This window comes from Wyeomyia smithii, chromosome 1 (assembly GCF_029784165.1).
Source record: "Wyeomyia smithii strain HCP4-BCI-WySm-NY-G18 chromosome 1, ASM2978416v1, whole genome shotgun sequence".
Lineage (NCBI taxonomy): Eukaryota > Metazoa > Arthropoda > Insecta > Diptera > Culicidae > Wyeomyia > Wyeomyia smithii.
The window spans coordinates 133063222-133185117 of NC_073694.1; the positions used below are offsets into that span (position 1 = coordinate 133063222).

The 121896-nt window shown below is 37.4% G+C and overlaps 1 protein-coding gene and 1 long non-coding RNA gene across 3 annotated transcripts; one reads left to right on the plus strand and one right to left on the minus strand.

Annotated features, from left to right (window-relative positions):
- Nucleotides 1–37548: 37548 nt before the first annotated feature.
- Nucleotides 37549–115379, minus strand: LOC129719734 (protogenin). 2 transcript variants are annotated; one of them, XM_055671140.1, is made up of 9 exons: nucleotides 114276–115379; nucleotides 58118–58723; nucleotides 57885–58059; nucleotides 56740–57779; nucleotides 52524–53083; nucleotides 52263–52459; nucleotides 52042–52169; nucleotides 48126–49411; nucleotides 37549–44877 (listed from the first exon to the last, which is right to left on the minus strand). In XM_055671140.1, the coding sequence occupies exons 1-9, from the start codon at nucleotides 114349–114351 to the stop codon at nucleotides 44275–44277; spliced, it is 4671 nt and encodes a 1556-aa protein (XP_055527115.1). In that variant the 5' UTR covers nucleotides 114352–115379; the 3' UTR covers nucleotides 37549–44274. The 2 variants fall into 2 exon arrangements, with proteins under 2 accessions (XP_055527115.1, XP_055527109.1); XM_055671134.1 differs by having other exon boundaries at nucleotides 57843–58059.
- A 1159-nt stretch (nucleotides 115380–116538) lies between these two features.
- On the plus strand, nucleotides 116539–117914 carry LOC129717657 (uncharacterized). The gene is made up of 3 exons (XR_008726721.1): nucleotides 116539–116833; nucleotides 116902–117283; nucleotides 117344–117914. It is a non-coding gene; the product is annotated as an uncharacterized LOC129717657 (long non-coding RNA).
- Nucleotides 117915–121896: the final 3982 nt, after the last annotated feature.

Here is a 121896-nt window from a genome sequence, read left to right on the forward strand (position 1 = left end):
CTACTATCTCAGTCTTCTCCGGAGAGAATTCGATACCTAGTTGTAAAGCCCAAGCAGACAAATTGTCCAAGGTATCTTGCAATGGTCCTTGCAAATCGGCAGCTTTGGCTCCTGTAACAGAGATTACACTGTCGTCTGCAAGTTGTCTTATCGTGCATGAATTTGCCAGACATTCGTCGATGTCATTTACATAAAAATTGTAAAGAAGGGGGTTTGAACATGAGCCCTGGGGAAGACCCATGTAGCTAATTCGAAAAGTTGCCAAATCGCCGTGCGTAAAATGCATGTGCTTTTCGGACAACAAATTGTGCAAAAAATTGTTCAAAATTGGAGAAAATCCTTGTCGGTGAAGTTTACCCAAAAGAATGTCAATAGAAACGGAATCAAAAGCCCCCTTAATGTCCAAGAACGCAGACGCCATTTGTTCTTTGCGAGCATACGCCAGGTGAATATCTGTTGAAAGCAACGCAAAACAATTGTTTCGACAGGAACCGGATTTCGGACTCGTGAATGCGACACTTATTTTCAGTTTATTATTAGCGACAAATTGCTTAAAGCGACTATAAGTTTATTTGTTCTGTATCGGTGGAGAATTATTTGCGATCTGCGCGCACTGTTGGTTGTGAGATAACTGGCTTATTCTAATCAAATCTGATTATTTTATCGCGTCGGGTGGACGATATATAACTGATAACCGGAGAGTGAGATCTGATCGGACGCTGCTAATGGGAGCGTGAGTGTATGGACCAAACTTATCGTTAGGGTATCATGCTATATTGTGTCCAAACAACAATCATTCGTCCATTTGGCACGGCGGAAGCCAAATTGAGTATCTGATAGTAGACCATTTGATTCGACCCAATGGTCTAAACGACGGAGTAGCATTTTTTCCATCAATTTCCGGATACAAGATAGCATTGCAATCGGCCTATAAGAGTTGTGGTCAGAAGCTGGTTTTCCCGGTTTTTGGATGGCGATCACCTTCACCTGCCTCCAATCTTGCGGTACAATGTTTTGCTCCAGGAACTTATTGAACAAGTTTAACAAGCGCCTCTTGGCATTGCCGGGTAGATTCTTCAACAGGTTGAATTTGATTCTATCTAACCCAGGCGCGTTATTGTTACAGGACAGGAGGGCAACCGAAAATTCTGCCATCGTAAAAGGTGATTCTATCGCGTCGTGGCCCGAAGACGCAGCGTGAACAATGTTTTGCTCAGGAACAGAGTCCGGACATACTTTCCTGGCAAAATCAAATATCCACCGACTTGAAGACTCCTCGCTTTCGTTGACCGTTACGCGATTCCGCATTCTTCGGGCTGTGTTCCAAAGAGTGCTCATCGATGTCTCCCTCGACGTCTCGTTCACGAACCGACGCCAATATCCGCGTTTCTTTGCTTTAGCCAAGCTTTTAAGCTTGGTATCAAGCTCCGAATACCGTATATAGTCGCCAGGTATACCTCCCTTCTGGAAGGCCAAAAACGCCTCGGATCTTTGCGTGTAGACATCGGAGCACTCTTGTTCCCACCACAAAGTGGGAGGCCGTTCTTTGATCGTTACGCCGGGATATTTCTTCGTTTGGGCTTGCAACGCGGCGTCGAGAATCAAGCCCGCGAGGAGGTTGTATTCTTCAAGTGGTGGAGAAGTTGAATCGACTCGACCGCTTTTGAAATCGTTTCCTCGTATAACTTCCAATCGACATTCCGTGTGAGGTCATACGGAATGTCAATTGGTCGCATGCGAGTTGACCCGTTAGTAATTGAAATAAGAATAGGCAAATGGTCGCTACCGTGAGGATCGAGGATTACCTTCCATGTGCAATTCAACCGTAGCGACGTCGAACATAAGGATAGATCCAAAGCGCTTGAGCGCGCTGGAGGTTTCGGGATACGTGTCATTTCACCGTTGTTCAAAATAGTCATGTCGAAGTCATCGCAAAGGTTATAGATTAAAGAGGAGCGGTTATCATTGTAAGGGGAACCCCGAGCCACACCATGAGAGTTGAAGTCTCCCAAAATCAAACGTGGCGAGGGAAGAAGTTCTATTAAATTAAAGAGCAACCGTTGCCCAACCTGTGCTCTGGGAGGAATATATATTGAGGCAATACAAAGCTCTTTACCTTGTATTGTCATTTGACATGCGACAACTTCGATGCCTGGAATCGAGGGGAGGTTAATACTGAACAGGCCTTCCAAGAAATTAATAAGCATTTTTGATTCTCATAAACTCTTGCATTACATTCCCATGGACAGGAATATTCTTGTCCATGCATGTTTCTTGAATTAGGAATAAATCGCGACATTCCGTTCTCACAGACAGGTTCTGAAATAATAGCCGCGCATGTATGATTAATGAGGATTTCTTAAAGCACTCAGCAATTCTACTTATTTCTAGAGAACGATACTTTATTTTTTTTTTTTCTATAGCATTCGAAGTCGAAATGCGACGCTCCGTTTCCGATGAGAACGAAACGATGACGGCCACATGGCAAATAACCTAAAATAATAATAATAATAATGAATACCGAATGATTTTCGATTGAGTAAGTGAGCGAGACGGAAGATACAAATGCATAACTAACTAATTAAAAGTGTTAGGATTAACAAGGACAGGACGAATAATCGGACAAGAGAATTGTTTCTCTCCGACTCTTTTTGGTAGGGTAGAATTAAGTTTGAAGTTAATTAATAAAACTTTCGATTTCCAAAGTAGAATCAGTGCGGATGTTTTAATTCCCTGCACTTACAGGGACTCTTCGTGCTCATCAAGTCCCTGGCAAAGCTAAGTCTTTGCATTTTATGGTGTCAGAAGTAGGGTTCGAACCCACGCCTTCAGAGAAGACTACGAGACAAATTATGAATGGGACATAAACGTTACATTACTTCCAGACAACATAAACAGAATAGAAACACAGGACGTGGACTTAAGAGAGGTCCCAATTTGGAATGGAATTGAAAAAGTATATTCCTATATAAATCAAAAAACCTTATTTGACCTCGGGGTTGATGTAAAAGACATAAAAACCAAAGGCTACGGTTTAAAGAATCTGATTTATGCCCCATTGGAAAATCCGTGGACAAGTATACCGGTAGTGATAGGGATCACTACAACTTTTATTATAATCCTGTGCCTATACAAAGGGAGAATTTCATGCTGCGCACGCAGAACAACGATAGAAAATTTAACAAATGAACGAACGGAAGAGAGAGAAAAAGTATCACGGCCAAGAATTAATGACCGTGCAAGTACAACTAAACAGGACATATTTAAAATAAACAAACAAGACATTGAGGGTAGCGATCACAGTAAGCGGGGAAAAAGCGTTAAAAGGGAAACAGAGCCTCACAAAATAGTGATGGAAAAATTGGGAATGTCCCAGGAAATAAATACACCAGTTAGTAAGGTGATTTGGGAAAATGAAAATATTAAAGACTCCAAGACGACTAGAGCAAAAGCCACCATCGCAGAGGAAGAAGGACGACACTTTTCATTACACAAAATAATAAGTAACAGCAAGGAAAGTAACAAAGCTCCGAAAAGGCCCATACGACTCGGTATCATAACAAAGTGAAAATAAAAATAAACATATTGGAATGAGTTGACATCGCTACGACGATATTGCGACTGGAAAAACTTTCGTTTTTAAAGCAAATTTCCTGAGACGTTAGAAAAGAAAAATAGACATTCAGCAAAAGAAAAAAATAACGACTGACGGTAAAATTAACGAAAAAAATAGGAATTTTTTGGCAGAGCCGATCGATAACTAAGCAAGCTTTGGACCAAAATCGAAGGTTATTGAACGAAGACATAAAATATGAAGGCGTGAAGAAATACAAAAAAGTCGCCGAAAAAGATGAAAAAACGTTTATTGACAAGAGTCGAGAGGCATAAATTCGACGGAAAGTTGAGTAAAAAATGGAATAGCGTGCGGAAAGACGAGAAAGTTGCCATGAATGAAAAAATGCAGCTTATTTATTGAGCTAACTAAACGGGTGGTAAATAAAAGAAGAAAAAAATCAAGAGGGCTCAATAAGGGAAACGAAAGAAAAAAAAAGACAATTGTGGGCGTATTGAAAATGAAGAAAAAACGTGTTGACGAATGACAATAGGCAGTTGACTGCCCAATGGCCCCTCCTTGCAGCGATTGTATCCTTCGATGCCTAATTCAACTGCGTATATGAAGGATTCTATCTCTGTCTTACAGTGGAATTGTAGAAGTATTTTACCAAAAATTGATTCGTTTAAAGTTTTGATAAATAAAAACAAATGCGATGCATTTTCCCTTTGTGAAACTTGGCTTACTTCAAATATTGATCTCAACTTCCATGATTTTAATATTATTCGCCTTGATCGAGACACCCCATATGGAGGAGTACTTTTAGGGATTAAAAAGTGCTATTCTTTCTATCGTATTAACCTCCCCTCGATTCCAGGCATCGAAGTTGTCGCATGTCAAATGACAATACAAGGTAAAGAGCTTTGTATTGCCTCAATATATATTCCTTCCAGAGCACAGGTTGGGCAACGGCTGCTCTTTGATTTAATAGAACTTCTTCCCTCGCCACGTTTGATTTTGGGGGACTTCAACTCTCATGGCGTGGCTTGGGGTTCCCCATACAATGATAACCGCTCCTCTTTAATCTATAACCTTTGCGATGACTTCGACATGACTATTTTAAACAACGGTGAAATGACACGTATCCCGAAACCTCCAGCGCGCCCAAGCGCTTTGGATCTATCCTTATGTTCGACGTCGCTACGGTTGGATTGCACATGGAAGGTAATCCTTGATCCTCACGGTAGCGACCATTTGCCTATTCTTATTTCAATTAATAACGGGTCGACTCGCATGCGACCAATTGACATTCCGTATGACCTCACACGGAATGTCGATTGGAAGTTATACGAGGAAATGATTTCAAAAGCGGTCGAGTCGATACAACATCATCCACCACTTGAAGAATACAACCTCCTCGCGGGCTTGATTCTCGACGCCGCGTTGCAAGCCCAAACGAACAGGAAACACTTAGTGTCATGATGGATACACACTTCCCAGGCTCGACTCAATTAACTTCCGAAAATGCACAGGACTTCTATATGGCTCAACCTAGCTCAATTCACGACAAGGTTAAAGCTCAAGAATTAGCCAGTGTAATATTCACGACGTCAAGAGTTGAATGGGCAGTGGATTCCTTAAAGCCCTTCAAATCGCCGGGGCCAGATGGGATTTATCCAGTGTTTTTACAAAAAAGCAAGGATATTATAGTCCCCTGTCTGGTGGAGATGTTCAGGGCTAGCATGACACTAAGCTACATTCCGAGTAAATGGCGAGAAGTCCGCGTCATATTTATTCCTAAGGCTGGAAAACGTGATAGGACGAGTCCCAAAGCATATAGACCAATCAGTCTAACTTCTGTCATTTTGAAAATGATGGAAAAAATCATTGATCTACACATCAAATTATCTTACTTAAAAAGTAGACCATTAAACAAATTTCAGTTTGCCTATCAAACTGGTAAATCAACTGAAACAGCACTCCACACGCTGGTTTCAAAACTAGAGAAGTCTTTTGAGGCTAAAGAAATCTCACTGACAGCCTTTCTTGATATTGAGGGAGCATTTGACAATGCTTCTCACGAATCTATAAAAAATGCTATGAAAAAACGCGGTTTTGACATGTGCATCTTGAATTGGACTATCGCTATGTTATCAAACCGGTTGATAACATCCAATTTAGGAAGATCAACTTTAACGACAAAACCAACAAGGGGTTGCCCACAAGGAGGGGTTCTATCTCCTATATTGTGGTCTCTTGTTGTCGATGATCTTCTTAACAACTTAACGAACCTAGGATACGAAATCATCGGTTTCGCTGATGACATTACTATTTTAGTTAGGGGTAAATGCGGATCTACTATTTCCAATAGAATGCAATACGCCTTAAACTACACACTTAAATGGTGTAACCTGGAAGGACTAAGCGTCAATCCTTCTAAAACAGTCATTATCTCATTTACAAGAAATAGAAAGTATAATATTGCAACTCTTAAGTTGGGAGACACACAGTTGGTGCTATCCAAGCGAACCAAGTACCTAGGTGTTATGCTTGACCACAAGCTCAACTGGAACGACCATCTAGCGTATGCGATCTCAAAAGCAAACAACGCTCTTTGGGCTTGCAGCAATACATTTGGCAAAAAATGGGGACTCAAGCCGAGGATGATTCACTGGATATACTCGGCAATAGTGAAACCCAGAGTAACTTATGCCTCGCTAGTGTGGTGGCCTAAAACTTCACAATTATCAGCTCAGAAAAAGTTAGATAAACTACAACGTCTGGCATGCTTATCAACAACAGGAGCAATGGCCAGTGCACCATCCAAAGCCTTAGAAGCTCTTTTATATCTTCTACCCTTACATCAGTATGTACAACTTGAAGCCGAAAAAGGTGCTCTTAGGCTAAAACGTGTTAAATTCTTTCAGGAAGGAGATCTACAGGGACATTTACGAATCCTCAAAAATTTCCAACTGAACACCTTAGTAACCATGAATGAAGATCGAATGGACTCTAAGACTAACTTCAGTGTTCCTTTCAAAGTGATTGAATCCAATCGCACCGAATGGGATGAAGGAGGTCCTAAGGTTCGTCCAGGATCAGTCATTTTTTATACAGATGGCTCTAAAATGGGCGAGTCTACGGGCGCTGGGGTCACTGGACCAGGAATCAATATATCAATTCCAATGGGGCAGTGGCCCACAGTTTTTCAAGCGGAAATAAATGCTTTTCTAACATGCACAAGTATTTGCTTGGCTAGGAAATATAGGTATGCCAATATCTGCATTTTCTCAGATAGTCAAGCAGCTCTCAATGCTTTAAAAGCATACACATGTCAGTCGAAGTTGGTATGGGATTGTATTCAATCCCTACGACAACTAACTGTAACAAACGTTGTCAATCTATACTGGGTGCCTGGTCACTGTGGTATAGAAGGAAATGAAAAAGCCGATCTCTTAGCGAGAATTGGTTCTTCAACTGCTTTCGTCGGGCCGGAGCCATTCTGTGGGGTATCTTCATCCTGTTTGAAATCTGAGCTAAGAGGCTGGGAATCAATGATGATTGATGCCAACTGGAAGGCTTATTCCAAAGCAAGACAATCTAAACTATTCATTACACCATGTAAAAGAATCACACGGAACCTACTCAGTATGAATAAAGCTGATCTGAGTACGTTAACTGGCCTACTTACTGGGCACTGTCCGAGTAAGTATCACCTTATAAAAATAGGTAAACTGACAGATGACTTATGTCGTTTTTGTAATTCTGAAGTAGAAACCTCGGAACACTTGCTGTGCCAATGCAGCGCATTAATTCGGCAAAGACTGCGTATTCTTGGAAAAGGTATCCTCACGCCTAACGAGATATGGTCTGCTGAAAAAATGAAGGTAAGGAACTTCATCAAAGAAGTCATACCTTCTTGGGGTGAAATGCAAAGTCTGGGTGCGACTATCACTGATACCCATAGTGATGGAACGAACTGACAGTGCATAAAAATTAACGCGGAGTATACCACAATATATCTAACTAATGGTAGCAGTGGTCATAGGCTCCTACAGGAAAAAAAAGCCCAAACGAAGAAATATCCCGGCGTAACGATCAAAGAACGGCCTCCCACTCCGTGGTGGGACCAAGAGTGCTCCGATGTCTACACGCAAAGATCCGACGCGTTTAAGGCCTACCATAAGGGAGGTATACCTGGCGACTATTTACGGTATTCGGAGCTTGATACCAAGCTTAAAAGTTTGGCTAAAGCAAAGAAACGCGGATATTGGCGTCGGTTCGTGAACGAGACGTCGAGGGAGACATCGATGAGCACTCTTTGGAACACAGCCCGAAGAATGCGGAATCGCGTAACGGTCAACGAAAGCGAGGAGTCTTCAAGTCGGTGGATATTTGATTTTGCCAGGAAAGTATGTCCGGACCCTGTTCCTGAGCAAAACATTGTTCGCGATGCGTCTCCGGGCCACGACGCGATAGAATCACCTTTTACGATGGCAGAATTTTCAGTTGCCCTCCTGTCCTGTAACAATAACGCGCCTGGGTTAGATAGAATCAAATTCAACTTGTTGAAGAATCTACCCGGCAATGCCAAGAGGCGCTTGTTGAACTTGTTCAATAAGTTCCTGAGGCAAAACATTGTACCGCAGGATTGGAGGCAAGTGAAGGTGATCGCCATCCAAAAACCAGGGAAACCAGCTTCTGATCACAACTCTTATAGGCCGATTGCAATGCTATCCTGTATCCGGAAATTGATGGAAAAAATGATACTCCGTCGTTTAGACCATTGGGTCGAATCAAATGGTCTACTATCAGATACTCAATTTGGCTTCCGCCGTGCCAAAGGGACGAATGATTGTCTTGCGTTGCTTTCAACAGATATTCAGCTGGCGTATGCTCGCAAAGAACAAATGGCGTCTGCGTTCTTGGACATTAAGGGGGCTTTTGATTCCGTTGCTATTGATATTCTTTCGGGTAAACTTCACCGACAAGGATTTTCTCCAATTTTGAACAATTTTTTGCACAATTTGTTGTCCGAAAAGCACATGCATTTTACGCACGGCGATTTGGCAACTTTTCGCATTAGCTACATGGGTCTTCCCCAGGGCTCATGTTTAAGCCCCCTTCTTTACAACTTTTATGTAAATGACATCGACGAATGTTTGGCAAATTCATGCACGATAAGACAACTTGCAGACGACAGTGTAATCTCTGTTACAGGAGCCAAAGCTGCCGATTTGCAAGGACCATTGCAAGATACCTTGGACAATTTGTCTGCTTGGGCTTTAGAGCTAGGTATCGAATTCTCTCCAGAGAAGACTGAGATAGTAGTTTTTTCTAGGAAGCATAAACCTGCTCAGCTTCAAACACAATTAATGGGTAAAACGATTTCTCAGGTTTTGGTACACAAATATCTTGGTGTCTGGTTCGACTCTAAAAGCACCTGGGGTTGCCACGTGAGGTATCTGATGAAAAAAAGTCAACAAAGAGTGAATTTTCTTCGTACAATAACCGGACAGACCTTATAAGGCTTTACCAAACAACGATACTGTCTGTTATTGAGTACGGGTGTTTCTACTTCCGCTCCGCAGCAAACACACATTTGATCAAACTGGAGCGAATACAATATCGTTGTTTGCGTATCGCCTTGGGTTGCATGCAGTCGACCCATACGATGAGTTTGGAGATCTTAGCTGGAGTACTACCATTGAAAAACCGCTTCTGGAGCCTGTCTTCTCGTATTCTAATCAAATGTGAGGTCTTGAACCGTCCCGTGATTGAAAATTTTGAAAGGTTAATCGAACTTAATTCTCAAACCCGTTTTATGACATTGTATTTCAATCACATGTCCCAAAATATTAACCCTTCTTCGAATATTCCAAATCGTGTCGACTTATCAAATACTTCTGATTCTACTGTGTTTTTCGATACATCCATGATAGAAGAAACTCGTGGAATCCCGGATCATTTACGCGTGCAGCAGATCCCTAAAATTTTTTCCAATAAATATCGAAACATCAACTGCGACAATATGTACTACACTGACGGATCACTTCTTGATAGGTCCACTGGCTTCGGTATCTTCAATAACAATTTAACCGTCTCCCATAAGCTCGATAATCCTGCTTCTGTTTACGTCGCAGAATTAGCTGCAATTCAGTACACCCTAGGGATTATCGAAAAAATGCCAACGGACCATTATTTCATCTTTACGGACAGTCTCAGTTCCATTGAGGCTCTCCGATAGATGAAAGATGTTAAGCACTCTCCGTATTTCCTGGGGAAAATACGGGAACATTTGAGTGCTTTATCCGAAAAATCGTATCAGATTACCTTAGCGTGGGTCCCTTCTCACTGCTCGATACCGGGTAATGAGAAAGCGGACTCTTTGGCTAAGGTGGGCGCAACAAACGGTGATATTTATGTAAGACCAATTGCCTTTAATGAATTTTTCGCATTTGTACGTCAGAATACGATCATCAGTTTGCAAAATTCTTGGACCAAGGGGGAACTGGGAAGGTGGTTACATTCCATAATCCCCAAGGTATCGACGAACCCGTGGTTCAAGGGGTTGGATGTAGGTCGGGATTTCATTTGCGTGATGTCCCGGCTTATGTCCAATCACTATAGATTTGACGCGCATCTCCGTCGTGTTGGGCTCGGGGAGAGTGGTATCTGTGCCTGTGGTGAAGGTTATCACGACATAGAGCACGTTGTTTGGTCATGCCCTGTACACCGTGACGCCAGGTCTAGATTAATAGCTTCCCTGCAGGCCGAAGGTAGGTAGCCGGCTGTTCCTGTTCGTGATGTCTTGGCGAGCCGTGACCTATCCTACATGTCCCTTATATACGTTTTCCTGAAATCCATCCACGCCCCAGTTTAGTCCTATCCCCTTCCGCCTACATCCAACCAAACGACAAGAACACGTTAAGACCCCGGATCCGGAAACAGCAATCAGACCCGCACGATACTCTCAAGGCCCGATGGAAACAACCCAATATGCCAGTCCGTAATATCTTGGCCCAGCAGCGGAACAAATTTAATATGCTGCTTACCTATGGCAATGAAAACCATCAAACAGCAAACCTGTGCTTTTAATGAAAAATATTCTAGCTTTAAGTTAGATTTAGTTTCAGCTCGTAGTCGGCAGCGAGGATAAAAAATTTGCTTTTAGTTATTAAGATACTTTAGAAAGTAAGCTACCAGATATAATTGGCGCCGTTAAACATTGAATTGTATTTGTACCGTGTCAAATAAACTATAGATGAAGAAAAAAAAAATGACAATAGGAGTGACATTTATTAGAATAAAAAAGTTTTTGCAAAAAAGAGGTGCGGGAAATTCAAGCATAATTTTTTTTTTAATAAAATTTAAAAAGCAAGTTTGAATATGGGAAAAGCATACAGTGAACAGAAGGTTTCATTAGCATGGGGACTGATTAAATAAAGATATAAGATGACTAACTCCAAATCTAACTAAGAAAGACGTTTTGGAAAAAAGTGTTGAACTTCCTGGACGAGGGGACGACTAACGTTAGTAGATTCTACCATTCTATTAATAGTTAGGATTGTGTGATTGGTTACAACGGGATGGTTACCCTGAATGATTGACGAGAATGCAAACTGAGTGTAAGAATAACAAGGGGATAACCGACCCAGGATGATTAAGTGTGTGAGACTTTCCTTCTATATCTAACCTTCTTATCTTTCAGAATCCCTAGGACAGGTGGTCACACCTTCGGACGGAAGGGGGAGAGGTATATGCAGCAAACTGCATAATGAGAGATGTGTAAGTAGAATGTAAGTATGACAAGAATACACACGGACCGAGACAGCAGTATAACTAAAGAGAATTTGCAAATCATCCAGTAAAGGAGTTTGACATAATTGAAGTGGCCTAAAGAATTGTTTGTAAATCGGACAAAATAGTTGTGAATCCGATAACAGAAAAGAATAATCACAATGAGAAAAAAAGAAATGTTTAAATGAAAAGGAAAGAGCCACGACGGGCAACAAAGATTAACAAAGAAAAAGAGATAAGATAAGTTTTTTTGATAGCGGAATGTACTCCGCACGAGAATTAGAAAAAGAATTGTTTGTAAATCGGATTGAGTTCGAGTATAAAAAAAAGAAAAAAAAATGAATTGTGAAGTAAAAATTCATTGAGAATGAATAATGTAAACGTTAATTAACCAATAGCATCCGATATAATAGAAAAAATGTACACTTTAGTAGGAAATGGAAAATTATGTTAATCGAAGAAAAAGAAAAACGGGCATAGTGTTTAAGTAGAAGATTAGGAGAAATAATAGAACGTAAAAGCCCGTTCGCGAGTGCAATTAATATTAAACAGCAAGTTGGCCCACAACAAAAAAAAAAAAGAATTTACACAAAAAAAAATATAACCGCTTGCTTAGTAGGAGTAGAAATTAAGAAGTGATACCATTCTGAATTCAATAATCGAGACGGAGCGAGTTATCCAGGAAGCAGCCGAGAGGGTTCCTTATAAAAACTCTCATATATCACAAAGAACGAGGAGTCGGGTAAGGGGAGTTGGACGGTCGGGTGTGGAAGGCTGAACGGTTTAAACAGCATGACGAGGAGAGAAGGATGACCAATACCGGGATGGATGACGCATATCGAGGAAGCGAATTCTGACGAGAAGGAAGTCAACCACGACATGGCTAAAATTAACACAGCCCACGGTCGGGCTAGATATACACCAAATTTTGAGGCAAAACCTAATGAGTGGAATGCGAGCACATACCTATCAAAACATGGGCCGCAATCACTAAAAACCCAACGAGCAAAACATCGTTACACAGTTTTGCATCGTTTTGAAGACAATGTTTTTCCTTTCGCGCTGCTAATCAAGATGCGCGCATGAATGCAAGCTAGTTATTCTACAAGCAAGTTATTTGCAACCTTGTATAGTCGGTCAAGTCAAGCCAGCTGACTATCACCATATAACGAAACCATTGGCAATCACGAAACGACTGCTGCCACTTGGTTTAGGAGATTGTTTTTTCGGCGGGCGTAATACGATTATATAGCCAATACACTTTGGAGAGAAGTCCGCCAGCCAACAAAGTTCATAACATACAAGGACAAGAGTGCACTCGTGAAGATCATTCGACGAAACACGGTGACGTGCGGTTTTGACGATATAAGGAGCAAATAAGACGACTCCACTACCAGGCGCAAATAAGACGACTCCACTACCAGGCGCAATAAGACGATTTCACCACCAGGAGCAATAAGACGATTCTACCACCAGCTGATGAGAACCTTGTAGGCCAGACACGCCCCTCCCGTTTAATTTCTCCGGCACCCCGGCTCGATGCATCGATTCGACGACGAGACCCTGCAAGCATTTTCACGAACTCCACAAACGACGTCAGGATGGCGAAATCATTCCTTTTAAATTTTGTATTATACATATGCCAGCAGCAGACCGACGTAAGTCATCTCTTCTAGATGACTCACGGCTCTTTGAGTGGGAGGAGATGAACAGGCCTTCCAAGAAATTAATAAGCCTTTTTGATTCTCATAAACTCTTGCATTACATTCCCATGGACAGGAATATTCTTGTCCATGCATGTTTCTTGAATTAGGAATAAATCGCGACATTCCGTTCTCACAGACAGGTTCTGAAATAATAGCCGCGCATGTATGATTAATAAGCATTTCTTAAAGCACTCAGCAATTCTACTAATTTCTAGAGAACGATACTTTATTATTTTTTTTTTTTCTATAGCATTCGAAGTCGAAATGCGACGCTCTGTTTCCGATGACAACGAAACGATGACGGCCACATGGCAAATAACCTAAAATAATAATAATAATAATGAATACCGAACGATTTTCGATTGAGTAAGTGACGCCTGTCCGCGAGTAAATTGAGCGAGACGGAAGATACAAATGCATAACTAACTAATTAAAAGTGTTAGGATTAACAAGGACAGGACGAAGAATCGGACAAGAGAATTGTTTCTCTCCGACTCTTTTTGGTAGGGTAGAATTAAGTTTGAAGTTAATTAATAAAACTTTCGATTTCCAAAGTAGAATCAGTGCGGATGTTTTAATTCCCTGCACTTACAGGGACTCTTCGTGCTTATCACAAGTCCCTGGCAAAGCTAAGTCTTTGCAATACGATAGAAAGAATAGCACTTTTTAATCCCTAAAAGTACTCCTCCATACGGGGTGTCTCGATCAAGGCGAATAATATTAAAATCATGGAAGTTGAGATCAATATTTGAAGTAAGCCAAGTTTCACAAAGGGAAAATGCATCGCATTTGTTTTTATTTATCAAAACTTTAAATGAATCCATTTTTGGTGAAATACTTCTACAATTCCACTGTAAGACAGAGATAGAATCCTTCATATACGCAGTTGAATTAGGCATCGAAGGATACAATCGCTGCAAGGAGGGGCCATTGGGCAGCCAACTGCTTCAAAAATGTTCTAACTGTTGGGAGAAATGCTGTGAGAAAATTTTTAATTGGATCGGGTATATTGAAAGTTTCAAAAATCCAGTCCACAATGTCAGAAAAATTGACCAGTCCAGCATTTGATTTATCAACTGGATGTGCAAAAGGAACAACTGGGGTTTTAAATGTTCCAGGAAGTGCTGGGAACTCCTTCTGAGACTTTAAATTTGCAAGCCCAGGAGGAGTTTGCTTCGGCTTTTCCGCAGCACTTTTAGATTTGTTCGTATTATTCATTCCATCTTGAGAAACCTTAGGGCCTTTCCTGGGAAGCTTAGGAGAGGCAATATTTTTCCTCTTTCTAGATTCTCCAGGATTGGCGTAGGACGTTTCTGCTGGTGGATCGTCAGAGTCCGTTTCATCCGAAGACAGCAGATCAAAGGGGTTCGATGTTATGGTAGAAGTGGTCACGGTCTTCTTAAGAATTTCAGCGTAAGAACGCTTTGAGCGCTTCTTAAGAGACCGTTTAATTTTATCTCTGCGTTGTATGTACACCGGGCATGTGGAAAGCTCATGCAGATTTTCCCGGCAGCGAATACACTTTTCAGCGTTTACGCTGCAAGAATCTTCCGCATGAGTCTCCCCACACTTGCCACACCGTGCCTAATTGCAGCAGTAGGCAGCTGTATGACCTAACTGCTTGCAATTGGTGCAATTCATAACACGGGGCACATACAGACGCACAGGCAGACGAACCCGGTTAATCGAGACGTGGCTAGGGAGAGCAGATCCGGCAAACGTAACGCGAAACGAGTCTGACGGAGTGTATACTTTTTTACCGCTGACGAGCGACATAGACCGTAATTGCTTACAGTCCAATATCTTCGCCTCAGTATTGGAATTCTTGAAGCAACCGGTTGCACTCAGGATACACTCGACAGACAGACTCGAATCGGTTATCACACCGTCGATCTCCACGTCTCGTGCGGGTACATACACGCGATACTCGCGTGTGAAGAGCTCGGAGCAAGCTATATCGTTGGCCTGATCCAGATCATGAACCACAACACGGAGCTTGTTTGGTCTGACTTTTGATATTTCAGTCACGGCCTTGTATCGTGACGTCAGATCCTTCGCGATTTGCAACGTGTTAAGCGATTTACCTTCTGGTTTGGGCCTCATGTAAAGGACCAGTGGACCCGTTGATCCGTCTGGGTATAGCCTGGGACGAGGATTGATTAAAGCAGGGACAGACGGAGACTGAACAGGAAGGACAGGGTCGGGTGGGTTCGGAGACGGGGGATCGGGGGCTAAGGGATCCACATTCATTGCGCTCAAACTAGCGCAACAGTACAGTGGCAAAGTAACACGTACCTCTTCTTCTTTGTTGTCTTCAATAGAACAATCACCGAGTCTTTCGGTGCTGGAACGGGCAGCTGCGCAGCGACACCACTCAAGCACAATAGCAGGATGACCTTCACTGCGGATTATCAGATTATCTTCACACCGCACTTCGCACTCTTTGAAACGCGACCGGGTAAGCAATGCCTTTTTCGATTTTTTCTACACAATATCGGTTTTATAGCGAGACAACCACTTAATGCGTCCGTTATTGCCGAGCGTTCGGGACGGAATGTCTTCTGTGAGTTTTAGTGAGTAACGATTTTTTGTTGCCTTTGATCGGAAAAATTCGAACAAGTTTTCATCACCGGGGCGTACTTAAACGATAGCCTTCATTTTTTTAAATATTTTATGGAATAGTTCTATGCGATTTTCGGTTTCTGTTGATGCCACTTAAATTCAACGTCGGTTTCTGGTAATTTGTGCTGTGACTGTTTTTCAAGAAAGAACAAGACACTGTCGGTATGTAATAAACATAATAGATTAAAAATTATAATGTGTTTTAGCAAGAATTCTAAGGAGTATTCATACTGGTTTCAGTTGGTTTCGAATAATTTTCTTCCACATGTAGTGGGAATGCTTCCTAACGAAGATGCCGCTAAGGGTATTTTATAAAAGGAATGTTCCCTAATCTACATGATCAAACTGATTCTTGCTTATCTTCCAGTTGACTTTGACAAATTTCTGCTGTGGTCGAAGTGTTTTTTGTTCAGATGAAGTTGTTGTAAGTGGAATGTTCAAATACTTAACATGCCGTTAAATTAAAATTAAATTCGTTGTTTTTGTTTCAGTTTTGCGAGTTAAGACACGAGTAGTAGCAGGTCAATAAAAGTGTCAAGCTCCGCAACACTGAAGATAGAATATTAAAAAGTCAGCAAATATACGAGTCCCGAAGGGAAGTTGATCGGTTAAGAACAAGACGAGCTCGAAACGCACGACGTTCGACACCCCATATATCTCAAAATCGTCAGTTATACACTTAGTTTCCATAGTCTTTAAACGAGTCTTGAACAAAAGAAAAATAAAGTATAATAACTTAAACACTCAATTGAGAGAAAAATGCTAATCAAATATTTTCAAATACTACTACTTCATAGATTCAAGGTCAAAATTACCACCGAACAGATGCATTGCTGCCACTACCCGATGGCAAATGTCCTTGAGGCGACAATTCTGACAGGAAACTACAAAGGAGAAATCGTAATAATCCCGCGTATCTTACCCGCTCCGTAGCCGCAAGGGTACAGAGTCCGCTTTGGTAAGCGAGTGGTCGTGGGTTCGAATCTTAGTAGAATCAGGCCAATTGGTTGTCAAAGAGCTTTCAGCATGGGTTTATTCTCAGGCTCCCCACCACGTATCCTCCCTCCAATCTGGATTCTACAGTACCCCTGTTGACTCTCCTCCTAGCAAAAATAAGTCCCTATTATAATAAAACTGGTGTGAGTAACATATGAAAGTTCTCTCCAGAGAATTGTAACTAGGCGATATTGTTAGGATGGACAGAGGCTCGGTATAGTAGAGCAGTAAGCTTGAAACGGAATGGTAACTACACAAAAGCACTGATATGATTGATAAGCGTATCACTAACTTCAATAGTGTTACTGCCAATAATATGAAGTACGAAGTACAGAAAACACCTGAGCAATATCACAATAGATCTAATCTTTGGTCGCCGTGATGAGTCAACACAGAAAAAAAATCTTACCCGCGTTATTCCTACCGATTTACCGTTAAATTTTAAACGTCTGCAATTTCCCGTGCGTCGCGCATTCGTGATGACTATTGATAAAACCCAAGGACAGTCACTGAAAATTTGTGGCATAAACTCCGAGTATTCATGCTTCTCACATGGACAGCTCTATGTCGCATATTCACGTGACCCTGACCCCGACATTGTGGAATATATAGAATTTAGTGGCTAGGCCCGCCTTGACCACCTTCACATGTTTCGTATATTCCGAATTTTAAGCTTGAATTATTTAGAATTCTGAAGTTTTTTATAAAATCTGTTCCAGTGAGATTGGCCAGGCAGAAGGGTATTACTATATTTGCATTAAGCCAAGCTTTTGAATAATTGAAAAAATAATGTAATAATTTCCTTCAGAATATTTAAAAGAATGACTGTTTATTTTCAGAAATGTATTGAAATGATTTGATTATGGTTGAAAGGTGCTTCATAATGTTCAATGAAATAAAAACGTAGAATTTTACGAGCGCAGGATTGAAAAAAAAACAAAAAACAAATCAGAGCAGAAACATATCGTAGGTATGTTTTTTGGCAGCAGTTCGATATTTCAGTTTTTGCAATACAACAGTGAGCAATTCTCGCTGAAACTAGGCCACTAGGTGCACAAGGTCTTTCAAATTTGATATAAATGCACATAGTCATTAGAAATAGAGAAAAAATGATAATGCAATTTTTTTTGATCGAATTGGTTAACCCCTTGGTCATCAAGGGGCGGAACAGTTTTCAGAAAAGTTGAAATTTTAGCAATTCTCGATGTACTATTTGAGCTATATCTCTAAAATTCGTTATGTAAAGTACTACAAGTAGCACTTTTCTGTAAAGATGAATGATAGAGCTTTTATTTGAAGTGATCAGAATTTGGGCCGCCATCTTGAATTTGGCCGCCATCTTAGATTATATCAGAAAAATGCAATTTTGACCGTGTTCGCAACTACCGATTTTCGATCTGAGACCAGCGTTGGAAAGCTGAGAGAAAATGCTATAAGATGGAAGAAAAAAAATTTGGTGAGCATCAGTGTTAACCCATCAATTGAACCTATTTTCCAAGCTGAGTTTCAAAATATTCATCGTACATCGCGCGATCAACGTAGTAACCTGTCTACTGAGACCAAGTGGATGCACATGTTATAACCCTACTAGCTCCATATATCATAATCGATTGATGCTACAACTAGTACGCCACTACTGTTTTTTTAAGTTTAGTGAGAATAATGAATACAACAGTAGCATGTGTGATACTAACAAAGCGATAGGTTTTTTATTACTGAGCAGTTCCACAAAAAATATCCCAGTTTCAATATTTTATTTAAATTGCAATTTTTAATTTGGCTGAAACTTTGCATAGACGTTTCTATAGGCAAAAAATGTCATTTTATGCTTTTGGTTTTTTTTTTTGGAGCACGACTCATTTTTGAGAAGCTACTGGAAATGCTATCGTTCGTTGAGATCATCACCGCTTGATTTTATACAGTGATCACCGTCTCAGATCGAAATCACCAGTCTCAGATCGTAAATCGGTAGTTGCGAACACGGTCAAAATTGCATTTTTCTGATATAATCCAAGATGGCGGCCAAATTCAAGATAGCGGCCAAAATTCTGATCACTTCAAATGAAAGCCCTATCATTCTTCTTTACAGAAAAGTGCTACTTGTACAACTTTACATAACGAATTCTAGAGATATAGCTCAAATAGTACATCAAGAATTGCTAAAATTTCAACTTTTCTGAAAACTGTTCCGCCCCTTGGTGACCAAGGGGTCAACAAATTCGATCAAACAAAAATTGCATTATCATTTTTTCTCTATTACTAATGACTATGTGCATTTATATCAAATTTGAAAGACCTTGTGCACCTAGTGGCCTAGTTCCAGCGAGAATTGCTCCAGTCAATAAAACTCAAGGTGGCGGTACGAAGTTTGCCGGGTCAGCTAGTTATCAAATATTTATGATTGTGACCTGGAGCAAGAATACTACATATTAACTGATTGTAGGCGCTGGATAGCATATAACACTATAGTATGAATTTCCAAGTGTAAAATAGAAACTCGATTAAATGAAATTTAAAGAAACCCCATCTCAAGCAAAATTTGAAGCGCATAAATAAGCTTTGCCTTATCAAATTCTCTCATGCTACTTTTGTTTCTATCATATTAGGGGTCCAGTTTTTTCCAGTTATTTTTTCAACATTATTCCAGTTTATTCAAAAATATTATTGGTAACCCTGATTACAGGTAAACTTTCTTTTCTGCAACAGGCATCTTATGAACGCCATGTTGCAGGAAATTTTTCATACGAAAGTTATTGAAACTTTGGGGATTGAAGTTAAAACTGAACTTGTGATTTTTTTATTGCCGCAGCATATTTACCATTCCAATGCACACGCGAGCACAATTTTTTTAAAGATGATTTACAAAAACTCACCAGAAATCGTTGAAAATTTTATATAATCGGCGATTTTACCGTTAAACATCGATTATGGAATAATTCTCAAAGTAATTACAATGGAAAAATTTTATTAAACGATTGTTCTTCAGGATGAGGATACTATTCTATTTTGTCTCCGAATAGTCCTACATGTTTTTTTTCTGTAAGAAATCCATCAACAATTGATTTGGTACTAACAGATCAAAGTCATGTATGTAGTGAATTGACCACACATGCTGATTTTGATTTTGACCATCTTCCAATAACTTTTTTTATATCACATGAATATGTTTTAAACCCTATGAGCACTGTTTTTAATTATAACAAGGCTAAGGGGGAAAAATATAAAACTCATATTGAGAGTATTTTCAATAATGAGCTTGATTTGCAAAACGAAGTGAATATTGATTTCGCTTTGGAAGCATTAAAATGTGCAATTGTTGCCAGGAATTATTCTGCTCTAAAGGCTCAAGTGAAATTTGATTCACCAATAATTGACGAAAGTCTTCAACTTCTAACTTGTTTGAAAAATGTCCGCAGACGTCAATATCAACGTTCTCGTGACCCTGTTTTTAAAACTATTTATAAAGAAGATTTACAGAAAGAGATTAAACATAGATTTACTTTTCTGAGAAATCAAAATTTTGGGACTAAAGTTGAAAAATTGAAACTATATTCAAACCCCTTTTGGAAGCTGTCGAAGATTCTTAAGAAACCTTCAAAGCCTATTCCAGTTTTAAAAGATGGTGAACGTTTTCTTGTATCCAATGAACAAAAGGTTCAAGACTTGCTCAGCAGTTTGAGAGTGTTCATAATTCAAATTTGAATTTTGTGAGTCCAATTGAAAATGAAGTCACATGTCAATTTAATTTATTTTCTTCCCATAATTTATAACCTGCAGAAATAATTGAAACTAACTTGAATGAGATTAAATAAATTCTAGGTCAACATTTCAAAAGGTCCTATCTGCTTTTGTCGTTTTTCCGGAGCGTCTTTTTATTTTGGTTATGGTTCAGCTTCAGTAAGTCTCCCATGTGTGGTCTTCAGAAGGCTAGAGTGATCCCTCCGCTATCAACTTGTCGTTATTTGCACAAGTTGATCACAAAAGGTGTTTAATAAGTTGTGGTGATTGAAAGAAAGTGATCGATCAAAAAATCGATCAAAGCAGATAGGACCATGTTTGTCTAGAATTATTAAAAATTTCAAAAATATAAAAACACCTGGTGACGATGAAATCTTTAACTACTTGCATCTCTACGTTTGGACCCGCTTCAGACCCCGACGCGTCGTACACAAATTACGTAACGCATGAAGGGGGGGGAGGGGGGTTAAGTTTGCGTTACTTATTGTTACATAGGGGGGAGGGGGTCTGAAATCTAGGTTTTTAGCGTTACGTAATTTGTGTACGACGCGTAAGGACAAGTTGCCGGTTAGCTACCACGTAGCCGAAAGAGCGCCGATCGTCATCAACGCGCTAGGCAGGGAGCAGCACGCCGAAGTGTCGGCACCGTTTACCTGGGCTGGACCAGCAGAATCGACAGGAGGAATCCTAGCGCGTAAAAGAATCCATGGTTGCGAGTACGTTCCTTATTACTTTATTCATGCGCATGATCGATAATCGAAATATTAAACTCCACCCACATCACCTGGGGGTAGAGAGGGTAGATTGTACCCCTCAATTCCCCTCATTCGAGAGCTAAAAAGCTCTAGGGTTCGAGACTCGTCTGGATTCGAGACACGTCGTTGTCGGATAGTTGTTTTGTACCGCTTCGACTAAATGTATCGACTTTAACTCAAGCCACGTGGCAAATGTTTGAATAGCACGGCTACTCTTCTCTGCCGTTTGCTTAACCGCTAAAACTGACCAATCGAAATCCTAGCTAGGTCAGTGATGTGATCGCTGCAGTCTCCGCACGCACGTTTGAACAGCTTAGTAGATAGGTGTAATGAATTTGTATAGCGCTCTGGGAAAGCACCAAACCGATAGCGGCTTTTTTATGTATTAATTACTAAAGTTTACGGCGAAAATTATAGCTAATCCTTCTCTGTCAGGTGGACTGTAGCCCTGTTCCGCTTTCGTCAAAGCACGAGCTGCATGTTGCGCAACCTTTATAGAGCCATCTGGGAATCTATGGCAGATAGTAGCCCCCACTCCAACTAATGAAGCGGCTGCTAAGACGATGATTTCGCGTTTTGGATCATAATTTGTGAGTAATAAATCCGAACCAAGAATTATCTTGAATTGGTCGAATGCTTGCTGACATTCAGCGGGCCACCAAAACTTAGCGCCTTCTTTGAGTAATTAATCCAATGGAAAGCGTAAGGACGCATGTTTGGGACAAACTTACCGTAGTGGTTAATCGCTCATCAAAAACGGCCGTACTCCACTGATATCCGTCGATTTTTGCCAGATCTGGTCTTAATTCTTGACGATCGAATAAATGACCTATGTGACGAATTTGTGATTGGCCGAAGGAACACTTCTCTTAACGAATCGTGAAACCAAAATCTTTTATCCTTTGTATCACTGCACGAAGGTTCCTTCTATGATCATCGTCAGTAACACCGCCTACAGGATTCCGAGTTGTGCTTTCGTCGTGTTCGGTCGCAATTTTATTTCGATCTCGATAGTGCCGACCAGTTAATCGCCTTCAAGGTCACCGTGCATTGTATTGCGTGTGCACTGCTGCTCGTTGCCGTCGTCGCTGTTGAAGACAGCAAGAACAAGGAAGAAAAAGTCAACAATAGCCCGTGCGTTGTGTCGCTACTAGGAGAAATCCAGTACCCGGCGCACGGCTGCTTGGCTGTACTGGTGCTGATGTGTGGCTGGAGCGGCTGCAGCTTTTACTACCGGACTCTTGTGTGAAGGACTGGAGATTGGCATCGCCTGTGCGCTGATTGCGGTGGAGAGCGGCTGCAGAAGCTAAGTAGTTTTTTTTCTTGGTTTTTTTCTACAATATTATTTGTTCATTGGCATTTTGCGTGTGTGGCTTACGCGTCCAACATGGACGACGAACGCGGGGATGAAAACCCGCTCGTTCTACCGCCTAGCTCTCCCGGATACAAAGTTCCAAGGGTTAAGAATGGAACCCCGCAGGAAGCTACCCATCGAGATTGCTGCTTGTGAGCTCTTCACGCGGGAGTACCACGTGTACATTCCAGCTCGCGTAGTTGAAATTGACGGTGTGGTCAACGAATCGAGTCTGACTGTCGAGGACCTGTTGAAGGCTGGAAAAGGCCTTTTCAAGGAGTCTAGCCTTGAACCTGCCAAGATACTTGAATGTAAGCAATTACATTCAGTATCGCTCGACAAGGGTGTAGAAACTTACACCCCATCAGACTCTTTTCGCGTGACTTTCGCCGGGTCTGCTCTGCCGAGCTATGTGCTCGTGGATAAGGATGCTCAAAGAGGCCGCTGCCACCAAACTGGTTTCCCCGAATCTTTTTGAGGTCTTGTCATCCGATGAGTCTGATTCTGACTATTCAGTTGGGGAACCTTCTTCTGTTGAACCCGGGAAGTCTAGGAAGAGGAAAAACCTTTCTTCCCCTAGACTTCCTAGGAAAGGACAGAAAAGGTCTCCATCTGAAGTGACTGATACTATGAAACAAAAAAGTGCTGTAGAAAATCCGAAGCAAACTCCACCGGGATTGGCAAAATTGAATTCAAGTAAGGAGTTTCCGGCACTTCCAGGAACTATTCCTTCTTTTTCGTCCAAGATTCAGCCAGAATCTGGACTGCTGAAGTTTCCAGATATTGTGGACTGGATTTTTGAAAATTTCTACATAACTGATTCTCTTAAAAGTCTTCTGCTGGCATTTCTACCAACAGTTAAAACGTTTTTGAAGCAGTTGACTGCTAAATGGCCCCTCCTTGCAGCGATCGTATCCTTCGATGGCTAATTCATCGGCTGAGATGAAGGATTCTATCTCTATTTTACAGTGGAATTGTAGAAGTATCATCCCCAAAATTGATTCATTTAAAGTTCTGATTAATAAGCATAAATGCGATGCATTTTCCCTCTGTGAAACTTGGCTCACTTCAAATGTAGAGCTTAGCTTCCATGATTTTGATATAATTCGCCTCGACCGAGACACCCCTTACGGAGGAGTACTTCTAGGGATTAAGAAGTGCTATTCCTTCTATCGTATTAACCTCCCCACGGTCCCAGGTGTCGAAGCTGTCGCATGTCAAATGACAATACAAGGTAAAGAGCGTTGTATTGCCTCAATATATATTCCTCCCAGAGCACAGGTTGGGCAACGGCTGCTCTTTGATTTAATAGAACTTCTTCCCTCGCCACGTTTGATTTTGGGAGATTTTAACTCTTACGGCGTGGCTTGGGGTTCCTCTTCTAATGATAACCGTTCCTCTTTGATCTCTAACCTCTGCGACGACTTCGACATGACAATATTAAACAACGGGGATATGACACGCGTTCCGAAACCTCCAGCGCGCCCCAATGCTTTAGATTTATCTTTATGTTCAACATCGCTACGGTTGGATTGCATATGAAAGGTAGTCCTTGATCTCCACGGTAGCGGTCATTTGCCTATTCAAATTTCAATTGATAATGGTTCAACTCGCACGCGATCAGTTGATATTCCGTATGACCGCACACGGAATATCGATTGGAAATTATACGAGGAAACGATATCAGAAGCTGTCGAGTCGATTCAACATCACCCACCACTTGAAGAATACAACCTCCTCGTGGGCTTGAGTCTCGACGCCGCGTTGCAAGCCCAAACGAAGAAATATCCCGGCGTAACGATCAAAGAACGGCCTCCCACTCCGTGGTGGGACCAAGAGTGCTCCGATGTCTACACGGAAAAATCCGACGCGTTTAAGGCCTTCTCTTGGGTGAAAGGTCAACCCGACGACTTTAAGCGGTATTTGGAGCTTGAGACCAAGTTCAAAAGCTTGGTCCGAGCAAAGAAACGTGGATATTGGCGCCGGTTCGTAAACGAAACGTCCATGGAGACATCGATGAGCACTCTTTGGAACACAGCCCGAAGAATGCAAAATCGTATAACGGTCAACGAAAGCGAGGAGTCTTCAAGTCGGTGGATATTTGATTTTGCCAGGAAAGTATGTCCGGACTCTGTTCCTGCGCAAAACTTTGTTCGCGATACGTCTCCGGGCCACGACGCGATAGAATGACCTTTTACGATGGCAGAATTTTCAGTTGCCCTCCTGTCCTGTAACAATGACGCGCCTGGGTTAGATAGAATCAAATTCAACTTGTTGAAGAATCTACCCGGCAATGCCAAGAGGCGCTTGTTGAACTTGTTCAATAAGTTCCTGGAGCAAAACATTGTACCACAGGATTGGAGGCAAGTGAAGGTGATCGCCATCCAAAAACCGGGAAAACCAGCTTCTGATCACAACTCTTATAGGCCGATTGCAATGCTATCCTGTATCCGAAAATTGATGGAGAAAATGATACTCCGTCGTTTAGACCATTGGGTCGAATCAAACGGTCTACTATCAGATACTCAATTTGGCTTCCGCCGTGCCAAAGGAACGAATGACTGTCTTGCGTTGCTTTCTACAGATATTCAGCTAGTCTATGCTCGCAAAGAACAAATGGCTTCTGTGTTCTTGGAGATAAAGGGGGCTTTTGATTCCGTTTCTATTGACATTCTTTCGGGCAAACTTCACCGACAAGGATTTTCAGCAATTTTGAACAATTTTTTGCATAATTTGTTGTCCGAAAAGCATATGCATTTTACGCATGGCGTTTTGGCAACGTTTTGTATTAGCCACATGGATCTTCCCCAGGGCTCATGCTTAAGCCCCCTTCTTTACAATTTTTATGTGAATGACATTGACGCATGTCTGGCAAATTTATGCACGATAAGACAGCTTGCAGACGACAGCGTGGTCTCTGTTACAGGAGCCAAAGCTGCCGATTTGCAAGGACCATTGTAAGATACCTTGGACAATTTGTCTGCTTGGGCTTTACAGCTAGGTTTCAAATTCTCTCCGGAGAAGACTGAGACAGTAGTTTTTTCTAGGAAGCGTGAGCCTGCCCAGCTCCACTTAGAGTCAATTTTTTTTTATTCTAATTGAATGTAATAAGATGAAGGCCCAAGCGCGAGCATAACGGGGCCGAAATAATTTTTGGAGTAGGGAAAAGCCTGCTTGAGTAAAATTAATAAATATTTCTCCTCAAACAGGGATAAAAACCCTCTCATCTTTTCATATACAATAATACAATTATAAATAAATTACAAATCATAAAACACAATCTTGATAAATATGGTTCCCGCAGCTACAAGAGCCAAATATATTTTCGGGAACGTCTCATTCCTGGTTAAGTGCGTTAATAGAATCTGAAATGAAAACAAGAGTGTACTAAATAGGAACATCAATTGATTTAAGGAAGGAATATAGAAGACGCATATATGGGAAATCTAAAATTGCTAAGACATCACGAACAGGGACATTTGGTTGTTTATTCCGAGCTTTAAGAGAATTTTCTAAATTGGATCTAGCTTCACGATATAACGGACATGACCAAACAACATGTTCAATATCGTGGTAACCCTCGCCACAGGTGCAAAGGTGATCCTCTGTGAGTCCTATACGACGAAGGTGAGCATTGAACCAGTAATGATTGGACATAAGCTGAGACATCATACAAATGAAATCACGATTTACGTCCAATTTGTGGAACCAAGGTTTTCAAGAAACTTTAGGAATAATTGAATGACACCATACTTACAGTTAATGGGTGAAACGATTTCTCAGGTTTTGGTATCTAAATATCTTGGTGTCTGGTTCAATTCGAAAGGCACCTGGGGATGTCACGTTCGGTATTTGATTAAAAAATGTCAACAAAGAGTGAATTTTCTCCGGACAATTACTGGATCATGGTGGGGCGCCCACCCAGGAGACCTTATAAGGCTTCACCAAACAACGATATTGTCGGTGCTTGAGTACGGGTGTTTCTGCTTCCGCTCCACTGCAAACACCCATTTAATCAAGCTGGAACGATTGCAGTATCGTTGTTTGCGTATTGCCTTAGGTTGCATGCATTCGACCCATACGATGAGTTTGGAAGTTTTGGCGGGCGTTCTCCCATTAAAAGACCGCTTTTGGGATCTGACTACTCGTATTCTCATCAAATGTGAGGTTTTGAACCCCTTGGTAATTGAAAATTTCGATAGGCTAGTTGAACTTAATTCTCAAACCCGTTTCATGACTGTGTATTTCAATCACATGTCTCAAAGTATAAATCCTTCCTCATACACCTCCAATCGTGTCAACTTATTAGATACTTCGGTTTCTACTGTGTTTTTCGATACATCCATGATGGAAGAAACTCGTGGAATCCCGGATCATTTACGCGTGCAGCAGATCCCTAAAATATTTTATAACAAATATAAAAACATCAACTGCGACAATGCGTTTTATACTGATGGATCACTTCTCAACGGGTCCACTGGCTTCGGTATCTTTAACAATAATTTTACCGCCTCCTACAAGCTCGATAATCCTGCTTCTGTTTACGTCGCAGAATTTGCTGCAATTCAGTATACCTTAGGGATTATTGAAACAATGCCCACGGACCATTACTTCATCTTTACGGACAGTCTCAGTTCTATTGAGGCTCTCCGATCGATGAAGGATGTAAGGCACTCTCCGTATTTCCTGGGGAAAATACGGGAACATCTGAGTGCTTTATCCGAAAAATCTTCTCAGATTACCTTAGTGTGGGTCCCTTCTCATTGTTCCATTCCGGGCAATGAGAAAGCGGACACTTTGGCTAAGGTGGGCGCAACAAACGGTGATATTTACAACAGACCAATTGCCTACAATGAATTTTTAAAATTTTCACGTCAGAATACACTTATCAACTGGCAGGCCTCGTGGGATAAGGGAGAACTGGGGAGGTGGCTACACAGCATCATCCCCAAGGTTTCCACCAAACCTTGGTTTCGTGGGTTGGATGTTGGACGAGATTTCATTCGCATGATTTCTCGAATTATGTCCCTGTGATTATGTAACCTGTGCACAGCAATCGGGGCCCGCCACAAAAGACAATCAGCAAGAATGTCGCAGTGGCATTTCAGTACCCAGTGCCCTTCAGGCATACAGAATAATATGTCCAACCACTACGGGTTAGATGCACATCTCCTGCGTATTGGGCTGGCGAGCAATAATCTTGCGTTTGTGGATTGGGGTACCAAGACATTGAACACGTGGTTTGGGTGTGTGCTGAATACTGTAGCATGGTCACTGTTATACGAATTTAAATCATTCAATTTCACTTAGTTTCACTGTTCAATATTGCATGATAGAATTGAAAATCAGACGCTTGTATACTATATTGAATTCAGCAGTTTCTAATTCCCTTTTCTTAGTATGTTCCGTCTCACTAAATACCGAAGCGGGTGGGGAAGCAAATCTGCGATTGGAAGAACGGAAGAAAGAAGGAGATAAAATCATTCACGCTTAAGCCATAAATGATCGTGTTGAAGTGGTTCATTACTTCCGATCGCGGAAACCGAATACCGCGCAACTTATCTGAGGGTTTTCGGAACTACTACTCGTCCATTTCAATTCTGATCGTGAACGAGGCAGCAGTGTGATTAGTTTATTTCGCGTGCGTTTTATAGTAAGTCTTTTGTTAAATGTGAGTGTCCTTTTTAGTTAAGTTTTTCCGTTTCGTTAGGGTTTAGCTAGTGCGGTTAAGTTAGAAGTGCGGTCTACGGACGCTTTTTCGTGCGTTATTGTTACAAAAAGAAGGTAAGAGGTTTTAAATGTGTGTACGACAGAAAATGCTGAAAACCCAAATCAGCCGTTGTCGGCTTCTTTTTTGGGCTTTCTTTTTGCCCTTTACTAGCCGCTGCACCAGCGCGACGCTGCCACCCTCACGCTGCTGACCCACGACGGAATTGGAAGTTGCTGCTCTGGTTAAACGTCGGCCCTTGAGATCAGCCGGCAAACGACGCCGTCGATACCGTCCGATCGACGCCATCCCGTCCCATTGATCGACGCCATCGCTCATCATCGAGTGACGCCAGCTGATCGACGCCATCGCTTATCATCGAGTGACGCCATCGCAGCTCATCGATCGACGCCAACGACGCCAAGCAGAACAGCAGTGGACGCAACAAGTCATCGACGGTAGGGCTATTAATAGCACCGACGGGACTTCTTTATCTACCGTGAGTAAAAATAGCTCTATGAGCCGGGCCCGATAAAGACACACAAAAAACCCTTCTTGATAGAAAGCTTTCGCCGTCCAGCCGTCTGTTGGACGAGTTCTTTTGACCGCACTGTAGGAGTAACGTAGGGAAGCACACAGAAGCGAGGAAATAAAAATGTGATAATTGACTGTACACGCCACTAACCCGTTAGACTTAAGTAAATCCCGCTCCATGCAATAAATGTAAATCGTTGTAAATACTATATACTATGCTCGATTTTATGCTTCCCAAACAGGTAAATCTTGTCTAGGAGAATTCTCACATTCGCGTACGTGTAGTTTTTTGTCGTTCGTTCTTATTTCACTCCGGGTGGCTCTCGGGAAACAGCCCCCACTATTGCCGCTGAATCGAACAGAAAGATTTGGCTTTGGTGTTCCGCCTGTGATGATAACGCTTATTTTTCGGACACTCGTGTTTTCCGTGTTTCGATAAGACGGTTGTTTTTGGCTAAGCGGAGTAGTGGTTTCATCGTACGCGCGGCGGAGTAATTCTTCATTCAACAATTGCTACCGTTTCTTCATGTCGTTTCGGGACAATTCTTCCACAACCTGCCCTGAGGTTTAGGTTTCGTGCTGGGCAAAATTCAACACGACGAGTAGCCCTCTCTGGAGGTGGCGCTTAAGCTACTCGTTTATACGTCCTGGAAGTATTTAGTAGACGGAACACATCGCGGCCTGTGGGCCAGCTACAATACCGCGGCGCCAGATCTCTACTTTTGGATACTTGAAGAGCATCAAGGTGCCAATTTAACAGCGAAAAAAAAACCATGTTAGTTTAATATTAGATTCAGTTTCAGCTCGTAATCGGCAGCGAGGGTAAAGAAATTGCCTTTAGCTTATAAGATATTTTAGACCATAAGGCATTAGATTTAATTGGCTCCGTAAAACATTGTTTGTATTGTGCCGTGTCAAATAAATGTTGTGTGAACAAAAAAAAAAAAAACACCGCCTACAATTACATCATCTGAATAACCACATGTGCATGGAAGCCCTGCTATAGCATTACATCAATAATTTGCTGAAAAGCTCCAGGCGCAGCTGTTACACCGGGTGACAACCGATTATATTGGTGTAGACCAGCGGTTCTCAACCTTTTTTTGTCCGCGTACCCCTCGGCGTCATTTTTCATATCGATTGTACCCCTTGGCTTGGAATGTTTTCGCGGAGTGCGAGAGGGTAGTGGTAGGTCATGTTGTGGTACCGTCTGCCGGGGTGAGATTAAGCCACGGGGGTGAGATTGAGCCAAAACGGGAAATGTTTGTATGTTAAATTACTTGAGATTTCTAGAACCTAATGTCTCAAACTCAATACTGTATGAAACATGACATATTTATTCACAACTTGAAATAGAATATAGATAATATTAGTGAACTGTTTTACTTAAATAATGTTTCAAAGTACAGGCCGAAAAACACGCGCGAATAACGTTACCAAAAAATGTCTCATGCAATCCAACCCGATCAAGAAATTACATCAACTTACTGCTCAGATGGTACGTTAGGGTGTCGTCTCCAATGTGTTGAGGAAATATTATGCATTGAACCTGTGATGTCTCAGGAAATAATGTTTTTCCAAACTGTACACTTTTCGAGCCCTTTTGGGGTGAGATTGTGCCAAGCTATAATGAATGGTACAGTGTGTGTAATTCACATTCACGGCAAAATTATATCAGTATACACCAAAACACTTGCATTGTTTACATAGGGTATGTTGTCTAGCTATGGTATTATTTGAAAAAAAAAAATGACTAAATGCTTGAGAACAGTAAGCTTACAACTGTTAGATGGAAAATTACAATGACTGAAATTACTTATGGAATGTAACAAAATTTTGTACACCTATTCTATATAAACTGATGACTTTTAAAGCAAGGAAGGAGGGTTTTGGGTATATTTCCAGTGGTTTTGAGATCTCCAATGGAATGTACAGTGGTCAATGACACATAATAATAAAACGAAAAGTCCTCTCAGGCTTTATGTCCTAACGTTTTCTCTTTCTAAGCTACCTGGAGATGCCACTATATGTTTAGAGACTGTCCATGAGCCACATTCTCATAACTGGTTACTCCAGATATTGATTTGATCCAGTCATACATTTTTCTATAATTCATATGAAACGTAGTTTTGCGGCAGTATTTTGCGGCAGTCGGTAACTAAACATTTAAGTGTGCATTAACGTGATTTGGATTAAACTCATTGCCTAAATGTGTGACATTACAAGCTAAGGAACAAAAACGTGTCGTTTTTTGGCACAATCTCACCCCGGCAGACGGTATTCTATTTCTGGTTTCAAATTGAACTATAGTTTGTTTGTTTTCTACAGTCATGTTTTAAGAGCACGATTGAACAACAAATGTAGTATTACAAAGCAAAATTTCTTTGTCCGCCATTACTGATTTTTCTTTCGCGTACTTCCTGAAGGCTTTCGAGTACCCCCGGGGGTACGCGTACCCCAGGTTGAGAATCGCTGGTGTAGCCCACGGTGGTTACGGAGGTTTCATCTACCAGCACTTGTAGAAAAGCATATGTAGAATCAATCTGGCTGAAAACAGTGCAAAGTAGGCAAGGGAAGTGGGTATTGAGAAAGTGGTATTGAGACCGGTGGAGTAGTCTACACAAATACGTACGGCACCGCTCGCCTTGCGCACCACAACTATCGGCGCAGCCCATTCCGAGTAGTCAACAGGTGTGATGATTTGCTTTCGCTCGAGGCAGTCTAATTCATCATCAACTGCTTGATACATCGCATACGCAACCGGACGTTTTGTTCTAAACACAGGTCACATTTCGGCTATCTATCTTTCGTCTTCGTACAAACTCCTAGCTCACCACAAAACACTTCGGGAAATTCACCTTTCGGCGTATCCACATACGATGGTGTGCCTGCCACCTGATTACAAATAGTTTTTAAAGGAACTGACCATAGTTCGAAAGCATCCATTACGTCGGAACTCAGAAAATGAAGGTCCTCTCTTGAACTAAACAGCATTTAATTACATTCTTAATTAATATTCTACACGAAAATTCGCCATCGATTTTCAACGGCCTGCCATGACTGTTGAGCCATGTAAATCCGGCTTACCACCTTCTCCCATGATTCAATAGAAATTATTGTAATGTCTGAACCCGTGTCCAGCAGCATTCGAACCGATGTTCCACTAATTTCTACCGGCGCGTATTTTCAACGTTTTTGAACACTATATTTATTTACTGTCACTATTTTCGCTGCTGCCACCTGCTTACTACTGTTGTGTCGATCGTATCTGCCAAATCGAGTCTTGGCTGCACTCTGACAGTAACCTCTTATATGGCCTAATCTCCCACAATCACTGCACTTATTATTCGTGAAAGTACAGTCTCTTGTATAATGCATTGGAGCTACGTAGCCGCAAGGTTACAGAGTCCGCTTTGTCAAGCGGATAGTCGTGGGTTCGAATCTTAGTAGAACCAGGCCATCCGATGTCAAAAAGGACTTAAGCATGGGTTTATTCTCAGGCTCCCCACCAGTTACCCTTCCTTTACGCTGAAATCTACAATACCTTTGCGTGACTTCCTCTTAACAAAAAATGAGTCCCTCTTATCAATAAAACTGGCCAGAAGGACGCACGACGAAACTTCTCCAGGGAATTATAATTGGTGATATTTGGCAAGAGGAACGAGTATCGGTATAGTAGAACAGTAAGCTTGTAAGGAAGAGTAGCACATTACACACAAGCACTGATGAACAATAATCATAAGCATGCCACTTCTCAATAGAGGTATTGCTATTAACAGAAGTGCGGAATACAGCAGACACCCGGGCATATCTCACAATAGATCTACGATTCTGGTCGCAGTGAGGAAGTCCATACAGGGAAAAAATGCATTGCACCGCATAACCAGCAAGCTGTTTCTGGACTACTTGTTTATCGGTAAATTGGTTTTTATAATCTTCACTCTTGAAAATAGCTGGAATGTTTCTGATTTTTTTTATGACAATACACTCACGGTTACTGGATTCTCAATCATAGCGATATTGTGTCTCAAATTCAACAATCGTTGACACTCCTCTGATAGTTGCTCTAGAGCAGCGGTTCTCAACCTGGGGTACGCGTACCCCTGGGGGTACTTGAAAGCCTCCAGGGGGTACGCGGAAGAAGAATCAGTAATGGCGGACAAAGAAATTTTTCTTTATAATACTTTGTTGTTCAATCTTGCTCTTAAAACAAGACTGTAGCAATCATTGTTTGACCATAGTTCAATTTGAAACCTTAACTAGACTTCCACAATATGATCTACCACTACTCTTTTCCACTTTGCGAGAACATTCCAAGCTAGGGGGTACAATCGATATGGAAAATATTGCCAAGGGGTACGCGGACAAAAAAAGGTTGAGAACCGCTGCTCTAGAGTAACATCACACCGATCTTCAATCCGGGTAAGTTGTCTGGTACTCACATCGTTAAGTTTGGATTTCAGGCCACAAACGAACAATCAACATTTGAACTGTTCTTCGGTTAAATTAGTTAGCTCAAACTCGACGTTTAACTTATTAATACGCCAGGCATACGCCACAGAATCTTCACCAGATTGTTTTCCAATCTGCAGGCAGCGATATCTGCGACTAATAACGAACTCAGCGGCACCAGTCGATGTCACTGATGTTGAAGTTGTACAACAGTGGACTCAGACAGGAACCTTGAGGAAGACCCATGTAGCTTGTTCGTGTTATTGCTGAAGAACCGGGGGTAAAAAGTAAATGCTTTTCAGACAAGTTGATCAAAAAGTTTGTCAATATTGGGGAGAATCCTTTTTGATGTAGTTTCTCGGATGAATTTTGATTGAAACTGAATCAAATGCACCTGTGATACCCAGGAAAACCGACGTCATTAGATGTTTGCTGCCAAGCGCCATTTTCGCTTCTGTGACTAACAATGCTAGGCAATCGTTAGGGCCCTTGCTCCTACGAAAGCTGAATTGGGTCTCTGACAGTTGGTTAGTTGTTTCTGCCCATTTATCGAGACTACGTCCTAACCTGTCTCCAAGCTTCCGGGACCACATTGGTGTTTATTATGGAAGTCACTTCACTTCACTTTTTCAGACCTATTCCCGTTTCCACCTCAAGTGAGATGACAAAAATTACGGTATCGAAAATTTCATGAAGAACTGTGCATTTTTTTCATCGGTCGAAAAGTTGAAACACTTAGAGGCACGGATCGAATTCTGATTCCTTTCGTACTGAAAAATAAATCCAATATTCATCATTAGATCAAAAATATATCAATTTTCAAGACTTATGCGATCTTCGTGAAATTATTTCACCGTTTAAAATGGTCGTGAAATAATTCCTCGCGAAACGTCACTTATTCCGTTTTTACTTTAGTGATATGACCCTCATAATAACAGAGATTTAACGACAGATGTCACTTTGCGACGTTTTTTTCACCTACGTGAGTCCCGTAATAGGATTTTACTCACTTCACTCTCCCGTAATAAGCACAAGTTCCTGGTAAACTTATTGAACAACTTGAGAAATCGTATCTTAGCCGAGTCCGGTAGGTTTTTCATCAAATCAAATTTGATCCTATCTGGTACCGTGCTGGATCGAAACCCGTACAGTATCGAAATCCCTACACCTCGATGTTTTTTCAGTTTCAAGCATTACAAAAATGAAAATTCATATGATAGTTACATGTACATTGTACATGTAATCATCATATGAATTTTCATTTTTATAATGCTTAAAACTGAAGAAAACATCACGGTGTACGGATTTCGATTTTACTGTACGGGTTTTAATCCAGCACGGCACTGGAGCCTTATTCTTGCGAGACTCGAGAGCAATTGAAAATTCCAACACTGAAAATTCTGGTTCTTCGATCGCCGTTGTATCGCTCGATATCACTGTAATGGGATAGCGTCTGAGCATATCTTTTTCGCGAAATGATAGATTCAACGCGCAGAGTATTCATTATCCTCATTGTTGTCGGAGCTATTGCGCATTTTTCTAGTCGTATTCCAGAGATAGCTCATAGAAGCATCTCTGGATAACGTGCTTATGAAATTTTGCCAGTATGGGGCCGTTCAATAATTACGTAAGCAAAGTGGGAGGGGGGGGGGGTGGTTGTGCAATTTTCTTACGTTGTCTTATAGGGGAGGGAGGGGGGTGAGTTGATTATCTCTCATAAGAAAAACATTGTTGATGCGGCTGTTTAAATGACCATGTTAGAAAGTGAAAGTGCGGACGGTAAAATTATGGAAGGACGATTACCTCGAATAAAGGACAGAAGAGGAAACGAAGTATTGTGCTTGCTTCAGGATGATTAAATTACAATAAGGGGGGAGGGGGGGTATCAACAAATCTTACGATGTCTTACAAGGGGGGAGGGAGGTTTGAAAAAGTGGAAAAATATGCTTACGTAATTATTGAACGGCCCCTATGATCTTTTTTTCAGTTTGTGGAGTTTATTCTGTTTGAGTTCTAGTTCTCTAAACTGGTCGTTAAGTTCAACAGAATGTTTTCTTCTGAATGTTCTGTATGCTGTTAACAAAGCTTTTTTGTCTCTGTTCATTCTTTATCCCACCATTGCTTGTTAGGGCGGATTTTCAACTTCTTCTCAGGGGCGGGCTACGGCTGAGATTGCAACGCACTGTCTAGCACTAATGTTGCAAGCAAGTTATATTCGTCGGATGGAGAAAGCTCATCGATTGTTTCGAAACCGTAGGATATTGTGTTTATGAACTTTGCTCAACTTTGCAGTTGATAACCATGTTTCAGATAGCGCGAAAACATCGCATTTGGTATCGTGAAGTAATTTAATTTTTTTAATTTGGGGATCAAGCTTCTGTAGTTCCATTGGATGATCCTTGTAGTCGGTTCGTCGCTTCGGTTGTCTGAATTAGACATCGGAGGATACGAACGCGAGGAGGGGCCACTTGGTGCTTAGTTGCTTACCCAACATGCAAATTGTTGGAAGCCAAGCCGAAATTACTATTAAGAGCATCGGATAAACCAAAAGTGGTAAATATCCATTCAATGATCATTCTGAATGAAATACGTCCATCAGTATACGGTATTTCAGATTCCGATGACATCTTGGGGGTGGGAGCAAATTGTTTCCCCGGGAGTTTAGGAAACGCCTTATCGCAATTAACCTTGCAACCAGGTGGTTCCAAATTAAGTTGAAATGGCTGAAAAGGGTTTTTTTCCTGAGTGGACTCATCAATGCAATTAGATCATTAGATTGGCAGTATCACTATTGAAGTAAGTGATACGCTTATCATTGGTATCCGTGCTTGTGTGTAAGTTTATCCTCTCCATTTCAAGCGGCTACGGAGCTCCCTATACCAAGAAGTCTAATATACCATCGTGAGTTTAGCTTGAAATAGTCGAATATCACATTCAAAGGCTAGAAAAAAGTCCCGTGTCACATATACGTACACTGGGAAAAATATGTTTCTACAATTTTGTATAACTTGGAAGGCTATCTTAAATAGGCGCATTTAAAACTTTGTGCTTCATTTTATGACTTAAGCCTGTAGTACACTCTTTGTCTAATGGTCAAATATTTGACCTTCTGACATAATGGTCAAATTTATTTAACATCATGGTTGTTGTTTGCCCGTGTTTGCCCCATGTTAAAATCGGAGAGTGACAAATAATTATCTTTGACCAAATTTTTATCTGTCAAAAAGAGACAAATATTTGACGCTCGGTCAAAGAGTGTACTACAGGCTTTAGAGGAATAAAGTACTTTACGATTTTTGAGGGGTTATACAGTCCCTCTACAATTATGGGTCAGTCAACGTGTTGTCTGAATGTTCAAAAATGGATATAAAATCGGAAAAATTATCAACTACGAATGTTTTACTATCTATCTCTGTGTTCTGATGTGTACTTTCGATCAACAATTAATTTCACTGCAGTTGATGCGTGTAAATCGGTTAGGAAGAAAAATAACACTTACATAGCAAAAGACACAATTATGGGTTACTTTTGGCTTTAAAAATCATTTAGTCCATAAAGTCGCCAAAATACATAAAGCAAGTAATTTTATTGTTTTTAAAGCTTGATAATAAGTTATTTCATTCGGTCTCGATGCATTTTCATGTAAAAGTACTAAAAATAGCCAAAATATGGACTGACCCATAATTGTGCACCGCAAAATGTAACATTACTACAATTATGGGTCACTCCACTTATTGCACCGAGCTAAATTATAAATTTAATGGTATTTTCAACTTTAAATCATTTTAATCGTATAAATGAGGTTACAAGCGAGTTACAAAAAATACCACTGCTAATGAAAATTGTTCAGTTTCGTGAGAATAGACGTATTTGCGTAAAAATGACCCATAATTGTAGCTGACTCATAACTGTGGAGGCACTGTATACCTTTTTAGTATTCAAAAAATCGATTTATTTTATTGCATTACCTTAAAGTACAACATCTTGAGAACAGGCGGAGGCCTTGCGTAGTTGGTAAACTTGAAACTTTATATTTATAGCGTTTATCTCGGAATGGTGTTTCTCAAAAAATGGCTTTGCCGTGTTTACGATTGCGGTAAAACTACTGAACCGATTTTCTTTATCTTATTTTTAAATGTTCGTTATTAAATTTCCCGGTTGTTGAATGAACAATTTTTGATACACGAAGTTTAACCTTACCGAAAAATACAATTTTATTGCAATTTTCAGCGCTGAAACTCATCATATTGTGAACCAAGGAGGTCGATGAATGGAGCTGCAATGCGGGCCGTGTATAAGTGGCTGAATTGGGAATAAATGTTAGCGATTAATATTTTTTATGTTTTATTTATTGTATACTGTATATTTTACACATTAATAACTAAAATTAATCAATAAAATGTTTCGTTTAGTATGTTTCTTCTTACTAGAGTTAAAAACAAAGTCATAAAATGATCTTGTCATTATGAGGTAGATAACAATTCATCTCAAAATACAAACATTTATTCGTGTTCGTTTAATGTGGAAACAATAAGATAATACAAATGAAACAAAAATACCTTGATTACGTCGGTATTTTCTAAGGAAAACTAAGGAATCTTGACAGTTTTTTGTTCTAATTTTTGTTCGATATAGTTATTCACTTTACACTTACTAAATTAATGTGCTTGGTTAAGTTTAAGTCGAATCAGTGAAATGGTACTCTTGTAAATTTCTAATGTTTGCTTGACTCGTGTATGACTGTATTTGTATGTGGGTGTGTTTGTATAGGATAGGAAATAAATAAATAGTTAGTTTTGTTCTTCAGTTAAATAATTGTTTTTAAAATCGCTGTACAAAAAGTGGCGAGATTCGCTTAAACTGAAGCTAACACAGTTTTAAAATTAATAATTTATTTATATTAAAAATAATAATAAATACTATTCGATTTCTGGAGTGGAAATAATTGAAACAATTACTTTCAGTGCTCACGGGAATATGGAATGTGAAGATTTATAAAATGCTGTTGCCTATTAAGATTACCATTTTACGTATGCTCTCAGATTCTATAGTAAGAGTTTTATCATGTGCTTGAAATTATTATACATCTAGAAAACAATATCTGAGAGATGCTTTGGCTGTAGATGTATTCGAGTGCGATGAGTTATTGATAAATGCTCTAAACTGATTTATTTGGTTTTATTGGGTGTTAGTTTAGTAAGGTTTGTTTGCGGAGATATTAGGGCGATTTCATAGTGGAGACTGGGGTTGTACTTCAAGGATAAAATTGCCCAATCGGTTATAGTAGAAGGGGTTACGTCACGTGTGAAAACGCTAGATAAAATCCTTTGCATTCGCATGGGCTCAGCTTTTTTATCTTTTATAAGTCATCCACCTTCAAGAATCATAAAATATAGAGGATTGTATATTGCTGGAAATTGTTTATTGTTGTGTGGTGTTTTGATATGTGATTTTTACTAAACAGAGAACTGAATATATGGAAATTGAATAAAACATATCTTATGTATGAAACGAAATATAGATGGAAATAAATACGATAAAAACAAAAATGAAGTGCATTGTTAATGGTAACTGTGTTTGACTATAGATTAATTTAGAAATAGGGATCTAAACATATATTGTAAAATTGTTATCTACAATCATGTTGACGGAACTCATTATGGTAGATACGTAGCGCCAAATTTACATCCACGGATTGGCAGTAAATTGTGACAAAAAATGTGTCTACTGTAGCAAGTTAAATGTTAAAGATCTAAAAAAACTGTCATTTCTCGGAAAAAAATACATTGAGCGACCATCCATGAACAATAGATACATGTATGCACCTGTATTAATAATATTACAGATAGTATTCCTCCAGAATGTTAGTTAGAATCACTCAGATTTAATTATTTTTCATTCCAAACAAATAAAATACTAAGGATAAGCTGAAATTCTGTTTTCGTTTTGGTGAAATACTTGGTACTTGACCAATTCATCACATATGTACATTAAGAATGATCAATATACTTTGCATTTGCAGCACAAAATATTCAACCAATTGATTTTTATTTTTATTTTAACGTTGTTTCTTTTGTTTATATATTTATGTATCGCACATAGAAGTAGTCTCTTATAAATGGCCGCCTATTGAAAATTATGTTTCGTTTCAGAATGTTATAAATTTTAGTTATTTAGCAAATACATGACGCAAAGTTGGTAGCCTGATGAAAATCATTTTATCTTATTTTTAATGCAATGCGAAATTAACTCTAAGAACAATAGGATGAATAACGTGAAATTCGATCAACGCGTTGATATTTGTATTATTGACTTGAGTTACCAGAAATGACAACACGTTGAAAAATTATGTGACATTTTTGCGTGACACTGATGTGTTCCAGTTGGCTCTAATAAGAATTGTTTCAAATCAATTAAATTTAACATGAAAACAAAAATCTTGATCATAGTTTGATTTTCATCATTTTCTGCTATAAGCTTTTCATGTTATAGAGTTTTAACAAATTGTACATTTAAAAATGTCCAAGAAATCAGTGCTTAAAAATCTGCAAATAAGCCGCCAAATTTTTCGATTACCTACATCCTCATGTTCATCGTACTTGCTAACTCCTCTTTGACTGTAATCAAGTACAAGGTGCAATATTTTAGAAGATCAATATTTTTCCATTCCATAGGTTTAGATACAAAGTTTTTGAACCATTTGGTAAAAAAATGAAAACCTAATTGTGGGTAATGAGACCAATGTCTACTCTTTCAAATTCCACGCTTTTTTATTACTGTTTGATATAACCCTGTTGGGATAGCTCCAAGCGGCCGAAGCACAAACGGCCGAATCACGGAAGGTCGAAATTCAAATCGGTCGGATCACGAAAGACGGATTTTTTTAAGCAACATCAAATATGGATTATTTAAATTAAAACTTGATATAATTACACAACTAGTTTTTTGTTGAACATTCTATTTGCACATTATACCAAGGTGGCTCTGCCGCATAATCGAGGGCAAGAAACCAAGGCGGCCCAAGGCCGCCGCGATGTTTGATGGCCGAGCCAGCCGCCGACCCATCGCCGGAAGCGGAACAATGGGGCAATCCCATAGTTAACGTCCAAACAAGCGGTGGCGAGTAAGGATAGCCTGCGCCCGGACAATCGAGTTAGCCGAATACCAGCAATTTTGTGATTGAAATTGCCTTAAGACTAACTAATCCAATGAAAATAATCAAATACTTCATTTGAGGATTTAATTTACGGTCGTTTACAGAAAAAAATGTTCAGTGGGACTCTTATGCCTAGAATTATAGGATAAATTAGCAAATTCCACGCATAACGGTCCCACTGTGAATTTCGCATCGTACCACTAATGCACTAATGCAAATGACGTTTGAGTTTGTTTGTTTCGTTTAAGTCGTGCATTGTGTGCGTCGACTTGTTTCATTTGCCGGAAGTTTCGCTCAGAACCGAAAATGAATGCGTTGGCCATGTTGCAAGTATACAGAAGTGATGACAGTGATGATGAATTTAAAGCCTGTATTACACTCTTTGACCTCCCTCCTACTTTCCGCCAGAAGTTCCTAACGTCTAGTTTTAAGTATTTCTGAACCCTACGCTTTGTAATATTGATATATAATTAACTAATTGTGAAGATTACTCTAGCGGGACAGTTATGCGAGGAAACTCAACAATGGGACAAACAGACTTGGTATTTTTTGACACATTTTTAGAACATAATATTATTGTTGAAGTATTTTTCTGGAAATTTACGTCAAAAAACAACGTTTGGCTATGAAAAGTAAAAATGACCAAAATGGAACATGGGACAATTATGTGTGGAATGTGAAGAAAAAAAAGTATGCGTGGAACGGCAACTGGTGTCATGCGAAAGATGATTTTATTGGAAATTTGTTCAAAGTTGTATGTCTGTTAGTCTATGCTAGTAGTTTTATTAATTTAAATGTTTGATTCAAATCGTCATGATTCAATTTGCAGCAAATTGTTGAAAATTCTCGATTCGGCCGTTTGAATTTCGGCCGTTCGTAGGCAATAATAACCTATGACGTTTCGAGAATCACTTTACTTGACTGACCTATAACTGTCGACAGTCCTATAACTCGTCCTATAATTCGTTATATGTAATAGGGCCAACAGTTTGTAACATTCTAAATTCTGATCAAACATTTGTCGGGCTATACAATTTAACCAAAATTCAGATTAGTAGTTCTGACCAGACCAGAGGCTCATGATGGAAAAATTGAATAGAGTTGTATATTTCAAAAAAAAAAAAAAATAAGCGAAGGGCTAAACCGTCATGTAAACTAAAGCTGACAACAGTTTTGTTGTCAAAAATGTAAGCACGACGAGGTGAAAAAATGTTTAATGAATTCTTTGAAATCCCAGCAAGTAAAAAGTTTATAAATTTCTTATTGAATGTTTTCAATTCCAGTATAACGTTAATGAGAATTAACTTAATATCAGAGGTCGATTGATCTTTAACAAATTGTTGAACAATAAATGTTAAAGTTATCAATAATCCAAATATTCGTGTTTTTAATAATAATGCTACTGACATTCTGATCATATTTCTTTCCTATTGTTTAAACCAGTCCAGCTGGTGAATGGCATAATGTAAACTATAATACATTGGCGCTAACAAGCCCATTGGACTATTATTTACCATCCGCAATCAATTAACCAAAAAGTATAAAAAAGTGATTTTAATATTAGCGTAAATGATAGTATTGAACGTCTGCAATGTCTGCATGAATGAGGTGAAAAATGTTATTTTCTTACTTATAATATTGCACGGCTTGTCGAGTTCAAAATGTGGTCATTTCTGGTTGAATCTATGAATGGCACTATTGTTGTCTGTGATCGATTTGTGCAAAGTTGACTAAAGTTATATACTTTTTTGGATATTCAAATTATTAGTGAATTTGATAATAATCAGGTTTAGTAGAATCATAATTAGTTGAAATGGTGTCATATTACTGTTATTCATAGATTTTACTTTCATTTTTTTGTATGGATTTGTACAAGCAAGGCACGTTGAATACGCTTTTCTGCCATAGTTTTTCGATCCCCTGTTCCAGTGCAATTGCCAAAAGATTTTTTGTTTGAAAACGAAGAAGAACACAGTCATGCGAGTCACAATCGTTGACACTGCAATGACGTATATAGGATAGAAGGCTACTTTTACGTAAATTAGGTGTAAGCTAATCAGATTACATATGCCACGTATCTCTTATCTTTCATTCCGCCATATAATGACAATTCAATTGGCTTCTATAACATATCAAATCACAATCTTTATTTTAAGGATGAGGCAGCCAATCGAAATTAAATTTCGATTTCAATAAACCCTATCAAATGTATTAAGTTCTCAAAGACCAAATTAACTGCTCGTAGATTAATCGCGCAATACTCTTTCATTGCATGATTTTTTTAAACGTTATTCGTGTTTGCATATGACTACAACAAAATATTATTTAGCATTGTTTTTTCGTTCGTTTTTTTATAATTTCAGATCTAAATTTCACGCAGGCCTTCATTCATTTGCCAAATACTAACCATTACCTCGTACAGTATTTTTTGTAGTTTGTTTCATTTTTAGTTGCTCAACTCAACCTATTTTTCTCTTATGGTACTATTGTTTAATAGGTTTATCTTATTTCCTATTGTTTGTGTCAGGTACCAGATTGTTATATAACTTATGTTTCTATGTATCATGAATTAATATTTGCTTCATCCTGTGTAAACTGTCATCTTGTGTTTATCCGTACGTTTATTAATGTATGCCGATAGATTCCAACACTCACATTTTGGATATACATTTCCCACAGCACGTAGTGTATGGATTATAACGTATTTTATAAATTTATTTTCTTTAGCAACTATTATGCCGTTTTCGACAGCAAATCTAACTTACAAATTAACCTCTATTGCATTTAGGTACGTCGGTTTTCATTGTGATCGTAAGAAATGACTGAATAGGAAGCAGTAAATATTAGACATTACTGTTGAAAACTGTACTTAAACATATTGGTCACACCCATATCTTAATTTGCAACATAATGAATCCGAAAATTATTTTTCTTTTGAATGTTTTATCATTCGAAATGAGCTTTTTTTGGAACAGGTGTAATTTTAAACATTTAATGCCTAGAATAGTAGTTTAAAACGTTTCAACTGTTGCAATACAAATAAGCCTCTCGTTTTCCATTCCAATTACACCTTGCCGCAAGCAAATTATGAACAACATTTCACATTCAAGTAAACCAAGTTTCTACTGGTGTACGGTAGTGAAATGGGTTCGAATTTTCGAATCATGAGTACTCCTGTATTATAATTGCACGAAGAACCATTTTACCGTATTAAACACGTTAATGTGCGATCATTTCCATCGATTTAATGTCCAAAAAACATTAGGAAACATATTTCTTCACCATTAGGTCATTAGTGTTAACAAGTATAAACAGTCAGTGTTGATTAACATCAGAAATAGATAAAAATATACAAACGATTGATGTGATCGAATATGTATGTTATGCTAGCATTTACTAGTAGAGAATCAACGATTAAAGCACAACAAGCATGTTGAAGAAATTCTGACTGATCAAAATTCGTAGATTGTATAGGTGAATGTATGAATGTGAATCGTATTGCCGCGCATTGTTTCCAATAACGGTTTGATGCTGCACACTTGGCTCAATGGACGTTTGCAGAAAATTTATTTTGTATACAAGTAATGAATTATGTAAAACAACTCATAGCTCAAATTCTACTTATAAAATTTGTTTTAACTGTTATGATCGAATACAGGCATTATCGATAACTAACAATATCGCACCGTGGTGAAATGGTAAAAATAGCCTTCCGAAAAATTATACATTTCGAATCTAGATGAAATTCAATACGAGCTCATGCTGAATAATCATCGCACTGCGAAATATTGGACAATCACAATACACATAGCTCGCAGAGCTTCCCTAAAATAATAGTGTACGCAAACGTTATAGTAACGTTCAAATAGTGCTGGAGTAGATGATGATGATGATGATGTAACTAACCGTTTGGTCCAACAATCGGCCGTCGAAAACTCCAGCTTGAGGCGTGTTGTTGATGCAGAGGTTTTGAACTGAGGTTGTTATCATTCAGCAACGATGCAGAATTTTCTATTTCTTCTGGTGGGTCTGTATTATCTTTGTCACCGTAAATTTCGTGGCTAATATCGTGAGTACTGCCATCAGGTCCGCCAAAACTACTTTCATAGTTAGTACGTTGGTAAGTCAAATGCCTCGGATTTAATAGTTGATGATGACGAAGATGCCTGTATCCACTGTTTTGGTTGGCTAGTGCTTCACTATCATGTTGTTCATTGTTATTATCGTCTTCCTCCATATCACTTGCTGCTGGCGGTAAACGACGCTGTAAAGACGGTCTCTGTTGTTTTTGACTTTTACCCGAAGAACTAATTCGAATAAGCTTGCTCCGAGAATGATTAGCTTCGTCATTTTGATCACAGTTAGTTTCGTCATCGTCACAAGGATCTAAACTATTACTATCTATTGTTAAATCTAATAATCTGCACTGGCTACTGTCAAATAACGAAGCATTTTCAACTGCTGCTGGAGATTTTTTCCGTTCAACTACTTTCTTTTTCGAATACTGTAAACAAAAAAAGCATTAGCATCATTAAACTAACAATGGTTTTAAACATGAAAACTTGCTCATTGTAAGTCGACCATAGTTATAGGTTTTCACCAGCGGTGGGCATCACTAACCAAAAATTCAGCTACACGAATCCCTGCTGATTGGCAAGTTTAGCTCAATAATCGTTGAACGCTGAACTCATATTAGCCGGACTACCGCTAATAGTTAGTCGGTATCGTAAGTTAGCGATTAGTGTAGGCTCCGCTAATATGAGTCTAATGTTTAGTGTCAGTGATTATCGAGCTAAATTTCTCAGCTAACGGATAAGTGATTAGCGTCGCTTAATTTTTGGTTAGCGATGCCCCCTAGGGTGCCAACCAAGACGGTCATTTCGAAAAACGCTATACAAAATGTTTACCTGCCCGAAAAACCAGCCTGTGAAAAATTTCAGCTTAATCGGACCTAGAATGGGGTGGCGCAAAGCGATTGAATTTAACCCTTCAAAAATCGAAATAATAACTCAATGGAGTGGGGTGCATGAAATTTCGGTTTTCGAAATATTTTTTTGATGTCAGATGGTTGGAAAATCCTATAGACCATCGCACGGTGACGTCACGCACCTGAGTTTGACAGCTACTGGTAACTTTGTTTACCTTCGGGTGAGGCATTTATTTTCTCAATTATAGCAGATCATTTTATTTATGACCGAAATTATGATGAGATAGTCTATTGTGCACTACGTGCACTACACCAAGTGTTGTTGGTGGGGGCTTCATACCAATTTAAAAAATAACTAACAAAAATCAAAAGCTAAAAAAATCCATCAAACTGCATCAATGATCAACTAGTATATTGCTCGCTGTGTACCATTTCTGGTGCACAAAATGAAAAAAATATATGTGACCCACTCTACCATAAATTAACTCTGGAAATCAATGAGTGATGCGAACGAGAGGCATAAAACAAACCTAAACCTCCCTGCGCAGTGCACTTATCAATGTACACAATATTGTTATGTATTTACATACAGAGCGTGTACGCGTGTGGCCAGTGGATTTGGTTTGCAAGACCGATGTGTTAGTGTTGATTCCGTGCACTCCAGTTAGTGAACTTGAAGAGATGAGAACAAACACGGAGAGCGTTGAAATTTGACAACGTTGTACACTCTCCGCAAGTCGCATGCTGCTTCATTCAAGCATTGAATACAGCTTCATTGAAGCAGGGGTTGGTGGGAAACGAGTGAGGCCCTCGCCATGCAGTATGCGGCAAGGCGCGACAAGTGTCTTTTTTCACGGTGAGGAATATTAACAATGAAACCGATTACGCGCGTCCAAGCACATCCCGAACTGTTTTGACGCTATTCGCGTCTCGCCGCATTCTGCATGACAAGGACAAGGGCCTAAGGCCGGTGTTAGTATTGGCTACTGACAATACACACACGCGGTGTTGTATTGCCTGTGGTAGAATGAATGATTTTCTTTCAGTACTTTTCAAGAGGCAAATGCAGTACCTGAAAATAAATATGGAGCCAGATCTTGTTGAAGACCTTCTAGTCAAGCCATTCTTAAGACGAACTGTAGAAGAAAAGCTTTTGGTCACAAAAATGCAACGTTTGTCAGAGGTGGAATGAAAATTACACGAAAATTTAAACGCTTATGATGCAACGTGGCTGCGCGGGTCACAGACACGTGGTAAACTGTTTTGCTGGCCGTGTCTCTTGTTTCAAAATCCTAGTGATAAATGCGTGTGGATAAAGGATGGATATAGGGATTTGAACCATCTTTCCTCGGCCATGAAGGGGCATGCAGCGAATTTCTAAGAATGATTTGAAGACGATATTTTTAAAAATAATTTTATGACAGTTAATGATAGATTTTTAGAAAATATGAATACTGAATCAGATAAATGCAATGCATGTGTTTTATTATGTACATTTCTGGTGATGGTCACTGGGGAAGGGGGACGGGAGGGGGTAGGTGTTTGTATGAGACAACCTTGAGTGCACAGTCAATATCCAAATCCACGAGACGCCACTGGTTTCATCTGAAGAAAAAAAAATCACGATTTTGGTGATTTTTAGAATTTCTCAAGATCAAACTTCAATCGTTTTGCGCCACCCCGTTTTAAGTCCGATCGAGCTAAAATTTTGCACAGGATGTTTTTGTGTTCTGGTTACTTTTTTCCCATATAAGTGATTGGCACCCTAATGCTCACCTCTGTGTATAATACATGAAACCATTCTAGGTATAGCTTACGTTGTTTGGATTACCGTATAGTGCCTATTCACCGTGAGGGTTCCATGCACCGCTCACTTTTCACTTGGAAATTATTTTTTTTTCATAACAAAAAACACTTTTTAAAAAATATTTTCACCGATACTTCAGCAACACTTTCCTGAACCATAATTCAAAAATTGGCTAATATGCCATAGGCATCAAATCGAGACAATCGCATTTCAAAGTTGCAATGCAATTTGGCTAATATCCACATGATGTAAATTATATCGTGCTTGTTGGTGATAAAAATGGTTTTAAATTTAATAAAACAACACGGAAGCACAAGTGAGGATGAAAAGGACGACGAGACAATTATTACGTGCAACAATATAACAATATAACAAAAATATCATTAATTCATAATCTCACAATCCACTTTCCTATTTTTTCTCATTAAATTCAAAATGAAATTTGAATCTTCTCTTTATTAATATTAATTTCATTCAAAGAGCTAAATAGCATTCTTTTAAATGTAAAGATTTATGACAGAAGGAAATAAATAAATTCTTCTAGCATCAAAATTTTTTCGTGAAAAAGTCAAATTTGATGCAAGGGCCTTACGATCGCTTACCTGTCGCCAGTAACCACCAGGCTACAACACACTTTCGAAAGTTAGACGAAACACAATACAGTAATAATACACTGGTTCGTTAACATGCCACAAATTAAAACATAATGGATATTAGCCAACTTCTCAATTATTTCGGATATAAGCCAACGTTGTTTCACATTTCCTGCCTTCCCAAATGCATTTTTTGACAATCGGCTTCCGTTGGGACCTTGTTTAGGGTGTGTACCATCACGAGAAACTGTTTTCTCGATTTTGGTAAAAATGGCATATTAGCAAATTTTTTAATTATGGGCAGTGAAGGATTGAGGAAAATATTTTTCGTGAAGTGGGTTTTGTTATGGAAAAAAATAACTTCCAAGTGATAAGTGCGCGGTGAATGGAGCCCTCTCGGTGAACTGGCACTGTACGGTACTTACCTGTGGATTTTCGGTTATCCGCACACCTGATGGCGGCACATTAGAAGCTTCAGAAGCTGCATTGCTGGCAGCGTATCCATTGCTATTGTTGTTTTGTTTAGTGGCGTAGCATTTCTTTCCAGTGATTTTAGGCGGTTGAAACTGCAGAGGTTGTACCGAAGAGAATGACATGAACAAGTCAGTTACTCCTGGCGTTGGAGTTGAGCAGTTCAAAGAAGACGTTAATGACGTCGAGGTAGGTGCCAGATTTCGCACTTGTTCCGCTGCAATACTAGTGGCTATCGAGGAATGTTTCGGTTGTAGTTGGACTGATAACCCTGTGCTTTGTGATTGATTTCTTTTACCATTTTGAGTGCCGGAATTGAGTGCACAGTTTTGATCTAGATTCATGTAACTGCTATTAGGTTTGTTATAGATACTATTACTACTGGTGAATGGTGTGTGCCGTCGTGACTCCATGATTGGGCTGCTAACTTTCGAAGGAGACCTGTGTTGTATGCTTTTGTCATTATTTAAAACTTGTGAGGATACTGATAATTGTTGGATAGGTAGTAACGTAGTCGAATTCGGAGAAGTTATATTTGTTTGGTGTTTTACTCCATTTTCAAATGAGGGCGTTGATTGTGTTTTTATGTTAGCAGATTCTAAACTGGTAGTAAGGTTCAATGTTGCGATATGATCTTGTACACCTTCTACGGTGTTTATGACTTGCCGATGGACTACGGGTTTCTGATTTTGCGGTTGCTTGTAATTTCCATTAGGTATTGATACAGGTAATTGTTCCGACGTTCTGATTAGGGTCTGCATTTCGTGGATGTCCGCATTGCAGCTTGTTGAATGTGCCTGTAGTGCCATTGGTGTGGCGGGTTGCGCTCGAAAGTTTGTTTTCTGACAATTATTCCTGTGTACGACCAATACACAACATATAATTGCGAAAAGAACAAGTAGGAAAGTTCCAATAATTATCTGCAACCACGGAAAATTGACTTCTGGATCACTTTCGTAGGATATATCTACATGATTCAAAAGATTCATATAAATCGGAATGCCAATTCCTGTACTTCCGATTGCTCGTATAGATATATTTATTTTATCATCGGTTGAAATGTTTGGGAATTGAAAGTGATTTGCACTAACTGTCAAATTTGCAGAGTTATGCACTTTGTCTTTATCTACCCATTCTATAAGATACCCTTGAAGTATACCATTACGATTCTCTGGAGGTCCCCAGGTAATTGTTATCCCATCTTTTCTGATGAGAGCGTGATTTGTGACAGGCCCAGGAACTAAAAAAAATGTTATTACTGCTTTTGTATCCAAATATATCTGTACTAGAAAGGAAAACACGATTACAAATATCCCGTCTAATGAAATTATAGATGGCTGAACTTCAAAATACTGAAAAATTCACTAAAATACTGAATCACGAAAAGGTAATTTTCACAAATATATCTTATTTGATTGTGCGACATCATTGAAATTAGAGTGATTTATCATACTTCTTGCAAATAAACATCTGGTTTTCTAATACTTATTGCTAGTGGGTTTATTTTTCTTTACAGTACCAAATAGCACATAACTGGTTTAACCCGAATCAACCCAATGACGCCATATGGCATCATTTGACAAATTAAACATTTCTCGGCTAAAAATGAAATTCATTGACATTTCCATCATTTGGGAGTACTTATATGAACCCCAATAGATGCCGCTTGACAGAGAAAATCACATCAAGTAAGTTTTGTTTTGTACGTGGACGCAGCAGGTATCCAAAGTTGAAAAAAAATCAAATAATCGCAGGGAATTCTGGGCTGATTCGGGTTAATAGCGAGCTCCAATCCGGGTTTCCTATTTATAGCTTTGTATAGTGCTGGAGCATGAACACCCTGACATGAGAGCTTTGGCAACCTAACAGTGTAAGCATCCGGGAGACAGTAATAAGAATCAGATATCTTTGCAGATTCTTAAACGCTTTAAGATTAAAAAAAATGTTTCGTATGTAGTAAATGTTTGATGCGTTAATGCGTTGTTTATGATTGACAAATTTCGCAATTAATAAATTTCAAAAAGATACTGTCTGTACTGTTGTTTTTTATTGTTATAGTTGTTCTACGATTTTTGTTTTTTATATAATAATTTCGACTTATTAATGTTATTGTTATTCTTATTTTTTGAAGTAGAATACTTCTCTCAGGAAGTTCGGCTACATAGGGATGTAAAATGAAAATCTTAAACCGAAAAAAGTGAAAAATATGTCCAATTTCAAATGGTAATAAATCGGTTAGTATTCGATGGATTTCCTTCGTTCTTGCAGCAATAGATTGGAAAATCTTCTAAGATTCTTCCCAAAAGAAGATAATTGTAATTTTATTATTCACACTATTGTACTATTGAAAATAGTCAAGCCTTGTCAAAACGAAAAATTCGACCTCTGATTGGTCGTTATATGATTGCTTCCCAAGCGACAGAATCATATAACTTGCAATTTTAAACATGCTATTTGGCCTATAAAAGAGCCTGTTTCACCCGAAGCCGCTCATAATAGTTCTAGACAGAGACAACAGCAGTTGTCCTCCCTTAGCAGCAGCACTAGCAGTGCAGTGGATACCAGCGATGGCGGATAGCGGCCACATCGTGGCGTAGCAATGGATAGCGCACTAGCTGCAGCGGATATCAGCATCGATAGCGGCTGATGCAGTGAGGCACTTTAGTGAAATGCAGTCTCTGTGCGATAGTGGGCACTAGTAAATGCATTCAATGAAAAGTTGGCTCATTTTGATAACACGTGAGCCGTCTAGTTTTGAGTGTTATATCAGCATTTCACTGTTTACTTTATCACAACGAATACTTTGTTCGCACTGTCAGTGATAACGCAAAGATGTAATCGGCATCTTATCCGATACTGAATTGAATAACAAATTGTCCTTTTCAGGATGAAATAAAAACCTGATGATTAAAGCGTTAATGTTTTCTCTTGAGTTAATTTACATTTTTAAATTTGTAAAAGTTATAAATTTTACTTAATCTCCGTGTCTCAGAACGTACTGAATTATCTTTTCCTTCAGTCATGAGCACGACATCCGAAAAAATTTCATCTTAAAATTTAAAAATTGTCAAGCCCCAACCATAACAAGCAACTTACTATATTATTGAAAATGGTCAATCCTTGTTGAAGCGCAAAATTCTATTGATCTGATTAGTCAAAGTTTATTTACTAGAAAAAATGACTGACACGCAAGCAGTCGGGTTATCTTTCTTGTAAAAGTATTCTACTTCAACCTTGCGGTCGTGGCTTTGCACACAACCCTCCTGTTATTTTTGTTTGATTATTGTAGGATTGTTATTTTACTACTATAATTACCATAAGGTTTACTGCCGTTCATATCATAGTAGTCCCATGTTCTACACAAATCTTATGCACACTGGGACAACTATGCTTTGAACGGCAGTTTACGCGTCATTATCAAAATAGTTTTTTCAATGCCTTTAAAGGCATACAAAGTTTGGTTGAGGTTACTTCGCTACTGTAAGTGGCCGACATGTGCTATCTCTTCCCACGTAGCCAGTTACCTCGGAAAAGAATAAAAACCTAATAAACATAGGTACCTAGCAAACAAGTGACATATTTTAAAATTGTCCAATCTTTTTACTGGAACTACTAGGATTTTGTAAATTTGATTATTAAAATATGTCATCGAACGAAACATAAAATGTGGTGAAGAAGTGAGATTGAGTTTGTTTTTTTATGATTTTCTAATACTCATTTTCCGTGACTCAGTTTTGTGTATTTTCCAGCATTTCGAATTTCAAGCTTACGATTCTCTCTTTGCAAATTTGAGTAAATAATAATAAAACCATTTTCATGCTAAAATCAGGTTTTCCAAACTGTACAGACGTATGTTTTTTATATATTTACCATCCTGTTTAGTTTGAAAATCTACAACATCGCTGATTGGTTCCTTGGAATGACAGGGTTTCAGGAACGCTTTGTATAACGTATATGGTAGTAATCCTATCAAATTGAAATGTGTTGCATCTTTTGGTCTGAAATGTTTTGGAAACGTCAAATTTGTGCATTGCATAAAACGAGGGAAAATAATAGCGTTTTTGGGTAATATTTTTGCTATACGGACTCACATATTTAGACAATTTATCCTGTTTGATCCTCCTCGTATGAAAACATCATGGTTAACGTTTTTGTAGCATAACATCAAACACTTGTTTAATAAATCCGTGGCTATGAACCGAATCCAAGTGAATTGAACACTTCTAGCATCTATGTGATTGGCTTGGAATCGATTAATTGTATCGGGGCGTCGAATTGATAAATCGATCTGTAATAATTTGAAATAACTGAGTATGTGGAATATAATCTTACCTTACCTTAAAAAATCTTACCGTTTTCCACTGTACAAAACGTAGATCTTGTTTCATTGGTTCTCCATCAAGAGCAACGGAACCAAGGATTCTTACGATCACACTTTTCTTATCGGGAATGAGTATTCCTGTCACATTTCCAGAAACTTTAATCTGTGTAATGAACATTTGGCGAAATTTTTGATTGTGTTTAGCCAAGTTGTCTGACTCGGCATGCTGATTGTACGTTTCCAAATCAAGCTGAGTGCCCGTTAAAGATTCAAAGATTTGCTTTGGATTTTTAGCGAGATCAAATGCACGCCGGCGGCGTTTTCGTTTTCGTTTTCCAGTGATCTCAACAGGTATACTTTCCAGGTAATGTTTCGTTGTTATGTTTATTTTTGTCAATAGTGGCTCTACTTCTTCGTGTGTAATATAATCGTCTAAGATTTGCCGTGTGCCGTTAATTTGAGTTGAAATGTTAGAGAAACTTGTACTATTATCATGCTTGAATTGAATGATAAAAGCAGTCGGTTCCACTCCAGTATACCGAGGCCACCCGATAAATATACCATTCGGAAAAAACGTAGACAACACTGGTACTGAAAAATAAATAATTTTTGTTTTCATTGAAGATCCAATCTACATATACGTGTAAACAATAATGTACCTAACTTGCAAGGATATGAGCAATTGTATGATGTAAAAAATTAAATGTTTAAAAACAAAAACAAAAAAAAACAATCGGTATATCTCGTATATCTAGATTGCCTATATATGAGCCGTTGAGAGCAAAAGTGGTACATGTGCCATTTTTACACTTATTAGTTTTTTTTGCATAAATTGATAAAGAACGCAATAATGTATTAGAATATCCAAGAAAAACCGCGATCTGATAACCTAAACCAAAGTTATAGCCAACATAACTTTTGGTAATTAACATAATCCCCATTTCGTTGAGTGCAAAAGTGGTACATCTCCAGTCTGTGCATGTTAGATGAATTGTAAGTCGGATATAAAACAATCATGTCTTCAGCAAGGTTGGTCAAGTGATTGAACACTTTCGGATGAAGATCTGTCTGCTTTGAAATTTTCTCACTACGTGGCGCTACTGTACCCGTGACTATTTTGTAACAGAAAGCATTTTACCTATTTCAGTATCAACTCGTATGCTGTTATCAAATACATATATGCTAGCGCCACGAAGTGACAGAACTCCTTAACAAACAGATCGTCATTCTATAGTATTCAATCACTTGGACAACTCTGCTGAAGACATGAATGTTCTATGTCCCAAGATTAGAGAGCTATAATGCATCCTTCATGCTCACACTGGACATGTACCACTTTTGCTCTCAACGATTCCTGGTTGTCATTATTTTTCCCATAGAACAAAAGTGGTACATGTTTTTCCATTGAAGTTTGTGTAAGTTTCTGCGTTCATGTACCGTCTTTTGAAACCTTTCAAGCAACGATTTAGTGCAGTTATGTTGGAAAAAATTGTTGAAAATAATTTACTATTTCAGTGTTTTTGTTTATCGCGTCTCCTGAAAAATTTACTTATTGGCACATGTACCTACCACTTTTGCCCTCAACGGCTCATATAGAGTGGTGGCATTGTCAAAATTGGAATGAAAATTATCTGTCAGTGTCATTCCGAACAAACAACCTTTTAAGCTCGTGTGGGGAAAAGAGAAAAATGCTCAGTGTTACCAGCGTTAGCTTTGATGACACGGCACCACTCTAGTTATGTTTATAGGCAATCTAGATATATCATGTTAAAAAATTTGCTAGAATTTAAAAAGGGTCATCTGTATTCCACGTGGACAGATTTTTGACAATATTAATAGCTCTCCCTTTCTGTGGACAACCGGTAAAATAAGTATCGAATTCTAAATATTTTGTATGCACTGTGGATTCTCACAACACCCCTCCCCACAAAGCTGACCATAAGAAATGCGGATGGCTCCAAATTTATTTAAAGATTTTTTTAATAAAATATACATGATAAACTTCTGTTACAGCCAGTGATGTTGGTATCGCGTCAAATGTATGGTAGCTGACAGTCTTGCCATCCCCGTGGTTATATACAGACATCACAGACACGAAAAGAGAAAATCGGTAAATATGGCAAACCTTTCACTCTAAAAGCAAAGCAAAACCTTGGTGCTACATTCCGATTCGGAACTCGACCTTCTGTTTATTAAACACAGGCTCCGCAGCCAACTGTTTAGTGTACAGGACAATTTCGAGGCTAGTCGCTACGATCCTACTGACACTAATAGCGAATTTCTTTATTTCACTGTGTGCGGGCAAAACTGCCGAGGAATAATAAAACGTCATCGCCATTTAAGACGCAAGTAAGAAAGAGATGCCAGATAATTGTTTACGAACTTAGCACGTGCGGTGGTGGGTTGAAGCTGACAAATTTTACAGTGCGCTTCGGGCAGCACGGCAGGTCAAAACTGGGTCAAAATCGAGCGAATAAAGAAGGGTTTTGACAGCAGTTAGTGCACTTCCAGGTCAAAACGAGGTGAGCTGGTGGAATAAAGAAATTCGCTATAACAGTCACTCCCGAGCCAATACTCGAACCTACGACGACTTGCTTGTTAGGCTAGCATCGTACCTCGGGACCAGCTGGTCTCCATTTTGAGCAAAATCTGGCAACCAGATTTAATTTCGTGTGACTTTCCATACGAACTGCAAAATGCAATGAAATTTCAAAACTATGTAAAAATATATTTCTAAACTAAATTTCTAAAATTGTTCCACTACATACTAACAATATTCCTAATTTTCAATGCATCACTCGTAATAGCGAGCATGACGAACATATTTTTTGTTGAAAACATCTGAGGTGTGACACAAAATTCATACTGATTGCAACACTTGTACGCATGAGATCGTTTACTTTGCACACTTGGAACCTCGATTTGACGGTTCACTTGGAGTTTTTGACCTCAATATTGGCCCTGACACGAGTAAAAGAGATTTTGAAGGCTGTTCGCACATACGCGAATTCTCATATACAATTGTCAATTTATGTGTGAAAACAGAAGCAAAAATATTTCCTTCCTTCTTTTTCGCAAGCGAAAACCAAACGAATATCAGCAGAGTTGTCAAGGCCAATTTACGTACCTGTAAATACCGTTGATAGCCGAAAGTAGTACCACTCACTGTTACCAATTGTGCAAATTTACCGTACAGATTTTCTCGAATTTTAAGTCTAGATTCTGTACCGTACAAAGTATAGATTTTTGAGAAAAAGTACAAATAAGTATAGGTTATTAAATGGTCAGAAAAAATTAGACAAAACATTGTATCAGACTCTGCAACAATACCTACAATGAATGCGATTTAGTTTTAATGAAAGAAATTTTTTCTTAGAACGCCGAACAAATAACGTTGAAGTTGCGTTTCATAAATTTACAATCGCTTTTTCGTTTGCTTACGGGAAAACTCATTTAAGTCTCTGAAAAAGTTATCCGTGCTAGGGGCACCAAAAGTGGAAGGAATGGTTGAAAAACTATAATCTTTCATTTTTTTCAGTTTGAGCTTTAGGGGTAGAACCTGAGTTTACCAGTGTAATCGTTGTTTGACCAGAACAAAGGCAGCCAACCAATTCTTTTTAGGACTAGTTTAAGGTTTTAAATTTTTCTCTAAATTTTACACTAACAACTAAAATACACCATTTCTTTGATTTAACTAGAATACATTTTTACGGGAAATAGGTAAATGATATAACATTATTATATTTTGTTTGAATTAAACTTTGTGCTTGTATTCGATGCCTGCCCAGTTAGTTTTGAGGTACGATGTTGGCCTAACAAACTAGTCATCGTAGGCTCGAGTCTCGGCTCGTGAGAGACTGTTAGTGTTAGTAGGATCCAAAGTGCCTTGCCCCGCAATTGTCCTGTACACTTTTTATAACAGTTGGCTGCGAAGTCTGTGTGTATAATAAACAGATCTTCAACTTTTTGAGTAGAGAGAGATCTAAATGTTTGAAAATTAATTTTACAAAGATATCATCTTCTAAAGCATGCTTAAAAAAATAAAATAAAGTCGTGTGTTCTCGAAAACATATACAAAGTTTGATCAGAATCAAAAATTGCAAATTCTGTTGATTGCCATACAAAAAACGACAGATGGTTCGCTTTTTAGTTGTTGCAGAAATGGTTTAGTACCGCCGCAGAATCAAATTCGATATATTTAGCTAGAATTTTTAAATGTTCAAACAGCATCCAAATAGTAAGCTTACCTCCTTGTGAAGTACACTTAACACCTTTAGATAACTTTGAAGGGATAACCTGTTTTTTACCCGCTGGACCAATAGATTCAGCCTCGGATATGCTGGTCACTGTGCAAGCTCGCAAATATACCGTATAATTTTGAAATGGTGTAACCATTGGGCCGGTGATTTTCATACTGTTGTTCGTAAGCAATTGAGTAGGAGGTGAACTGTACCAGCTGTATGGATTTTCTGATGCGAGGTAATACATAACGTATTCTGTATTAACATATTGCACGCCACGATCAAAGCGTACATATAGGCTAGTGGTGTCGAGTGGAAAGCATTGAATATTTTCGGGACGTTTTGATATCCGTTTGTACTTATCTTTATCACGGATAGATAGGTACATTGACACGCTCGTTTCACCTGCTTCATTTTTGGCAATGCATTGATATAATCCCTCATCTTCTGGATCAATTGTGTGAATTCGGAGAATTGGATAACTATAATGAACTATGTAGTTATTCTTGATCTCCCTGCCGTTCTTATACCATGTGACTTTGGGTTGAGGATTTCCGCTTACACTACAATTAAATGACATAGATGCAACAACAGAAGATGTATATGAGGTCATATTGTTGAGGAACATTGGTGGCACCAGAATAGTAACATTGAACAGCTGAGAATCAGCACCGAGAGAGCAATTGTAGATTCCTTCGTGTTTATCCACAGAAACATTAGAAAACTTGAGTTGATACGTGAAGTTGGTCAGCTGTATCGGTATTTTTCCGTGGCGGGGTAGAAATGTCCACTGAGGGCGGCCTACGTTCCCCGCACAATTAAGCTTGAGAGTTGCACCAGCATGTACCTTTTGGATTGTTTCTTGCATTCTAGGTAACAATTGACCTTTTGAGATAATCTCTGTGTGAGGCATAGTTACGACTACATAACCATAACTACGAAAACTTTTCGTGGCGAAGGTATTTGTGGCATTGCATCGGTATCGTCCATTATCTGCAGGCCGAATGTCTACAATAAGTAAGCTGCCGTTTTGCAACTGGTAATACCTACAAATGAAATCAGGTGAATTCTTAAAAATACGTTTGGTAGTTTTTTCAATTATGAAATACACTTTTTGGGGATGCGTTTGTGAATTGAAACCTTTTACTCGCCTGTTCTCTTGCACTCCTACTACGTTGTTGTTAAAGAAGATCTGTGTTCTATTCACCATCCACGAAACATTTGCTGGCGGGTGGCTATCAAAAGGACAATGTAGCACTAGCGAATTGTGAGTCTTAGAAACGATCGTGTTATTTTGCGAAATCAAGCCATTATTACGTTCCAAATCTATAAATAAAAAGTTATCAACAAACGAATTTATCTCTTATTTAGATTTTCAACACACAAGCGATAGAAACCACACTCTCTGTAGAAAGGATAGAACCAGAGCCGTGACGTGTAAGGTTTGCTCTGCACCTATAAACGCCAGATGAAATATTACTCATTTGACGATTGTAAGGTATTTTCAGAGTTCCGTTTGGAAAAAGACGAAATCCTTTATGGGTTTGCTTGTGGTTTTGATTTTGGAATGAAGTGCTGAAAAATTCCAGTCCATTGCGGTACCATACGTATTCGATGAGGTCTCTACTATATATTGAACGGCGATATCGATCAGAGGTTTCTTCATCGTACTCATCTTTTTCATTCAGGATATTTTCATTAGCATCCGTATTGATGTTGTCATGGTCCAGATTGTCTAAATCGATCACATCATCGTAGAAACCCTGGCGATCTATAGGTGATTGTAAAATGTCTACCACTTCATCATCGTTGTTTTCGTACTCGACATCCTCCACATCTATATCCGAGTCTACCCAATCGTCGACATCGGCTTCTGCATGACATGGTAAATAAACGGGAGAGTTTTTGATTGCAGTAATAATGATATGCCTCGGAGGAGACACTGTAAGACGCAGCCGATCGGGTCCAACTTTATTTACAAATGCAGACACTGGAAAAAGATTTTAAATATGAGTAAATATCATTATTTATGGATAATTACATTCAATATTAAAGGTTTAGTTTAAATATCATCCATAAGAATGTGAATAGCGTGTGCTATCACGAATAAAAAAAAAACACAGGAAACAAATTTTTACTATGTGTATAAATTATTTATTTATTAGATGATGTTAGCTCCATCTTGTAGCATATTCCGGAGTAATTTCTAGAGTGGACCTTAAAATAACAGTGGGATCTTATAGGTTTTAATAAAGTTATAATAAGCAAAGCCAAAGCAAAGCCTTGGTGCTACATTCCGATTCGGAACTTGACCTTCTGTTTATTTATACACAGACTTCGCAGCCGACTATTTAGTGTACAGGACAATTGCGGGACTAACGCTACGATCCTACTGACACTAACAGTCTCTCCCGAGACGAGACTCGAACCTGCGACGACTGGCTTGTTAGGCCAGCATCGTACCTCGAGACCATCTGGGAGATGATAAAGTAATAATAAACAAATAAAAACAGATATTGAATATTGAGTCTGTCTTGTAGACAGATTATATAGAAATTTTTGTAAATTAATGACGAAGATTGTAAAATTAAAATATTTCTTTTAAATTTATTGGGTATATTAAATGTTCATTGATGATGATAGATTTTTGTTTGAATATAGTTATATAACATTAAATATTAGAGTTAAAAAAAAGTTGGCCTCACATGTTTGAGCCACGCGCGCGTAGACTGACATAGACAATCTTGATATTGAGTACATCAGGTTTGAACCCTTGAAATTGAAACAAAGAGCATATCGGGTTGATAAGTTGCTTTTTGGTTTGTTATGCTGTTATTTTTGTTTTCTATATTTATCTGTTTTTACTATTTAGAAAAAAAAAAGGGTTGGAAGAAAAAAACTGAAAAGGCCTGGGTTTGCCTGTATCAAGAATTATAGTGTCACAGGATCTCTCTCAAAGTTCTGAATCGTTTTGCTCCTCAATGTTAGAGTTAATTCCTGATGCCGGACTGTAGGTGTCAAAACGCGTACGCACAGTTTTTTCACATTCTTGTTTAGCAGAATATAAAAAGTTTCAAGCGCGCCGCGTCGATTGTATTCTGTGAAATATTGAAAAGCAGCTCATTAATTTTGAATCAACTAATTTAACAACATTTAATTGTTAAACGAAAAATGACCACCACTGAGAATACTTTTAACAAAGCTGCAGGTAAGTAACGTATACTATGTAGTATTAAAGTGAGTGAATGGCCGGAAAAATTGCCATTATGAAAATTTTCGGAATTTTCAACGAATTGCAATGAAAACAAGCTGAGAATCGAATTCATGTATTTACATTTTATGTCTATGATCATTTACCGTTTAACATTCATGAATTTTATGGACCTATTTTTACTGTGCGTTTTTGTTAATCAAAGTGGTGCGCAGAAGAATATTTGAGAGCGAAAATAATAGTAGATTGTGTAGCTATGAAATTCGACAAATATTTGTTTACGGTCGTAATATCCTAGGATTTGAATTTGGCTTTATGAATGTTTACAAACTGTATTGATTATAAACACCTACTAACGATCAAGCAATAGGGGGACATAGAATAAAGAAATTGGTCGCTGCCAAAATTACTTCAAACTCGTTTCCAGCATAGCTTTCATTGGTATCACAGCTAAATAGAACTCGCTGTAAAAGGGGTTATAGCATAAAATTATTGAATTTTATAAATTCATAAATGGATGGTTTAATATTCAATATTATATATAACGTCAAAAATTGTTAACTTTGCCTATTATACTTTGCACATTATAATTATTAATTATTAGTTGAAATATTTGTATATAATGAAGAATAATGAAGAAACTTGGGCGCAGTTTACAACATGCGTTTATAGTTAAAACTACACTGAAGCCCGGTTTTGCGCCAGTTACACTAAAGCTTAATATGGCAGAAATATCAGTAAATAGAACGTAATCGTTCTTTAATGATAATTTAGCGAGAAATCAAAAAAAAATCAGTGCGTCAATTGGGAAAATCGGTTTTGTTGATTTCACAACTAACTATGCTATATTATGCTCAATAAAAACATTAAACACCTGACAAAAAAAAACATTTCAACTGACCTGAAAGCTTCGAGTAACATATACATTTGAGAGAATATTTAACCTTTAAATGCGTACGACGTAAAAAATCATCTGAAAACAAAAAATCTTTGTTTAACAGGTTTACTATTCTAAACCTTACTAATATGCATAAAAAAAATAGAAAGATTTATTTTGTAATGTGCAAATATTAACATGTTTTATCACTTTTAAAAATATCGGCATTATTTTGTTTGGTGTGATACAGACTGTTAACGGTTAGTAGGTTGCCGAAGATAACTAGAAACTTCGATTATCCTGTATTCCGATGCAGCGATTGTGGCGCGGTTCTATTTATAACGTCTCCTGGTGGCCGGTTACCCATAGATCGAGAAGTAACCATATCGTGCGCGAATTTGTGTAGAAAAGATCGCACCATCAACCTCGATGGATCCAGATCAATTCCTTTCCACTAACACTAATTCCTTCCTTTGATACTAGTGGATGATGCAGAGGATTCCTCGGTCTCTAGTAGCAACAAGTATTAAACTAACACTCTCGATATCCCTTCCTCTATTGATCTGCATTGGGCGTTGCCGGCTACGTTATTGACCAGTGAAAAGAAAGATCACCAGGAATTGTACACTGAAAATGGCTTGCTACTCCTAGGCACCATTTTGACGGTTCTTTGTGCAATTTCAGCTGGTTCTGGTCAATCGCGGGCAACACACGGGCGATCAAATATGCTATGCTATAGTAAATGTTAGGTTCAATTCCTAACCAAGTCCTGATATTTTTCGGGTTGAAAATGTTCTGGATGAGCCTTGGGTCAATGTTATTGGAATATCATGTTTTATATATTTTCAAATTACTGGTATTCTATTGAAGGGTTTCTATGTCTTTATTAATAACCAGTCCGTTATATATTTGTCAACTAGTTACATTGTATGACTCTATATAATATCTTACTTAGATAAATCGACCAGCTCAAACCGATGTAAGGGTATGAGGTGCGACCATCATCATCATCATCATCATCACAAAGGGTTGTTCAATGGTTGACCATGTTTTTCAACAATCACAGGTCAATCTTTCAGAACCTGCTATTTTGCTCAGTTAAACAGTCTATTGCAGTGGATTTCCAATTTCGAATTCCCAGTTGTTTTCCGGTTTTCCCGGTTAACAATTAACGTTTTCCAGGTTTTTGGAACCGCAAAAATAAATAAGTACTACAACGTTTATTTATTGATGGAATACATTTTCGTAAGAAATTTAACTTTCTTTATTGTTACTATTTTAATTTTAAAACTGGAAAAAGGCCGAATTAACTCGGCCAAACACCTATTAGCTGATGCTTTTTCGGCTTCTTATTAAACAACACATTTCATAGATATGAAGAGCATACTTGAGACTTTCCGGAACCACGGAAAGTGTTTCATATATTTTCTTAAAATTTTCACCAATTCGCTCAACTTTTTTCAAGATAAAATTTAAAATCTCTAAGCCAATTTTTAATTTATTCTGAATTCTTCGAAACAATTTTCTGTCGTTTCAGACTTTCAAAAATTAATTACTGGTTCGAATAAACTGTTCAACTAGAGCGATTTGCTTTTCTATTCTCTCTGATTGAGAGGTTTCGGCATTTGGTATGGTCAATATCTGATTTCTAAAGCCTTCCGAATATTTTTTTCATAAATGGTGAATTTAATTCAAAACTATTTTGGCTGCTTCTGAGCTTCGGAACGCTAATTCTTTGAAATCATTTTCTATCAATGCAAACCTTTTGAAATTTGCGGGTTCTAAGCGTAATTAAAGGGATTATTTAGAAATAAAATATATCCATAAATTTGAAATTGAATTCAAAATAGAATCACAGATAAACAGACGTGCAACTCGAAGACGATTTCATCGACCATACGATAATAACGATTATTTTGAAATTTGGCATAGTGGGCAGTAATGCCGCTCGTTTCGCAATAAGCAAGCGGGCACATTCATTATCAAAGACAAAAGCCGTTAGTAATGCTGATTTAAGCAAGCGCGCACACCCATTAGCGAAGACAAAAACCGTTTCACGAAAAGAATTTGGTAGGTATTAATAAGCTCACATGGCACGCACAGTGGTTTAAAATTCCATTTTGACGCGCTTAATTGATAACTCCTCGTACGTTGGATATAAAATAATGACGTCTTCAGCAAAATTGATGGGTACGACCCCCTGCGTCTTTTGGTGCTATGAGATTTGCGATTAATCTCCCTGAAAAAAAATCTATTTTTTTTTGTTTCACCGAGATATAGGTTTGATGTCTTTAGTAAAGTTATAGATACAACCAATACGACCAACTTTGCCGAAGACACAAAACTCGTATCTCCTTCTCAAATTGACTTAGAGAGTTTTTATTAAAAAAAAGACCTGTCAAAACACATTTTTCAATGAAACATATTTTTTCTATTTTCTAGGCCTTCACTATGTTCTATAAAGTTGTTAGTAGCATCAATATACACAATTGTCTGGAAGATACTATATTCGTATTATTTAAAAAACTATGAGTTATGGACCATTTTTAATTTTTTTTTGCCATATTTCAAATTTCTGTATCTTTCTTAAGGGGCAGTTAGATGCAGTTTCGGAAGTCAGCATATGAAAGTATAACAATAGAACTTTCAAACGCTGGTGGTTTTGATAGTCCACGACTTTCTGCTGATGAGTTATTTTCATAACGAAACATCTAGTTTTTACACTCTTTCATGATTTAACCAGGTTAAATACTAATATTGTAAATCAAGGTTCCACATAATAAGTTCGTTTCTATGGTAACCATCCCACCAAGTGTGGTTTAAGTATTTCAGAACATGTAAATTGCATATGGGTTCATCTCGAAGGTTCCCAATCAAAAATAATGAGAGTGCTATTCTAACACTAAGTTAATAAATATCTAATCGAACGAAAATTGAAAACAGGATAATGGCAAACATAAAACCATTATCATCAATTACAATTTAATTGCTGCCTCTAACTATTTTTCAGAACCAGTAGGTATTGCAAACAATAACTATCACTTTTTCATTACCTAGATTCTGAGAAATGTTTCGGAAGTATTTAAATGTTCAAATAAGCTGCCGGGATCCAACTTAAGCCTGTATTACACTCTTTGACCAATGGTCAAATATTTGACCTTCTGACATAATGGTCGAATTTATTTGATATCATGATTGTTGTTTGCCCGTGTTTGCCCCATGTAAAAATTGGAGAGTGACAAACAATTATCTTTGGCCAATTTTTCATCTGTCAAAAAACTGACAAATATTTGACGCTTGGTCAAAGAGTGTAATCCATGTGCTAACTTTTGAGCAAAGTTATAAAGAAGATGTCTGCTGTCCGTGGGTCTTTTAAGCTACTAGTGACAGCGGCTTTCCTTTGAAAGTACATTTTCGTTACCGGTATCCTTTTTAACAACAAATTTACACATATCCATGCTGCGCCTGTTGGGCTACCTGTAATAGCAAGTGAGTTGGCTAGGCTCCCCGAATCTCGATGTTTACCATATTCCCCACACGCACGCTCAATATAGCAGTGACAAACACCGCAAACAGTCAACGCCACTAGCGGCAAGCAGCGTCATCGACAAATAAACAAAACGTAGAACTACGCGAACAATAAAACACAAATTTCTGTACAAACACTAGTAATTATGACTTTGAAAATTACATTTTCGTGAACCACAAATTAAGAGCTTTCGATTGATGATCATCGTTGTCCGATTCATTTTAAGAAAAATCATGTTTCAAGATGGCTTGACTCAGTTTTTTTTTAATTTCTCGGAAACCACTTAACCACGAATTACCACAAGTTGGATTTCGAACTCACAAATTAACCACTAAATATTGATGATAAAAGCGTTAAAAAAAATTATTTTGTCAAGCCATCTTGATATATGGGTCATTCCATACGAAGTGTACATACCACTTGGACACGACCATCACAGATTTTGCTCAAAGTTGGGGAAATTATTCATCTACTGTCTTTTTGGAAAAATCCCAATTTTGGTGTCGATTGGAATACCCCCCGCTCTGTAGGATCCCCCTCTTTATTGCAGTCACGCAATTTTTGTTAAAAATCTCTTTTTTCTTTTACTTACAATTCATAGACGTAAGATGTCGGAAAAATACTGATAGACGATTATTGAAGAAAATAAACCAAGGAATCCAGAAAAATATGACTTTTGACCGGAAGTGTTGCCAGATAAATTATGTTTGTATTCGAAAACTAAATTTACATTTTTCGGCAAATGCAGCCATTTATATTTTAAATTTGATAATTTTATCGTGTTTCTTGAAAAATCTATCCGGTCAAAAACAATATTTTTTTCTAGATTCCTTGGTTTAATTTCTTCAAAATTCACCTATCACTATTTTTCGGGTGTCTTACGTCTATAAAAAATAAAATAAATTAATTACGAAATTTACAACTTTTTTCGTAAAAATGTAATATCTCGAGATTGGCTCATATTACCTCGGGATGATAGTTGTTTTTTTGTGAAAATTTTCAAGGAACACGATAAAATTATCAAATTTAAAATAAAATGGCTGCATTTGCTGAAAAATATAAATTTAGTTTTCAAATACAAAAATAATTTATCCGGCAACACTTCTGGTCAAAAGTTATATTGTTTCTGAATTCCTTGGTTTATTTTCTTTAAAAATCATCTATCAGTATTTTTCGGACATCTTACGTCTATGGATTGTAAGAAAAAGAAAAAAGAGATTTTAAACAAAAAATGCGTGACTTAGCAATAAACAGGGGGGTCCCACCGAGCGGGGGTATTCCAATCGACACCAAATTTGGGATTTTTCCAAACTGACAGTAGATGAATAATTTTCCCAACTTTGAGAAAAATCTGTGATGGTCGTGTCCAAGTTTGTGCTTTCTAGTGGTCAATTCATATGGAATGATCAATATGCATCTTTTTAAGCTCAGTTTGAGATTGGCTTGGTAATATTAAGAGGACTAACCTGATACCTTTTTTCATCCTTACTTTCTAGGTTTCAGGTTTATTTATAAAAAATGTCTTTTTGGTTTTGAAGAAGCATTCAAGCAATTAAAGATGTAATTTAGAGTCAAGTTCTGCATTCTCAGGCCTTAAAAATATTATTTCATAAATTTAGAATTTGATTTAAAATTATTTTCGTTAGTTTTGGTTTTTCGAAACGCCAATTATTTGACATTTCTGGCATAATTTTTTTTAAGGCGGTGTCGATCTTAAGTTAAGTTTTTTTGCCTATTTTCCGTCGGTCTATAGTTGAACCACTGTTGTGCTTATCGACGACGCTCGGGAAGGCCACTACACTTAACCCAAATTTCGGACCCGTTGATAACCGGTCCGGCGCCACCGGTTTTACTTCCTCATGCGGAGGAAGGCATGATTCCAAAAAATGTTCGCCTCAGAAAATCTGTCACTATCAGCAATGATTAAAGCTATGTTGGCGCTATTAAACTATGTTGGCGAAGACGTTACCAATTACGGTAGGCTGACGCCTTTGTTACAATTTTCAGAGTGGCCACTCAAGACCCAGTTTTTCTCGGTTCGTTCAAATATTTTTCCTGGTTAAGTGTACGTTTGAATTCTGTAGTTTTCCATGCAGTTAAGGAATAAAAAAGCGTGACTTTCGTTTTACATACCAATATGCTCTAAGTCACTTCTTGACGTGATCAGCCTTATTGAAATCCTCTTGATTTATCTTGATATTGTCGAAGAAATTCGAAAAATGTGACGGACGTCACCTTTCCGAGAAGAGATGTCTACAAGTATCTTATAAACAACGCATAAAATACTCATTACCGGGGACTTCTAGGCCAAATCAACCATATAAGATTTAATACATAAAAGAGTAATATTTTCATAACACTTAAAACACGTTACTTCACGCATCTCCTCATCAAACTCAATTTCATGTCCTCCACCGGCATCTTGTACTGCATCGTACATCAAGCGCTGCGCTACAAGTCTGTCTTTTTCCAAATTCATGACTACGCACTCCTTGTTCACGGAGAAACCTCACTCCAACATGGCATTGCCATGCGATAGAATCAGAATCTTCTTAATAAACACAGTAAAGTTAGGAAGTTTTTTGCCTGAAGCAACTATCACATCTCTACGCAAAGTATCAAGGTAGGAAGTCAGCAATGTCTTCGTCGAATGCATACTCAATAGTTGTGAGTATTCTTGGCGACATCTATCAGCTACAGTTCCCGCAATATTATAGTTGTGAACCAATTGCTCTAGGTAAAATTCGAGCCATTTGACTGTTACTTTCGGGGAGCTTACGTTGGTCAAGTTAGCTTCCAAGAGGAAGATGAATAAAAACAAATACTGTTTTATGCACTGTAAAATATGTCAGCCATCTTTTTCGGATCAGAAGACTAGTCTTTTTTTGGTTAAGTATTCGAGGAAACTTACTTAAGAAATTTTGGTCTTGTGATCGTCATGAGATGGCTGACGAACAATGGGTTTGTTTGGCACAATCTCACCCCGGCTTGTAATGTTCAGTGAAATTCCCGGTTTTGTCCCAGTTCCAAACGATTCCAGGTTTTTTCCCGGTTCTCCCGGTTGGGTGGCCACCCTGCAATTTTAAGTTCTAGATATTTTTTTCATAGTTCAGTTCTCGTTCATTTGAAGTTCAATATATAAAGCCTGCTTAGAAACATTCTTGGTTTTTCTGGCCTTCAAAATATTTTTACGTAGTTTTTACTCTTAACCAAAGCAAAGTCCAGCTACAATCCATCGAGTTTGACCTTCGAGATTGACAGGGGCTAGCGCTACGATCCGATTGATTCTAACGGTCCTCTCTCCCAGCCGGAACTCGGACACAGGGCGACTGGCATGTTATACCAGAATCATACCTCGAGATCAACTGGAAGGTTTATGACACCTTCTAAAGTTTGTGAGATGGCGGAAAATGTAGCATGCGGCAAACCAGCATAGTAAATTTTCTGGTGTGGTATTTAAATTACCGTTTTTTCCCCGGTTCATTTTCAAATTCCCGCTTTTTCGGTTCGCTGGCCACCTTGTTACTGACAAGTGTTGCATCCCTTACCCAATATGGCATGAAAAAAGGAATGTTTAGCTACAAGCTCACTAACAACAAAATCGATGGAGTCTGTTAATTCCAAACTTCTGTTGTTTACAACTTCATAATATCATTTTAACATTTTAACATATTATATATTATAACTAGGCAAATATTCTATATTACAGTAATGCAAGATTTAACAGTCTGAGCATCTAGACGCAGATTGTCGTGACTATTTGCGTGCGTGGGCGATCCAGTCGCTACAGCAGTCACTGGTAGATCAGAATTATTGTGATACAACAGAGGCGGGAAAGGTAGCCTTCAACTGGAGCTGAAACCAATGTGTCAATATCGTGGCAATTTGTTGTGTAAATCAATCACAATTTTCTGCATTCATTTGTCCGCGGTTCCGTACAATGTACTGGATAATATAACAGTTTCATCAAGACAAAATGTCAAGCACTTGCCAATCGTTATTTGTTTATTTAAATAGATAGACACAAATCATTCGTTTCTGTGAATACTGCATTGAATAGACTCGCAAATGTAAGATGTGTTTTACTGGGTGCTGAACTATGGGTAAATACGTTGCAACAGAAAAACTTTCTTCTCGTTTTATAATTACGACTTCATGTCTATAAACCATTTTCAACGTACAACCACGTTGAACACGAAAAAGTTTTCATTAGAAAAACTTGTTTTCCTTAAAATGCCGCTGAGCAATTCCACAAAAAACAGGCAACTAATTTAATCGACCATTTTTGATTTGTCTGAAACTTTGCATAGACGTTTCTATAGGCAAAAGATGCCATTTTGTGCTATTGGTTGATTTTTTGGACACGACTTATTCTTGAGAAGCTATTGAAAAATGCGGTTGGGCAGGTATTATTGATCACAAATATTTTTAGGGCCAAAACGGTTTGTTTGATCGGTGTGACGTCTTAGGCAAAGTTGTAGATAATAATTTTGTCTTTCCAAGAAAATATACACTCTTGAAAATTATTTATTTAAAAAAAAGTTAAAAGAAAAATTAAGAATTAAATACCTAAGAAAGCACGTTTTTTAAAAATCTATTTTTAAATATAAAAACTACAAAAGATCACAATAAAGTCTTTTTTTACACGTTTTTTTTACGATTTTCCAAATAACCCGATTTTTTACGTCGTTTTCTCAAACAACGCGGTTTTTTTACACGGGTTATTGCACGATTTTTCGTCTTCGCGTAAAATTGGTTCAGTAAGCAACAGTAACAGACTATAAGAGGCTGTTTTTACACAGTTTCATTTTTACTGTTTTTTACACAATTTTTTTACGACGTTTTTTCAAATAACGCGGTTTTTTTACAACGTTTTTCCGAAAAATGCGGTTTTTTACACGGTACGTAGCATCGTGTAAAAAAGAATTTTACTGTACTTAAACAATGCAACCGTTTAAATCATGAAAAAATTAAGAAAAAAAAGTTATGATTTTTAGTTTAGGCGCTATGTATCAAAATGTGAAACGAAACACACGAAACTTCAATATCTCAGAAACTACTAACTAAAAAAGGGCTACCTCTCAAACTCTCAATCAATTAAATTCACGAAGATTACACTTGAGGTTCGAAAGTTACAGAAAAACCTAAATTAATCCACCTATCGGTCGGACCCAGCCTTTCTCATTCAAACTTATTATTTGTAAAAATAGATTTACATGAACGCTTCAATCCAATAAATGTGTATTCACTTTTTGGGTTCTAAAACAATGATGTTGTAATATAAGTATAAAATATAAAATTTGACGTAATGTAAATGCTCAATTAATAGCGAAATAAAAGTAATGAGCGATACCGGGAACATTCAAATGGTACGATAGCACATTTAAATTATATTGTGGCCACATATATTGATCAAAGCAGGTATAGTTTTAAATAGCCTTCTAATTTCTTTTCTTTCCATAACTTTTGAACCACATATCAAACTGTTATGAAGTTTGTTATTTGTAAGTTTGAGAGATGACTCGTTCGTATGACACTAGTAATGTTCAAATAAGTCTTGTAATCTTTGAGATAATAGAATTTCGTTGTTTTATTAACAATTTAATACATAACGGTTGCTTAGTTCGATTATAATCAAATGAAATGGGAACGTATAGGGCAGCCAAACTTTGAAACCACGTGTTAAATCATAATTCATCAGTTAACCCTTAACTAGCCTGTTCATCTGATAATACAATTGATCAAAGCGGTTGTGTACCTTCTGAGATAATGAAGTTTCGTGACTTTCACAATTCGGTACATTACAGACGAAGTTACAGTTCGATTACAGTAAAATTCAATAGGGTGTTATGAGTCAGCTAGACCTTTCATTTGACACTTATTTCGTGAAAATCGGTTCAGCCATCTCTGAGAAAAGAGAGTGAGTTTATGTATTCTTCGGAATATGTTTCTTTCCATAGCTAGATTTCACATTTTTAAACATAACAGGCAAAGTAATAGTCCGATTGCAAAAAAAATCAATAGTCTATAGTCTTATGGGGTAACTAGACCTTTCATATGACACTGATTTTGTGGAAATCGGTCCAGCCATCTCTGAGAAACATTAGTGAAATTAAACAGTCTTCAGAAGACGTTTCTTTTCATAACTTTTGAACCACATGTTCAATCTATATAAAACTCAAAAGTTAAGGGTTTTTAAATAGCCCGTTCATTTGATATCAATCTTATTGAAATCGGTTGTGTGGTTCCTGAGATATTGATGTTTCGTGATTTTTACATTTTTAAACAAAACCTCTAAAATAAAAATCCAATTACAATGGCAACCAGCCCGTTCATATTGATCAAATCGGTTGTGTACTTTCTGAGATAATGAAGTCAGGGCTAGTAGCGAACTTGGAGCAAAATAAAAGTGACTTTAGTGACTTTTTTCATTAAAATAGTGACCAAATAGAGACTAAATAGTGACCAAATAGTGACCAAAAATATACAAGAGGGTTTTGAAATTTATTGTTGAACCATAAATGAATTGAATTTTATCTGAAATTTATGTCTTTAGAACATAGGATGTGCAATGATTTGTTCTCATAGAAAAAAAAGTCCAACTAAAATCTGTATCATAATTTCACATTGAAATGGTTGTAATAACACCTTGTTCAATATATTCGAATACAAGTTTTCGAGTTATAAGTGTTAATGAAAGTACGTGTACGAATGTATGCACTCTCGAATATGCATTGGTGGGTTGGTGGTCTGTCAGTTGTATTTAGTTCTTGATGTGCAATGTAACAAATCCGGAAAGTCGTAGTAAAACGATTTTTGGTCAGTGACTGCCCTTGCACAATATTCAAACATCTCAAATCATGTGAAGCTAGGCGAGATTTCGTTTATTAAACCATCGAAAAATACAAGGAAACATTCTCTTTGGCTATCGTTGAAAATTCTGTCGGCCACGATCAGCAAGGATGCCGCCAGTCGTAAAATTGTGACTGTTATGAAGAAGCGTGTCCGGCGAAATGATAACGTTCAGTTTGTAATTCCCACCCATCTGAGTATATCTATTGAATCGGTCCACAATATTTTGGCCGATTCTTTTAGAAAAAGAGGCTCGATAGAGTGAAAATGATACTTTCACAACTCGCTGTTCGCGAGTTCATTGTTCCTGATGAGAAACTATTTGGCCTGGAGTGTGACTGGTTACACGAAACAATCGAAGGTGGGCAGCAGCAAGACACATTTCAGAGTTCTAAAGGAGTGTTCCTCGATTGCAGAGTACAGCTTTAGTGATGGTCTCGGGAGCAATTTGCAAGCGAGTAAACTTCCTCTGATTTTCATTTACAAAGACGCCGAATTTAATGCTGTTTATTATAAAACGGTAGTTTTGGAAAAAAAACGTTACCCCGTGTCTTGGAAAATTCTTCAGAGCTAATTACTATATGTTCTAGCAAGACGGTGCTTCAGCGCATACTGCGAACTTGACTCAAGGTTGGTATAGGGACAATTCGAGGGACTTTTTGAATAGAAATAAATTGCCGTTAAGTTCACCTGATCTCAACTCAATAAACTTTTTTTTACAAAATCTCCAACTTGTAAAGGAGTTGAAGCGGTTATCCAGAAAATCTGGGAATCCGTGCCGCCTGTGACAGCTTCGAAAAGCGTTTGAAGTTGGTTAAGCAAGTCGTAAAATTTAACTAAGGGAGGGGTTTTTCAAAATATATTAAAAATAGCATTGTTCGTTCCGAAAATCTGCAAAAACAATACTAAGCCTGTTTGTCCCATCAATGATTTTCCACGCATATTTAACTCACTTGACATTTTCTAATCAAATTCGTCCCACTAAAAAATCGTTTGTTTGATCTGGAGCATGGGACAAATATGCGTAGAACAGGTTACCATTATGGAATTTCGAAATGGTATCTGGTAAACACCGGTAGGTTCGGATGATTGAAAGCAAAATCCTACGAATTGAGACCTCAACACGACTATGCACAATATAAGCTTGAAATTTTTGAATCCACTTCAACCAGGAGGAACAGTTGATTTGAGACAAGCAAATCAAACTACAAACGGAATTTCACGCACAACACTGGTTTAAGACGCGAGTAGCTTGTAGAATAAACCTTTACATTCCTTTGCAGCTCTTAGACAATTCGTTCGTAACTATTCTGCACTGTTCAATTCGATGAGAAATTTGAAAACATTGCCTGGCATGAAACTTCTATGATGGAAAAGTTAACAAAAATGCATTACTAACCGAACTGTTCAAATATTCTGTAAATGAGAAGCACCATTCCGCGTCGAACACTCGACAGAAACGGACGTGCAAAGTGGTCGTTCTATTACAATCCGGTCCGTGTGTACGAATAGCCAAACAAAAGAGTGTATTATTCAAGGCCATCAGTTGACAGTCGAGTCCGTGCCGCTGTGCTGAGTGATCTCACACCCGGCTCACTGCTGGTGGCTGTATTGGTGCTGCTGTACTGGTGCTGCTGGCTGCTTTGGGTGCAGCTTCGAACGATCGGACAACCACTGCTGGAAGGAAGAAGTAAAGATGTACGTGTTCTTGTCGGCGCTAGTTCGCTAGTGCGCTACATTTAGCGCGATGGATATAGATCCCTCGCCTCCCGTGCCACCATCCCCGAACCCCCCTGACCCTGACCCTTCTGTTACCCCCTCCCCTGTTCATTCTCCAGTCCCCCCTCGCCCCAGGCTTTACTCGGACGGGTCTCAACAGGGCAGCTATACTGTTTATTTTCGTCCAAAGGCAGGAGTGAATTCAAAGCGATTAAACATACTGCAAATTTCAAAAGACCTGACGAAGGGGTACAAGGCCGTGACCGAAATTTCCAAGGTCCGACCTAACAAGCTCCGTGTCGTGGTCAGTGATCTGGCACAGGCCAATGCTATCGCTTGCTCTGAGCTCTTCACACGCGAGTATCGCGTTTACATACCCGCACGAGACGTGGAGATCGACGGTGTCATAACCGATTCGAGTCTGTCTGTCGAGTGTATCCTAAAAAGCGCAACCGGTTGCTTCAAAAATACCGAAACACAGGCGAAGATTTTGGATTGTAAGCAATTGCCGTCCATGTCTCTCGTCGGCGGTAAAAGACTCTACACTCCGTCAGACTCGTTTCGCGTTACGTTTGCCGGATCTGCACTCCCTAGCCACGTCTCGATCGACCGGGTTCGTCTGCCTGTGCGATTGTATGTACCCCGTGTTATGAATTGCACCAATTGCAAGCAGTTAGGCCACACAGCCGCCTACTGCTGCAATAAGGCACGATGTAGCAAGTGTGGGGAGACTCATGCGGAAGATTCTTGCAGTGTTAATGCTGAAAAATGTATTCACTGTGGGGAAAACCAGCATGAGCTCTCCACATGCCCGGTGTACATGCAGCGCAGAGATAAAATCAAGCGGTCACTTAAGGAGCGTTCAAAGCGTTCTTATGCTGAGATGCTGAAGAAGACCGTGACCACTTCTACCATAACATCGAACCCCTTTGATCTGTTGCCCTCCGATGAAACCGATTCTGACGATTCATCAGCGGGAGCATCTTATGCCAATCCTGGGGAGTCTAGGAAGAGAAAAAATGTTTCTTCTCCTAAACTTCCCCGTAAAGGTCCCAAGATTTCCCAAAGTGTAATGAAAGTTACAAGCAAACCAAACAGTGCTGCGGAAAAACCAAAGCAAACTCCTCCTGGGCTTGCAAATTAAAGTCCCAGAAGGAGTTCCCAGCACTGCCAGGAACATCTAAAACCCCAGTTGTTCCTTTTGCACATCCAGTTGATGAAACAAACTCTGGATTAGTGAAATTTTCTGACATTGTGGACTGGATTTTAGAAAATTTCAATATACCCGATCCAACTAAAATTTTTCTTACAGCATTCCTCCCAACAGTTAGATCATTTTTGAAGCAGTTGACTGCCCAATGGCCCCTCCTTGCAGCGATTGTATCCTTCGATGCCTAATTCAACTGCGTATATGAAGGATTCTATCTCTGTCTTACAGTGGAATTGTAGAAGTATTTTACCAAAAATTGATTCGTTTAAAGTTTTGATAAATAAAAACAAATGCGATGCATTTTCCCTTTGTGAAACTTGGCTTACTTCAAATATTGATCTCAACTTCCATGATTTTAATATTATTCGCCTTGATCGAGACACCCCATATGGAGGAGTACTTTTAGGGATTAAAAAGTGCTATTCTTTCTATCGTATTAACCTCCCCTCGATTCCAGGCATCGAAGTTGTCGCATGTCAAATGACAATACAAGGTAAAGAGCTTTGTATTGCCTCAATATATATTCCTCCCAGAGCACAGGTTGGGCAACGGCTGCTCTTTGATTTAATAGAACTTCTTCCCTCGCCACGTTTGATTTTGGGAGACTTCAACTCTCATGGCGTGGCTTGGGGTTCCCCATAATCCTCCTCTTTAATCTATAACCTTTGCGATGACTTCGACATGACTATTTTAAACAACGGTGAAATGACACGTATCCCGAAACCTCCAGCGCGCCCAAGCGCTTTGGATCTATCCTTATGTTCGACGTCGCTACGGTTGGATTGCACATGGAAGGTAATCCTTGATCCTCACGGTAGCGACCATTTGCCTATTCTTATTTCAATTAATAACGGGTCGACTCGCATGCGACCAATTGACATTCCGTATGACCTCACACGGAATGTCGATTGGAAGTTATACGAGGAAATGATTTCAAAAGCGGTCGAGTCGATTCAACATCATCCACCACTTGAAGAATACAACCTCCTCGCGGGCTTGATTCTCGACGCCGCGTTGCAAGCCCAAACGAAGAAATATCCCGGCGTAACGATCAAAGAACGGCCTCCCACTCCGTGGTGGGACCAAGAGTGCTCCGATGTCTACACGCAAAGATCCGACGCGTTTAAGGCCTACCAGAAGGGAGGTATACCTGGCGACTATTTACGGTATTCGGAGCTTAATACCAAGCTTAAAAGTTTGGCTAAAGCAAAGAAACGCGGATATTGGCGTCGGTTCGTGAACGAGACGTCGAGGGAGACATCGATGAGCACTCTTTGGAACACAGCCCGAAGAATGCGGAATCGCGTAACGGTCAACGAAAGCGAGGAGTCTTCAAGTCGGTGGATATTTGATTTTGCCAGGAAAGTATGTCCGGACTCTGTTCCTGAGCAAAACATTGTTCGCGATGCGTCTCCGGGCCACGACGCGATAGAATCACCTTTTACGATGGCAGAATTTTCAGTTGCCCTCCTGTCCTGTAACAATAACGCGCCTGGGTTAGATAGAATCAAATTCAACTTGTTGAAGAATCTACCCGGCAATGCCAAGAGGCGCTTGTTGAACTTGTTCAATAAGTTCCTGGAGCAAAACATTGTACCGCAGGATTGGAGGCAAGTGAAGGTGATCGCCATCCAAAAACCAGGGAAACCAGCTTCTGATCACAACTCTTATAGGCCGATTGCAATGCTATCCTGTATCCGGAAATTGATGGAAAAAATGATACTCCGTCGTTTAGACCATTGGGTCGAATCAAATGGTCTACTATCAGATACTCAATTTGGCTTCCGCCGTGCCAAAGGGACGAATGATTGTCTTGCGTTGCTTTCAACAGATATTCAGCTGGCGTATGCTCGCAAAGAACAAATGGCGTCTGCGTTCTTGGACATTAAGGGGGCTTTTGATTCCGTTTCTATTGACATTCTTTCGGGTAAACTTCACCGACAAGGATTTTCTCCAATTTTGAACAATTTTTTGCACAATTTGTTGTCCGAAAAGCACATGCATTTTACGCACGGTGATTTGGCAACTTTTCGCATTAGCTACATGGGTCTTCCCCAGGGCTCATGTTTAAGCCCCCTTCTTTACAACTTTTATGTAAATGACATCGACGAATGTCTGGCAAATTCATGCACGATAAGACAACTTGCAGACGACAGTGTAATCTCTGTTACAGGAGCCAAAGCTGCCGATTTGCAAGGACCATTGCAAGATACCTTGGACAATTTGTCTGCTTGGGCTTTACAGCTAGGTATCGAATTCTCTCCGGAGAAGACTGAGATAGTAGTTTTTTCTAGGAAGCATGAACCTGCTCAGCTTCAAACACAATTAATGGGTAAAACGATTTCTCAGGTTTTGGTACACAAATATCTTGGTGTCTGGTTCGACTCTAAAAGCACCTGGGGTTGTCACGTGAGGTATCTGATGAAAAAATGTCAACAAAGAGTGAATTTTCTTCGTACAATAACCGGACAATGGTGGAGAGCCCACCCAGGAGACCTTATAAGGCTTTACCAAACAACGATATTGTCTGTCATTGAGTACGGGTGTTTCTGCTTCCGCTCCGCAGCAAACACACACTTGATCAAACTGGAGCGAATACAATATCGTTGTTTGCGTATCGCCTTGGGTTGCATGCAATCGACCCATACGATGAGTTTGGAGATCTTAGCTGGAGTACTACCATTGAAAACCCGCTTCTGGAGCCTGTCTTCTCGTATTCTAATCAAATGTGAGGTCTTGAACCGTCCCGTGATTGAAAATTTTGAAAGGTTAATCGAACTTAATTCTCAAACCCGTTTTATGACATTGTATTTCAATCACATGTCCCAAAATATTAACCCTTCTTCGAATATTCCAAATCGTGTCGACTTATCAAATACTTCTGATTCTACTGTGTTTTTCGATACATCCATGATAGAAGAAACTCGTGGAATCCCGGATCATTTACGCGTGCAGCAGATCCCTAAATTTTTTTCCAATAAATATCGAAACATCAACTGCGACAATATGTACTACACTGACGGATCACTTCTTGATGGGTCCACTGGCTTCGGTATCTTCAATAACAATTTAACCGTCTCCCATAAGCTCGATAATCCTGCTTCTGTTTACGTCGCAGAATTAGCTGCAATTCAGTACACCCTAGGGATTATCGAAAAAATGCCCACGGACCATTATTTCATCTTTACGGACAGTCTCAGTTCCATTGAGGCTCTCCGATCGATGAAAAATGTTAAGCACTCTCCGTATTTCCTGGGGAAAATACGGGAACATCTGAGTGCTTTATCCGAAAAATCGTATCAGATTACCTTAGCGTGGGTCCCTTCTCACTGCTCGATACCGGGTAATGAGAAAGCGGACTCTTTGGCTAAGGTGGGCGCAACAAACGGTGATATTTATGAAAGACCAATTGCCTTTAATGAATTTTTCGCATTTGTACGTCAGAATACGATCATCAGTTGGCAAAATTCTTGGACCAAGGGGGAACTGGGAAGGTGGTTACATTCCATAATCCCCAAGGTATCGACGAACCCGTGGTTCAAGGGGTTGGATGTAGGTCGGGATTTCATTTGCGTGATGTCCCGGCTTATGTCCAATCACTATAGATTTGACGCGCATCTCCGTCGTGTTGGGCTCGGGGAGAGTGGTATCTGTGCCTATGGTGAAGGTTATCACGACATAGAGCACGTTGTTTGGTCATGCCCTGTACACCGTGACGCCAGGTCTAGATTAATAGCTTCCCTGCAGGCCGAAGGTAGGCAGCCGGCTGTTCCTGATCGTGATGTCTTGGCGAGCCGTGACCTATCCTACATGTCCCTTATATACGTTTTCCTGAAATCCATCCACGCTCCAGTTTAGTCCTATCCCCTTCCGCCTACATCCAACCAACCAAACGACAAGAACACGTTAAGACCCCGGATCCGGAAACAGCAATCAGACCCGCACGATACTCTCAAGGCCCGATGGAAACAACCCAATATGCCAGTCCGTAATATCTTGGCCCAGCAGCGGAACAAATTTAATATGCTGCTTACCTATGGCAATGAAAACCATCAAACAGCAAACCTGTGCTTTTAATGCAAAATATTCTAGCTTTAAGTTAGATTTAGTTTCAGCTCGTAGTCGGCAGCGAGGATAAAAAATTTGCTTTTAGTTATTAAGATACTTCAGAAAGTAAGCTACCAGATATAATTGGCGCCGTTAAACATTGAATTGTATTTGTGCCGTGTCAAATAAACTATAGATGAAGAAAAAAAAATGAGAAGCAAGCTTTCTAAAGTATGTTGCAATACAACAATTGTTAATTTATACATTTAAAGCTAAAAAAGTGACTTTAGTGACCATTTTGACGTAAAATAGTGACTTTAGTGACTTTTTAGCGTAAATAGTGACTAGGCTCAAAATAATGACAAAGTCACTAAAAAGTGAATCGCTACTAGCCCTGTGAAGTTTCGTGATTTTCACATTCTGGTACTTTACAGACGAAATTACAGTCCGATTACATTGAAATTCAATAGGGTGTTATGAGGCAGCTAGACCTTTCATTTGACACTAATTTCGTAGAAATCGGTTCAGCCATCTCTGAGAAAAGTGAGTGAGTTTGAGTAATTTTCGGAATATGTTCCTTTTCATAGCTGGATTTCACATTTTTGAACATAACAGGCAAAGTAATAGTCCGATTGCAAAACAAATCAATAAGGTCTTATGGGGCAACTAGACCTTCCATTTGACACTGATTTCATGAAAATCGGTTCAGCCATCTCTGAGAAACATGAGTGAGATTAAACACTCTCCAGAACACGTTTCTTTAAATAACTTCTAAACAGCACGTTCAATCTTCATGAAACTCAAAAGTTTTAAGTAGCTCGTTCATTTAAAACCAATTTTGTTAAAATCGGTTGAGTAGTTTCTGAGATAATGATGTTTCGTGATTTTCACATTTTTGAACATAACCTTTAAACTAAAAATCCGATTGCAATGAAATTCAATAGGGTCTTATGGGGCAACTAGACCTCTCATTTTCAATCAATTTCATGAAGATCGGTCCAGCCATGTCTGAGAAAATCGAGTGAGATTGGGAGAGCGTTACACACACACACATACGCACACACACACATACGCACACACACACACATACGCACACACACACACATACAGAAAATGCTCAGCTCGTCAAACTAAGTCGATTGATATACGAGATTCGACACTATGGAGCACTTTTATACCTTTGGTTTTTCCAGTGATTGCTATACCTTTCTAGGAGAAAGGCAAAATGTGATAAAAGTCTTTTTAAGCATATTTTTTGATATATGTAGATTATCTTACAAGTAACAGCATAATACAGCAGAGCAGACTGTTTGTAAATACAAAACTCGTGGCCATCTAGAATAACATTCGCAACTCCGGCAACTTTGATCACATGGTATTACATATTTCCATTTCAAGTAAACACTGGGGAATGAAACTGGGGAGGAAATGCTCTTATTAGGTGACATTTGGTTATTTTGAATTATTTTCCGAAACTCCATGCAATTAACCATCTTGGATTTGGACATGACGTCTGGCGTTGACTTCCCACCCCCAAGCATCATTCCGGCCGCGGAATTCCTTATTTACTACATATGTGGGTTTTGACAACTCGGACAGAACATTATCAATAAAAACAGTTACATTACGACACATACATTCACATTTCTTTCTTCTATATTTGGTAGAGTTTCGCTGTTGGTTGCCAAAGACTCATTATTTTGAGCAGAAAAACTTAGATGTTAGCAGTCTGTTATGTTTCTTTTCTTATGAAAATTTAAGTTCATATGCTAATCTATTTTAACAAATAGTAGATTTTTCATGAAAAAAGCTATTAATTCGTGCTTTTTCCCTACAATTTGGAAACGACGGGCAAGACGGTCACCATAAAGAAAATCCTTCGTGATTTTCATTGGGACCGATATTGGCCTGATGATGAAAAACGAATAAATATAAACATTAATCTGCTTGAACCACAATATTTTAACTAACGGTATTCATAATATTCCACATTGACTAATGCTCTTCGAAAAATTTATATTAGTTTTAACTAAAATAAAAACAGTCTTGAAAACCGAAATTTTTCAACATTCATATGGAATGGACCGACTGTGCTGGACTACCATGTTTCCATGTTCCATGTTACCAGTTTTTTGATATTTTGTGATATAATAGATAAGAGATGTTACCGGGGCATTTGCATTGTTGATTCTTGGAAAGGTATCCGAATATATTGTATTTATAACAATACATAAAACTTTTTTAAAAACTTTGCTATCTACTATTAGATAAAATAGCGTACCAGAACTCTCCCAAAATCATTTGGAAGATATTTTCCTCCACCTTGTAGAATCGTTTGTCATGACAATTGAGGAAACATCAATCGGTTAGTTAATATCTTCTAAACCCTGAGATGACTTTAGCTCGTTTAATTGAAAAGTAGAGATGGTCGGGTACGGGTATTTTTACCCGATACCCGTACCCGTACGGTTCGGGTCGGGTTTCGGGTAACGCCAAAAAATATTTTTCGGGTTCGGGTCGGGTACGGGTAATTTAAAAACCAAGGCTTCGGGTTCGGGTCGGGTACGGGTTTGAAAAATTCTCAACTGGTCGGGTACGGGTCGGGTACGGGTAATTCGATTTTCGTGCATTATGAGAATTTAATTAATAACTTTTCTAGCCTAGGTGTTTTAGCATAGTCTTGGTCTGGAAGGGAGAAATGGATCAGTCCAAAAACAATTCCTTCTTTGCGCGCTTCGCAACTTGAATTGGACTGTATTTCCTCTGCCATCGTATGGAGCACGTTGCATGCTCATTAATCTGCAAACACTTAAACAACGCCGCAAATTTGCAATGCTATTCTTCGTCAATGACATTATTTCAAATCGTATAGACTCATCTGCATTACTATCACAACTCAGCTTTAATACACCTTCACGGCATCTTAGAACGAGAAAACTTTTTTCAGAAAAACATTGCAGAACTAATTATGCAAAAAATGGTACCATAAATCGAATGATGTGTTAGTATAATCTACGTTGTGAAACCATTGGCATAACCATATCAAAAAAAAAAAAAAAATAAAAAAAACAAATTAAAAACTGTCTGAAATACACTAGAAATATCGTACCGTAACAAGAACATTGTAAACACTATAAATAATAACTTTAATGAAATATTTATGTAGTCTACGTTTGCTTGACGAAATAAATATACAATTAAAAATAAAAAAATAACATCCACACAAGCAATGAAATTAACAATATTTTCTGAAACATAATATTTCTGTCCTTTGGTAAGCTACGAGTTTTGAAAGTTTGCCGATTTTTTTAAAAGCATTTTTGTTATTTAAACTTGTAAGCAATGTTTGCAAATAAACTCTTTTCGGCAGATCTCCTACGTAATTATTACTCGGGTATAAAAAAAAAGTCGTTTGGTAACAGTTTCGAACTATATACTTCTTCACGGTTGAGTCTCCTGATTGCTACGATGTGCACATAAAACTCGTCGCTTAATTTAAACTCTACCAGACATGCATTTTTCACCGTTCTCCGTGTTGTTCTAGTAGGGTAAATTAACAGAATAGAAATTTTCAGCAGTATTTATGAATGATACGTATGCATACAAAATAAATAATTGAAATCCCTGATTAATTTCAATATGAGGTAACTAACGGAACCCAAATTCTCCGTACACAGTTATGAATAGATATTTTGCTGCGTGATAAAAATGATCAAATTTTTCAACATCAGATGAGCGGACGTTCTCAGTGACAGATGCTACACTGGATTCTGGGAGCACCAAAACATCGCCTGGAACTCTGATTCATTAACATTCGTTCACATGAACACTCGGGTCTAGTCCAACTCCGGCCATCATCTCGAGAAACCACATATGACAATCAGTGCATAAAATATGCGAGGTGATCAGGTATTCAGAAAAAAAAAAAATAAAATAAAATAAAAATCCAGGACGGGTCGGGTACGGGTCGGGTACCGGCAATTTCGGGGTATATTTCTTTCGGGTACGGGTAGTTGAAAACAAAAATTTTCGGGTTCGGGTCGGGTACGGGCATTTCAAACAAACCCGTCTTCGGGTTCGGGTCGGGTACGGGTTTGAAAATTCTCGATGAGTTGGGTACGGGTCGGGTACGGGTAACAAATTTCCCATACCCGACCATCTCTATTGAAAAGCTTAAGCTGAGGGCTGTTATGAATGGTTGCTCGCAGAAATGCTCGTTTTAATCCTGTACTATGTGCTTAAATATAAAAAGTATCGGTTTTTGCGGAGTTTATGATATCTTCGTCAACTACACTTTCAACATTGTCAACGCTTTATGTCCCTTAAGCTGGAAGTACAAAGTCAGCAGAACAAAGAGTTAATAGCATGAAAATTTAGTGCTCATTCGATGCTCATTTAATGCCATATCGCCGAATTTAATGCTCCATCATTTCTTTGAAAAATGCTCTTGTTTGCTAGCTAAAGCAAATAGATAGCAGACAATATTCGAAAATAGCATTTTTAGTCACAAAACAGTTTTGTAACGGTCAAAAACATTTAATGCACATTAAATGCTCTTTAAAAACCTGGTTTTCATGATAATTTTATTGATTTTGTATAAATTTTTCAATAATATGATAATAGTAGGATAATACATAAATAGCTTCAATTTTTTCAAACATTTTCCTCTGAAAACAATCAGAATCCTTTTGATACGATTAGATACCAATTAAATGCTCCCATATGCGAGCAGTTTCAATAACTTAGGTGCATTTTTCATTAGATATATTTTTTTCAAAAATATTGTTCTGCTAGCTTAAGAAAAAAGTTAGCAGAACATTGGCCAGAAACAGCATTTTTGAACAATAAACTGTTGTAGAATGGTCATAATTATTTAATGCTCATTAAATGCTCTTGAAAAAACCTGATTTTCATGATAATTTCATTGATTTTGCATAAATTTTTCAATAATATTATAATAATATGATAATACATGAATAGCTTCAATTATTTCGAACATTTTCCTCTGAAAACAATCAGAATCCTTTTTGATACGATTAAATATTAATGAAATGCTTTGATATGCGAGCAGTTTCAATAACTGAGGTGCATTTTTCATTGAATTTATTTTTTTTTTCAAAATGATTGTTCTGCTAGCTTAAGAAAAAATTTAGCAGAACATTGGCCAGAAACAGCATTTTCAAGCAATGAACTGTTGGAGAATGGTCATAATAATTTAATGCTCATTAAATGCTCTTGAAAAAACCTGATTTTCATGATAACTTTATTGATTTTGTATAAATTTTTCAATAATATAATAATATGATAATACATAAATAGCTTCAATTTTTTCAAACATTTTCCTCTGAAAACAATCAGAATCCTGTTGATACGATTAGATACCAATTAAATGCTCTCATATGCGAGCAGTTTCAATAACTTAGGTGCATTTTTCATTAAATATATTTTCTTCAAAAATTTTGTTCTGCTAGCTTAAGAAAAAAGTTAGCAGAACATTGGCCAGAAACAGCATTTTCAAGCAATAAACTGTTGTAGAATGGTCACAATAATTTAATGCTTATTAGATGCTTTTGAAAAAACCTGATTTTCATGATAATTTTTCTGATTTTGTAAAAAATTTCCAATAATATTATAATAGTATGATAATACATGAATAGCTTCAATTTCTTCAAACATTTTCCTCTGAAAACAATCAGAATCCTTTTGATACGATTAGATACCAATTAAATGCTCCCATATGCGAGCAGTTTCAATAACTTAGGTGCATTTTTCAATAAATATATATTTTTCAAAAATATTGTTCTGCTAGCTTAAGAAAAAAAGTTAGCAGAACAATGGCCAGAAACAGCATTTTCAAGCAATAAGCTGTTGAAGAATGGTCATAATAATTTAATGCTCATTAAATGCTCTTGAAAAAACCTGATTTTCATGATAATTTCATTGATTTTGTATAAATTTTTCAATAATATTATAATTATACATGAATAGCTTCAAGTTTTTCAAACATTTTCCTCTGAAAACAATCAAAATCCTTTTAATACGATTAGATACCAATTAAATGCTTCGATATGCGAGCAGTTTCAATAACTTAGGTGCATTTTTCAAATGCTTTTGAAAAAATCTGATTCTCATGATAATTTTATTGATTTTGTAAAAAATTTTCAAAAATATGATAATACATGAATAGCTTTAATTTTTTTTAACATTTCCCTCTGAAAACAAGCAGAATCCTTTTTTTTTTGGTGCATTTTTCATTAAATTATAATTTTATTGATTTTTTCTAAATTTTCGAAATATGATAAAGATATGATTTCCATCCTTTTTTATTGATTTTCAGATCAATTCTTTTGTCCTGATAAAGTCGGAAAGATCGTTTATTTTTTGATTTGTTTTTTTGATCTTTTAAAAAAAATATTTTTCAGCGTGCAGAACTTTTTTTATGCAATTTTGAGTGATTGTCAGGTATCGTGTACCATTTCTAATGTTGTCTTATCGGCTTTTGAATGGTTGCGTGCGATTATGACATCATCATACCTCCATATAGTCCATTCCTGTCCATAATGCAACTGGTGATGCACTAGCAGTAATGAAATAATCGGAGTGCAACCAGATTTAACCAATCTCCAAAAACATGATTTCCAGTCATCGATGTTCAATGTTCTAGGGATTTTTTGTAATTGGGGCTTATTACAGAAAACGAGGCGAGCGGCGAGTTACTCGCCTGACCAATTTTGATATTGCAGATGGCTGGATTTTGGACAAGTAGCTGGTCTGCGAAACTGTTCGACTCAGCTGTCACCAAACATGTTTCACTCGCATTCTCTCAGTCAGTGACTGGAGGTGAGGCGAGTTGCTCGCCTCGTCTTCTGTAATAGGCCATATCATTATGAACTATTTAAATGATTTCTATTCTTCATGAATGATTGATTATTCATTCTCACGTACACTGGTGTTAATACCTAACTCAATTAAAAAAAATGGCGCTTGGTTCAGTGAATTTCTCGGCGCCTCAAAAAAAGTGCTTAGAAAGATCGATTCAACAGAGATAGATCCTGCAGCTCCGATTTTTCAGATGGATCGATCCTGGGATCGCTCAGCTGAATCGATCCAGAAGATTGATCTTTCCCTGTAGATCGCCCAATGCCTTATTCCGTATTCTTTTCAATAACAATAACTTCACTGGCTATTTTCTAACAACTGCATACGTGAAGAAAAAAAAAAATTTTTAACAACTGTTGGTCCCTTTTTTCGATTTGTTGGGTACTATTTGGTCACTTGTTTTATCAACTGCTTATGCTTATTAGCGGCGAATGCTTATTAGCTGAGTCAATTGAAGGCCATAATCGTCTTGTTCAGTATTAAACTGATAAGATATACAAATTTTTAACCTATGACATCAAGAACGCCAAGCCGGTCGAGGTTGATTTGAAAGGTCTCACCAACGATCAAACCGTTGATGAGATCATCATCACCGCTCAACCACCGATCATCAAACTTACCCCAACAGAATTAATTGGCATATCTAATGAAACGAAAATCGGGCGAGAAAAGTCAGAGAGCTGGAATTTCCCTTGTTAATTATTTAATTCATTCTAACCGGACTTATCTCCCAGATGGTCTCGTCGTACGATGCTGGCCTAACATGCCAGTCGTCGTAAGTTCGAGTCTCGGTTTGGGAGAGACTGTTAGTGTCTGTAGGATCGTAGCGCTAGCCACGCAACACTAAAACAGTCGGCTGCGAAGTCTTTGTATAGTAAGCAGAATGTCAATTTCCGAATCGGAATGTAGCACCCAGGCTTTACTTTGCTAACCGCACTGAGGTTAAAAATTTGAAATATTTTGACAAACCACATGCTATCCATAATGTTCAGGTAAAGTGGGAGTTATATAGAAAGTTTGGGGGAGGAGAAAAGCCCAATTGCGAATTTGCCAACGTTATGGCCATGGTTCAAAAATCTGTAACTTGGACCAAAAATGCCTCATTTGGGGAGACTCTTCTCACAAAAAGGCCATATGTCCTGTGAAAGAGAGTAAAAATTTTCGCTGTGCGAATTGTAATGGCAACCATATGTCAAATTTTTATTAATGCCCTGTCCGTCTAGCAATTGTTAAGGCAAGGCAATTTAAACAAAATTCAATTTCCCAATCAAAACAAAATTCTCCAAGCTGTACCGCTGTACCGTCCATTTTTTTACTCTTTTACACAGATAACAGGTTCGGAATAAAATTCTGAAAATTATTTTGAAGCGTCTTGGTTTGGTACACTCGAATAACATAGACTTACTGGTGTTGAAACATGAAGCTATGTCAAATAAAATTATTAACAATTTTCGACAAAAATCGTTGCAATTCTAAATTGCTACGATGAGCACTCTTTTTAGTCAATAAGTTTAGAATTAAGTTAGTTGTAAGTATATATTCTTTTTTGATAAGTAGGTTTAACTCCCTACGAATGATAAATCCTAATTGAGACAGCAAACAAATCTCAATAAATTAAATTACATTTTTTAAATTTTAATTTAATTTTAATTCAATTAAATTTTTTAAGTTATTGAAACTGCTCGTATATGGAAGCATTTAATTGGTATCTAATCGTATCAAAAGGATTCTGATTGTTTTCAGAGGAAAATGTTTGTAAAAATTAAAGCTATACAAATAATATCATAATTTTGAAAAATTTATACAAAATCAATGAAATTATCATGAAAATCAGGTTTTTCATCAGGCATTAAATGAGCATCAAATTATTATGACCATTCTACAACAGTTTATTGCTTAAAAATGCTGTTTCTGGCCAATGTTCTGCTAACTTTTTTCTTAAGCTAGCAGAACAATATTTTTGAAAAAAATATATTTAAGGTGAAACCTCATTGAATCCAAAAATGGCTGACTTCGAGTCACCACTTCGAATTTTCAAAAGCACAAGACTCGGAAATACTCATTGCGTTCTCTATGAAAATTCTATTTTATGTTTGCTTCACCACAGCAAACATAAAATAGCATTTTCACAGGGAACGCATTAACTATTTCCGAATCTTGTGCTTTCGAAAATTCGAAGTGGTGACTCGGAATCGGCCATTTTTGGATTCAATGAGGTTTCACCTTAATGAAAAATGCACCTAAATTATTGGAACTGCTCGCAGATGGGAGCATTGATTTGGTATCTAATCGTATCAAAAGGATTCTGATTGTTTTCAGAGGAACATGTTCGAAAAAATTAAAGCTGTTCATATATTATCATATTATTATAATATTATTGAAAATTTATACAAAATCAATAAAATTATCATGAAAATCAGGTTTTTTCGAAAGCATTTAATGAGCATTAAATGTTTTTGATCGTTATAGAACTGTTTTGTGACTGAAAATGCTAATTTCGCATATTGTCTGCTAGCTATTTTCTTAAGCTAGCAAACAAATGCATTTTTCAAAGAAATGATGGAGCATTAAATTCGGCGAAAAAAAAAAAAGACAATTGAGTCACTATGCGTAAGTTGTGCTTTTGTTTACTTCTCGCTCTTCGTCAATTCAGTGCAAACATTTTTATAGGAAGATTGATTTTTTTTGGGAAAAATATTCTTTCATACATTTTTATCGCAAAACTAGTTGACAATAATTGAACATTTTGTGTTGCTCGAATGTAAAAGTTCTAGAAAATACGCAATAAATCTCTATTTCAGCATTTCAGCTTGCTCCTTTCATTTTTACCTTGATATTTTTACATCGAATTCATCATGGTCCGAATTCAGTTTTTTTTTTGTTTTAAAGAGGCTTTGCTTAATTTGGCATTCGTCTCTGTCATTCAGGTTAGGAAAACGATCTTTACATAAGATTATTTAGTCCCTAGATAAGCAATGTCGCTAGTGGGCCCATTGTGTGAATGGCACATCATGTTGGACAAATGATATCGAGCACTAGAGATGTGTTATGTAGTTCACAACTGTATTGTTATACGTTGGAATGATATAAATCCGTACTCAGAATAAAAAGCGTTTCAATACTTAATTTCATTCACTAACATGAAATTCGATTCGTTTGGAAACATAAATTGGAGGTGAAACTGAATCGTATAACAGTTCAAGGTTCGTATATGATTTTCTTGAAAGGGCTGCCATGGATGATTTTCTGTCACATATACGCTTGAGCGGAGCTTATTAAGATGGGCCCCGAGAAACTGGCCATCTGTTTGCACCGACTGATTGCAAAAATTTGGGATACAGAACAGCTATCGGAGGAGTGGAAGGATGGAGTTATCTGCCCTATCTATGAGAAAGGCGACGAATTGGACTGTGGGAATTATGAGCGATCAGCGTCCTGAATTCCGCCTACAAAGTGCTTTCCCAAATCATTTTCCGCCGCCTCTCATCTCTAGCCAACAGATTTGTGGGAAGTTTCAGGCCAGCTTCGTGGGAGGACGGTCTACGACGGACCAAATCTTTACCATACAGCAGATCCTCCAGAAATGCCGTGAATACAGAACCCTCACGCACCACCTAATCATCGACTTCAGAGCCGCGTATGACACTATCGATAACACTGGTAAAAACTACGGTAGATGGGACGCAGTGCTGTGGGCGGATTTCGTGTGGATTGTCGGGTCCATTTGAATCCCGCAGGGGGCTTCGACAGGGTGATGGTCTCTCCTGCCTGCTATTCAACATTGCGCTACAGGGTGTAATGAATCGAGCGGACATTAACACGCGGGGTACGATTTTAAACAAATCCAGTCAATTCGTTTGCTTTGCTGATGACATGGACATTGTCGGCAGAACAACTGTGGCAGTGGCAGAACAGTACACCAGACTAAAACGGGAAGCAGCGAAGATTGGATTGCAGATAAATACGTCTAAAACGAAGTACATGCTAGCCGGCGGAACCGAAGCAGACCGACAACGCCTAGGCAGTAGCATTACGATCGACGGCGATGAGTTCGAGGTAGTCGATGAGTTTCTCTATCTTGGCTCACTGGTTACTGAGGACAATGATACTAGCCGAGAGATACGAAGGCCAAGGACGATCTTTGGTGGCGTGCAGAAGAACGGAACATGAAGGCGAAGAATGTACCATAAGCTCGCGCAGCTCTATGGTGAACCCAGTATTCAGAAGGTGGCTGAAGCTGGACGGATACGCTGGGCAGCAGGCATGTCTAAACCCACCACACCACCGCGTGTGTGTTTCAAGCGATGCCACGGAGGGTATTTAGATTGCCCTTCAGTGCGTATACAAAACGAAAAACCCGCAGTGTTCTAGATAAAACAGCCCTTCGAAAGATTCGGCAAACACAGGCCCGAGTGTTCTTAACTTCGTGAGCCCTCGGGAGCCCGCATGCCTACACGTGTTTTCTCTAACGCTTTATTTTTTCAAAAGAACATATGAAAAAAATATTGTATGCGATGGCTAACATCCAACTATCCATTATTATTCCATTGTCAATCTCTTCGTGGCGACTAATGCTTGTGTGTTCCCCGAAACTGCAAGCTCTCGGTTGCCTCATATGCCGAAGTTAAAAACCCTTGGTTGGCATGTTTACGAATGGCCCTCCAGTGTTTTGTCTTGAGTTCGCGATGAAGGGTAATACGAAATGCCCTGCGTGGTGTATTTGTTAGCAGATGGGGAACATGCGCTTTCGAGTGCTGTGGTTTACCCATGCCTGCTGGCCTGCAAGAATGCCGGACAACTTCCCTGTGAAGATGGTGTTTGCCTCGAATCCGGTAGGATGAAGACGACCAGGGGTGCAACGGGCAAGATGGGTAGACCAGGTGGAGCTAGATCTGGCAGAGAGTACACGGTGTCCCGGGAATTGGAGAGCAGCAGCTAAGACCCGAGTGAATTGGAGAAACTTTGTAAATCAGGCCATGTCATTATGACGGAATGCCAAATAAAGAAATGAAAATGCGCTTGAGTTCATTATTTAAATTATCGATAAATATTACTCAAAACATAAATGCAAAATCTTTCATTGACATTTTTTTATTCTACCTTCAGGGGATACGCGAAAGAAAAATCAGCAATGGTGGATAAAGCAATTTTTTGTAATACTTCATTTGTTGTTCAATCTTGCTCTTAGAACCTGACTGTAGCATCAAACAAACGACGATAGTTGAATTTTAAACCTGAATTAGACTACCACGGCATGATCTAACAATACACTTTCCCACTCTCCGAGAACATTCCAAGCCAGGGGGTACAATCGATATGAAAAATATCGCCAAGGGGTACCCGGACAAAAAAAGGTTCAAAACCGCTGCAATGAAGGCTCGACACTTCCGTTCAGCGTAACGAAGTTTGACGTTTCGTGCCCAACAGATCAACTCTATACATAACCTGTAAAAATCCAGCGATGCCAGCGACGCTACTTATTTAGAGATTAAATAATCTTCAAAAATATTTGAAAAAATAATGGAAAAATTGTTTAGTTTACCTCCTATCTATTCACAAACTTTTGATTGATAATCAAACTGAAACTAGTTAGGCAAAAACAATAACCTGTGAATAAAATGCAAAGACGTTCATTCATTGTTTTGAGAAAACTGTGACTGTATTGACTCTGTTAACATTAGTTCGGTACTACTAGCTTGCTCGTCAATGAAACTTTTAGATTGCGAGATCGCGTTCATTGTATCGTTACTGAGTCTACAAAATTTAGTCTAATCGTTTCTAGCCATTTGAAAAATTTGTACTTATCTGTACTTTTTCACAAAAATCTGTAAACTCTACAGTACAAAATCTGTTCCGAAAAAAAAAAATATTTGCATGTTTCTAGAAAAAAATTGTACAATTGGCAACAATGGTCTGACGAGCTTGTTGCATAAAAATTACATGGATATAAAAGAAGCTCCCATTGACATATCTAAGGCCAATGAAACATATCGGATTACAGCAGTCAGAGACCATTTCTAGAATCCGTGGAATTTGTTTAACCGGGTTCGAGTCCCATTTGCTGAACTATATTTTTCTCCCAGATGGTCTCGAGGTACGATGTTGGCCTAACAAGCCAGTCGTCGTAGGTTCGAGTCTCGACTCGGGAGAGACTGTTAGTGTCAAGAGGATCGTAGCGCAAGCCCCGCAATTGTCCTATACACTAAACAGTTGACTGCGAAGTCTGGGTATAAATAAACAGAAGGTCAAGTTCCGAATCAGAATGTAGCACCAAGGCTTTGCTTTCTTTTATTTTTCGAAGTTTCCAATATCGTATTTTTCAGTTAATTCATTTTTCCAACTTCATCCCTACATTTACTGCCTAAAAGAAAAATTACAAATTAACCCAATATTAAAGTTTTATGATCGATATAATCAATTCATTCTTTGATAGCAAAAAGGTTCTGATGAATCTTTCTTTTTCGACTTTCCACAACCGAGTTTTTTTTTAATTTCGGCTTTTTTATGTTAGTTTCATAACACAGTGGGCCCAAGTGAGAAAAAATGCTTGTTCAAATGACTCAACTGTGTAGGTCTTACTACCCTAAGCAACATTGCATATATTTTTTTCGAAAATTTCTCTGTAGTAACACTTCATGTAGTAACATGTTTCCTTAAATCGATTTATCTGAATAATAGCAAGAGTTAGAACAATGTTTTCGAGGGATAGCTTTTATGAAGTTGTATGAACTTTCATATGAAACATAAAACCTAAATTAATCCACCTAGCGGTCAGACCCAGCCTTTCTCATTCAAACTTTTATTTGATTCAATAGATTCACATGAACGCTTCAATCCAATAAATGTATATTCACTCTTTAGGTTCTAAAATATTGATGTTGTAATCTATCTATAAAAATGCAGTCCGGTCTGTCTGTCTGTCTGTCTGATCAATATAGGCTCGAAAACTACCGAACCGATCGACGTGAAAATTTGTATGTAGGGGTTTTTGGTGCCGATAAAGGTTCCTATGATAGTTTGAAATCCCTCCCTCTTCTGGAGGGAGGGGTCCCATACAAATGAAACAAATTTCTGCACAACTCAAGAACAAACCAAGCAAATGAAACCGAATTTGGCATGTGGATGTTTTAAGTGGTAATAAAAATATGTCCATAATGGTTCGACACCCCTCCCTTTTCTGTAAGGGAGGGGTTCCATACAAATGAAACACAAATTTCTGCACACCTCGAGAGCTAACCAACTAAATGGAACCATATTTGGCAGGTGAACGTTTTAGTGGTAACAAATTTGTTCCATAATCGACCTTAGGCAACATTTTGGATTGTAAGATGGCAACTTCCGGTTTCTGGAAAACAACCAAAATGGCCGATTTCCACCCAATATTATAATATCCGGATCTAGAATGATACTCAGGAGCTAAAATCGATCGGAATTGTATTCAAATGCCATTATGAAATCCAAAATGGCGACTTCCGGTTTCGGAAAAACAGCGGGAAACGAGCAAATATCACCCAATATAGGTATTTCCGGAACCGTAATGATGCACTGGAGCCACAAATCGACTTCAGACAACATTTTGAATTGTAAGATGGCAACTTCCGGTTTCTGGAAAACGGTCTGAAATGGACGATTCCCATTAAATATGAGTATCTCCGGAACCAGAAAGATTAACAGAAGCTAAAAATTGATCACAGACACAATCTTGAATTTTAAGATGGTGACTTCCGGTGTCTGGCTAACAGCCGGAAATGACCAAATACCATTCAATATGAATGTTTTCGGAACCAGAGCTACGCCCAGATAACAGAAATTGATTTCACAGGCAATTTTAAAGTCCAAAATGACGACTTTCGGTTTCTGAAAAACAGACCAAAGTGACCAAATACCACCCAAATTAGTATCTCCGGAGCCAAAATGTTGCAAAAAGCTAAAAATTGACCTCAGACACCATTATGAATTGTAGGATGGCAACTTCTGGTTTGTGGAAAACAGCCAAGAATGACCGATTTCTAACATGAGTATCTCCGGATAGAATGATACTCAGCAGCTGAAATCGACCACAGACCCCATTTTGAATTCTAGGTTGGCGACTTCCTGTTTCTGGGAAACAGTCGAAAATGATCGAATAACACCCAAAATGGGTTTTTCTTCAACCAGAATAACGCTCAGATGCCAGAAATTATCTGAAATACCATTTTGAAATCCAAGATGGCGACTACCAGTTTGGGAAAAACAGCCTAAAATGAACAAATACTATCCAATATGAGTATCTCTGGAACCAGAATGATTCACGTAGCTAACAATTGACCTCAGGCACAATTTTAAATTGCTAAATTGCAACTTCTAGGAAACAGTCGATAATCACCGAATAATGCTCAATATGGATATTTCCGTAATCGAGATGATGCATAGAAACCAAACATTGACCTTGGACACCATTTTGAATTTAAAGACAACTTTTAGTTTCTGGAAAACAACCAAAATAACTAAATACCTCCCAATATGGGTATTTCCGGTGTCAGATTGATGCCAGAAAATCTGCTGAAAATGACCGAGTACCACCCAATATGAGTATATTCAGAATTGAGGCGATGTACAGAAGCCAAAAGTGGAGAATGTTGTCATTTCGATAAAACCAATCATTTTAAACCATTTGTTATTTGACTTTGATCATATCTTATGGCCGATTCGTCATGCATTTGCAGATTTTAAACACATCGCAAGGAATCAATGAATTTGAAACGTTCAAATAGTACGATACCACATTTAAATTATGTTGAGGCCACATATATCGATCAAAACAGGTATAGTTTTAAATAGTCTTTGAATTTCTTTTCTTTCCATAACTTTTGAGCCACGTATCAAATTGTTATGAAGTTTGTTATTTGTAACTTTGACTCGTTCGAATGACACTAGTTATGTTCAAATAAGTCATGTAATCTTTGAGATAATAGACTTTCGTTGTTTTATTAAAAATTTAATGCATAACGGTTGCTTAAGTTCGATTATAATCAAACAAAATGGGAACGTATAGGGCAGCCAAAATTTGAAACCACGTGTTCAATCATAATTCATCAGTTAACCCTTAACTGGCCCGCTCATCCGATAATAATATTGATCAAATCGGTTGTGTAGTTTCTGAGATAATGAAGTTTCGTGATTTTCACATTTCGACACATTACAGACGAAGTTACAGTTCGATTAAAGTAAGATTCAATAGGGTGCTATGAGGCAGCTAGACTTATTATTTGACACTAATTTTGTGGAAATCGGTTCAGCCATCTCTGAGAAAAGTGAGTGAGTCCAAGTAGTCTTCGGAATATGTCCCTTTTCATAGCTGGATTTCACATTTTTGAACATAACAGGAAAAGTAATAGTCCGATTGCAAAACAAATCAATAGGGTCTTATAAGGCAACTAGACCTTCCATTTGTCACTGATTTTATGAAAATCGGTCCAGCCATCTCTGAGAAACATGAGTCAGATTAAACAGTCTTCAGAACACGTTTCTTTTCGTAACTTTTGAACCACAATTTCAATCTTTTTAAAATTCAAAAGTTAAGGGTTTTCAAGGTAGCCCGTTCATTTAAAACCAACTTTGTTCAAATCAGTTGTGTAGTTTTCGAGATAATGATGTTTCATGATTTTTACATTTTGCTACATAACCTCTAAACTAAAAATCCGATTACAATAAAATTGAATAGGGTCTTTGTGGAACAACAAGACCTTTCATTTGCAATTAATTTCATGAAAATCGGTCCAGCCATCCCTCAGAAAAGTGAGTGAAAATAAAAATCTGCATACACACCCACACACACACATACACACACACACACATACAGAAAATGCCCAGCTCGTCGAACTGAGTCGAGTGATATATGCCATTCGGCCCTTTGGAGCACTTTTATACTTTCGGTTTTGCAAGTGATTGCTATACCTTTCTAGGAGAAAGGCAAAAAGAGTTCTAGATCCTACACTAAAACCTAAATTAATCCACCTAGCGGTTAGACTCAGACTTTCTCATTCAAACTTATTATTTGTAAAAATAGATTTACATGAATGCTTAAATCCAATAAAGGTATATTTACTCTTTGGGTTCCAAAATATTGATGTTGTAATTGAAGTATAAAATATGAAATTTGACGCAATGTTAGTGCTTAAGAAATAGTGAAATAAAAGAAATGACTCTTAATTTCGAACAATTTAATCACGAGCGATAACGGGAACGTTCAAATAGTACCACATTAAAATCATGTTGAGGCCATAGATATTGATCAAAGCAGGTATAGTTTTGAATAGTCGTTGAATTTCTTTTCTTTCCAAAACTTTTGAACCACGTATCAAATTGTTATGAAGTTTGTTATTTGTAAGTTTGAGAGATGACTCGTTTGTATGACACTACTTATGTTCAAACAAGTCATGTAATACTTGAGATAATAGACTTTCGTTGTTTTGACAATTTAATACATAATGGTTGCTTAAGTTCGATTATAATCAAATGAACGTATAGGGCAGCCAAACTTTGAAACCACGAGTCCAATCATATTTCATCAGTTAACCCTTAATTAGCCTGTTCATCTGATATCAATAGTGTTCAAATCGGTTGTGTAGTTTCTAAAATAATGAAGTTTCGTGATTTTCACATTTCGATACATTACAGACGAAGTTACAGTCCGATTACAGCAAAATTCAATAGGGTGTTATGAGGCAGCTAGACCTTTCATTTGACATTAGTTTTGTGGAAATCGGTTCAACCATCTCTGAGAAAAGTGAGTGAGTTTATGTAGTCTTTGGAATATGTTTCTTTTCATAGCTGGATTTCACATTTTTAAACATAACAGGCGAAGTAAAAATACGTTTGTCAAAAAAAAAAAAAAACAATAGGGTCCTATGGGGCAACAAGAACTTCCATATGACACTGTTTTTCTAAACCAACCAAATCCAAACCAAAAATCCGATTACAATGAAATTCAATAGCAACCTATGGGGTAACTACACCTTTCATTTGCAATTAATTTCACGGAAATCGGTTCAGCCATCTTTGAGAAAAGTGAGTGAGAAAAAAAAGTTGCACATACACACACACGTGTGGGCGTGTATGTACACACATACATACATACAGAAAATGCTCAGCTCGTCGAACTAAGTCGAGTGATATACGACATTCGGCCCTCTGGAGCACTTTTATGACTTTAGTTTTTTCAGTGATTACTATACCTTTCTAGGAGAAAGGCAAAACTACATTATATGAACAAAAAGTGATTTTAAAAGTCGATCATCTCAGATTTTTTCGAAATAAGTTTTTTTTAGATGGTCAATTTAGATGTCTAACACTTTTCTGTACAAACCAAAGTAAACTTTGTTAAGGAAATAAAGTCTTTTTAATGAAAACTTGTTCATTTTTGATGCGGTTTCATGTTTTGCCTTTCTCCTATAAAGGTATAGCAATCACTGCAAAAACTAAAGGTATAAAAGTGCTTAAAAGGGCCGAATGTCGTATATCACTCGACTCAGTTCGAAAAGTTGAGCATTTTCTGTATGTGTGTGTGTAACGCTCTCCCAATCTCACTCGATTTTCTCAGAGATGGCTGGACCGATTTTCATGGAATTAATTGCTTTTTCCTCAAGACCCTATTGGATTTTATTGTAATCGGATTTTTAGTTTAGAGGTTATGTATCAAAAGGTGAAAAACACGAATCATCATTATCTCACAAACTACACAACCGATTTGAACAAAACTGATCTCAAATGAACGGGCTACCTGAAAACCCTTAACTTTTGAATTTTATAGAGATTGAATAGGGTATCAAACGTCTTCGTCAGTGGTTCTCTTCGGCAGGAACGAAAGAAACGAGTTCTGGAGACTCTTCAATCTCACTCATGTTTCTAAGAGATGGCTGGGCCGATTTTCCACAAAATCAATGTTAAATGGAAGGTCTAGTTGCCCCATAAGACTCTATTGATTTTTTTGCAATCCGATTCATGCTTTGCCTGTTATGTTCAAAAATGTGAAATCCAGCAATGAAAAGAAACATGTTTCGAAGACCACTTAATTTCACTCACTTTTCTCAAAGATGGCTGGACCGATTTTCACAAAATTAGTATCAAATGAAAGGTTTAGCTACCTTATAACACCCCATTGAATTTCATTGTAATCGGACTGTAAATTTGTTTGTAATGTGTCAAAATGTGAAAATCACGAAGCTTAATTATCTCAGAAACTACACAACTGATTTGAACAATACTGATATCAGATGAACGGTAGTTGAGGGTTAACTGATGAATTTTATGATGATTGAACACGTGGTTCGAAAGTTGTTATGTTGAAAGTCAATATTTGAAATAGAGAAAAAAAATCCTGCTATAAATAATCGAATCTAAAATGATATTTAATCGAATGGTATATAATCGTTATGAATATAAATATAAGTACAGTGACGTTTCGATTATACCACGATAAAAAAAAGTTCGCGTCATATATTTGAATGTTATGTTTCAAATGTTCGGTATAGTTTCACTGCTAGCTACCAAAAATTTGTTATTTAGAGTGATAAATAAATCCAGCAAATATTATCAAGGTGTATTTTTTTCTGAAACCACAGTCAATATCCAAATCCACGTTATTTAGAGTGATAAATAAATCCAGCAAATATTATCAAGGTGTATTTTTTTCTGAAACCACAGTCAATATCCAAATCCACGAGACGCTACTGTTCAAATGGTAGTTTTTTTTATGCCTAACAACTTGGCCGAAGACACTAAAGAGCTAGGGTGTCCGAAAAAAATACTAGGGCTGTTCAAAGTAAAGTATGTCGAAATTTATGTTGCAAAGCATTTTTTCTGCCAACACTGCCAGTGTACCGGCGTTAGTCAGATTTCCATTAGAAGTAACCTCTGAAACACGTTGTAGATTCTACCTACGTCTAGAATATTAACCTGAATTTGTTTGCTTGATCCAGCTGAGTGTATACACTCGTTACGACAGGTTATTTCCGATGGGAATCCTACTGACGCTGGTACATTGGTAATGTTGGAGACAAAACCAATCGACTTCCGGTAAGTTTAGGGTTGTTTGGGCCCCAAAAGGAACCAAAAAACTAGGTTCTGGAAAATCGATCACTTGGCCCCACCCTAATATATATAATACGCCAAATACTGGAAAACTACTTACTGAACTAAATACGTTTTCAAAAACCATTCAAATAGGAGGCCCTCTAAATTGAACAACAGAAAAACGTGAAAAGTTCTTTTTTATAATATAATCCCGAAATAATGTTTAAAACATTGAAAAAGAAATGAAAAGAAGGATTGTTTTTGAGTTGGTTTGTTTCATGCTTAAAAGTCTTGAAATAGTGAGCAAATATGACTCTATGACTAAAACATGCATTGAATATGAACAAAAACGTCTGTACTCAGATCATCTACCTCTTAACTGAATTGCTGATCCATGAATTGATTAATACTGTACTAGCGAATACTCACTTTCGAATGTCCTTGAAGGTAAATTTGATTGTTTAGAAAGGCAAATTGTCTGGAAGCAAAAACGAATCTGCCAGCGTTTGATAAACTGTTCTATTATGTGTTGCTCATATGCTACTGTCTGTATACAGGTAATGATCTGCACAGAAGATACCTCAGTGTCAGTAGTCGAACATATGTATGATAATAAAAGTGTCAATATTTGTTTAGTTTGCTATAGATATCCGTTGCAACAGATTTGGAAGAATAGGCACAGGAACGTATAATTAATTTTTAGATAGTATGATTTTATTAGAATAAAGCTTTTTCCGTGTGGTGGTTAATTTTATTGTAACATACAATTTTATTTCATTGTTGTTGTTAGGTTGATGGAGATGTTTTATGAGAAGCGGATTCTCAAAGGTAGAATAGGTCAATGGAAACAAATACAGGTCGGACTCGATTATCCGGAATTCGATTATCCGGAATTTTAGACTCGATTATCCGGAATTTTATTTTGTTGGTGTCCGTTTTCAATTTTTATTCCGAAACTTTATCTTTACCATCCCTTCTGGCATATTTGTTACCATTCAAGTCACTTCCGGCATGTTTGGGACATGTTCGAATTAAGTGAAAATAATCAATGTCCAATTTATTTTTTTGCTTCTCAAGATTTTATCCTTTTTTGCCTCAGAAATAACTTCTGTTTACAGCATACAAGTAAATAAAGAAAAGAAATATTTATTTTATGTTCGTTAATCGCAAAATTTCAGTAATTTTTGTGTGATTCGATTATCCGGAATGAAATTTTTTTTGATGTTCCGGATAATTAAGTTCGACCTGTAATAGATGTGCAGTTTCCATCCGGAGCTCAGAGACTTTGTTCGCAGTTGACGAATTCAGAAAACAACACGTGATTAAAAATTACTACATTATAATAAAAGTGGCTCTACGGGAGCTTTCTATGAATATTTTTATGATGAAACAACAGTGACATCTATATTTTCGTCAGTTTAAAAATGCAGGCGCTTCGATATATCCCTCAACTTAAAAAGCATGATTAGTAGAACAACTGGTTGTTGATATAAAAAATGAAATGGTAATTTGAATTCAAACTACATTATTCAAAAAAAAAAAAAAAAAGCTGTATACTTGAAAGAAGGTGGCCAACAAAAAAAGTGAGCAAAACTTTGTAATATATTGAATTATGTGGCCAACCATAGAAATTTAAGGGTACATATCAAGTGAACATAACATAATAAATTTACCTCCACATCATCAATAACATATGACATGAATGTATAATTAGAATATAATTAAAGTTTCAAATTCATCTTCTGTAGCGTTTTTTCTTGTTAAACTATAAATATATCAAATGGTAATGCATGGAGCATGAATGAAGAGAATGCTATTTTTTACCATGATAAGCAAAGCCTTGGTGCTACATTCCGATTCGGAACTCGACCATCTGTTTTACTATACACAGACTTCGCAGCCAACTGTTAAGTGTACAGGACAATTGCGGGGCTAGCGCTACGATCCTACTGACACTAACAGTCTCTCCCGAACCGAGACTCGAACCTACGACAACTGGCTTGTTAGGCCAGCATCGTACCTCGAGACCAGCTGGGAGGTCAACCATAATATATTTCATATATTTGTAACATATTGCTTAATACTTTCCATGTGACCCTTGAAACTAAGCTTTTTTCATAGCTTGGTCCCAGTTATACTACACTACTAAAGCAACTTAAAACAATTCCATTCATCTTTATTATTATTTATTTTAAACTGATAATCGGGTGCAAATATAATGTATTTATATGATTTGCAATTCATCTAGCTTCAAATTATGATTATCCATTAGAGACGAGTTTCACCATTTTGCTTGATCATTGAAATGCTGCTCGTTCATGCCTTTGTTAGGAATAGTTTAAACCTTGTAAATGAATTAGTTTTTTGAGTATAAGAAGATAAACGCACGAGATGCATATGAATTGAAAGTTTAAGCAGTTTTTTTGTTTGTAGCCAAAACGGTAAAAAATTAACAACGCTCAAACATGGTACAATGGTGCAATCTTCAAAAAAATCTTTTTTTTAATGGTAGGCCATCTCATACTTATTCAATTAACTGGACAGCATTGTTTTTTTCAGTACGAACTTTGTTTTGGGGAACGTCGAATGCATGTGATGAGACTTATTTGCAAAGAAATTACCTACTGGATGTAAAATTTTTTGGCATTATTGTCCCAGAGGGTATTTTTATCAAAAAAAATAAGATAAGGTGTCGTACACAAATTACGTTACGCTAAAAATCTAGATTTCAGACCCCCTCCCCCCTATAGGTAACGTTCGGCATGGCTCCCCCCCTAAAATTACGTAACGCTGATCAGTCTGACCCCCGTACGAAATTTTCAATTTCGAGCAAATATCACAGTTACGTAACTGTCTCTACTACCCCCCCCCCCCCCCCTACGTAACAATAAGTAACGCAGACTCAACCCCCCTCCCCCCCTCATGCGTTACGTAATTTGTGTACGACGCCTAAATCAAAAACCATTCAATTAGATCAAGGCGAGAAACCCATAATTGCATTTGCCACATTGACGCAATACGAAAAAGTATTGTAAAACTTTAAAATCGTTTTTCTCGTTTGCTTGAATCTGAATTTGGGACAAATATGCGTAGAATGGCAGTGAACTCCTCGATAGCTTTGATTTTCTGATCTTGCTGGTTTGAAAATGTATGTCAATGCAGCTATATTAAATGACTTTAATTCTCTTATAAAAACCTTGACCATCTGCAAATATTCCTAGATATAGTAAATCGTCAAAAACTGCTGTGCTGAGATAACTGAATAGGTTTTCTTTTTAGCAAAATTTCTAAATCTGTCTGTATGCCAGTTGGTAGCGGAACAGATATGGATAACAACGGTGGTGACTCGACTCGACCACGCATTTCAAATGAGAAGAGTTGCTCGTCGAAGCTTCTGTAATACGGACAGTAATAATATAAAATATTGAAGTTTGATGTTACTCGTTAACAGAGACGCGAAAATTGATAAGACACATGACATCTTATTTCCAGTACAAATTGAATCGTTTACAGAAGCGTGCACAATGGTCTTTTTTATGCGGGGAATGCTTTCCAATTTTGTATGGCCCGCGTAAAAAAAAGATTTTTTCGAGTTGCGAATATAACGAAGAAAATCGTCCTGAAATGTTTGAACCTCGTTTGAATATGATAGTTTTGAATATGAAATTTTGAGTATTCACACCAAAAATTGTGAATTTTTTTGAAAACTGATATGTGATCGCTCGTGGCGTAGAACGGAAAACGTGATTGAAATGAGATCGATATCTTGAACCATTTTTGAGTAATGGAGGAAAGGAGCCGGCCAAAAAAAGACCTTATTGTATACGAATCTGAAAAACTTCTCAAAATGAAACCTAAAGATTCTTGCATTTGGTTTCTTGAGAAATCAACGAGGAAGATTTTCATGAGTGAGTTGCACAGTCTATCAGTATTGCAGAAACGTATCCGCTCACGATTTTATTACCGAGTTATAGGTATTCTGGGAATTCTCTGTGTGTTAATTGCAGCACTCGTCAAAAGCAAAGCAAAGCAAAGCAAAGCCTTGGTGCTACATTCCGTATCGGAACTCGACCTTCTGTTTATTATACACAGACTTCGCAGCCAACTGTTAAGTGTACAGGACAATTGCGAGGCTAGCGCTACGATCCTACTGACACTAACAGTCTCTCCCGAGCCGAGACTTAAACCTACGACGACTGGCTTGTTAGGCCTGACGCTTAATAAAATTCAACACATAAATCAAAACTTAGTTGTGATTTTGCAAACATTTCATGATGTATATTCCTGGGCATCCAAGCGATCTTAGGTGACACCGAAAGTTTAACAGCTATTCATACAACTTCTGTATTGAGTAGTTGAGCTTTAAGGGGTTATATACCTTTTTAGTTTTCAAAGATCGAAAAAATTTTTATTGTATTATCTTCAAATACAACATCTTGAGAACATTTTCACAAATTTTCATAAAGATTTGAGCAATAGGAAGAAAGTTAGAGCGATTTGCAGCGCGCCTCGCCACGGCCGCATAAGCTAAACTTGAAACTTTACACGCGATTATCTCGGAATAGTGTTTTCCGAAAAATGACTTTGCCGTGATCCTGGTTGCGGGAAAATTACTGAACCGATTTCCTTCATCTTTTTTTTTTTTAATTTTCGTTATTAAATTCGCCGGTCCTTGAACGATCGCTTTTTGAAACATACAGTTACACTTTGCCGCAGCGTTGCCAGTAAGTTTTGAATAAAATCTGGCAAAACGAAAATAAAAAGTCTGGCAAAAATCTGTCACTCATTTTTGGATAAAATTCCTGGCAGAATTGAAAGTGATGACCTTTTTTTTTTGCTCTCGCCGGGTGTAGGTAGGTTAAGGCCAGGCACGGCCCATCTCGCAGTAATGACCTTTTTGCGAGACGACGCGGATGAAATCTGTCAAATATCTGGCTCATTTACAAATATCTGGCAGATTCTGAGGTTTATCTGTTTGTCTGGCGCGCAAACAGAAATCTGGCAAAATCCAGATTTATCTGGCACAATGGCAACGCTGCTTTGCCGCAAAAAAAATTTAATGCAATTTTTAGCGCTCAAAACGTGCATTTTTTGGGAAAACCGTTCCCGTTTGCACTGAAAACAAAATACTCATAAAAGTGATCGTTCAAGGACCCGGCACACTTCTAAACTAATGAAATAATATGAGTTATTTGATTTCGGTTGACCCGCTGAGTCTCTATCAGGATCACCGCAAGCCTCTGTAAAAAAATAGCGTTTCGGGGAAACGGCCATTACTCCAGTAATAATTGGTATATTTCAAAATCAAACGTATGTTTTTGTTGTTGATAAACTGTACTTTCAGAAAAATACCACTTTGATGCAATGAAAATGGTGCTATGCACTTAAAAATAAATTCAAACTTCCCTCATTTTTCTCAACCAAAAAGGTATATAACCCCTTAATGCTTCAATCATAATGAAGATATCACTTTTCATTTATGTGAAGATCACTTTTCATAATGTATATTCATAATATATATTCATAACATAATGTTGGCAAGCATTTCCTCGTACCAGCAAAAATTTCTAACCCTTGTGCAAATTAAGACTAAAACATGTAATAAACTAGAAGTGCAGGACGATAAGACTAACAAACACAGCCTCGTATTTCAAACATGTTACTGAATTTTTTATGGGGCCGTAAAGATCGTTGTACTTAGCGAAAAGGATCGCGAAGCTTGAACATATAGACTCTTTTGGAAAACAACACTTGGATCAGAATGGTCCAAATACCTGTGTCTCCCATGGTCGAAAACAAATACTAAATATTGGAAAAAATATTTAGTGTATTTGTAAAATGCAATGAAGCAAATTGGTACTATTAAGGATCAACAATAAGAATTGCAATAACCCACAACGCAACTTGTTAATTTTTCTGCATTTTCATCGATAAAATAAAATGCATAGAAGTAATTGACTAGGCTGTTATTTCAAAAAACGAGTCTCGATCTATACACGAAAACTACAACATTTTATAAGGGTTCATATTTGAAAGCATATAGAATTACACAGCTCATTGTATACCGTTCAGTTCACATACGCATCGGTGGCATTTCGCCGTCGAATAATTCAACTTACTATTGGTACTATTAAGGATCAACAATAAGAATTGCAATAACCCACAACGCAACTTGTTAATTTTTCTGCATTTTCATCGATAAAATAAAATGCATAGAAGTAATTGACTAGGCTGTTATTTCAAAAAACGAGTCTCGATCTATACACGAAAACTACAACATTTTATAAGGGTTCATATTTGAAAGCATATAGAATTACACAGCTCATTGTATACCGTTCAGTTCACATACGCATCGGTGGCATTTCGCCGTCGAATAATTCAACTTACTTAGTGATAATGGATTTGAACCTACAACGTAGCGGAATGAATTGCTTATGTCACAAGATTTTTTTGTTGCCATGCATTTCCTGTTGGTAGCTGAATAGCATTAATATGCTCCACTATGGCTTTGCCTTTATTTTGGAAACTAGAAGCAACCATAATATAAGTACTGCCAGTACAGTTTTATAGCAAGGAAAGTATTGAGTTATTTCGTTTAAAAGTTTTGATGAATGTTTTTCATTGAATAGAGTGTATCAGTGTGACATTACAAGAAAATTAAAAGATCAATTTTTAAATTTTGAATTTTTCTGAGTTATTAGACAAAAACTACTATTAGTATCGGCTGAACGAGTATCAATACTAATACTTCGATAGTATCGGTATAAGACTTACATTTTTTTCCAAAAAACTGCAAATGTCTGCCAGTCAACTGAAAGCTGCAAACAAACTCTAAAAATCTGCGTTTTGCAGACAAATCTGCACATCTGGTATCTCTGGAAAAAGGCAGTTGATGGTGAAAATAAAAATCCAGCGATACTGCAAGTATCGCTTAGCAAGTATCGAAACCGGTACTCATCTCTCGCGGTGAGTATCGACGCCAAAATACTCGATGCTGCGACCCCTAGTATCGATACCGTTGGTATCGATGCTAGTATCGCCCATCCCTAACTATTAGTATCCCGTAATGTCATGCAGAGTATTTACGTTGGCATTTATTTTTCCAAAGTTGAAGCAGTTGAATTTTCAAAATATCTCATTTTTCTAATCATGAAGATATATTTTCCTATATGCCGGAATATTTTTAAAATCCCGATTAACTTTAATTGGGATATAAATTTTCACATGCTTGCACGCGTAATTTCTACAGGACTCTCTTAGTTTAGCTTAGGTAGACTGATTTTCACTAAGGGTTTCGTGATTAAAAATTACTATTAGAATTATATAGCTATAATAAACTATTATAACTCTAATAGCATATACAGCATATGCAATTGGAAAACAATCTTTAAAAATTATTTTTCAAGTAACTACAATACTTTGAATAAGACTTATGTCAAACTAATCACATGCGAGCATTCGTAGCACAGACGACATGAATAGACACCAACCATTCCTTGTAACATTCTCTGTACTAATATAAAAAAATAATTGAGTCTCCTCGTCCCAATAGGTCAATTTATGTTTGCTTCCATAAACCTTAACTAATTTGATGTCTCGAAGGTAAAAGTTTTTCGAAAAGTTTGAAACAACCCCTTTTATTGATCAATTTCTGAACCTGCTGTTAGAGCGTTATAAAAACTGATGTCTTGAAGCTACAGTACCGTACCGTACTGGTATATGGGGAGCAGAGGCGCCGCTTGTCTCTCGTCGTCTACCATTGCAGCGATACACGACTTCTATTCGCGTGCATTCAAGGAAAAACTGCAATGCTGCTGCTGATGGTAATTGAAAGTTTATCTTATGAATATGGTTACCATAAAAACCATAAATTACTCAACAAGAATTGAACATTTTTTCAACGTTTATAAGTTATAACTAAGTTATTTTTGTTTCATGTTATCTTCGATGCTCACTAAATAATCGTGACCGGCATAATATCGGAAGAGTAAATTCCCGAAAATACTAATTTATAGAAGAATAAGAGCCGGCGAATGCTTGTAAATTTTTTGTCCATTTACTAAGATTTATTCAAGCTTATCTAATAAAATACCTACGTATATTAGCTGTCTTGAATGTAATTGTTGACAAATGAATAAAGAACTTGTGAAGCAGAAAACAAAAATAAATCATTTTAAACTTTAATCTCGTTGTAACTTACAACGTATCTTATTTAAGTTTTCCTATTAGTGAACCTATGTAGAGGCTTCGAAATTATTTTCATAGTAAGATCATATAATAAATTTGTTTCGATCAGGGTTAAATAAGACAAAACCATTCATTATGATAACGTAGGTATTGTTGCATTTGATTATTGTGGAATATAGTTAATTTTGATTTAGTAGCATTTCGAGAAATTCTTGGTGCTTCTTTAAGAACAACGATATGCTTGTGCTTTGTTGACATCATTATGCCTTGGAAACAACATTTAGTTTCCCTCTAATTACAGTGTTTAGTCCCACGTCATCATTTCATACAACCCTAGGCTTGTATACCTTATAGTATTTTTCAAAGGAAAATTGAAAAACGTTTGCTTCTGTGGTTTATTCAGTGATTAAACATAAAAAATGTCAGCAAGAGAATAACAAAAAATAAACTTCAACATAAAACTACCTGGACCAGGATAGCCATGAATTGTATGATTGAAAACACTTTTAAACGCGAGAAAAACAACACAATAGACTCCAATATCTACTTTAAAATGACTTCAAGCAAAACAAAATTTAAGTCCAAACAGAAAATAAAAACAGAAACATAGCACAAAATTCATGAAACCATGATATGACTAAAACAAAAATTGAAAAACAAAAAGGATTTAACAGTAAGTCGGTATCCATAGATTACGTAACGCTCATAGGGGGGTATCCTTGAGCGTTACGATTTGTTACACAGGGGTGAGGGGAGGTAAGTTCAGCGTTACGTAACGAAAAATCTCTGGAGTGAATCTCCAAAAACGAGCATTTTTATCAAAGAAATCCCTTTGCAGCGTTACGTAATTTTTATGAGGGGGAGGGGTGGGGGTAGATGTTGGCGTTATGTTTCGTTACATATGAGGGGGTGGAGTCCAAAAATCTTTTTTTTGCCTTACGTAATTTATGGATGTCGCCTAAGTCAATATGGTTCTCAGGAAAACAGGAAACACCTAAAAATTGAATATGAGGAGAAGGACGAAAGCTGCTATCAAAAATTAATCTCAAACTAACCTCAAAAATTATTACAAAAGTTCACATCAATGGACAACGTAATTCTAATTCCCTAACAAACAAAGAAAAAACCTCAAAAAACTTTAAGGGTATAACTTTAAACGTATAATATTAATAATAAATTTAAAACCCAAATTAATTCACCTAGCAGTGAGACCCAGCCTTTGTCATTCAAACTTATTATTTGTACACTTCAATTTTCAGAAAATACATTATCAAGGTGTATTGCTGGATTTATTTATCACTCTAAATAACAAACTTTTTGTTAGCCAACAGTGAAACTATACCGAACATGTAAAACATAATTTTTTTTATCGTGGTATAATCGTCACACTCATATTTAGGTTGGACTCGATTATATATCCTTCGATAAAATATCATTCTAGATTCGATTATTTATAGTAGGATTCAGAGGCGTCGTGGATTTCGTTACATGTGCACCAAACATTTAAGTTCTTTTTCCTCAAATGAAAGATGACAATTAAACCAAAGTGTTTGATGCTTTGAATTGCTAGTTTTGCTGGGTTTTGCTAGTGTGTTTTTATAGGTTATCATATTTCGATGATTGCATATGCCCGGATATAATGGAATAGGGTACCTAGGCAGTGCACATGTTGCACAGGTGGACCCGACGCCACTGCACAGTGGTCTAAACTCGAAAAATCGTGATCGATTTAGATTTGACAGTGAAATATTGATTTTATGTACCCAGTGTTTTCAGCAAGTTTATTCCATATAACAAGGCCTTTCTTTTGGCGTTTTCGGTTTTTTTATCAATCCCCCTAGTAGTTAGATATAAAAACTATTTTTTCTAATTTTCAAAATACCACATTGCTTTCTTCAGCAAAGTTGTAGGAAAATCTATAAGAAAAAGAAGTGCTGAACACTGTAATCTTCTATCTGTACGTCTGATATGACCAAACAGAGTTTTACGAGGAACACTCCTCAAAATTAGTTTTTCTTCTATAACTTTTCCTGCAATCGTCGAAACAATTCGAGATGTTCTAAGATTTTGTTCATTCTGCCAAACCTATATTGGTTTGATATTTTAAAAGATATTTCTAGTTTTTTGCTGAAAATAACCATATTTTGAGTCTATATTTCTCCGAAGTTTGCAGATAGTAGCAAACCAGACTGTATGCATTCGAAGGTTTGTCAAAAGAGCTGCATTACTCAAAAGAGCTCAACTGTTTCTAGTTGTATCCAACCGAGTACTGAATGAAAGGAAAACACCCCTCAAAAGAGTTTTTTGTTCATAACTTTTTCTGTAATCGTCGAAACAATTCAAGATTTTATAAGATTTTGTTCATTCTGCTAAACCTTGAATTTTTGTAGAATGTATTGGTTTGATATTTTCATTTCTTGTAAAGATATTACTGTCCCAAAAACTATGATAAATTTATGATCTTTTGAAAAAGGTTAGAAAATCGGTTCGGATCTTGCGGAATGGCAGGTAAATTTTTTTCAATTTTTCGGCTCCGAAGGGGTAAGGTACGCAAGTGATAAGGAAATACCTTTTTTCAAAAAGAGAATATTTTTGTCTCACAACCAGCATAATGACCGTGTAAGTGCATTAAAACTTTCTGATATCCTTGAAGATAAGGCGGCATTTCAAGCAACATTTCATTAATATTTAAAACAGTATGCCTCAAAAAATCGTACGTGTCAGCTGAAATGCATTTCATAAACGTCTTCGAGCGGTCACCAAAGAAAAGGGAAAGCAATTTAAGCCTAATTCGTTACATTAAGGCAATAACCTGTAAGCTTTAGGGAAAATAAACGCTCGTGGAATTTGGGGTTTTTGTTTTAGGATTTGGTGTCTTTTTTTTATTTGACTGACAAGCAATTCCATATTAACGAATATTACAGTATTTTAAACTACGTCTATAAACCGGATTGGTTGTTTTCTAGTTATAACTGTTTCAAGAATAGATGATTGTTCAATCGAATACAAATTTTTGAAAAGTAATGGTCTTGATGAAAATTATGATAATTGCAATTGACAACATACTTTAGTAACGAAGGTCGCCATACTTTGTTATTCAAATATAAACCATGACGAATCTGTGACGATCATTGTGACTTTCTATTTTGTTTACAGTTGCGATATCGGGTTGATCTGCTTATGCAGCTTTAATATTCCAAATGCTTTTAGACACCAACCAAGACAGATTTGTGTAACGCCCACATAATCAGTGATGTCAAATCGTAAGACTCGAGTAATTATACCAGTTGCCTTGACAGCATCAACGGCTAAAGTACCAGAAAAGAAACTTTCGTAAATACGCTACCTTTGGGCCTTTTCTGGCCCACGCTTGATTTGAGAAAAACGCTCATTTATAACGGCGAGCCCAGGGTGGAACCCAAAGTAGGTTAAACATTTTCCTATATGAAACGTAAAAGCGTAGGAGTTCGAAACGATGCTGTAGCATCGTACTCGATTATTATCGTCGGACTAGTGTGCATTTCTGTGCAGCTATTTTGTTAACAAAGTCACGAAGACAATTTCTTTTTACATACGTTACATATATGGAAAAGTTTGTTACAGCAGTTAAATACTAAAGTAATGGTATGCTCTGCACGATCATAATATTAATATGATTTCATTTATGCGAATGAAATAGACGAACATTGGTAATTAAAATTCTCTTTCGCGGATTCTCATGTGTTTGACAAATATGTTACAGACAATTTCATTTAACCGAGTATTAAATTTGGAAAACCACTTCCCATGTCTGGTTTACATAATGATACATAAATATGTGTTGTTGTTTTCGTAGGCACTGACGCCTAACTGGCTCCATTATATAAATAGAAAGATGTGAACATAGCATTAGTAACTAATGCGTTGTAATAAGGGAACGGTATAGCAACTGTCACCTTTTAGACAAGCATGATTGAATGCTCCGCTATAAAAAATCGAAAATTATTATTGTATTGTAATATTTTACAGTAAGCATCATTATTAATGATAAAAGTTCTATTATCTAAATAACCACGGGGTATTCTAATCATCATTGGTACCTGCTAATGAATGCTTTATAAATGATTGAATTCGCCCACGGGTTATGCCGTATAGCCGGACCTCTAAATTTCGGTTACAGATTGACAACTGAAATTTTGAAACGTAAAACTCTTAAATACACGAAAAACTAATTACGAAATTTAAAACCATTTTTTTGTAAAAATGCTATATCTCGAGATTGGCTCATATTACCACGGGGAGATAAGTGTTTCTTATGTCAAATTTTCCGAGAAACACGATGAAACCTTCAAATTTAAAATAAACTCAGCTACATTTGCCGAAAAATGCAAATTTAATTTAAAATAGAAAAACAATCTGGCAACACTTCCGTTCAAAAATAATATTTTTTCTGGATTCCTTGGTTTATTTTCTTCAAAATTCACTCATCACTATTTTTCTGGTGTCTTACGGCTATAAACTATAAAATAAATTAATTACGAAATTTACAACTATTTTCGTAAAAATGTTATATCTCGAGATTGGCTCATATTACCTCGGGATGATAGTTGTTTCTTACGTGAAATTTTCCAAGGAACACGATGAAATTATCAAATTTAAAATAAAAATGGCTGCATTTGCCAAAAAATGTAAATTTAGTTTTCAAATACAAAAATAATCTATCTGGCAACACTTCCAGTCAAAAATTATTTTTTTTGGATTCCTTGGCTTATTGTCTTTAAAAATCATCTATCAGTATTTTGCGGACGTCCTACATCTATGAATTGTAAGAAAAAGGAAAACGGAATTTTGAACAAAAATTGCCTTTGTTACAAAGAGGGGGGTCCCACAGAGCGGGGAGTATTCCAATCGACACTAAAATTGGGATTTTTTCATAGTGAACCTAGATGTATAATTCCCCCAGCTTTGAGCCAAATCCATGATGGTCGTGTCCAACTTTATTCTCACTTCGTATGGAATGACCCATATATATATATATATATATATATATATATATATATATATATATATATATATATATATATATATATATATATATATATATATATATATATATATATATATATATATATATATATATATATATATATATATATATATATATATATATATATATATATATATATATATATATATATATATAATCCGCAGACTCTCTTTTTAAAGAGGCACGGAGAAATGACCGGAGAAATTTCTTTGTCGGTGATTCTGAATAATTTTTGCGTGAGTTAGTGTTTTTAAAGTGGCGACAAAAATACATACACTATTGAAAAGTATATACAAAACAATCCAAATTAGCTTTATTTCTCTACATATCGCTGGCAAAGTTACCTTTAACGTTACAAAACTCACTTTCAAAATTTTGTGGCCTGTTTTTTTGTTTTGCAAAACCATATTCAATCTTCCGGGTATGTTTTCACGAGTAAAAGCTGAACTAGCATTTCACGGTGCCTGTCCGACGTTCCATAAGTCTGTTTTATTCTTTGGATGATGCTTTGCAACCTAGACTTTCCCAATCTTCCATAGAATTTCTAAAGGATTTAAATTAGGAGTCTGCGCTGGTCAAACTAATAATTTTATATTTTCGTTTGAAAATCATCTTCGTGTTTTCAATACTGTATGTTTGGGATCTTTATACTGCATAGAGATCCAGCAAAGTGTCATGTTTTCTTCGGCATATGGAAGCAAAATCGACCACCTAGGTACACAGGAAACTTTATTCTATTTCAAAAGCGACATATTTTGGTAAGAACTGAATTTTCTAAAAAGTTTTTAGACTAGGATACAACTAAATGGCACATCGTGTTTTGGTCGGATGAGTCGAAATTTAACCTTTTTGGTTCAAACGGTCAGCAGCTGGTGAGAAGACCGGTGAATACTGCCTTCAACGCACAATCAACCACGAAAGTAGTAAAATTTGGAAGTGACCACAAAACGGTGTAATACTCTTTTCTGATGCTGGTATGGAACCCATTGATTTTATAACATAGACTATGAATACTAACGACTGTGTAGATATTTTACGTAGCGCGATGCTTCCGTATCCCAAAGAAAACATGCTTCTTCGTTGGAGAGTAACGGTCCTAAACATACAGCATTGAAAACACGAAGATGATTATTAAACGAAAACATAGAATTATTAGTTTGACCAGCGCAGACCTTTTATTTAAATCCTTTAGAAATTCTATTGAAGATTTGGAAAGTCTAGGTTGAAAAGCATCATCCAAAGAATAAAACAGACTTATGGAACGTCGGACAGGCAGCGTGAAATGCTAGTTCAGCTTCTACTCGTGAAAACCTGGTGGTAAACATACCCGGAAGATTGAATATGGCTTTACAAAACAAAGGACAAGCCACAAAATTTTGGAAGTGAGTTTTGTAACGTTAAAGATAACTTTGCTAACGATATGTAGAGAAATGAAGCTAATTTGGATTGTTTTGTATCTATATTCCAATTGTGTATTTATTTTTGTCGCCACTTTAAAAACACTAACTCACGCAAAAATTATTTAGAATCACCGACAAAGAAATTTCTCCGGTCATTTCTCCGTGCCACTTTTAAAACGAGTGTCTGCGGATCATAATGACGTAACATAACATCATACAACAATTAAAATCAGTGCGCAAATACGAAAAATTGTCCAACACTGCAAGTGTATTTATTATTTTCTCCATGACTGTATATATACATATATATATATATATATATATATATATATATATATATATATATATATATATATATATATATATATATATATATATATATATATATATATATATATATATATATATATATATATATATATATATATATATATATATATATATATATATATATATATATATATACAGCTTCTCTAGAAGAGACAGTATACCCATCGAACAAACCGTTTAGATGCTAAAAATGTCAACATCTATGGGCATTATCTCGTAGGAAATTTTCTCAGCCTTCAAATGACTTTGATAGAATTGCTCTAAGTTGTATACATTTAATGTTAGAGCCACTTTTAAGAATAGTATTCAAGAAACTTGAAGGTTAGGTTGAAAAACTGTAAGTAGATTAACGTTAGAAAATATGAGTAGATTTTTCCATCAGATGTGGCCCTCTATTAGCCCCTAAAATATTCCCAACAAGGAACCAACCACCCTGTGCACAGTCATTGAAAGTATTTACTAGAAAACTGCTTGATTCAATTTCGAACATGTATAATTTTGGAAATCAGAAAGTATTGTGCATTAAACAACTGTCACATATAGATAATGAAAACAATGTTTTGTGTTTATTTTTTGTACTTTCTTTATATGTTTTTAATATAGGTACTCTTCATTCAATAAGGCTTCTAACACTGAGCAAATATCGAAATAAATTCTTTATCTTCATTAGATTGTATGTTTAAAAAAAACTTGATACGAACAGATCTGAAAATAAAATCAGTTGCCCTCTACTATTTTGCAATCCACTCGTGCATTCCATATTACAGAGTTTACAACTACAGAGGATATATTTTGTATATAATTACTATTTCTCGCTTGCTTTCGTTTTGCTTCATTCTATCTGCCGACTTGATCATTCCGGGTGGATGCCGAAGATACCGAATAACATTACACACATAGATACCTTTTTCTAACACACGGCTTGGCGCATTCGCTCTGGTGCCCCTCTACCTTCAATCAAAATCTTAATATTCGTTCGCCATTTTGATTGTTTTGACAAGAAAAACACGTACGAAAACAAATCAAAATGTGTTTCATAGTAGTGTGTCGGTAAATATCAACACAAACTAAATGAAAGATAGTTACATTTCCAAACTAACAAAATATTCGTCTTCGATACTTATACTATCATAACGTACATATGCAACTAATACGATATTGACCTTAAATCTAAAGTACTATCGTATCTTTAGCATATTCAGGTGATAATTCTTGCACTTACCTAAAACTGTCGTGAACCCGTTGAGCAATTGAAGTATTAACGCAAATAGAAGGAGATATCGAACTAGCAGCGCCATATAAACATATAACCATCTGTGGTTCGCGATCTGAAGTTTTGGCGATACTTTCCACCTTCTGGGAAAGTTAGCGCATGGGAGGTAGCTGAGTTTCACTTTTCAGTTTTGTGAACCCTCTATTTTTGCTGCTTTAAGCGCAAAAATTTGCAGCTTCTTCGCTTCTATTACTCAATATCATAGTTATCGCGCAAGTTCGATGGGGCATATTCACAATCGTATTATACTATCGATTTTCATGTAACTATTTTTCGGTCAAATATTTCATAAAATTGAAATTATAACTATGCGCCTCATGTACCCTTTCACTCACTCTCTTCTTAGTAACGAATCACATTTATCGCTGGCAAGGTGGATTCGTTTTTATAATTTTTTGGGCCGGAATTCTCTCACCGCGAAAATTTTTGCACATTAACAGGAAATACAATGAGTGGATAGAAACCCGGAACACTTAGCACAAAACAGAAATTTGATCAGCAAATACTATATATCAATTTTTCTGGATACACACATTCATATTTACAACACAAATTTTAGCACTTCTGCCGACTATTTCTATCAATTTAGATTTCAAACACTTGTGCGACACACTGCTGATTGCTCTCCTTTTCTAAGCGCAAACTTATTATCATCTAACAACTACTAAACTTGCAGCATCTTCTATTGAAAGAGAGCGTATCTGTGCTACGAAATTCCTGCTTCATTAGTTCCTCTGTACCGGGTGCAAAGATATTCCAGAGACCACTACAATCGTATCGAATCAGCATTTGAGGTTGTTTGCAAAAATCTATATCCAATCCTTTCTGCTTTTCGAAGTATGGAACCGAAAATATCGATTTTCTTTTTTCAACTACACCGGTACATTGTGTTTATTGATGCAATTCACCGCTGTTTTCAAAAGACATTGATAAATTGTATTAGTTCGCTATTATATTGTATCCATCCATTATAATGTTTTCCGGGAGTACTCCTTCGCCATTCATAAACGAGTAAATTACGTCTCAACACCAAGGCGACCGACCGAAAACTGAAGATCGTTTAACGATGTGTTGGTTGTGTAACGATAATTGCACTTTTGTGTATAGTAATTGTGAACGCGTGTAGTGGTACATTTATTTTATCGAATCAACGCTTTGGATTTTATAAAGCGTCGCAGTAAGCGTAAAGTAAGAAATAGTTCATAGGTGGCGCGAAATTAATAAGGCAATCCACGGGTGACGTTTCAATGCTTGTACGTTTGTTATTGTTGCTGCTTTTCAAGCTGCCAAACCAAAACACGACCAAAACCGAAATCTTTTAATGTCGGCAATAATATCAAAAGTGATTTGTTATTGTTGTATTTAGGATTGGCACCCGCAATACTAGCCACCGATCGGATAACATTTGTTTTTCACGCTTCTGGATCCGGGTTGCATCCGAGTTGCGACCGATCGAACATACGTAAAGCTGTCATTCATAAGTTGAAAACAGACTGAAATCAGCTGATCGCAACTGTCTCGTGGATTGCCTTATACCCAAGTATGATGACAGTTCTACAAGGTATGCTATTCACGTCGATGCATTAGTATTAGTGATCGTTATGAACTTTTTCCAATTTTGTATGAAATATGAAATGATTTTGCATTTTAAACTAAACTTATAAAACATACTTTCCTGAAAAGTTATAGAAATGATGTTGAAACATGTTTTATTTGTGGGGAATACGTAAACATGCTGCGGTTAAGGTAAAATATGCTGTTTTTCATCAATTTGCCGGTAACCTTTTTGCACTTTTCGTTTTTTTCTTGTACTCTAATTGCGCTTCTAAATAGAGTCGCTTATGTTTCATATAGTGACAAAAGTCATGAGCTATGATAATGACTAAGATTATGCTCCAACTATTAGAAATATAGCATTTTTATATATTTTATTTCGACATATTGTCACAATTTAAAACACTAAATCTAAATTAATATCAATTTCTAGTGTGTTTCAACTGGAGATTCACTCTCCAACCAAAAAAATCAGATATAAAACAATATGAAACGAGAAATTTCCAAAAATGTTCTGAATTTCATACAAAACGCGAAATTTTTTATAACGAGATTTGTTTGTGTGCGTGGATAGACAAAAATGTAGCATACCTTGTAGAACTGTCATCATACTTGGGCCTTATACACCAGGGGGAATCTATCTGTCAAATATCGTGTAACCGTGACCAGCATATTTGGCAACAAGGCGTCCGGTTGTTTTGGTTTTTGTCGTTCTGATTGGAGTAAAATTCAGTAGAATTGTAACGTTCTTTTTTAACAAAACTCTAGAAATCGCGGAAAACTTTTATTCATACTGCGTTGCGTAGTGAAATTTGGTGGCAGCAGCCTGCAACTAGCTGAAAATCATGAACTTTCCTCGCCACACAGGAAATCTTTTAAACGTCATGGACCAACAAACTTCATGGACCAGAGTTGATCTGCGATAACGCACACATATATGAATTTTGACAGCAGTAAATCCCCCCTGTTATACACGGAGAAAAGAAAAATAAACATGATTTTTTTTTATTTTCAAGTACAGTCCGTGTTTCACGCAGATTTTGAAGTAGAATACTTCTCTCAGGAAGTTCGGCTACATAGGGATGTAAAATGAAAATCTAAAACCGAAAAAAGTGAAAAATGTGTCCAATTTCAAATGCTAATAAATCGGTTAGTATTCGATGGATTTCCTTCGTTCTTGCAGCAATAGATTGTAAAATCTTCTAAGATTTTTCCCGAATGAAGATAATTGTAGTTTTATTAATCAAACTATTGTACTATTGAAATTAATCAAGCCTTGTCAAAACGAAAAATTCGACCTCTGATTGGTCGTAATATGATTGCTTCCCAAGCACGGTCGACAGAATCATATACCTTGCAACAGTAAATGCATTCAATGAAAAGTTGACTCATTTTGACAACACGTGAGCCGTATAGTTTTGAGTGTTAAATCAGCTTTTAACTGTTTATTTTATCCTTTTCAGAATGAAATAAAAACCTGATGATTGAAGAGTTAATATTTACTCTTGAGTTAATTTACATTTTTAAATTTGTAAAAGTTATAAATTTTACCTAATCTCCGTGTCTCAGAACGTACTTAATTATCTTTTCCTTCAGTCATGAGCACGATATCCAAAAAATTTTCATTATCTGCATAAAAATTGTCAAGCCCCAATCATGACAAGCAACTTACTATATTATTGAAAATGGTCAATCCTTGTTGAAGCGCAAAATTCGATTGATCTGATAAGTCAGCGTTTATTTACTAGAGAAAATGGCTGACACGCAAGCAGCCGGGTTATCATTTCCGTAAAAGTATTCTACTTCAACCTTGCGGTCGTGGATTTGCACACAACCCCCCTGTGATTTTTATGAGGTTTTTCAAGGGGGTTTCGAATTCACGCGATTCTTTACAGGGATTACGTTTTTTAACGCGTTAATAGAAAAAAAAGTTGAAGAGGTTGTTTATAAGACACGACCGCAAAGTTAACGTAGAATACGACAGCCTGTCTTATGTCACTGTATCTCTTGGAATAGGTTTGGAAATACACTCAATTGGGGTTAATTAATTTAATGGTCTTTCTGCTCCAGATGACGTTTACCTCTATAGTCGGCACCGGTAACAACAATGAACAACAGCAGAAGCTATGTGCAGCTATGCGGTTTCATTTGCTGCCGTATCTAAAATAAGAATGAAATTGAATTGTTTTGAAGCTGCCTTTTGTATCAAGTTGCACTAATATATCTTAATTTAGGCAGTAGCTACAAAGAGACTATAGACGAGGGCAAATAGTGCATTCCTCCATCTATAGTATAACAATTCAAATAACAATTTTCTGCATTTTACGATACGCTGCGATTGCGATTGCTGCAAATAGTAAGACTTGAGCGAAAAATTATGTGATTCAGGCTCATTCACTAGCTCAAAAATTCTTCAGATAAACTTTGAGGCTTAGCTGAAGTCAAAAAAGGTTAATTGTGTTTGTCCATGCCTTTTATTGACAACTGAATATTTTTATTCAACATGGCAAATTGTTTATTTAGTTCTGAATGATTTACAGTGATAATTAAATTTAACATGAGGTGATTCATTTGCAATTATATATGAAAATTTTAATCACTATACTACAAGTCACACACGCTATATAGCAAGCCACGCACGTCAGCTACACACGCTATATAGCAAGCCACACACTAGGGTGCCAGCCAAAATGGTCATCTCGAATTTAAAAAAAAAAAAACCTATACAAAATGTTCACCTGCTCGAAAAAACACCCTGTGCAAAATTTCAGCTCAATCGGATTTAAAATGGGGTGGCGCAAAGCGATTGAAGTTTGGCTTTTTTGAAAACCGAAAAATCACCCAAGGGAAACGTGAAATTTCGGTTTTCGAAATTTTTTTTTGATGCCAAATGACTTAAAAACGCATGAAACGTCGAGGATTGGTGTCATCTGAAATTTTTTTTTTGCAAAAATTTACTTTCTGGGACTTAGTCGTTTTTTCAATTGTGGAAGGCGAAGTTCAAAATAAAAAAAATGAAAGTGAAAAATAAGTATAAAATAAAAAAAGCACTTCAGTTCGTTTGATTGGTGTGACGTCTTCGACAAAGTTGTGGATAATAATTCGGCCATTCCAAAAAATTACATTATAAAAATTATTCGTTCAAAAAGTAGAAGAAAAATTAAAAATTAATTATTCAAAAGGGCTCATTTTTTAAAAACTTGATTTTTTAAATAAAACCCACGAAAGATTACCAAAACAATGAAACCAGTCCGATCATATAGAAATCAAGAAAAATAAGTTATCATTTTTTGAAAAAAAAAATATTTTTTGAAAAAAAAATTATTTTCAATTATTTTTTTTAAAGGCATATTTTTTCTTTTGAAAGGACAAAATATTATCTACAACTTTGCTGACGGTTTATTTAATTGGCATAGTGTATCTGGTAAAGTTGTAAATAATAACTTCGTTCCTCCAAAAAAATGTACCCTGAAAATAAAATAAATTTAAAAAATATAACTTATGTTCTGATTTCTCCATGGCCGGTTTCGTTGTTCAAGAAAACTTTCCTAGTTTTTATAAAAAAAAATCGGTTTTTAAAATGGGTTGTTTTCGATAATTAATTTATAACTTTCTCTTATTTTTTTTAAATTAGTCATTTGTTTTCAGAGTGTATATTTAAAAAAAAAAACAAAACTATTATCTACAACTTTGCCGAAGATGTCACACCGCTCAAGCGAACCGTGTTGGCTCTAAAAATTTTTGTAATCATCAATACCTATCCGAAATAGCATTTTCCAATAGCTTTTCAAAATGAGTTGTGTTTCAATAAATTAAACCAATAGCACAAAATGGCATCTTTTGCCTATAAAAACGTCTATGCAAAGTTTCAGCCAATGGGCTCGTTCACGTTCTGATGATGTAAACTTGACAGAAAATGTATGGTCGAACTGTCAAAACGACGCAAACCCAGAAACAACGAGTCAAATGTGTTGCGTATCTGATTGAGATCCCTATACTCTCATTATCACTGAATAACATCGATACAGTCTTTTGTCCGATTATATAAGCCAGAGCACTGTGTGTTCAATCAAGTGTTGGCAAAGGACATTATTGTGGTAAATAAAACGAATAAATTTTCTGGTACAACATTCGAAAAACGAGTGCAAGTGTCTTAGAGAGTAGATTTTTCAAACAAAGTGATATAACATATTCCATCAGTTTCCACCGTTTCATTTAAAAGTTTAAGACACTTGAAATCGAAAACATTTTTCAAATATTAGAACTCCATGTACCTCGCGTGTGTGATTTTGCAAATGACATGAAAGAATTCAACATTTTCCACGAGACACAATCTTAATTTTGGTTGAGATAATTTTTTTTTGCACAGAGTAGTTTGATACATTTGGTAAATTTGTTTTGTAATATTTTGCCATTTTACTTATAATTTTTCCAATTCAACCTTGCCACTCTAACGACAATGATATAACAAATATTATATTTTCAGGAATTTTTCTATTGGTATTCAGTGAAAAGTGATTTTTTTCGTTTTATACTCATTTTTACAAAATATTATGAACCACCCTATGTCGAATAAATGAACCACCCTAATGAAACATAATGTATTCGATGCTATTTATAGTGTATATCATTTTACAAGCTATTTCGAGAGACTAGTGATCAATTTCAAAAGATAAATTCTAAACATTTTGAACTCCGCCTTCCACAATTGGAAAAACGACTAAGTCCCAGAGAGTAAATTTTTGCAAAAAAAATTTTTTTCAGATGACACCAATTCTCGACGTTTCATGCGTTTTTAAGTCATTTGGCATTAAACAAAAATTTTCGAAAACCGAAATTTCACGTACCCCCCCCCCTTGGGTGATTTTTCGGTTTTCAAAAAAGCCAAACTTCAATCGCTTTGCGCCACCCCATTTTAAGTCCGATTGAGCTGAAATTTTGCACAGGGTGTTTTTTCGAGCAGGTGAACATTTTGTATAGGTTTTTTTTTGTTAATTTTCTGGTCACTTTTTTTCCATACGATGATTGGCGCCCTACCACACACCTTATATAGCTAGCGACACACGCTATAGATGTTTACACACGTTATGTGCACACACCCTATATAAACATACGTTGGATGATGGTGGCTTCTCAAACCACCTGGCGGTGCGAGTCTCTTTCAGTTTCGGGTTGTGTTCACCCAACGATATTGGATTTGGATTACCGCTGGTGGCGTCCAACTCAGATCGTAGGGAAACCGAACTGAAAGAGGTAGGAACTGCAGCTAACCACTACCGCTGTTGCCCGCTGCTGATCCACTTCGCCTACTGACATCGGTGTTGATGTCCGCTGCTGCTGCCAGTAAACTGATTTGCTTGAAGAGAAGCAGTCTCATATAGAGCCCAACGAGTGCATTCCCGGCTAACCAGGTACTCCATTCTGTCGTCCTTTTTAGGGAAAGGCAACAAGCGACCAACCAAAGGTCGACATTTACGTTTCGACAAGGTCCAACAATTTTCAGTAGTACACTAAGGTCGCTTTTTACGCGGATTCCGGGATTTACGCGGTTTTTTACGCGGATTCCGGAATTTACGCGGTTTTTTACGCGGATTCCGGAGTTTACGAGGTTTTTTTACGCGGATTCCGGAATTTACGCGGTTTTTTTACGCGGCACGTATCCCCCGCGTGAAAAGTGACTTCCCGGTCAACATTGAATGTAACACAATGTTGCTGTTCTGTAACACAGAAGTAACATTGTTACGTTACAAAGTTATCTAATTACAACATAACTGTTACTGAAAAAATGGTAACATTGTTATGTAACAGTATTTATTGTACATGCAACGTAACAAAAATGCTTAACTTGTAATGTAACGAAATATCCTTTTGGTAATGTAATTGTTACGTTGCGATTGTTATCAATTATGCACATTGCGCATTGTTATCAAAATGTAACGTAACACTTATCTAAATTAATAGTAAAATTGTAATGTTGGTGTTCCATTTCAAGCGCATCAATACTGTATTTGAAATT

What these genes read in the sequence shown, in the direction of transcription:
- LOC129719734 (XM_055671134.1), bottom strand. Translation starts at nt 114,351, where the DNA reads ATGGCGCTGCTAGTTCGATATCTCCTTCTATTTGCGTTAATACTTCAA. An exon ending in TAAGTGTACTTCACAAGGAG is followed by an intron (nt 53,084 to 56,739) that starts GTAAGCTTACTA and finishes TTTATTTTTCAG; the next exon opens with TACCAGTGTTGTCTACGTTT. An exon ending in AGGATAAATTGTCTAAATAT is followed by an intron (nt 52,170 to 52,262) that starts GTGAGTCCGTAT and finishes AAAACATTTCAG; the next exon opens with ACCAAAAGATGCAACACATT.